Source organism: Salvia miltiorrhiza, chromosome 3 (genome assembly GCF_028751815.1).
Source record: "Salvia miltiorrhiza cultivar Shanhuang (shh) chromosome 3, IMPLAD_Smil_shh, whole genome shotgun sequence".
Taxonomy (NCBI): Eukaryota; Viridiplantae; Streptophyta; class Magnoliopsida; order Lamiales; family Lamiaceae; genus Salvia; species Salvia miltiorrhiza.
Window position 1 is genome coordinate 53680125 of NC_080389.1, and position 144179 is coordinate 53824303.

Below are 144179 nucleotides of genomic sequence, written 5' to 3' on the forward strand. Positions count from 1 at the left end.
ATTTTTAATTCCAACAAAAATAAATATGATTTACAAAAACATTTGTAAATTTAGTTATTGAATTTATATGCATTGCATATTTATTTAATTTAGCTTTCAAATATTTTCACGAACTATTTATTTAAGCGAACACTGAACGATTATTACAGTTTTCATAGTACAACCCGGAAGATTTTTATTTTATTTTATTTTATTCTCACCTACTTCTCTCCCTCACCTAACACACACCCACCTACCCACCTACTCCCTCCTTTTTGCAAAGTTAACATCACTAAGACACTACCCACTCCCACCACCAACTCCCTGCAAAAAGCATGCCTACTGCAGCACACCCACTGATATACTTCACCCATCCCCTTCCACTTCTACTCAATCTCCCACACAATTTGCCATATTTCACTCTCACAAGGAAACCCAACGAACAAGTGCAGAGGTAAGAACTGCAATCATAATTTCATAATTTATTTCTTACAACACAAACTCTCCACCTCAATGAATATACCATATGTGAATCAATTTCAGCTACCACACAAATTCAAGCAAACCGACCCAGCCGAAACCTTTCTAAAGGTTTTACTTCTAAATCCTTATTCCATTTTATTGTAGTTCTTAATTGAGCCAAAAGCAAGGAGGCATAAGCATACATTCATTCATCTCATCGTCAGTGCATATCTTTTATGCATATCGAATTGAAGCACAGAGACACAAGCATACATTTATACATCATTCGAGTAATAAAAAAAAATAATTTGAGAAAAAGTTTGTAGCTTTGAATCTCCTTATTTCCATACTTGCTGTGTCGAGTCGGGTTGCTTGGTTGCTAGCTGAGAAAGTCGAGAGAATGAGGGAGAGGCCAGGGCACGACGGCTCCGCCGTTGCTGTCCGGCCAAGGGCAGGGACGAGGGAGAGTCGAGGGTGATGTTCTGATAAAGAGAGAGAGAGGGATGAGGAGGCGGTGGATGGTTTTTCTGTTGCCGCTGTCGTTGACGGTTGAATCGAGTCGGGAGGTGGACGGAGGCACGGCACGGCAGCGGCGCTGCTGTCGCCCGGCCACGGTGAGAGAGAGGGAGCTAGGGCTCGGGCGCCGCTCTTCGCGGTGGGATGTCAGGCCTGTTTCAGCCGAGAGAAGAGAGAACCGAGGGGTAGTGGTTGTCGCCGTTGCTCCGGCGAGCTCCAGCGGCCGTGAGAGCAGTCGAGAGAGGAGGCCGCTGCACGGCGGCTCTGCCCGCTGATGTCGGGCGGTGACCGTGACGGCGGTTGCTGTCGCCGAGAGAGAAACCGAGGGAGACGACGGCGGATCTGCTGCGAGGACGCCGGAGACAGCAGCGCTCCGCGGCGGTTGCGCCTGCTGCGTGAAGGAGAGAGGGCTGGGCGGCGCAGCCGCTGGGTGCGTGTGTTTGTGTAGGTAGAGGGAGAGGTCCAGTCGCCGGCTCTTCGCCGGAGGAAGGCTGCGTGCGCTGCTGCTGCAGTTGAGTTTGGCGAGAGAGAGTGAGATGGGATGGGGGCGCCGATTGAGAGATGTGTGAGTGTGTGCGTGCGTGTGTTAGGTGGAGAAGAAGGGAGGGAGTTTTGGGCTAGGCTAGGTTTGGGCTTGGGAATGTTGGGCTTTAGGGTTGGGTTTTGAGGGATTTGGGCCGAGTATTTGGGCCGATTTTTATGAGTGATGGGCTTCGATTTTTAAATAGATTTGGGCTGCGATTTTTAATTAGTTTTGGGCCGAGATTTTTTTTATTTATTCTGATTGGGCCATTTTCATTTAATCAACTGGGCCGATTTTTATTTAGTTATTGGGTTGGGGTTATTTATTTCTTTTGTTGGGCTGCATTTTAAAAAAAAAATGGTTGGCCCTTGTATTTTTTTTTTATTATTTAAATGAGCTATGCAGATTTTATTTAAATGAACTGCACTATTTTAATTAATTAGACTTATTAAGTTTGATTAATTATTTTTAATTTGCATAATAATATTATATTATTATTATGTGCATATTTTAAGTAAATTACTTATTATATGCTAAACATGACATGATTTGCATTATATTTTGCAATAAGAATAAAAAGTATTTAATTGGTTTTAATTATAATTCCAATTATTAAAGAAAGAGGAGTAAGAATATTGTTGGTGTTCTTAACTCAAGAGAAATATTTTCAAGTATTTATTTATTAAATTTTGAAAACCCGGCTAAGTGAATCATAGAATATTAAGCACTACACCATGACTTAAGATTAGAATTTAAGGAGACCTATTGAGAATAGATTTCTTGTAGGCTTTGAGCATCATGAGGATTAGCACTGCTATTCCGATTCAGAGATAACGTTAAACGACAGGCATTGCCTATACAGGTGGGCATTACTTTTACTATACGTATATAGAGATCCCCTGCGTGTCGTAGGCCTCTTATACGAATATATGCATGAGATGATTTTAACTGTTAATTTCAGTTTATTATTATGCCCAAATGATAAATGACTCTTATGAAATGAAAATGACATGTTTATGAAATGAAATGAAATGTTTATGAAATGATTGACTGCCAAAAATGTTTATGTTTTACGTATGTATCCTATCTGTGTTGGTTCGCCAACTTTAAAGGAAATCCAATTGGGATCCTATGCTAGACAAAGGTCGCTAGCTAGGGTTAACGTGTACACTTATGGAGACCGCGAGTCGCTTGCGACCGGTCTTGGCGTCCGTGGTAAGGAGGCCTCCTTCCCGGCGCGTGACAGAAAGGAACAGATACGGATCATATGAAGGAAAATGATCGGCCGATCGACTTTATGAAAATGAAAGAAATATTTTAGTAAGCGCAGGTCATTTAAGAAAACACCTGTGTGTTACTGTTATGGCAGTTCAATTTATATATGTATGCATGTTGTATTTTCGGCTATGCCCACTGAGTATTTTTATACTCAGCCCTGCATGTATTTCTAAATGTGCAGGTTGAGCAGTTGATGGAATGGAATGATGTTGAGCGGGTGTTCCTTTGACATTTCAAGAAATGTAACCTTGAGTATACATCTTCATATGTATATCTCACACGTTTTCCGCTGCAAAACACTTTGATTAGGATAACTTTATGTTATGAAATTGTGACACGTGTTATTGGGTAAACCACCTTAATCAGTTCTCTTTTATGTGTATGTTTTATAAGTATCCAAATGATCATATATGATCCTAGCTTTTTATCTATAAGTGACATTTTCATATACTTTAATGTTAAGTAATTGTCCATTTCCATTTCTTATTGTTCACCCCAAGTCATAACCCCTGTTAACCCGTCATTGGGATAGTGGGCCGTGACACTACCCTGAAGGGGTCAAAGGTTATAGATTGTGGAATAGAAGTGAACCTGGCTATAAGACAATTGTGAGCCGTGATGTGATTTTTAATGAGTTTGAATTTCCATGTTTAAATGCTCAAATGTCTGCTTCTACTTCTAATCCTGAGACTGCTCCAAGTGAGGTGGAGCAATTACCTGTTTTACATTCTTTTGATGATTTATCTGTTGAACGTGCTAATGAACCTGTTTTAGATGATCAAAATGAAAATGGTTTGCCTGATTTACATGCTGAAAATGCTCATGAAGATGTGATTAATGAAGATGTGCATGATTATCAATTGACTAGGGATAGACCTAGAAGGACCATTAAACCACCTGAAAAGTTTAATGATTTTGAAATGGCCTTGTTTGCTTTCAATATGTTTGAAAACATTGATAATCAAACACTTGTTTCTCTTCATGAAGCTAACCAATCGAAAAATTGGAACCAGTGGTTAAATGCTATGAGAAGTGAAATGAGATCCCTTCATGCGAACGATACTTGGATTCTTGTGCCTTATGATGATTCTTACTCTGTTATTGATTGTAAGTGGTTGTTCAAGATTAAAAGTGAGATTGAATCAATTAGGTACAAAGCTAGGTTAGTTGCTAAGGGATATACTCAAAAAGAGGGGATTGATTATACGGAAATCTTTGCTCCTGTTGTGAAATTTACCACTGTGCGTATTATGCTTGCTCTTGTTGCTCATTTTGGTTGGGAAATGAAGCAAATGGATGTGACTACTACTTTCTTGCATGGTGATTTAGATAAACCTATTTATATGAAACAGCCCGAGGGGTTCGTTGACCCTGAAAAACCAAATCATGTGTGTTTGCTTAAGAAGGCCTTATATGGACTAAAAAAATCACCTAGACAATGGAACATTAGGTTTGATAAATGCATTAAGTCTTTAAAGTTTGAAAGAAGTGAGCATGACCATTGCCTGTACTTTAAAGATCTCAACTCTGTGCCTATGTTCTTGCTTATCTACGTGGATGACATGTTGCTTATTAGTCCTTGTCTCGAGTCCATCAAGCATATTCAAAAATGTCTGAGTGATAATTTTGAAATGAAAGACCTAGGAGATGCTAGTAAAATTCTAGGCATGAACATTGTTAGGGATAGAAAGCGTTCTACCCTTGTGTTAAACCAGACTTCCTATGTGAAAAAAGTTTTGAGTAAATTTTCTATGTTTAACGCTAAACCTGTGGATGTGCCTCTTGCTTCTCACTTCGAGTTAAGTAAGAAACAGTCTCCAAAGACTGCTTCTGAAATGGATGCTATGAAAAAAGTGCCATATTCAAATGCCATTGGATCTGTGATGTATTTGATGATTAGTACTAGACCTGATATTGCTTATGCTGTGAGTGTGCTTAGTCGTTATATGTCTAATCCTGGCATACCTCATTGGGATGCCTTGAAGTGGCTTCTTCGTTTTTTAAAATCCTCCGTGAATATAGGCTTAAATTTTTCTAAGTGTCCTGATGGTGTGAAACTTGTTGGATATGTTGATTCTAATTATGCTAATGATAGAGATAATAGGAAATCCACCACATCCTATGTGTTTACTCTATGTGGTTCTTGCATTAGTTGGAAATCTCAACTTCAAAGCATTGTTGCTTTGTCCACGACTGAATCTGAATACGTTGCAGCCACAGAAGCTATAAAGGAAGCTATTTGGCTTAAAGGCCTTTTATCTGAACTTCGTGTTATAGGTAAAGACGTTGTGGTTTATTATGATAGTCAGTCTACCATCCAAATATGCAAAAATCCTGTGTATCATGATAGAACAAAGCATATTGATGTTCGCTTTCACTTCATTCGTGATATTGTGGAAAAAGGCACTGTTAAACTTGAAAAAATCCACACTGATCACAACCCCGCTGACATGGGCACAAAGTGTTTGTCTACCGAGAAGCATGTTGCTTTTCAAAAGGCTCTTAACTTTGACTTCGGTTGACTGCCATATTAGACTGTTGTGACTTGTACAAACTTTGTGTTTGTGCACCTGCGTTACTTGTGTGTTTGCAGGAAAAAATCGGCGATGATGATACTTTCGGTCTCTACTCCTTTTATGCCCGTAGTCCACCGCGGTTGGGCCAAAGGTGGAGATTGTTGAAATTGTTGGCCCAAACCAAGCCCATTCCTGGCAGCCCATTACCATCACTTAGCCCACAATTGGCAGCCCATCTTCCTTGGTTAAATTTGCAGCCCTATCTGCTGCACTCAAAGAGTGAAATTGTGGAACCCTAGCTGCCTCCTTCCTCCTTGTTCCCTCCTCCCTTCTCTCTGCGTTTTCTGTGTGAGAGAGAGAAGCTTTGCATGTGCCTTCACCATACCTCTTGTCATCTCTGTGGCTTGGGCGAAGTGTGAACAAGCTTAGTGCTTGTGTGTGTCTTCTCCGTCCGAACTGAGCTATCTCTGCGTGGGTTAGCCTGAGTGAGGTTGAGGGTGATTTGGCAATGGAGTTGCCGGAACGTGGTGCTGCCGGAGGAGGACTACTTTGGGTTTGAGAGAGACCGAGATCTGAGCCGAGGAGAGAACCGCTGCTGCGTCGTCTCGCCAGCTGTGGCTGCATCGTCTCCGACAGCTGCTCCGCATCGTTTCTGGACAGCCGCTGCTGCTCCGTTTCCGGGCAGCCACTCATCTGCCCATCTCTTCTATTTCCTGTTACTTTAGCTCTCTATTACAGCTGCACCTTCTAACTCAGTCTCTTGGTGTTTTCTCTTTGTGTAGGAAACTAAATAGCACGTCTAGCTCGAACGATCAGTGAGCTAACGTGTGCGTGGTCTTTGCAAGAGTTCCGTGTGCAGCTGAGCTTCGGGAAAGAATTAAAAAATTAGGCTTCGGCGTGCGAGAACGGTGAATCGACGGCGGGGCAAGATATCCACTACAAGGATTGGAAGTGAGTGCCCTGAAGACGAACATGGAGGATTTTGTGTGGGTTGGGTTGGGGGCAGTCGGTTGGGGATGTTGAAACCGAGTTCAATATGAAGATAGTGATTTTTGGAGATCAGGTGTCTTAGACACTTTCATAAAAAATCGATTTTACTTAATATTTAATTTGATCGATTTTTTGTTCTTTAGTGATTTGTCTAAAATATCCTTTATAAAAATATATTTAACCGATTTTGTTATTATTTTTTATTTTTATACTATATTTTTATATAAAAAATAAATTAGTGAACTTGGAAATAAAAATATATATATAAAAATTGAAAATAATAAAAAAACGATTGAATATATCTTTAGAAATGATATTTTAGACAAATCACTAAATAACAAAAAAATGATCAAATTAAATATTAAGCAAAAACCAATTTTTTTATGAAGGTGTCTATAAGACTCCTGGTGTCCAAAAATCTTTTTCTTTTTTTGTATATTCTTTTAACTGATTTATTTGGATTTATATAAGATTAAAATTATAATTTTCTCACTTAATTTAAAGTTTTATCTTCTCTATCAAATAATAATATTAATTATCTTATGATTATATTTTACATACCAAATACATATAAAGAGTAATAATCTCACATAATCCATAATTTAGATACCAAACATAATCTTCTAATGTGCGAATTAGGGGGTGTAGTTCAAGACTTATGTAGATTTTAAAAGTCTATAGAATTCTCACGGATTTTTCGTGATTTTGAATGAAAATCTTGGTCGGATTTTTAATGAATTAGCAAGAATTTGTCGTGATTTTCTCGGAGTTGAAATCCACAAAGCCAGCGGGTGTGGAGACCTCGCGAGCGCTGGGTTCACGCGAGCGTTTGAGACCCAACACTCGCTTAAGCCCAGCGGCCGCTGGCTACAATGAATTCCAACAATCGAGCGGCCGCGGCGCCCCAGCGAGCGCTGGCTTCGTTGGACACGAGCGCTAGGGTCCAGCGCCCGCTGGCACCCAGCGATCGCGGGGATTTTGCAAGATTTGTGAATTCTCGTGGTCTGTCTTCGGATTTGTTCATGCTTATTTGTTCAATGAAATCAATGAAAGTCATTCCAACTTTAAAGTCCATAGATTAACGAATACACCCAGATTTTCATAGACTTTTAAAAGTCTTGAACAAATACACCCAGATTTTTATAGACTTTTAAAAGTCTTTAACGAATACACTCAGATTTTCATAGACTTTTAAAAGTCTTGAACAAATACACCCAGATTTTTATAGACTTTTAAAAGTTTTGAACGAATACACCCAGATTTTCATATACTTTTAAAAGTTTTGAACTAATACACTCAAACTTTAAAAGTCTGCAGAAATCTATTAAAGTCTTGAACTAATACACCCCCTTAGTCAAACACAAATTGCTCTTACTTTTACATCACATTTCTTTTTATTTCCTATGGTCAACTTTTGAATCTCAACTTTTTCCCTTACCCCTAAATCTTCCGTTCTCGCTCTATCTCTTCCTCTATTTTTAATTTTATTTTATCAAATCAGCTCTCTCTCTATATTATTACTCCAGTGGTAGTGTGAGTGATTTTTTATAGCAAAAATGATGTTTATTGTACCACGTGTTTATTTAGCCTTTATTTCAAGAATTGTTGCATCAGACTAGGTACGAATGGTCTATTCGTTCCAAGATCTGTCATGCCATCATTTGGTACATATGATACAAAAGGATCTATTCACATAATTTATGTCAATATTTGTCGCGTCAACACTTGGTAGTTAACACGAATAGTGTGAATATACCACTTTGTACCATTCATCCCCAAATATGTTTCAATTTGCTATAGCAAATAAAAATCGTAGCCTACAATCTATTCCAATAAATTCAAGCACAATTCGCGACATAAAATTTGAATAAACATTTTATTTATTTTCCAATAAATCCAACCATGGATCAAAACCAACATGAAATCCCACAAATCCAACTAAATGTCTAAACTAAATCTTCAATTTATTCACTTATTTCACTTTCTTTGAATATAAAATATAAAGGTGTTGTACGGGTGATGACGGAGAATCCGTACTTTGGATACTTATTATAGAGATGGCTGAAGATTATTATCTTCTTTACCCCAATAAGTCTTAGTATGTGCACTTGTCATGAATTAGGGATGACAACGGATCGGATCTGAACCGAATCTCATCAATATCAGATCCAGATCCGTTTTAATTTATTGGATCCAGATCCGCTCCAGATCTGAAAATTTGGGATCCAGATCCAGATTCGTCAGATCCGCGGGTCCAGATCATGGATCTACTGTTTTTAAATTAAATTAAAAAAAAGTCACAAAATCAACACCATCTAGTTTCCAGCATAAAAAGTATTGCACAAAACATATTTATGCAATACAAAGTCTCAACATATAAAAATAAGTCACTAAAAATTCAAAATAAACAAATCTCAATGCTCAAGTCAATGATAACAAGTCTTCCAAATTACATTTCCTAAGAAAAAAAAGTCTTCATAGTGTATTGTTTTTAATTTTTAATATATTTAATATTTCTAATAAAATAAATATAAAATATATATATTAAATCAAATGGATCCACGGGTCGGATCTAGGTCGGATCCGGACCTAAAATTTCAAGATCCAGATCCAGATCCGTTTTAAAAATTGAGATCCAGATCCATATCCAAATATGTTGGGTCCAAAAAATTGAGATCCAGATCTTGAAAAAACGGATCTGGATCCACGGATCTGGGCCTGGTCCAAGATCACTGCCATCCCTATCATGAATGGATATCTTTGTTGCCTTGTATATATGTGGCAGGTTCTATAACGACTGACATAAATTATGTTAATTGTTCCACTTGTACTAGCCCCTGACACAACAAATCTCGTAACAGACGGAATGGATGATGCTAACGAGTGTATTGACACCTTTCATTCCTCCACTTGGTATGAATAGATATTGGAATAGATGGTACGAAATAAACCATCCATACCATTTTGTTTCAGATCTTCGTATATTTCGATCTCGATCACATAATTGTCGCATATTTGAAACTCCTAGAATTTGATATCCATATATCTTGTAAATCTAGAACTAGAGCGACGACAACACGATGACGTAGTTTACCGAATTTTGGAAAAAAGAATGGTGATGGCGACGTTCAGTTGAATCTGGAGAAAATGATAGCTCTAGAGACTAATACGAAAATAAGAGAAGACAATGGTGAAGACGAAGATGATGAGGATAAATGGAGTAGGCGAAGATATATATACAGAGAGAAAAAGAGAGTGCGAAAAAGAAAGGAACAAAGAGTTTAAGAATAAATGAGAGAGAAGACATGTTTCGAACATTCTGAGTCATGGGCAATTTTGTCCATATTGAAATTTGGCTATAATATATTAAAATTATGTTGGGTGGTGTTGTACCCAAAAATATCACCTATAAAGGAAAATAGCAAGAACACGAGAAAGACATTGACACGTTGAACTTTGTATTAATTTTAGCGTAAGGTGTAGACAATGATAGTCGATGATTTTACACTAGGGTTTTACATGTATTTATAGGCAAATAACTAATAATTCTAATAGGAATAAGACTCTTCTTAGACTTAGAATAGGACTATGATTCTTCATATTTATCCATATAGTTGTGGTAATCTCCTTCTTTATCGAATATTTGATAGTCTTTGAGATAGCTCCAAATCCCGGAGAATCAGTGCTAGGTCGTGAACAACGCTGTTATCGTTGAATTGGCTTTAATCTCCCAGTCTTCAAGGGATGCATATTTTAGTCTTCATCAGGTGAGAGACAATTATTAATGTCCACTTCCTTGTACGATTAGTCTATATATATATATATATATATATATATATATATATATATATATGGGTGTTAAACAGTGAAATTGCTATTTTTCGTGAGATTATGAGTACAATGAATAAAGCAACATATAGTGTTGAATAAGACAGTATATACTGATGAATAAGGATATTAAAAAATTGGTAAAATTTTCACTCCTTCAGGATTCGAACCTGGTAAAAAAATTTGTCCTCTATGTAAATATCAGTCATAGGATACATGAAATCAACTACCACAAATCAATCTAAAATCTCACTGCATACAGGGGATCTCATTGGAACGCTCCCCTATATATATATATATATATATATATATATATATATATATATATATATATATATATATAGGGAGAGGTTCAGGAAAGAACCATAAATAAAAGAAGACCGGAGAACCATTTTCAGCCATTCGATCATCAAGATCTACGGTGGATGCATCATCTTGTTGGATGAATGCAGATCCTGGGTTCGAATCCTGAAGGGAACATTTATTTTTTATTTTTTTGAGTGCATTAATTTTAACAGCGGATGCATTAATTTTTACAGTGAATGCATTAGATTTGATGGTTCTCCCGTTCTCACAAATAATGTAGTTCTCTCTAGAACCACACCCTATATATATATATATATATATATATATATATAGGGTGCGGTTATAGTGAGAACCACAATTATCATGAGAACATAAGAACCAATAAAATTATTGCATCTGCTATACAAATTAATGCATCCGCTATTAAATTTAATGCATCCGAAAAAAATAATTTTTTTGCTCCCTTCAGGATTCGAACCCAGCACATGCATCCATCCACCAAGATGATGCATCCACCGTAGATCTTGATGATCGAATGACTAAAAATGGTTCTCCGTTCTTATTTTATTAGTGGTTCTTATTTGAACCTCTCCCTATATATATATATATATGTATATATATATATATATATGGTAGGGCTAAAACAAGTACACTTCTTAAGATATAAAATAAGAATCATTTTCAGCCCTTAGATCATCAAGATCTATAGTTGATTCATCATCCTGTTGGATGAATTCATGGTCTTGAGTTCGAATCCCAAAGGTAGCAAAAAATTATTTTTCGCAATTCATACATTTATACAACGAATTCATACATATTCTACATAAAATTATACATTTATTGCACTTGCTCGTGTGGATCAGTGGTCTTCCCTGCGTGGAGATAGTTTCATATAATTAGCAGAAGAAGACAAGTGCAGTGCAAATAAGTTTGGCTTTAATTATTCTAGCTGAGCTGGTTTTTATGAAAGAATGTGTATGTTGTTGGCTTTGTGATATGGGTGACGGTATTTTTGTGGAAGAATGTGTATGTTGTCGCTAACAATTTTTTAAGGAAGATCTGACACTTCCTAATTTTTTAAGTTTTCTAACAACATAATAAACATTAGTATTAAATTATTGAGGTTGGAATTTTATGGAAGAATGTGTATGTAGTCGGCAACGATTTTATGAATTCATAACATAATGTTATTGAATTTACAACCAAATCTATGAATTCACAACTTAATGCTCTTGAATTCACAATTAAAACTAGATAGCACAACCAGCTCGATAAATTCACAACTAAATGGTTAGTGTTGGTTGTGAATTCGAGTTTTAAAACTATAATTTACAATCAGTTTGATGAATTCACAACTGAATTATTAGTGGTAGTCGTGAATATGTGTTTTAAAGCTTGAATTCAGAACTAGAAATAATGCTAGTTGTGAATTTGAGTTTTAAACCTTGAATTCACGACTAACAATATTTCTAGGGATAATTGCGTGAAAATACACAAACTTTGCCAAAAATCCATATTTGACGCGAAGTTAGGATTTTACATTTTAATACACCAACTTTAGTTGTTGTCCAAATTTGACACGACTTAATTCTTAAAAATTCAAAAAACAACCTCTTTTTGTAAATAATTATACAAAGACCCACTTATGTTATTATTTGGGACATTTAAACCAAAACAAGATATTTCCTTATGATGTTTTCTTTTAATCTTTGATCCGCGCCTAAAATGGTTTAAAAGAAAACATCATAAGGAAATATCTTGTTTTGGTTTAAATGTCCCAAATTATAACATAAGTGGGTTTTGTATAATTATTTACAAAAAGAGGTTGTTTTTTGAATTTTTAAGAATTAAGTCGTGTCAAATTTGGACAACAACGAAAGTTGGTGTATTAAAATGTAAAATCCTAACTTCGCGTCAAATATGAATTTTTGGCAAAGTTTGTGTATTTAGGTGCAATTTTCCCATATTTCTAATTGTGAATGCAAACTTTAAAACTCAATTTCACAATCAACACTAGCTATTCAGTTGTAAATCGGAGTCTTAAAACTTGAATTCACAATTAATATTAGTGTTAGTTGTGAATTCGACTTGGTTGTGAATTCGTGGATAATTTTTAAATTTTTTATGTGAAGGGTAAAATGGTAAGTGTGATCATTTTTTTTTTTTATCTTAGTGGACAATTTTTATTTTTACTATTCCAATTAAAGTGGCTATTTTCAAATCTATATGAAACTATATTTTTAAAAATATATGGGTACAGTTGATATATATGTATTTGTTTATCATACCAAAATATATACTCCCTCCGTCCCATAAAAACATGTATAGTTTGAGACAGCACAGGTTTTAAGAAATCCTGTAAAGTGTAGTGTGAGTGAAGAAATGATCTTACATTGATTGTGATGTTTAATTAGAGAATTATTACTATAAATGGGTTATGCATGTTTTTATGGGACGGATGGAGTACTTCCTATGTCCCCTAATTCTTTACCTTTTTTGCGATTTTAGTATGTTACCCAAATATTTACTTACTTTATACAATTCCATAAAATTATGGCCCTTGCTCCACTTTAATAACTTTGACACTATAATAACATTATGACCCATATTTCACTCATAACACACATAACTATTTTATTAAAACTCTTGACATTCTCAAAAGGATAAGATTTAGGGGACGGAGGAAGTATTTTATACGTATTCCGTCCCATTATTTATGGCATACACTTTTTTTGGCACAGAGATTAAGGAGAAGAAAATTAGGAGCAAAATGAGTGTGGGCCACATGTTTAAGATTGTGTTTAATGATATTTTTTAATTATTATTTTTCTTTATGCTTTAAATATGTGTTTGAGTTCATTTTTTTTACCTTAAAATTAAATGGACCGCCACCTGTTTGGATTAATAAACACTGTAAAATTCAACCTGAAGTTAAAGAAACGCGTGTGGAATGGTGCCACCTTTTTGGGCGTCATTTCCATTGGGGCTGAAATTTCATTTCTGAAACTAAAATTTTCATTCAAAAATTAAAACTTCCCACAATTTTAGTTTTATAAATACAAGTATGCCACCATTTCAAATTACAACAACAACTTAAATAAAAGCCATTCCAGTTCTCAACCTATTGCAGTTTACAAAAAACATCAAAATGCCAAGAAGAATGGATCTTTCTTCATTTGAAAGGGCAACCATCATCCAATTCCTATTTGAAGACAACAAAGATGGACGTCATGCAAGGGAAAATCAACGAAGTAGTCATGAAGTGGAGAAGTTCAAGGTGAACAATTAGTCGAATTTGGACTGTTGCAAGAAAACAACAACAAAATTGTGAGGTAATAACTTCAATATGAGTCGTAAAATGCTAAGGTCAAGAATAAAAAGAGTCCACATTGATTTAGAGTTAATTGCTAGCTTGAATTTGTCTAAAAGATCAACAATTAGAAGGCTTGCATGTGAGATTCAATGCAACAAAAGTTCAGTGGAAAGATGGATTCAAACATGGCTAATCAAAGCTCACTCTAATGCTATTAAACCTGATCTTAATTCTCCCAACAAATTGCTTAGGCTACGATTTTCCTTAGAAGCTCTAGAGTATGATAGGAGTTATAGGACTTTGACCTTTAAAAACATGCATAACACTATCCACAATGATGAGAAGTGGTTCTACATCACAAAAACCTCGCAAAGGTTTTATTTAACCCCCGGAGATGTTGAGCCTCACAGGGCATGTAAAAGCAAAAAATTCATCACCAAGATGATGTTTATGTGTGAAGTGTGGAGGCCAATCTTTGGCCCAGATGGAGGCTGCCTATTTGATGACAAGATAAGCATATTTTCATTCACAGAAATGATGTTCGCACAAAGAAAGAGTAAAAATAGATAGACAAGCACAGTGTGGAGCAAAAACCCATCGAAAACATCACAAATGAAGTGGTGAATGACTGCTTAATCAACAAGGTATGACTAGGGGGATGATATATGTATGCAATGTAAAAGTAAAATGCTTGGTGTTTAGTTAATTTCAGTTTATGCTTAGTTTATGCACATTTCATTTCATGTAGGTTGCCTATTTAAGTTATCCAATAATGTAAGGCAGTTTTTATTTTAATTTTACATTGGTTTATGCTTAGTTCATTTAATTTCAGTTTGTAAACAATGTAAGGCAATTTTTAATTCAAGATTGCACATTTTCATTTACTTGTATAGATAGTACCTGCCATAAAAGCAAAGTGGCCATCATTTGCTAGCAAACTCATCTACATACAGTAAGATAATGTGTGGCCGCACATTAAAGACAATGACCCTGATTTTAGGGCAGTTGCATCTACAGATGGATTTAACATAAGATTGGTGCATCAATTACCAAACTCACTTGACACCAACATAAATGATTTGAGGTGGTTCAAGGCGATACAATCTTTGCAAACTGAATTAGTTTTGTAACAATGTGAGTGATGTAGTAGGAGTTGTGTATAACTCATTTAATGAATTAAGTGCACATACATTGAACAAGGTTTTTCTAAGTCTGCAAAGTTGCATGATCGAAATCCTCAAGGTAAATGGGTAGAATTGTTATAAAATTCCACATTCGAAGAAGAATACCTTAATTAGGCAAGATATGCTCCTTTTAAACCTTGAAGTTCCAACTGAACTATTTAGCGAATGCCTAGATTGCACAGGTGCCGGGGGGGGGGGGGTGCGGGAGCGATACGGTTCGAGTGCGGGGATACGGATTTTCAAAAATTATAGGGTGAGATTCGTGAAGGATACGTCTATTATATTTATATATTTTATTATATATAATCAATCAAATACATATATATTTATATATTTTATTATATGTAATCTATCAAATTTAAAAATTAGAATAAAATCTAAAAGGCTATATTAAAATAACCCATTTAAAATAAAATCAATTATAGCTCCCTAAAATTTGAAAGGCTATATTAGAATAAATGAACCCATTTAAAATGAAATACATTTAGGCCCATTTAAAATAATTAGGCCCATTTAAAATTAAATCAATTATTAAAACTTAAAAGTCAAAAGTTTTACTCACTTCACTCACGAATCAGCCCTCTCTCTCTTTTCTCTCTCTCTCTTTCCTCACAATCCGCCGCCCTCTCTCTCTTTTCTCTCTCTCTTTCGCACAACCTGCCGCCCCTCTCTCCCTAATCTCTCTATCTGCTACTGCTCCCTCATCTCTCTCTCTCGAAATTGACCATGCCGCCACCCTCCTTCCAGCGAGAATCGTCGGCAGCCGCGCCCCCCTCACGACCCATCCACTCTTTTCTCTCTCTCTCTTTCCTCACAACGCAGGCGCCTCTCCCCCTCAAAATTTCCGGCGAGATCCACTGGAAACATCGCCTCCTTCCCCTATATCTCTTCGGAACGACAGCCGCGACTCAGCCGGAACGCCGCCATCGCCACCTCCCTCGCCACAGCCGGATTCGCGAGGATGGCGCACCCGATTCGCGAATCCTTTTTTTTTTTTAATTTTTTGGGGGGATTCGCCACCTGGCGAATCCCGTGCGAATCCCACGCGAATCGTACCCGCACCCGCCCCCTGTACGTATCAGATACTGCAATGTATAGTTTTCCGGCGAATCCGTGCATTATAGGCGAATGCATATCTTACCTAATTGAGAAGGGGAACCTAAATGAGAGTGAAGAATTGATAATGCAGTTGGGTATGACTGAAGGGATTACAGACGGACTAACATCAAGTATGCATCTGCTACAACTTGAAGGGGGTCCACAGTAGCAAACTAAAGAGTTCTCCCTTGTCTTTTGTTTAATCAGTTTTTTGTAGTTCTGCTTTTAAACATGTATAGAATGCAATGTTTAAGGTTTAGAATTTTAATAAAATTTCTATTTTATTTAGTATACACGTGCAAATGCCAACACTTATGAAAACAAGCAAATACCAACCATATTACCAGCAAATACCAGCATAGAAACAACCATATTACCAGCAAATACCAACCATATTATACCAGGATATACCAACCATATTACCAGCAAATACCAGCATAGAAACAAGCACGAAGCAAAAAACAACTGTGTTAGCCACATATAGGGGGAAAAGAGGACACCGACTGTGCACCGAAGTTCGTCAAAGGACAGGGGCGACGAAGAATCGAACTTTTACCATCATGGGCTAAAGCCCGGAGAGCCTCTTCTCTGCACCTATCTTCAATCACCTTCACTTCAACCTACGCCTCCAAAGCACCCATCCATTGAAAATCGGACTGAGATCCATAAGGTTTCGACATTTTTTCAGCTGAATCAAATAAATCAAGGGTGTCGGGTTTTTCTAATTCCCTCAGCCCTTGTGGATCTTCCAAGGGGTGGCCACATAGGGTATGGACAACGATGGTAGAGTCGTAAATGGTGAGAGACGAGCGTAGAGAGGGCGACAAGTTCTACCCAAGAAAGACGGACAAATGCAAGATTAGAGAGGGAAATTCAAGAGGCAGAAAAAAAGTCAGAGAGGGAGAGAGAGAGAGAGTTGAATCTAGGGTTACAGAGAGGCGGAAGATTCGAGAGGCGAAAATGGAGTCGAAGAGAGAGAGATGTCTTTAGGGTTACATGAGGCCGAACATTCGACTCGAGATGCGTAAAAGAGTGCAAGAGAGAGATAGATGAATTAGAGTTATAGTTGAGAAGATTTGAGGAAACACTGAAAAATAATGAGAAATTAGATTTATATATGAAGGTTAATTAAATTGTTAATTGAGCCCTAATTATTTCTCAAATAGAAAATGTGCCATTTAACTTGGGACACCCCTGAATAGAATACGAGCTATAAATAATGGGACGAAATGAGTTTTATATTGCGAGATGGAAAAAAAAACAAAAAGTTTATTAACGTTTGAAGTTAGATTTTACTATCATTATATTAAATTAGACTATGGGTGAAAAGTCGGTTCAGACCGAACCGAACCGACGAAATCGAGGACCGAATTTTGAGTAATTTCTGGACCGAACCGGACCAACTGAAGCCTTAGGACCGAACCGAAATCGGACCGAAACCGCCATCGGTTCTCGGTCCGGTTCGGTCCAAAACCAATTATTTTCGAAATATTAGAAATTAATAAAAATATTAATAATATTAATAAAAATATTAAAAATTAATAAAAATATTAATAATATTATTAGAACTATTAATAAAAATATTAAATATATACTCCCCCCGTCCCTGAAATAACTTGCTCTTTTTTCCTTTTTGGGATGTCCCCCAAATAACTTCCTCTTTCTTTCTTTCCATTTTTGGTCAAAAAATACATAAACTTTTATATTTTTGAAATTTGAGCGGAACCGGAAGTTCGTCGGCTAATAAATTGATTGTCTGAATTCTGATGGGCAATCCGAAGGTACCGTTGGAAAGCTTTTAATGTTATATTTCTAATGATACTTATATTGTTGAGTTTTGATAATCGAAAGTGGTAAAAAAATGGCATGAAAGTCGAGGTCACGAAACTCTATATTTTTTCTTTTTTTCGACCACTTCCGATTACCAAAACCCAACAATATAAGTATCATTAGAAAGATAACATGAATAGCTTTCCAACTATACCTTCAGATTTGTCATCAGAATTCAGACAATCAACTCATTTGCCAACAAACTTTTGGGGTGATGTCAAATTCCAAAAAATTAAATATTTATGTATTTTTTGACCAAAAAAATAGATTTGATTAAAAATCAAAATTTGAGTATAATTTGTGTATTTATACTTTTAAAGGCAATTAACTCTAAATATTAAAAGAAATTTAGGAACAAAGATAATATATAGTCATAATTTTTTTTTGAGAAATTATACAGTCATAATAAATTAAGTGGGAACAATAGAAGAAGAGGGAAAAACCGCCATGGTACAGTCCTCTCTTCGCCCACAATGCATTCCCGGCTAAGAGCGTTACTTGCACGCGCCGCCAGAAAATCCGCCGCTCTTTCTTCCCCTTCATATTTGCGGAATCCCCGAGTTGTGCCTATCGCTGACTATACTACCGTTGCCAATGCTGTGGAAAATTATGTTTGGTCCAAGCACCAAAGCTTGAGTTGTCACTCTGTTGTAGTGCGGCGGCTGCTCTGTGGCTACGCTGTCGAGCAGTTCTCCGACGATGAATATGAATGCGATTACGAAAACCACCCAGTAATTCTTTAAATTTTCCTTTTCTATAATTGCTCAGAAGGTGTTTGATATAATGCCCGTTAGTTATCTGCCATTGTGATTTTGAATTCCTAGTTTACTTTTATAACTTAAGATATATGGTTATGATTGGAAGAGTTCTTCATGCTATCAGAAATATGTTTGGGATAAAGATGGGATCTTTATTTGAGTAGCGTGAAGTAATGCTTGAGTAAACCACATTTGAGATATGATGCAAATAGTTTAGAAATTCTTGATTTCTTGGTTGATTTTTTGTGAGAAACAGAGTGATCGTCCTTACCAATTTCTCAGCTATATTACTTACAGTTACTTGATAGTTGTTTGATGTATAGAACCAGTTATTAATACCAAACACATTCTACTACAGCCGTCATCATCAGTGGCAAATATTGATGAGTGGAAATGGAAACTCAGCATGTTGTTGCGAAATGATAAAGATCAAGAGATTATTTCTCGAGACAAAAGAGATAAGCGGGACTTTGAACAAATATCCAACCTTGCCAAAAGCATGGGGCTTTACTGGTAGGACAATGTACATCACATTTGTTTATTTTTTCATCGTTGTTTTTATTTAGAGGTCTACTTAAAATACTCTTAATATCATTATCAGTCAACTGTATGGGAAAGTGATCGTGGCCAGCAAGGTTCCTCTTCCCAACTATAGGCCTGATCTGGATGATAAGCGGCCTCAGAGGGAGGTGAGAAAGTTCTTCACTTTAAATCATGGGCATTTGTTCAGTTTGTGTAATTGCCACATCTTATCTGCACTTTTATTGTTGTGAATTTTGATCTCCACCATAGCATAACCCTCAAAATCTGGTATGTGTTTGGACCTTCCGAATTACTAGAAACTTGTTAGTGGTGGGATTCAATAACAGAGCACTCAAAACAAAATTATGATCTTGTCATATTGCCTTTCCAGTCACATACATCTTTAGGAATATCTTATTGTTGTTTATATAGCCACTTTCTATCATTTATCAGAGATGGAGCGTAATATGTCAGCCCCTCTGATTTTTTCTCCATTTTATTTTTTAGAACTCTGCTAGGCCATCACCTATTTTTCAAACAACTTTTTGAAAAGAACTTGATTTCGAATGATCATATAACCCTTGTAGTTCTCTTAGCTACTGTTGTAGCCACTTTCAATTTAGAAACGGATTTCTCTTTTTTCCCTAACTGGGTTGGATTCCTCGTGACAGATTGATAACAAAGTAGAGCTTTATGGTTTGGAAACAACTGTGTCTGTGATGTGCCTTGTGGTCCAAGCCCAAAAGCCAAATTGATAAGTTTAGCTATGATTATCACTAGGGATGTCAGTTGGGCCAATCCTCTTGTTTCACTCTAGTTGTATCAAGCTAGCAAGCTATTTGTTCTGGCCAATTGAGCGTGCTAGAAAATTTTGGTCCTAACCCTAAATTTTTAATTTTCAGGCTAGCCCATTAGGCCTGAAATATTTACGAATATTTAGTGTTCTATAAATTGCATATGGATGAGTCATCAATGACTGAAATAAAAATTACTATAAAAAGATAATGACCCTCGTCTTTTATTCTTGAAGCTCCAATTTTAACTTTCATTATTGATTTTATATTGATCTTCTTCTTCCTCTTTAAAAGAAATGATAACTTCACATTATAATACAACTAGAGATCTAAAATTTGATAAATAATGTAATATTACTACTTAAAGAATATTTGGTGAGGGAGGAATAACTAGAATCAAGGAAAATAACAACAAAAAAAAGCGTCAAATTCGAGTAGGAACAAAGTATTAAACTACTACTTCCTTCGTCCCATTATTAGTGGTTCACTGCTTTTGGGTACGAGAATTAAGGAGAAGGTGTAAATTGGTTAAAAGTGGTAGGGTGCACACCTTTTCAAGGTAATTTTTACCATTTATAGAATGAGCCACTTATAATGGGACAACTCAAAGTGGAAAGTGAGCCACTAATAATGGGATGAAGGGAGTATTATTCTCAAACTAGATTTCTAAAATATCAAAGTATGAGTTTATCTACATAATACTAACAATTTATAAGCATCATAATTAATATATTTGTGAATGTATATTGTGAATGAAAATACTGTTATTAATGAAAATCAACATCCGTAAATGTAACTCATCTACTTTTGGCTGTAACTTTAGAAGTTCTCAACTCTTAGAATACTTGGAATCTCAGAATGGGTAATATATGGCTTTCCTATGCCTCTGGTGGTTCATGAATTGGAATTTTCTAGAGAAATCTATGATCAAAACATGAAGGCCATCAGTCCCAGCCTAACAGGCCAACCCGAAAACTGGTTTCAGCTAAAAAGCCTGCTGCTCGACCATTCCAGCCTGAAAAGCCTGAATATCTTTGGGGTTATTGAGTTTTGGCCTAGTCTTCCTTTTTTCTCAGGTCCATTTGGACCAACTCAAGGGTTTTGGGTCGGAATGACATCCCTAACTGCCAAGTGCCAACAGGCAGATCCAAGTGCCAACAGACAGATCTGACTACCAGCTCAAATCTGTTTGCAAGAGGCCTCTGATGAACAATTCAAATTGATGCTAAAAAAAAAAACTGATTTATCCACTTCTTATATCTTTCTCTACTTTTTCACTTGAATAATGATAAATTGAGGAAGGCAGGGATGATGGGTTTGCTAAAGATATGGAAGAAAATAATGAGTGTTTGGGATTTGTACTATTCAAAACACAAAAATACCTATATACCTAGGCTATTAGTAACAAAGATATGAGCTGGAACCTGTTTTCTTATTATGATTTATGCCAGTTGTGAGGAGATATGCAGGGTATTATTGAATATCTTCTTATTCATGAAGCCTGATTAATTCATATTACTGGAATCTTACTTGGTCAGGTTGTTATTCCATTGAGCTTGCAAAGAAGGGTTGAGAGTTTGCTTCAGGAACATCTTGACAGAACAACCTTAAACTCCAAAAAAGCTGGCCAGACTTCAAATAAAATGGAATCGAGCAATCCAGCTGAAAATGTCGATTCAACTGAACATGCAGACCCATTTCTTGACGCTTCTGTCATGGAGAAGGTTTTGCAGAGGCGGAGCTTGCGATTGCGTAATATGCAAAGAACTTGGCAGGTATGCATTTCATTTGAATGTGATGAACTGTACTATTGTGAACCAAAAAGTTTAATCGTATTCATTTTTTGATGCAAGATCACTCGCGTCAACTTTGTAACTAGATTAGCTTTTCTTGGATCTTTGGTGAATCAAATTAAACGTGAGATCTGTGATGTCAGTTATCCTTTTCTTTCAGTTTTTTGGTTCCTCCATATATTTTGTCTAATAGTATTATGCTGATAAATTTTGATTTTTCATACATTATAAAAGAATACAGTAAGTTACTTTTAGTCTTCGGTCCTGTTCAGGAACTGTTAATTGCTAAATACACTATTGGATTGAGCAGCTTCAATTTTCCATGAAGTTATAATTTTCCATCTTATGTAAGTGCTGGAGTAAGAGGGTGATTAGTCAAGCTTATAGGCTCAAGTGTTCAAAATATGTTTTAAATGTGTATTTAACTTTTATAAAGATTGTAGAATTTGTACATTGCCTGCAACCTAGTTTGTGGGGGGAGTGTGGTATTCTCGTAATCATTACTGAGATTCTGGTATTATATTCGAGATCTATTCTTTATTCTCTTCCCTTAATTAGTGTAGGACCCTGTTTGTTAGTTCTTAGGTATATGGCTTGTTCTACTCCAGGACATTCTCCATATAGATATGTATTGCTTCATTTTATGTGAGAAAATAAGATGAAGCCTTAACACGTCTTCAAATATCTGGTAGCTTTTATCATAAGACATAAGATTCATTTTTAATAAAATAAGGAATCATCAACCTATTTATAAAATCTTTATAAGACTCCTCTTGTTTTGTTGATGAATGCTATTACTAACATGACCTTATTTCTGGCAAGCACTTCAAAGACTTACCTATAAAATGAGTTTGACATCCTATAAGTTCCAACTTGTATTATAAGATATAAGTGCTTGTAAGCACCCTCTATGTCAACTAAAGTTTAGTTTTTTGCGTCTCAAGTTCAGTTTTATTATTTTCTCAACACAGGAATCACCTGAAGGAAGACGTATGCTGGATTTTAGGAAAACCCTCCCTGCATATAGGGAGAAGGAAAGGCTTCTCCAGGCAATTGCAAGGAATCAGGTTAAGTTGTTGATTCATTGTGATATTTGATATGCATTAGGAGAATTGTGATTAGTGTGATAAATATCCTGCATAATACACAATCAAGTTCCACTATACTTAGTCTTCTATGCACGTTCTTCTGTTTCTTGGGGGTTATATTTGTTGCACTTAAGACTCTGAATTGCAAAAATCATGGTCTTTATTAATGCAATTAGATTGATTTTATTGCATAAGTTTGGAATGATGTAGAAGTTGGGCTTTGGACCTATCTTGACAGTTTTCTTTCAATTTCCTTCTCAAATCAATATTTCCTATGAATTCCTTATCCCCTTTTGACAGATTCTTCTTTCCCCAAACTAGTGTCTTGTAATGTCGTTTGATGTTTCTCTTTCCCCCTTAGCTTATGGAAAAGGAATTATCTGCCATATTCAGGACAAGAGTTCTAACACTGGCAATTTGGCATGCAAAACAGTGTACAGTTATGGGGATTATGGTTCTGGCTTTCTATGGTTATTGTGGCTAGAAAGGGGTTGGTGGGTTTTTGAAGGTCAAGAATTACAATTCAAGCTTCAAGTATCATGATATGATTAATTAGTCATGTTATTTTAACTTTCTTAATTTATAATTACATACGTCAGTTCCTTATTTTCCTTGTAAACAATAGGTTGTGGTGATTTCTGGAGAGACTGGTTGTGGTAAGACTACACAACTCCCTCAATATATTTTGGAGGCAAATATAGAGTCTGGCAGGGGAGCATTTTGTAACATAATCTGTACACAGCCCCGAAGAATATCAGCAATGACTGTTGCAGAAAGAGTTTCTGCAGAGAGGGGAGAGCCTCTTGGTGAATCAGTAGGCTTGCTATCTGTTTCTTCTTAATTTAATTTAGTTTCAGTTTAAGTGGTGTATTTTCCTTTGAGTTAAGTCACTCCTGAGCGAATAATTTTCAGTTTCCACAACTAATTTGTTTTTAGTTCTGTTTTTAAACAATAATGTTCTTGATAGATTGGATATAAAGTGCGATTAGAGGGAATGAAAGGCAAGAATACACATTTGCTTTTCTGTACCAGTGGAATTTTGCTCCGAAGGCTCTTGACTGATAGAAACCTGGATGGTGTAACTCATGTTTTTGTTGATGAAATTCATGAACGAGGCATGAATGAAGGTGTGTACTTATATGTACACAGATGTGGTAATCTGTTTTGCTATATCTTATGGTATTATATTCCTGACATGCTGCTCCCTTTTCCAGATTTCTTGTTGATTGTCTTGAAGGATCTTCTACCTCGACGACGGGATTTGAGATTAATCTTGATGAGTGCCACTCTGAATGCTGATCTATTTTCTAATTATTTTGGTGGAGCACCCATGATTCATATCCCTGTAAGTTCAAATAGGAGTTCCCTTATGAGCTTGTGGCGTCTGCAATAAATTGTTTGGGACTTGTCCTTCTCGTTTTTGGATGGGAAATCAGTTTTTGGGTTAAGTATTGTACTCTTCTGCTAGGGACCTCTGTGTCTGTGCATTAAATTGAATACCCTATGAAGAGCAAGTCTTATATGGGTGCAGGGTTTCACTTATCCTGTAAGAGTCTGTTTTCTGGAAGATATATTGGAAATGACGGGATATAAGATAACCTCATTCAACCAAATAGATGATTATGGCCAAGAGAAGCTTTGGAAGACACAAAGACAACTTGCACCACGGAAAAGAAAAAATCAAATTACCACTCTTGTTGAGGTAGGATTTCTTTTGTCTGAACTGTGCGCCATGTCTAACAAATTCTGATTATCATGCGGTATTGTGTACTTCAATTCATTACTCCATTGCTTTCTAAAAATGATTCTGATTTTGGAAACTAATGTAACCTCTAGATTTCTTTCCCCATCTGTTTTACATGCCAATTCGGCTTCTGCCTTCCTCTGTAAAAAGTTAAATCTGACATGTATGCATGATTTGTCTATGCTTGACAACATTAGAAAAAATTTCCTTTTGCAGTTATGTGGCAATTTCAATGAATTGTCTTATGAACTTTCTTTGTGCTATGTGTTCTATGGACAGGATGCTCTGAGTAAATCAAATTTTGAGAATTATAGCTCTAGAGTACAAGAGTCATTATCATGCTGGATACCAGACTCTATTGGGTTCAACCTCTTAGAGGCTGTACTGTGTCACATAACTCGCAAGGAACGCCCTGGGGCTGTGTTGGTATTTATGACCGGATGGGAGGATATTAGTTGTTTGAGGGATCAATTAAAAGCTCACCCTCTCTTGGGGGATCCAAATAGGGTCCTGCTGCTTACATGCCATGGCTCAATGGCAACCTCTGAACAGGTCAATGGTTTTTGGATTACATTAACCTTCTTCTTCTTATATTGTTCTACATTTATTTCTTTTTCATTTCATTGCTTTAAATCGTATATTGCCACTTGCCTTCATAGTGACTATGAAAAAAAGAGAATATAATGTTATCCTGGATATCTGTTCATTCCAATATTTACATTCCTTGAGTTGATTTTTTCTGGAAGCAACATATTATTTGTGTTCACCTCAACAATTTTGAGATGCTAAACTTGCTTTGTCCCGAGGGTATTTCTTTGTTTCTATTAAATATCCAGTTTTTTTATTAAAATGTACTTTACTTACCATCACCAACTTTTTTATCTTATAGAAACTCATATTTGAGAGGCCACCTCCCAACGTACGCAAAATAGTGCTTGCCACGAATATGGCTGAGGCAAGTATAACAATCAATGACATAGTTTTTGTTGTCGACTGTGGAAAAGCAAAGGAGACTACTTATGATGCCCTAAATAACACACCGTGTCTATTACCTTCATGGATATCCCAAGCTTCTGCTCGCCAAGTGAGTTAAAACATCCTTGTTTACTTTTCTTATTTACTGGTTCTGTAATATAAAAAGTTATCATTCTGATAAATATTTAGGTGCTTATTGCTACATAACTTAGTTCGAGGAGAGAGCTACTTTAAGTACATTAGTTGGTCTGTGTCTGCACTACATTTAAACCTTCTTTCTGCTCATCATTTAAATACTTTACCATGTAACGTACTGAAACAGTTGTTGAATTGCTATTAGATCTTAAGTAATATAGTACCATTAATTATTTAAAGCTGTCATAGGGTTTGTTAATTCACTTCTAATATTGGATTCATTATTGTTTCTCCTTATTTAGCCAATAATGTTGCTCATGTCCATGTTTGGCTTGCAGAGAAGGGGTAGGGCTGGCCGTGTACAGCCAGGCGAGTGCTACCACCTGTATCCACGATGTGTATATGAAGCTTTTGCTGAATATCAACTCCCTGAACTTTTAAGAACTCCATTGAACTCTCTCTGCTTGCAAATTAAAAGTTTACAAGTCGAAAGTATTGGAGATTTTATCTCTGCTTCTCTTCAGCCGCCTGAACCATTGGCTGTAAGGAACTACCTCTTCATTCTTGTAGAAATATAATGCTGAAAGTTGCAAGAAATTGGGGTCTATATTTACCTTTTAATCTGGCTAAACTTATTTGATTGCACGTGCAGTTCTTCTGGTATCAGGACATTGATGCTTCATGAATTCCAAAAATATTTCCTCATGCAATTGGATAATCATTCTGCACTACACAGATGAAAATAGTTAACTACTGGAGTAAAATAACTATTTGGGCGACCCTTATGGTACTACTATCTGACAAAAACTTTCTACACCAAACTTGGAACACTAAATATGGCACCCAAATTCTTCTTATTTAACAACCATTTTTTTACTGTTTGAGGAGGACCTTAACGAGAGGTACATTGGAGATATACTTAGTCTTGAGAAGACATGCGATAGATTTCTTAGTTTGTAGCTTTCTGTTTTCCTAATATTCCTTAACAATGTCTTGCTTGGTGTTGGGGTATTCTAAAAAATGTTTGGCAAAATGTGTTCATGAATTGTATCAGGGAATAAGTAATATGTTAGGTTATATTATTGATATAATTTATAGAGTACTAGGCTAGGATAATTTAAAACATTTGGAGGGAGAAAATTGTTTTGCGGGGAAATCTAGTGGAGAGTTCGTAATATGCTTAATTTTATTTTTAGGAAATAAAATTGGTTTACATAACATACACTAACTTTGCCTTGTTACATCTAACTTTTGGTTTGGATTTGGATTTGGACTTGAGAAGGGGACTGCTGAAAGGATTCAAATCACATTACATGGATTCATATCCATCAAGTCAGCTCTAGATATAAAAGTTAGATGCTTCTTTGAAGTAACTTGAAAAATGTATTCCTGCTTCTGGTGATTGGGTTTTCTGCGTTATTCAGTGAATTTTGTTTTCATAATTCTTTCTCCCCGCTCTTCCACTTCAAACATTTTCTTCGGTATCTGAAATTTTGGATACAATTGAAGTGTGTGTCTGTTATATGTTTAAGTTATTGTTATGGATATAACATGATTTCACCTGCCCGTTTCCATCCATCAAGGCACTTAGAGTCATGTTTGTTGATTCTCTCTGAACATTTCAGGTTCAAAATGCTGTTGATTTTTTGAAGATGATTGGTGCTTTAGATGAAAATGAGAACCTTACTCATCTTGGTATGTGAACTAAACAACACATCTGCATGTTATGATCTCCTCTTGATGTGTAGCCCTACCACTTTTTATTATCTGTACTTTATATCTTGTGCAATCAGGAAAGTTCTTGTCTGTGCTTCCGGTGGATCCTAAGCTGGGGAAAATGCTAATCATGGGTGCTATCTTTTGCTGCTTTGACCCTATACTGACAATTGTCGCGGGTCTCAGTGTCAGGGATCCTTTTCTTTTGCCTCAAGATAAAAAGGATGTAAGTTAGCACATTTTACGTGTATTTTTTCCTTGTTAATGAATGTTTTATTTCACGTGGTCTTATTGAAGGCATGATTATTTTTGCATTCAGTTGAAGCCTCAGTTTTTTTGGTGATAACGGTCAATTCACTACTCCGATCATTATTATCTATGCATGCTTACTGAACATCATTGGTTAATAATTAATGCGCTGTGCCATGATTATGTGCTTCTCCTTTTTCATTTATTTTGTTTTGGGTGTTTTTATAGATAACCCATAATAATCTGTAAAATATTGGCTTTGTTCTTGCAACTCTAGAGGTATTAATATACACACATGTGTACACATTATAGATCACATCTTACTTCAAAATGTACTATTGTCTTTTTTATCTATTTTGTTAACTACACTTATACACACAAATTCACGAGAATTTAACATAACTAGTGATTCGTAAAGAATCTAAAACACATCTCTTCAACAGTTCAACTTTAAATAGATAGGAGTTGGTACGTAGTCAAGTTTTTCATTTTCCTATTGCAATGTCCTTATATGAGACAAAAGCTGAAAATAATAGTCATTTGTTCTTCTGGTTGATCATTTAGTATCAGCCACAGGATAGAAATGTTACAGTTTGTGATCCTTATCTCCACATTATGTATTAAAAAATATACAAGATGCATAGAAAACTTTAAAAGTAGTGGTCCTTATCGAGAGGTTTACGACCTGATTTACATCTGTATGACTTTGCAGTTAGCTGGAACGGCTAAGTCAAGATTCTCAGCAAAAGACTATAGTGATCATATGGCTCTTGTTCGTGCATATGAAGGATGGAAGGATGCAGAAAGAGAAGGATCGGCATACGAGTATTGTTGGAGAAACTTCCTCTCTCTCCAAACTCTTCAAGCTATCCATTCTCTTCGTAAGCAATTCACTTACATCTTGAAAGATGCTGGGTTGCTAGATACAGATGGATCAAATTCAATTAATAACAGATTAAGTCACAATCAATCGTTGGTTCGTGCTGTAATATGTTCTGGCTTATTTCCTGGCATTGTGTCTGTAGTGGTGAGTTCTACTATTTGTAGTTCTTTTCGAACTCATCAAATAAACTCAACAGGGTTGATATGTTGTCTTTTTCTTTATTGACAGCCTCGGGAGACTACAATGTCTTTCAAAACAATGGATGATGGGCCAGTCTTGCTTTATGCGGTATGTTGTGAAGCTTATTCAGTTATCCACTAGATTCATTAGCCTTTCTCTAAACACACTTAAGGATGGATTGCATCAGACAGTCATCACCACTATTAAATGGGAAAATGGAACTGTTCAAACTCTGAGCCTTGAATGCTGCATTTCGAAAATCTTAATGTGGTCACAATACATCTAAATCTGGGAAGTTGCTGAAGATCTGTTTATGATAGTTGAAGTAATGATCTTGTTTTATATATTTGTTCCAGAATTCTGTGAATGCACGTTACCAAACGATACAATACCCCTGGTTGGTATTTGGTGAGAAGGTGAAAGTCAATACTGTTTTCATACGTGATTCAACTGGAGTATCTGATTCTATTCTGATCCTGTTCGGTGGTAAACTGGAGTGTGGTGCTACGGTAATTTTCTTTATGAGAAAATGCTTTTGCGGAAATCTGAGTGTAATTCATTATCTACATATTATAGCATGGTGAATTCACTGTGAAAATGATAAATTAAAATTTATTGTATTCACGCCCCCACGTGGGGCTCGAACCCACAACCACAAGGTTAAGAGAGAATATTGATTAGATATAACATGCTGAAAAATGATGATTCATAACACGTTGAATCTGAACACAAATCACATCTCCTTACACATTCACAATCTAAGGGCTGAAAATGATTTTTATTTTATAGGTTAAAAATGGTTCTATTTTGAACAAAACCCTATATATATTGAATCTTCTTATTGTTTCAGGGAGGACATCTGAAAATGTTGGAAGGATATGTTGAATTTTTCATGGACCCAAGCTTGGCAGAGTGCTATCTGAAACTCAAGGAGGAGGCAGATAAGCTATTAATACAAAAGGTAAATTTTCTCATCTCATCTGCGTTTCTTAGTGCATCAATACATTTTTGTTAACTTTCTGTCATTTTTGACATACTAGTGACAACAGCGGCGAACCGAGGGGGGGGGGGGGGGGGATACTGGGCCCCACTGAGATTTACAAAAAAATTAGGACTACAAATGTCTTTCGCGTTTAATAATTTAAAAAATCATGTTTTTTGTTCAATGTTCTGGTGTAGTGTTTAATAATTTAAAAAATCATGTTTTTTGTTCAATGTTCTGGTGTAGTGTTGTTCTTTTGTCATTTTCACTTGTATGCAAAAGCTACTCCCTCCGCCCCCTATATTTATGCCTAGAATCTTTCGGCACGGGTTTTAATAAAAAGTGATTGAGAAAGTTGTTGAGTGTTTTGAAATTGAATCATATCCAAACATAATTCACCGTTGGCCCAAATATTGATATATGTAGAATGGAGTGGTTCTCCTACTCCTAGTCCCAAACTAGATAATTCTATAGCCACAATTTATATCTTGATGCTTGATCAAATTATATGAGCAGTATTTTCTCCTGATAGTTATCTTGTTTGCATTGTCGCTATTTGTCACATTGAGTAGATATTTGGCCGAAAAGAAAAGGAAAGAAAACCGTAGGGGCTGAAGTATAGAACTTTTGAATATCAGGACTATACTAGTTGACAAAAATAAACAGTACTATAGTGATCAATGCATGACTTTTGAGGATCAAGATTAAAATATCTATCTGAACTAAACTATATTCTGCTCCGAATACATGAAAGGAAGCTGCATTTTAGATTTAGGATTACTTATTTTGTTCAGGCACACGGTTCATGGTATTAATGGAATTGGACTATGGTATATTGAATGCTTCTCTTATGCCTATTGTGCTATAGTTAATTTTTATAATCCAGAAAGATGAATTTCAATGATGATTCAGATCCTTGTATTCCTTTGACTTGAGCTTCACTCATTGGGAAGAAGCATCTGAGTCTATTAAATGGAGTTAGCAAACTGATGTGATTCAGCTATGGCTGTGCCCAGAAATAATTTATTAGCCTTCATTGTTTGTAAGAAGAGATCATCTTGTGCGGTTTAGTTGCCTAGCTTTCACATCTGAATCTGAAATTGCAGCTTGAACATCCCAGCATGGACATCCACAAGGAAGGTAAGTACCTGATGCTTGCTGTCCAGGAGCTGGTGTCAGGCGACCAGTGTGAAGGGAGGTTCGTCTTTGGTCGTGATAGCAAGAAAGCCAGAGAATCGTGTGACAAAGAGAGGTTTACGAAAGACGGAACAAATCCAAAGAGCTTGCTTCAGACACTGTTGATGAGAGCTGGCCACTCACCACCCAAGTACAAAACCAAGCATCTCAAAACAAATGAATTCCGGGCGCTAGTTGAGTTCAAGGGCATGCAGTTTGTGGGGAAACCAAAGAAAAATAAGGCCCTAGCAGAGAAAGATGCTGCTATAGAAGCATTGGCATGGTTAACCCAAACATCTGAGAACAATAATGCAGAAGATGTCAATTCTCCGCCTGATGTCACCGACAACATGCTGAAACTTCTTGGCAAGCGGAGGAGGTCAAAGCGCAATCCACATTAAAAAGTAAGATCATCTGATGAAATTTTCTTTATTCCATAGTTCTGCCCCATCATCTGGTCTTGGAGGGAGATTGTATGATATTCCCAGGCTTTTCGTCTGTAAATAACGTTCCCTTAAGCTCGGGGCATTGAGATATGGAAGCGACCAAACTCCATGGTGGCAATCAGATTTTTGGTGCCAAGTCTATCTATCACATGAAATTTGTGGCAACATCGTGGACAGGAGAAATTTTGGTTGGTGATAGATGCTGAGTTTTGAAACACAATAGATTGTAATAGATACAACAGATATAAATAGGTAGAAATCAGACAACATTAGTTGAGGGATAAAAGTAGCCTCTGGGAGTGTAATTTCAAATATAGTTTTACTGAATAATCATTAATCATTATATTTATAATGGAGTTTTATACATTCAGGCTTCATTTAATTAGATTTCACTTCTGAGTGCTTCTCTTTGGATTTTAAGGTTGTCGAAATACAACCAAGGAAAAGCATTTTTCTGGTATTTAACTTCTACTTTAATATTCAACAACTTTCTTATTTGATAGTAGTAAATTCTAATTATTTTCATGTTATTAATTAATTAATACTCCTTCTGTCCTGCATTCTTGAGTCAATTCTTTTCGGCACGGGAATTACGAAAATACTCTCTCCGTCCCACTCCAATAGGCTTATTTTCCTTTTTGGGTAAAAAAGTTGTACTTAATTGGTATGGACCACACCACTTTACTACAACTTTCTTATTAAAAAGTAAGTTTTCAATCTCCGTGCCCAAAAGAAGTGAACCTATTGGAGTGGAACAGAGAGAGTAGTATTTAGTGTGATAAGTGTGATAGGTGAAAAAGTGAAAAGGTGAATAAAGAGAAATTTTTTTGCCAAAAAAGGAAATGACTCAAGATTCGTGGAGTGACCGAAAAAGGAAAGTGACTCAAGATTCGTGGAACAGAGGGAGTATACAACCTAAAAGTTAACTAATTATTTGTCATGTATGGACACCAAACCCAAATAGGCCTCTCCTATATTTACTCCGAATAATTCAAATAAAATGCATGACATTACACAATCATCACACAAAAATAAAAAATCATTAATTAATCATAGGTGAGGCGAGACTGCTAATTCTGTGATTTGAATCACCACCTTTTTTACGAATGGGTTTGTCAGTATTAAAATTATGAATATTACCAGATTTTTAATGAATATTAAAAAATGTAAGCAGTCTAAATTGTAATTTTAATAAAGATATAGGCGCCACTGAATTTTTTTTAAAAAAATTGTGGGAATATATTGAGAATATTTTTAAAATTTGAAAATAAATTTATAGATTCCATATAAATTACTGTAGTATTTACTGCATTCTTCTTCTTCTTCGTCCCTTTAGCGTTATCTACTGCTAGTATCTTCTTCGCCGTTGCTGCTTCACTTTTCATTTTTTCTTCTACTTTTCTTTAATCTGACTCAGCGATGATTGCAGCAGCAGCTATGGCAATTTCAACTTCTTATCCCCCAAATCTTTCATTTAACACTCGCTTACCACTTCAAAAGCTGAACCGCCATTGTTATTTTACGCTTTATTTCACCAACAAAACTAATCCCTCCAATTATAACTCCCTTTCTGTACGAAACGCCTCTTCTTCTTCTTCTTCTGCTGTTGAGAAGAATAATAGTGAGCCGATGATTCCACCATATAATGTTTTGATCACTGGTTCCACTAAAGGTGTGTGTTTGTGTGTTCTGTCTGGGTAATCAAGCATGAATCTTTGTAGTGGATTGTGTATAATTTAACTCACTCTAATCTCAGAAACTCCTTCCATCTTGTTAGTGTGTTGTTATCTGATGGGAATTTCTTTGATTTGTGTCCGAAATTTGTTATTTAGTTTTTTTTCTGCTTATCAATTCAGGAATCGGGTATGCACTTGCAAAAGAGTTTCTAAAATCTGGAGACAATGTCATCATATGCTCCCGATCTGGTAAATATTGTGTATACTACAATCTAGTATATATTTTTGTATGTTCTTCAAACTCTTGACACACCTGCTTACGTTTAGTTTAATGCTTTTGCTAATCTGCGTGGAAAAATCACTAATTAGGCTTACACTATCATTTGTTTCTCTTAACTTCTGCAATAACGGGTTTTTGTTGCATATTCCATTTTATTGCATTTATTTATAATAATGCTTTTGATATCCCATCGTGCTTGTAATTTTACAGAGGAACGAGTGAAATCTGCTATAGAAAGCTTGAAGGTAGAGTCAGGGAAGCAGCATGTGTGGGTACCTCCTTCACCACGTCATTATGCTTTACATTTTTGCTATAGATGTTTACCTGCATTACTGTATCACAGAATAGTTCATGTAAACATACTAACGAATTTAAGAGCAACCTATATTTTGAATAATTTACTTCAGGCTTTAACTTCTTACATATCAAGTTTAAAATAACCACATGTTTGTGTTTGCCATGACTGATATGAATGCGCCTTCCTCATGCAGGGTACCAAGTGTGATGTTCGAGATGGGAATGATGTCAAGAACTTAGTTGCTTTTTCAAAAGAGAAACTCAAATACATTGACATATGGGTACTCCATTTTCACATTACAACTTATCTAAATATAGCATCCAGCTCTGTCAAAGTCCCTGTGACGATTGGCTTTATTTGATTATTCACTCCACCCAAAATGACACTGATATTATTGTTTGTGAACTCCTAATTAGTAATTATGATTCAGCATGTCAAGTGTTTTACTATTCAATCCATTCTCGTTTGGTAATGCTAGTCAAATGTATGCGTGTGGCTTCTTTTAACTTTTAGGGACATTTATAGGTTTATGTATCGATTTGCTTTCCTTACCCCATCTTTAGAATGATGCAGATAAATAATGCAGGATCAAATGCTTACAGTTACAAACCATTGATGGAGGCATCTGATCAAGATCTAATGTCAGTTCACATCATAATTTTCCTAATGACTTCTCTAGCATTTGTTTATTTGCATTCTGTTTTGCATGCAGTGAAGTTGTCTCTACAAATACCCTAGGATTGATGATTTGCTGCCGAGAGGTAAAAACCATCTTTATACCTTCTGGAACCATGCATATAGATAGTCTTTAGCTAATGCATGGATTTCTCTAGGCAATGAATATGATGCAAAAACAACCTCGAGGTGGTCATATCTTTAACATTGATGGAGCTGGTTCTGATGGTAGACCAACTCCGAGGTCGGATTTCATCTTGAACTCATTTTCTGATGCCACCCCTGTCTTTTGTCTAAGTCTTTTCTTAATATCTTTTCATCAGATTTGCTGCTTATGGGGCTACTAAACGCAGCGTGGTGCATCTGACCAAATCACTACAGGCATGTGCTGAGTTGCTTGTTATAAAAAGAACTGTATCTATGATTATAGATCTAGTTCAAGATTTCTGTCTCAAAATTTTCAGTCCATTTATTGATATTTGTTTCCTTGACTAATAGAGAACCAAATCTGAAGACTGCGCTGTCTAGGAGTCTAATTTATTGCTTCTTCCTAAATCATATTTCTTAATGCATGCGGCGATTTTAAAATTTTGTTTATATTTTTAATATGATAATTCTTGCAAACCTTGAGAAAGTATAAACAAAGGCAAAAACAAATAAAGAAAGAGAAAATGTTGTGATGTCAATTCCCCATGTCGGAATTCAGATTTGTTTATATTAACATACAACGTCCATTCTCTCTGCAGGCAGAATTGAGGATGCAAGATGTCCAAAATGTTCTCGTGCATAATCTTTCTGTACGTATGATTCATTATTTTATGTCACTGTTCTAACTTATATTTTGAGTGTTTGTTGTCTATTTGTGATCATATGGAGCAACTAGTACATTTGGATCTTGTATGTTTGTGTCATCATGTAGATGTAGTACGCTTTGTTTCACTTGATATATTCAATTTTATATTCTGGCAGCCAGGAATGGTCACAACAGATCTTCTCATGTCAGGTGCAAATACAAAGCAGGCACGTTTTGTTTTCCATCTTTTCACCACCCTTTCTGTTCTGCTGATATTGATGTTTATCAAGTATCTACATATTGCAGGCCAAGTTTTTCATCAATGTCTTGGCTGAACCAGCTGAAGAGGTAAGTTATTTTCATGCTCTGCTCGACCCTTCAATCTTCATCACTGCCCGTTTGTCCTGGTTCTATACTTAAATACACGAATCCTAGTCTTTAAGACATCCAGGTTGAGTTTTGATCGAGATCATAGATTCTTTTACTTGTACCAATTGTCTCTGTAGTTTCTAGCTCATGTATTATGAAATGCTTTTGATTGAATAGATAGGCTACGGAAGAGAATCGTTTTCTTTGACAACATAGTCCTCATTTCCATGTTTTGTGAAGCTGATGTTTCATGCTCAAGTTAGAACTTTTGTTTTCTGAAATGTCAAGCAGGTTGCGCAGTACCTAGTTCCCAACATCAGATCTATTCCTACAAGCGGATCTGGAAAACCGACTTACATACGTTTCCTCACTGGATTAAAAGCCTATTCCCAGATATTCTCAGTTAAGGAATGCACAAAACATAAGTCCTACTTACTACAATTCTTAATTCTGGTTATGAAATCAAATCCTTTGCCTTTTCTCTAATTTTGTGTTCTTTCAATATCTTGTATCACAGAGACTTGCATTTGGTGCTCGAAGAAATCGATATTTTCTTGAAGATTAGTACTTAACTCGATCTTCCAGTTCATATTCTCTACACCAAGAGAATGCACGTGGACATTGATTTCCCCTCTCTCTCCCAGTAGATGATTTCTTTTGTTACATTACAATCCCTATTCAGTTGTTGTTTCCTTTATTTGTCAATTGAATTGTAGAGGAATATTGTAGAAGTGAAATTCATTTCTTTGGGCAAAGAGTTGAAGGAGAAGTTGTTTTTGCCATGCGGAAACACACACAATTTAAGCACGAAAGTGAGAATGGTGGGAACATCTATGGATAATTGCAACATGAGGTTAATAGTGGTGGCATGATCGTAGCTGAGGTTAATGTGTGTATTGGTTTATCAATAGTAAAAAAAATGTAAGAAAAACACCAATCAGTTTTGCTATATTTTTGCAGCTAGATTTGAGGCAACAGCAAAAGCATAGGTGGATGAAGTTTGAGTAGATCTAAAACAAGTTGGAAGTAGGAAGGTTGAAAAGCAGTAAACGGGGTGAACACAAAAACCAGTGTCAACAATACAAGACATACGATTACGTGAGGAATCTAAAATTTTACCCCCGTTTTGCATCACAAAATCTACCATCATCCAAACGAAAGAAACGCATTCAATTATTATAGTTATTACGCTAGTTAGTCGATGAATGAATTTTGAAATGAAATTCTTTTCCTGGATATGTGAATAGCGACAGAAAGAATGTAATTATCAATCAAGCTTATAGTTATAATAATGATTAATTCCCCAAAAATGAATATAAAAACAAGTAAGAGCATCCGCAATGGGGCTCGCGGAGCAAGCACGCGCCTGAGCCCCACACCGCTGCCAGGCTAGGGGGCGCTTATGTTCGAGCTGGGTGCGGGCAAAGAGAGAGAAAGCGCGTGAGAGGCACCGATAAATAGGAAAAAAGAAAACAAATAAATAAATGAAAACGAGAAAAATCTGGAGCAGGCTTGTGCCAAGATGGGGGCTCGACTGCTGCAGAGCTTGGTGGCTCGGATGGAGGGTCCCACCTGTGAGCCCGGAGTCTTGGGTTGCTGCTGTGGATGCTCTAAGATCTACAATTAGGAAAAAGCCACCAGAAATGTATATCAGAAGATGTGTCTTTTAATTGCATTTTGTGAAATACAACCTCAGAGTTGTAAAAGAATGCATTTAATTTATTCTGCAACCACCCAAGCCCATAGAAAAGAGTGTAGCTCATAAAATATATGGCACTATTCTATAGAGCATAAATCAAGCGAGCACTTTACCAACTGAATGTTTATGGGTTGATTTAAAGCAGGCATAACCATCTTAGAATAACATCAATCAAACTTCAATCTGAAGCCTTTTGGGGAATGTTTCAAAGAGATTCAAATCATTCAATGATTTGAAAAAAATGCTTGAGATGCCAGATAGTAAAAAATATGCAGACCATAATCACATAGCTCAACTTACATCCATTTGACAGTTGATTTTAGCTCCGGAGCTCGTGTTAAAATTTAGCAGGGACTAAGCTTTCAACATCTGACAGCAGCTTCAGAGGATGCCTCAAAATGATAAACTACCATAAAAGAGCAGACTGCACAACAAAATGAACTTCAAGGAAAATCCCCTGCATCAAGATCAGGTGACACTAAGCTTTCAATGTACGTTATAGCCTCAACTTCAAAGGTAGTGCTAAATTGATGGAAGTGCGGGTTGCTCGGATCATATACTCGTATAGTTGATCCATAATCAATTAATATCTTGCCATCCGTTGAAAAAAACAGCGGACAAGGTCTGATAAATAAGTGATCCCTAAAATCCAGAAAAAATGGGATGGAAACGACTTTGGTCCATGACTCTCTCTTACCGTATTCCTTCATTACCCATATATCCATGAGAATATTATGTTCACAATGCACAGCAAGGCAACCTTTAAAAATGTGAACCTCCACTCGGACATCATTATCATGAAACATAGGTAAAGGTAACTCAGTGAAGATATCAGTAGCAAGATCATGAGAAACAATAACCCAGTCAGCTGCTCTATTGAAGTCACACACGGACCAATGGATTGCACCGTTTAGAAACTTGCCCGGCCCACCAAATGTATCCCTTCCTGGCCAATTCGATAATACCTTCCAAGAATTAGTCCTCATGCTGTAAACCTTTACTTCAGTCTCATACACACCTGTATTGCGCATGGCACCAAAAAACTCCACCACCTTATAATCATTGTGAATTTCATCATAACCCAAAGCATATGTGATGCTGAAGTTATCAAAATCTAAATCAGTGCCAGAGTCCGGAATCACTTTTGATTTTCTAATAGTTGGATTCCACAAAATGATGGTGTTAGCAGATACAGACACACAAACCAGCCCGTTACAGGAACCCACAAACCATATGGAGTCACCTTCATAAAGATCATCACACCACACAAGATCAAATGGTGAATTTTCATGAGCTACAGGGTAAATAGGATCAGCCAACGATGAACCCTTGATCACAGAGTACATAGAACAAGTGTAGAGATCCATGTCAAAGGTTTTGGAGCCAAAGATGAGCTTGTCGTGGATGTATATATTGTTCTTTGTGGAAAATTTGAGATGGGCCATCACAAAATATGAGCTTGAAATTAGTGAATGCCATTCTTTTGAAACAGCTTTAAAACGCACGAGAGAATTCACAGGTAATCTCAGGAGGACCTCTGTAATAATTCCTTGAGGCAATGTCCTTCCAAAGGTTGTTTCATCATCAAAATATGGCGAAACTAGACTCTCGGAATAGGTAGTGGACTCTACTGCAAAGATAGTACTAAATTGAGGGCACTCCGAGTTATTCGTGTCATATATACTTATCGTTGATCCATAATCCATTAAAATCTTTCCATTCATCGATAAAAACAACGGACAAGGTCTGATAAATTCGTGATCCCTGAAATCCAGAAAAAATGGGATGCGGACTAGTTTAGTCCATGATTCTCTCATACCATATTCCTTCATCACCCATATATCCATGTAAACATTATGTTCACAGCACACAACTAAGCAACCATTTAAAATCTTTACATCTACTCTGACATCATCATCATCAAAATTAGGCATAGGTAACTGAACAAAGATATCTGTTGCAAGATCATGAGAAACAATAACCGAGCGAACTGGTCTTCCTAAGCTCCGCATTCGCACTGACCAATGTATGGCTCCATTTAGAAACTTGCCTGTCCCGCCAAATGTATTCCCGCCTGGCCAATTATACATAATCTTCCAAGAGTTAGTCCTCACACTGTAAACCTTTACTTGAGTCTCATACATACCTGTCGTCTCACACTTATCACTAGAAGCCTCCACCACTTTATAGTCATCGTGCAGTTCTTCATAACCAAAACCATATGTGATCGAATCACAATCCGGATCTGTGCCAGAGTCTGGTATGAGTTTTGATTTTCTTGTAGTTGGATTCCACAAAATGACGGCGTGAGCAGCTACAGACACACAAACCAGCCCATTACAGGAACCCACAAGCCATATCAAATCACCTGACTCAACAAAAGGACAATCAAACTTTACTTGATCAAATGGTATACTTTCTTCAGTTGCAGGGTAAATAGGATTAGTTAAATTAGAACCCTCAATCGCAGTGTGGAGCGAACAAGTATATAGATCCAATGGGAAGGTATTTGAGCCAAAGATGAGTTTGTCATGGATGTGTACATTGTTCTTGGTTGATACCTTGAGATGGGCCTTAACAAAATAAGAGCTTGAAATTAAAGAAAGCCATTCTTTTGAAACAGATTTGAAGCGCAAGAGAGACTTCACCGGTAATCTCAGGAGGATCTTTGTAACAACATTCTGGGGCATTGTTCTTCCAATGATTACTTCATCATCCAAATTTGGTGAAACCAGACTCTCGAAATATATTGCAGCCTCAACTTCATAGTCACAAAACTTCTGCTGAATATATGGGTTATTCGGATCATATAATGCCAACTCGGATCCATATTTAATCAGCAATCGACCATCCTCCATCAGAACCAATGGTTTGAACATAAAAGAATGCCCCCCTATACCCACAAAGAATGGCATTCTCATAACTTTATTCCATGATTCCACCACACCATATTCCTTCAAGAGCCACACATCCAACCACATTTTATATTGACAACACACAGAAAGGCAACCGCCTAATACATTCATCTCAAATGTGAGAGCATCATCATCAATAAATGGAAGTGGCAACTCCACAAACGTCTCCAAAGCAAGATCATGGGAAACAATCGCCCAATCAGACGAACTCCTAGCACGAATTACCAACCAATGAAGGGCCTCATTCAGAAACACCCCCGACCCAATAGCCACTCTCTCATTCGGCCAATTCAACAACGCCTTCCAACAATTACTCCTCAAACTATAGACATTGGCTCGAGGCTCCATCACACACATGCCAGGCTCCAAATGAAAAACCTCCACCACCTTATAGTCATCATGAAACTCATCATAACCAAACCCAAATGTTCGTGGATACTCGAATCTCAAAGGCGTACCGGAGCAAGGCAACACCCTGTATTGATTGGTTGTGGGGTTCCACAAAATCAAAGTTCTTGCTGACTCAAGTACACAAACCAACCCATTACAAGACCCTTCCAGCCATATCACGCTATCAATGTCGCGTAATGGGCGATCAAACCGAACAACATCAGGGAGTATATCAACATCAGGGTATATTGAACCGGTATAAACAGTATTCCCAACCATGGGTCGTAAAGAACAAGTATATAAATTCATGAAAGATTGACTGGTGCCAACTGTAAGTCTACCATGCTCATAAATGTTTTTCTTGGTTGAAACTTTTAGATGGGCCTTGGCAAAATCATAACTTGAAATCAAGAAAAGCCAACATTTCGACACACACCTAAATTTCCAAAGTGATCTTGCGGGCAGCCTCAGAAGTATTTCTTTGATTATTTCTTCCGGAAGATTGGGTAATGGCCCGGGTGGTGCAGTGATCATCTCGATTTCGTTTTCCATTATCACAATTTCGGTTTCTGAAGTGGAAGGAATCACTTCGTTCCTTCTCCTAGACGTAGGGGGAAGAATGAGAGAGAGAGATGAGAGAATTCTTTTATCTCGTTTTTCTTTTCTCAGAAAAAAAAACAAGGGCAAATCTAATTAAGGTTAATTATATGTAAATTGATAAATTTTTAATAAAATTGTAGTATTTGTAAAGTGATTTCTAAATTTGTATTAAAATTAAGAATTTATTAAGTATTTGTATGTGTTAAGTATTTGTAAAGTTATTTGTAAATTTGTATTAAAATCAAGTATTTTATTTTGTAAAGACATTTGAGTTGAAAAATCAAAAGTTAGATTTTGAAGTGCTTGAAAAGATTAATATTTTTACAGATAAATAAGTTGAATACTTGATGATCACTATAAATATATGCAAAATAGCTTCTTCTCCTAGCATAGTGCAAATTTGTAATTAACGATTTGCTGTTTCCTTCCCCTCGCTTTTGAGGTTGAACTTGACAGTGCATTTGGACCAAGTAACTCATAGCAACAGCCTTCCAACAAAACTCAACAACAATGATATCATTGCATATTTTACTTACATGTGTTGTAAATTTTTTGTTACACGTATTGTAATATACAATTTACAGCCTATGTGCAAGTATCTAAATTATACTCTTTTCCGCAGACTACCTAAAGATTTGAAAAAAATGATTCAGCAGCACAAACAAACTGCATAAATTTTACATACCAAAAAAATATGAACAAGAAAACAAATGGATCGCGTATATGTATATCTAACTACTAGAAGTACTCCGTGGAAGATCAAAAATGGGATTCATCTCTGTTTCTGCATCTCTTTCCCTTATATTTCCAAATTTCTCTGCTTCTCTCGCAATATGAATATCGTTGGGTTTACAGTGCTGTACAAATACTTTTACCACGAAACGAGGAACCATTCCTGCTACCACGATACCAAGCAAGCATACCCAAAATAACTTCGTCTTCGCAATCATGAAGAAGGCCCTGCAAAAACATCCGTGTACGAATCAGTTCTACGTCTTTCTCTCGAGAGATATAATGCATTCAAGCATAACATGTGAGTGTGATAGCTTAGGATGAAGTATAGTTTATGGCATCAACTTTGGAGCCTCTTTAAAAAGTGACCCTGAATTTTGTTTATTTTTTTTTAGAAAAAAACCCTAAAGAATATGTACGTAGATTGATTGATCTCCAACTATGATGGGATTATCTACAAAGTATAGTTTTCAGAAACATTGAATTTTAAGGTTTCTACATATGAGAAACTTAACCTCATGTATTGCAATGAACCATATGTCATGATCATGAGTAAAAGTAGTAGGTAGAGCAACTTTACCAGTAGCCAGGCAGGAAGGGCAAGGTATCGATTATCATGACGCAGATGAAGGTTGCGAGTATAGATCCCCAGATGGCAATGTGAGTGATCGAGTACCATCTGATCACGTCCATTGCCAGATGAATATTCACCAGAATCACGACTGCAAGTATCCAAAGATCTCCCAAGGCCGAACCACCAACCGTGCTATCCCAGTAAGCAATGAGGGGTATGAAGAAGGCAGCTATGCTTTGCCACAACGTGTCCAATATCGTGACCCAGAATAACTTCCCATTGTAGCTTTCTCCCCTTTGTCCAGCCCCGTAAAGTTGAGGATATTTGAGGAGGGTACTCCTACCCAAATCCTTATCAAGAATTCCTACAACTATAGTAGGCAACGACGTGTATATTACTGAATACAACACAGAGCTCCAATCAGTGATTGCAGTTGTCAGGGTGAATCCAGTGAAGAGCACATACCTGGGGAGAAACACAAATTATCAGTAAATGGGCGATTGTTTAGCACCACGTTCGTGGCTCAAGTTTAGGTCCAAAAAAGTAGCTTTTCACTTACCAGAACAAAACAAAAACTAGAACGACATTCCTATAGAAATTGTATAATATCATGTAGCCGATCCGTTGATAATTCCAGTGTCCATGTATTAACAGTAGCGGGACCAAAAATCTGAATTGACCCATCGAGAAATCTGATGCCATGACAGCTTGCCTTCCCTCTTGGCCGCTGATTCCAATACCCACATCGGCCTTTTGAATCATGGAAACGTCATTCGCTCCTGAGAGAGTCAGACAGACAGGAAAGCTGAGTTTCATTTGATCAATAAGCAAGCATTAACTGACAACAAATTATGCTTTTGGTTTCTTAGAGACTCTTTACACAGGTGACAGGTATAAAGATGCTTACCATCACCAATGGCGAGGGTCATGTCATCAGTTCTATTTTTTATGAGAGCTACTATACCAGCTTTCTGCAAAGGAGCCACACGGCAACACAATACTGCAGTACATTTGCTAGCTAACTCAAAAAGCTGCAAAACAGATCAAATATGGAGATTAAATAACCTTTGTATATGATTGTCTAATATGAGAATCAATGCTTTTCGCCTCCATGTAAGAATTACCTTTTCCTCAAGTTCAGACTCTAAAATATACACAAGGCTTGTTCCATCAATTATTAAGGCAAGTTGATTAGTTCCAGCTCCATGGCCTCCGTAGTTGGAATGGGAAACATTTGAGAGCTTCTTATACACTTGCAAAGCATCATCCAAGCTCTTCCTACATGAGTCCTTAGTGTTGTTGTTTATCACTATCTGGGTCATCTTACTCGTCAGTAGCTTAGACGAGTAGCCAATCGAGATGGCTGTTTCTTGCTTGTCCCCGGTTAAAACCCAGACCTTGATACCAGCCGTTCTTAGAGACTCAATTGCTTCTGGCACACCCTGCTGCAGTTTATCTTCGATCCCAGATGCACCTAATAATTTAAGATTGTTTTCCACATTGTTGGCAACTTTACGAAGTAAATATGCTCTGCCCATCAAGGCCGTGCTAGCTGACTCATAAGATGATTGCCATTGCTCAAATTCAGACGTACTCAGTTCCCGCATTCCAATGACAAGTGTTCGCAAACCCTTTGACGAATAAGAGTGAAGATGACTCTCGGTTGCTTTTACCATGTTCAAGTTCAAGGATTTATCTATCACTTTGAACATAGTTGTATCAGCTCCTTTTACGAAAACCTTCACTTTCTGTTCCGGGCATCCTACAATAACTGACATCCTCTTCCGATCACTATCAAACTCGTGCAAACCCAAGACGTTGAACCTGTGCTGCCCAAAAAGGGATATCACATAAGAAGGTTAATACCAACAGGACCAAGTTTCAATCTAGGAAAATGAAAAGCAAAAAAGAAAATCATCACAGGAAGGCAAGCCAAACTTGGCTATTAATAGAAATCTTGGATGTGACATCAAAGATTAAACATTAACACAAAGAATAAAAAAAATAAAGTTGCTATTCTAGAGACCCTGAAAGTTTATAAATCAAAAGCTTTCAATCTATACATCAAATTGAGGCTCTTTTCATGGATTCTCTAAATCTGTGATCAATCTAAGTTTAATAAACTATTCAACCAAGAGCAGATACATACTGATAATCCTCCTTCGCCTTCTTCGGTAATATAATATTAAGAAACTATTGTCACAAAATGTCGATTTAATTTCCAATATACCACTAACAATATACGATGGAAAGATGGTATCATAGAGACATAGACCATAATTAAAAGAAGTGGATCTACATATGGCAATAAGACATGAAATACAGTAAAATAGTAAGTTTAGAAAGCCACTCTTAAATTACCTTTGCCTTTCCCCTTGGATGTCAATGATTATGTGACCAGAAGAGCGTTCAACGAGCATAAAACCATACGAGGCAGCAGCGTAGACCAATGCCTGTTCATCAGGTGACTCCCCCTGGTATTCTATCAATTTTACAGCAGGATCAGATGTCTCAACAGTGAGAGGCACTATGGTGTTGCAAGCAGCCAATGCCACGAGGAAGTCACGAACATGTCTGCCTTCATCTGTATGTTTCATTTTTGACAAATGGAGAAGGTCTTGATCAACTTTTACCATCATCTTTGGCCTTAAAACCATCCCATCAACTGGCACCAAATAAGAAAGAACATCAAAATGGTGAGCATGAAAACAACTCGACATTCTATTGATGCAATATCTCTTCAAGATGCAAATATAAAAGCATACAGCAAGAGCGACAGAAATTTGATAATACCTTGAACTGAGTACCCTGTTTGCCCATCTTCAGTATTGATGACCTTCCCATTGTCGTAGTCTACTCCTCCAATGCTTGCACACTGAAATTCCATCTTGTTCTCAGTCAGAGTGCCAGTTTTGTCAGAGAAAACATATTTTATCTGCCCCAAATCTTCATTTATGTTCAATGCCCTACACTGGAATCTTGAATTGGTGGATTTGTCAAACATCCTGTCATCTCGGATCATAAAATAAGCCTGGCCAATACGAACAAGCTCCACGGATATGTACAACGATATAGGAATCATAACTTGGAAAACAATGACAGACATGAGGAACACAAAGAATATCTCCATTCCCCAACCATAATATTCATATTTTTCGACTTCAGGTTCTGAGTAGTCGTATTTCCTGTAAAATTGCATCAGGTACAACTCCTCTCTGTGGCGTCTCAACCAAGCACCATGACAAATGGAGACTACAGTACATAATGTCACAAGAAAAAATGACAGGATGATAATCTCCTTGTTCATGCGCTTCTCAAGACGGCTTCTCTTGGATGGAGCTCCCGCATTGTTAAGCATCGCTTTTGTCTCCTTTCCAGCATAAACTGCAACACCAATTATCCAATCCGTGTTCTTCAGTTCACAACCACGTAGGATTATATTGGACGGTCCAAGAGAAATACGCTTTCCATCAATATCCATGTTTGCCTGGAAACCATATATATTCCTATTTGGTTTCTCACACTTGATCAGCAGCCCCCCTATGTTCTCCACAAGTGGGGCTTTCATTTGAGTCTCCTGCTTTGCATACCGCGTCTTCAAATTCGACTCCCCATCCAAATTCGTCGTCTGTACATACGCGACACCAGTAGCATCGCTAGTCGAGAGCAACACCATATCACATGGAAGAGTTTGACTCCCGGAGATCTTAATGACCTCCCCGACACAAATGTCTTTCCATTTCTTATCCTCAAACTCTCCATTCACTAAGACTGATGCCAGCCGGTTGTTCTCAATCCTATCCGACCTATGGCGCCTGTAGTCCTCATACGCATCCTTAACTGCCGTAACAAAAAGCACCATGGCCAATGGCAGAATGGAAGCTTCCCGGCCAAAAACAGCCAGCTGAGGAAGCTGATTGAGAATGGCAATCACTAGAAAGTATATGTAAGCTATCCTATGGAACTGCTCAAACAAATTCCTAGGCAAGAAAGTGAGGATACTATATTTGGAAGTCCTAATTGAATTCCCAGCAAACTTAAACCTCTTCTCATTTGTTCTCCCAGGATCATTCACATACACTAACCTTGCATCCTCATCTTTGATCTCCTTAAAAGATGTACTAAACCCTCCAGAGCTAGCACCCCTCGAACCATATCTAACGGGGTTCGAATCCGAACTAGCACCCCTGGAGCCATACCTAACAGGGTTAGGGTTAGGCTCATGCCCTTCTCTAAAGTTCACCTCCTTAATGGAGTGGCCGCTAGAGGACTTTGACTGAATGGATTGGGAGGAAGGGTTCCTCACAAAATCAGCAACTTTATTAGAGGTTCCACTCATTTCAATCTGGGAATCTGAATAAGGTTTTGACATAGAAGAAACAGGAATTGAACTATCAATAGCAATAGGAGTGTAAGGGAGCTCTTCTTTACCCGGTGTTCGAGGTGAAGGAATCAGCAAAGGCCGCTGTTGGGAGGCCTTCATCTCAGCATCACCAAAACTTGCAAATTTGCCAAGTCAACAATAGAATTCCAACCAGAATTCACAGCCCAAGCAAGAACCAACTCAAAAGGTAATCAGACAAGCTAGCTTCTCTCTCTCTTTGTACAATCTAGAAACTAGAAGATGGGCAGTAGAAAAAGAATACTTTTTTATGAAACAATGAAGAAATAGGAAGCGAAAAAATTGAAGTGGTCTATGGCAAGCTAAAGCTAGAGCTAGAGCAATAGCATTGATTAAAATGGGGCAGTGAAACTTAGCTTCTGTGGGATTATTACGACAAGGAAAGCAACAGCGCGTAACAGCAGATTTTTCCACAGGGCGGCGTAAAATTTTGGTCGATGTGATTGAAAACCAACTCATTTATCACCATTGTTGATTATGTCTCTGAGGAAGGAGGGAGAAAATTCAAAGGTCAAATAATTTATTTTCCTTTTAACAAAAATTAAAAAATAATAAACGAAGATTGCAAGAAACTGGGAAAAGGAAAATAATGTCATGAAAGAAGAAGAGTCGCAAATAGGTGGCGAGGTGGCAATGGTTGAATCGAAGGTTCTTGATTATTATCTAAAACAAATTTATAATGGGATTTTTGAATTTTATTTGGTCTTAGAATTGACGGCAGATGTAAGAAAGTCGTCTCTGGAGGAATTTGCTGTTCTATTTTGAATTTTATTGGTCAGCTCAGCTGTTACTGTTCGTAGCTTCTAGAAGCTGCAGAGACATTGAGGAAAGGCTGCTGCAATTATAAAAAGAGATGACAATAAAATTAACTAAATTCTTTTATATTTTGAACTAAATTTTTTTAATAAATTTATTTTTTTAAGTATTTAATTAGTATATTTTATTCTAACATAATTTATTCATATAGCATTATTGTTATAAAAAAGTGTACGCGGGCTGAGGCTGCATAAAATATTTTGTGCATTATTAATACATTGCTGATTGCACGCATGATGAATGCAGTTGTGCCAATTAAATGGTCAGAAATGGGTTCAACTAAAAAAAGTTGTTGCTACCAAATTTGAACTCAATAATTATGTGTTTATTTAATCCACCAACCTAACTGGACAATGTTGTATTTTGGTATTTCTATATTGCTTATGGTCTCTCAAGATTTGTATGTTATGGTACCATATTTCGTTTTTAGATGTCACTGAATCTTAATCAAATCGTCTGATTATTGGGCAAAGACACATAATATACATAACGACTTATACGAGTTTCCCCATATCTCACATCTCCTATGCTGATAACAATATAATCTTCACACATGTGAAGACTGAGACTATGCAGCGCCTTGTTGAGTGCTTTGATCACTACTCTGCTGTTTCTAGGCAGAAAGTGAACAATGACAAGAGTTCTTCTACATCGGTGATCGTCATGGGCACTGGGAGCAGAGTATCAGTGAGATTGGTGGATTTCAGCGAGGTTCCATGCCTTTCACCTATTTTGGTGTTCCGATCTTTCGTGGTTACCGGCATGCTTCTTTTTACCTTGATAATAGAAAGAAGTTGACAGACAAGATTCATGGTTGGTCTCATCGCCATATTTCTCATGGTGGGCGTCTGGTCCTAATTCGGAGTACACTTAGTGTTATCCCTCTCCACATCCTGCATGTGATGGAGCCTTTGCAAAGTGTTATTCAGGATCGGGAACAGTTGATTGCCATATTTTTTTGGGATTCGGTGGACGAGTAGAGGAAGATTCGTTGGGTTAATTGAGAGCAGATTTGCATGCCTTTGGCAGAAGGGGGCTTCGGTATTCAGCGCTTCTCGGATTTGGTTCGTGCCTTTAGCTTTAAGTTGTGGTGGTGTTTTCAGGCTAAAAAGTCTCTTTGGGCTAGATACGTGTGGGACAAGTACTGTAGTAATCGTTTTCCTCAGCGTTCGCATTATACTGTGCATGTAAGTCCTACTTAGCGTCGCATGATGCGCATTTATGAGTCTGCTCATGGTCATATTAAGTGGTCACTTGGGAATGGTAGGATTAGTTTCTAGGATGACATATGGTTCGGGGATCGCCCTATGAGTACGTATAGTCATCCCGAAAATGATCACATTTTCCCTCATGTTTGTGGTTTTTGGCATGATTTTACTTGGGATGGCACTTGTTTGCTTGAGTTATGTGATTTACATGATATTACTATTAATTTGATTGACTCTTTGAACCGGATGCTGATTGTGATGGGGACAGAGGATGTGATATGTTGGGATCTGACCAGCCACGGTGAGTTCTCCACCTCTACTACCTGGGATATTGTTCGAAGACGACTGCCCTCGCAGACTTTGTTTGCTGATATTTGGAGTGATTGCCTTACTCCCACCATTTTTTTTCTTTCTGTGCCGTCTATTTTTTGACCGTCTTTCTGTCGATTATCGTCTTCAGTCTCGGGGCATTTCTCTTGCCTCCATGTGTCTATGTTGTGCGTCTGTTTGGTCTGAGTCGTGTCTGCATGTGTTTCTGTGGAATGAGGTTGCTTGGATTGTGTAGACTCATTTTGACTCTTAGTTCCCTTCTATGCACACACCTCTTCACACAAGCACTGATATTGCACGTAGATTTGGTCACTAGCGGCGCGTCTTCCCTAGGGAGGACAAGCGGCATATTTCCTTTTTGATTCCTTGCTTGATTATATGTGGTTTATTTGGGCGGAAATGAATAGCCGTAAGCATAAAGTTATTCTTTTTCGTGCTTCTCACGTGATTTGACAGGTTTCTCATCATCTTCAGTTTCTTGTTGCTGCGGGGACTCTCACTGACATCCATTGGCGAGGCTGCGCTCCAATGGTTGATTTCATGCCTCTAGCCTTGCCCATGAGGAGGATCATTCGCTCCACTTTGGTGTAGCGTGGAGCCGGTGGAGGTGTGGTTTGTGATCACACAGGAGCTCTCCTTATTGTTTTTTGTGTCCCTTGCTCTGTATCGTCCAGTTTTGAGGCTGAGTTATTTGTCCTGCTCGAGGGTCTTGGACTGGCTGTCACTTTTTCTGTTCATGTTTCGATTGAGTTGGATGCTGCAGCGATTGTTCTGCTCATGTCTACGGGTCACCTTGGTCATGCTAGCATCCGCCATACTGTTGCCTCGATCCAAAAGCTCACTCAGTCTAGGCATGTCCGTTTTACTCACATCCACCTTGAGGGAAACCGGCCTGCTGCTGATTTTATGGCGCGACGAGGGCATCAGGCTCATGAGCTATCTACTTTCGACAGTTTCTCTGCTTCGCGGTTTTTTCTTGCTCTGGTTAGGATGGACCAGTTTGGTTATCCTAACTGCAGGTTCATATTCCATGATGATAAGTAGTTTGTTTTGGTTTGTGTTTTTTTTTGTCGTTGTTTCCTTTTTATCTTGGGCGTGGTCATTTTTGGGTTGTCCCCTTTAATTGTTGTTAGCATGTTTGTTCTTTTGCTTTTCCTGTTGTTTCCTTTGGGTGCTGTCACTTTTGGGAAACATCATGTTTGAGATACTGGTTGATGTTTATTTACAGGTTCGGAGTTTGCCTAACCTCTCATCCTTTGGGTGGTTTATATATATAGGGAATGGCTAAAATAAGAACATTTCTTAAGATATAAAATAAGAATCATTTTCAGCCCTTAGATCATCAAGATCTATGGTTGATTCATAATCCTGTTGGATGGATTTATGGTCTTGAGTTCGAATCCAAAAGGTAGCAAAAATTTATTTTTCACAATTCATACCTTTATACAACGAATTCATACGTATTCTACGTAAAATTCATACATTAAAAATTGCTCTTATTTCTTATTTTAAGATGTGCTCTCACGGTAGCCCACCCATATATATATATATATATATATATTATTTTAATAAGAAGTATTATATTTTTATCATATATCATTCTAATTTCATCTTTTTCGATTTTCTCTCTCTAACAAATATGTTCTCTCTATGCTCAATTATCCAAATACTTTGACAACTTATAAGCTCATAAGAAACTACATCTTATAAGCTGTTGAAACATCTTATAAGCTCTAAAGAGCTTATAAGGAGCTTAATTTCTTAAGAGCTTATAAGTTGTCAAAGTGTTTGGGTAATTGAACTTATAAGTTAGAGAAAAAAAAATTAGTTAGTGAGAGAAAATTCTTTTTAGAGAGAGAAAATTAAAAAAAAATAAAAATTAGAATGATATGTGATGAAAATAAAAGAATCATAGTTGAATTATTTTTGTAAAATGAGTGTTGCTTATAAGATAATGAAAAAATAAGTTGGGGTAGAGGAACTTATTTTGCCAAACACTTTGAAGGAGCTTATATAAGCTCATAAACAATTTATAAACTGTTTTGAAGAACTTATAAGCTCAGCCAAACCGTTTTAATTCCGTCATCCGAACCAAACACACGATCCAAGTCTTTCTTGAATATGTTTTTCCCCAAATTGATTATTTGGCCAAGTAGAAGGTTGACCGTTAAAGCCAAGATCAATAAGCCCACAATCATATGCAGCCTGTCGAATATCTCAACTCTCCAGTCTAAAACTTGATTGATCTTGGCTTTAACGGTGAACCTTCTACTTGGGCAATGATACAAAGTTTCATTAAAACCTAAGGAAGCATCCAAAAATGAAACGAAAAACGCAATTATTCGAGGCGCAGAACGTTCTTTAAGGATTAAATAAAAAGAGGTCCCAATTGGAAACAATGAAATTGCTTATTTTGACTTCACACTGACAACTTTCTATTCTAAACAAAGCAATTAATTTCAGTAAAATTTAAGTTTGGGGGCCAACTAACTGTCAGGCATATATCCTTTCGATATGGTTAGCATTAATGAAAGCCCTTACGTAATTAAAATGCACTCTTTTTGGAAACTAGAAAACATACTCTCATTTCATAATTAGGGGTAGTAGTTGTCCCAAATTATTCCATAAAAAAATTTAAAAAGTATAAAGCTTGTGTATTGTATGTGTAATTAATTATTACATAAAAATTTTTAAAAAATATAAAGCTTGTGTAATCTATGTGTAATTAATGTTATTTGCTTATATTTTTTCTGTACCGATTTTCACTTCTTTGCATATTATTAGAAAGAGTGTACGTTGTACGTGTAATTAATATTATTTTATTTGATAAAAGTAAAAAAATATACACACTTCGTTCCATTATAAGTGGCATGTATTCCATTTTGGGTCATCCCACTAAAAGTGGCCTGTTTCCATAAATGGAAAAATTTAACCCTTAAAAAACTGTAGGTCCTACCACTTTTAACCAATTTACATCTTCTCCTTAATTCACGTGTCGAAAAGTTTTGAGCCACTTATAGTGAGACGGAGGGAGTAGATAGAATAACTATTATATTTAATTTTTTTTAATTAGCAATTCGGTCTATTTGATTATACAACTATATTAAAATCTCTTTAAAATGATACTCAATAAATTAATAAACTTTATAAACTATTAAATTTTATCGGTCTCAACTTAGGTCAACTATATATATCACTATATGGAGTTATAGTTCAATATATCATTTCAAAATATAAAAAATAAATTAAATACTATATAAAAATGCATTGAAAATATAACTTCCTAATTTGTTGTTACACAAATATTACGTAAATGTAACATTTGACTAATGAAAGAAAATAAAAAATAACAATATATTTTGTTTAAAATAGTAGTATATAAATATAATACTTGGTAACTGATGTTTTTGTATGTGATTGCAAATAATTACAAATAATTAAATAGATTGAATTCTTTATAGTTAATTAGAAGCATGCTTATTAATTATAGTAAATAGATCACATTATGTATGAGTTTGTGAATCGTAATTCTTTTAATTTATCTTATGTATGTCAATTAAGTACCATAACCCCTTATTAAAAATAATTAAGTAATATACAATTAATTAATATATATGTATTTTCGAGTATATTTCCCATGTCATGCATAGGGATGGCAATCGGGTACGACGGGTACGGATAGTGACTATCCATACCCATACCCACGAACTAAATGGATAGTGGTTGCTACCCACGAAACTATCCATGGATATCAAATGGTATCCAAACCCGCTACCCGCGGATACCCGCTACCCATCGGGTATCCGCGAAACCCACTATCCGACGGGTATCCGTCACCCACTATCCGACGGATACCGCTATCCGCCGGATACCCACTATCCGCTGGATACCCACGAAATAGAATTTAAATATAAATTTACAACAAATTTAATAGAAAAAAAAAAATCAACACAAATAACATAGTTCAAATTCACAAAGTACAATGTTTAAATTCAAATTTACAAAGAACAATGTTCAAATTCATCAACTAAAATATAAAATCCAACAAAGAACAATGTCTATAATTGCTCGACAGTAGAAATAGAACCCCTTTCATTGAACTCTTCTTCTTCATCTTCAAGACAAGTCCAAAAGCTTCCATTCTTTCATTTAGCTCAGTATTAGACTTTGGGCCTTATTGTTTGGGCCTATTTTAAAATATAAAATACTAGCCCATAATCTCAAAATATGTATTTAAAGCCCATATTTTATAGAATTTTTTGTGGATATTTGACGGGTAATTGACGGATAATTGGCGGGTATTTTTCGCGGGTAAACGGGTTTTGCGGGTATGGATAGTAAGTATCCAAACCCATACCCACGAACTAAATGGATAGTAAATTGTATCCGTGGATATCAAATGGTATCCAAACCCACCCTAATGGGTTCGGGTTTTCGCAGATATCCACTACCCGCGGGTAGATTGCCATCCCTAGTCATGCACGTGATCACTTTATTTCTAATGTTGATTAGATTTGAATTGTATATAATAAATGTAATGCACAAATTACATATAATAACTTATACATAAATACTAGGAATAAATGCACAAATTGAATTTAATGCAATAACTATTATTGAAAATAAAATATGTAATTAAAAATGCATAAATTATTTCTTCAAAAAAAAAACATTAATTATGGATTTTAGAAAAATATGAATCAAAATTCGTGGAATTGCCATGTAGATAGAGAATTTGCCTTGATTTGGTTCTGCTCGGGCGGCCCACACCAAAATAGTGCTTTATCCCTACATCTACACGTCCAAATTACAAAAACACAAAAGATAGGCTTTTTCTTGCCAATGTGTAACAACTAACAACTCGATCTAATGTCACATCCATAACAATGTTTAATTCTAAGTCTATCACTTTTCCATTAAACTCATATAGGCATTTCTTAATCTAACTAAGCTTTTCATGCACTTTTACAGATTCTAATTTTCCATAGGTTACACCAAACAGTCAGATTATTGGAATGAACAAAAGCAATCTCAGAAGCATATTGGAGCAAAAGAAAACTATCGACACTTGTACACTCTGGGCGCACACAAAAACATTATGATTATAAGAAAATTTGCGACACCAGATTAATATATACATATGATAAAAATACTGGTAACATGTAAAAGATGAAATTTTTGAGCTAGTGATTTCCTCAACTTGTTAAGGTCTTTCACCTACATCTTCACCATTTGGATATTTTGCAGTACAAACATCATCATCTTTATCTAGACCATTTTCTAGAGTAGCAAGGGCACTAGAAGTATCACCTTTAATCACGTAGGGTTTCTGTTTTACAATCTCACTTTCATCACCAGATTCTTTGACAATAACTTTAGGGAATTCCAGAGGTTTTTCAGGCCAATTCTCAAAGAAGTTATTCACTACCATGAACCTGAAAACCTGCAGGAGATGTTTCTTCTCTTTCTTGATCTCAGAACTTAGTAGTTTCTTCAACAGAGATGGCTCCTTTTTATTCTCTCTATGCGGGTTGGTCGTTTGGTTTTGCAAGCTAGCAGAATGACCATTTTCATATCTTTGTTTCTTAGAGAAGCGGTCACTATGCTGGAATCTGCCCTTCTTATCAAACTTGTTATGAAATCTGTCCCTCTTTCCAAATGCCTTATTATTTTGTTTGTTACCATCTGTCTGTTGCTCAGGATCAGATAGGTAACAAGATGGTATTTCTGCTACTTCACAACCTAATTCAGCTTGTTTTGCCAATATTTCCTTGAGTTGCTGCAACAAGTTTCATCATATGTTATCAAACTTGAATTGAGAAGAAAGCAATCTCCAGATGTATGGGAAACAAAAAAATGTCAGATACACTTAACAAAGAACAGCAGTCAACAGCATCATACAGATAAAAAATGAATTCTGTTCATGCAATGACATGTTAGTTGTTACTATATTTGCGCAGGAGGCAGCTTGATGAAAATGTACCAAAGACCATAATGCTCACCAACATGGGCCCCTAGATCCATCAAACCATTAAGATGACACAAAGAGAGAACAGAACCTAATGCCAATGTCAGATTTGATGAAAAATGATAGGGTAACAATAATTAATGCGTTCTGGAATATGTATATGACGTTGCACATGAAATGAAAAATGCTATGGTGGGACAACTCTCTTTGCTTCCTAGTTTTTCGGAGTTCTAGGGTAAGGCTAGGCAATGCATGAATATGGGCCTTCCATAGGTCCGCAGAAAAGAGGCAAGATATGGAAAGTTGTTCAAGTTCCAAGGCTTCCATTTTAAATTAGAGCAGCTTTTCAAAAATTTGATAATCATGAATGATCAGGGACATATTTCATATTGTTGCACATATAATAGAAAGTAAACTGTGTGCCCCCATATAGTAAAATACCTGCCGTCTTATCTTTGCGGCTTCATCTGTGACCTCGGGCTGTTTTGGATTCTTTTTCAACTTCTGCAGAAAATAAAATATATCACAACACAGAAAGTAAAATATTACTAAGCTATTGCCCATTTACCAACCTTCTCCATGTTGGTTTGTGATGGGTAGTTTTTCTTGCGTTCTTCACGCCAATGTTGAATTTCTTGTTCTGTATAATTTAACATGAGAGACCTTGATGGGAATAGCAAAGAAGATGAAATAAGAAATCTAATGCAACAATAACAGCATGTACCAAGAACAAAGAAAACAAAAGAAGAGTTATCAAGTCAATGATACTGAACAAGAGGCAAATGAAGACATCCAAAAGGCTAATAGAAAAGGCACTCCCACAGTAATTCGCAATCCTTAACATACTTTCCCATTTGAGAATGGTCTTCCAACTCAATTATATGTATATTTTCCCCACAACCTACCAATTTAGTAATTAACAAAAGTGGAATAGTGACCTAGTGCTTTTCTGCTTGAACATATAAATTACGAAAACAATTGAGCTTACCTCTTTTTTCCCACTTGAATTTGCTCAGAAGGGCTGGATAAGTTAAAGTTCTTCCCTACAAATTTTTTGTTCCCTATATAAACACAGAGAAATATCTTAGGCAATGCTGCCCCCTACAAACAGATAGACAGAAACATTCTTTGAATACATGAATATCTAAAAAGGACTAAAACATTTACTTTAACAATATAAAGCAAACATGTTTCATCAGGAATCACACCCTATCAAATAAATAAACTATAAGGTCTACGCAGCAGATGGCAACCAAAGTTTAAATGTGTGGCACGTGTTCGGACGTGGTCTTAAACTGTGTTAGTTATTCTTCAAATAATATAATATGGGCTCAATGCTGCTTATGAGTTTGAGGAAAAAAATAGTTTGTTAATTGGTATGAGGAGAGTTGAGGTTCAAAAGAAGCCTTTGGTTGATAGTAGAAGTCATGTTACTACACCTAGAAAGTCACCAGAGCAGCAAGTTAATATCACAGAACATTATGCAAGTAGTTGTCAATGCAATTTGTGAACTTTATATAAACAATCTGGGTAGTGACATGAAGAACCAATATATATGCAGTCATTTTTAAATTTAGTGTATAATTTGCATAATTGCATATATACTCACAATTTACTGCCAGCTTGCAGATCAATGAAACAGATCTTTCCTAGATTGGCTAATGATTTCATGCCACAATACATTCAAAGGAAATCATAAACTAGGTAATGTATGCATGGACAACTTGAGAATGCCCCCACCTTTTCCTCGATTTTCATTATTAAACTTGAAGTTTCCCTGTGCATTTTGGCGAGTATGAAATTGCTTGTTGCCAAATCTGCAAAAACATCTGGAACCAGTGAGACAGCATATCCTCTCATCCACAACTTCAACAATTAATAAATAGTTAAAAGAAAAAAAGCGCACCCTCTCTGTGATTCATTATGTTTATGGTTCCCAGTGAAGTTCTTGTCATGAGGTTTTCGCCAAGTATTCTTTCTGTCATTCACATCATTAACTACTCCAGCATCGCTCTGCAACAGTAATGCAGCTTAAGATCACTACCCCACAAAAACAGGGTGGCTTTAGCTGTAAGAAGCTAATATGGAGTTTATGCAGATTTGAAGAAGTCCATATTAACATAGAATATTGTAATAATGCTGGGATAGTTTCAGGTATTGAAATTATTACTTATTAGTATAATTTAAATATTGTTTTAAGACCACTATGAAATAATTAGTAGTATTATTTAAATATGCAAAAATTAGCTCCAAAAATTCTATGCAGAGATTGTCAAAAACATATAACATATTGCACAGTTAAGATGTAACTAGTATAACTAGACATTATCAGTTAACATAAAAAAATATTGAACTATTTTGCTAAAAGGTATGACCATGGATCAAAAGAACTTAGACTGCAAAGAAGGGCAAATAGTGGCAACAAGCAACAACATTACTATACTCCATTAGAAACAGCAAACAGGAAACAGAAAACAGTATAAGAAACCTGCGGGTTTGCAGCACCAGGAGAAAAGATATCCCAATTTCGTTGTGCATGATGAACACCGATATCTTTGGTTACAGCGTTATTATGGTTCATACGCGTTAAACTGTTTCCATCAACAGGCAGTGGCAAGACCCCGTTGTTACTTCCTGCACCCGATTGTGCATTCATAAAAAGACCCAAATCTTGAGGGGCAGCATTCATCATTTGCATTTGCAGAAGCTGGGTGACATTTTGCACTAAATTAGGCATATTCAGTTGCCAATTAGGCAAGAACTGAGCAGGGTTTATGGCATTCTGAGCGAAAGGCTGAGGCAAATTGTTAGCATTTAGGTTGTGGAAAGCGCCTTGTGGAAAGGGGAAAAATTGGTTTGGAGCAAAAAAGGGATTTGGGTTCGTAAAGGGTGGCATTGGCAGCTGAGCATTATTGAGCACTCCCGGTCGAAACTGAGGGTTTATTTGCCCTAAATTGCCTTGGCTCCCCATAACCTGATCGATCATCACCAGAAATCGTGAAAATTTATACAACATAACAACAAAAGAAAACCATGCAAGTTATTTTACACACATAAATCCAGAGAGAGAGGAGACCTGATGTGGAGCTGAAGCATTAGCTCCATTGAGTTGAAGTTGATTGTTAGGGTTGTGGAGGTGAGAATTGAAGTGAGGAAGCATGTCCGTTTGCAGTTTCTTTTTTTGCTTCTGTTGAGTTTATTGGCTCCAGTAGGGTTTTAGAGATTTCTGATTTTCGGAGTTTTATCTTTCAAAAGGTTAGTTTTCTAATCCTTCGAGTTTTTCTTATTTCGGACTTTGCCCTTTCATAAGTGGTAGTCTTTCATTTCTGCCCTTCACTAAACTCAACGCTATTTTTTAAGTTTATGTATGTGGTTAATGTTCACGGCCAAAGATCCTGAGTTCGAGTTTATCATCGTCTGGTCTTTAAATTTATTTATTTTACTTGTATAATTTATTATTTTTTTAAAAAAAAGTTAAAAAAATAATTTTTATTTCAATTTAATATATCTATCTCTCTGTCAATATCTTTTTCTTAAAGTTACCATTTTTTAATATTACTCCTTTAACATTTCAAAAAAATGAGACACGTAAATTAAAAAAAAATAGACACTAACATGTAATTTTAAAATTTAATTAAAAAAAAGTAAATGAACATGAAAATTACAAAAATGATCTTAATTTATTAATTTTTTTTAGATTGAAATAAATGAGATAACTTCAAAAAGTAAAATAAAAATTGAGACATTATTAATGCAATACATATCCTGTCAGTTCATCGTATCAAAATTTTTACATATCTAATTAAATGTTAAATGAGTTTTATAAATTGCTTTAAGAATTTGAGTTTTTTAAAATATCGAATATTGATATATTTGTATTCTCTCTGTCCACGAAAAATAGTCGTGCTTACCCCATTTTTTTCCATGAAAAAAGTCATATTTAACTGTTTGAACATCACAACATACTTTTTATCCTTTATTTAATCATAAATTTTATTTTTATTCTATTTTTAATTAATAATATATATTTATTTTATTTTTCTATATTAATATTATCCCTATAAATTGTACTTTTGTTCTATTTATAATAATTTTAATAATTTTATTTAAACTCATGTGTATTCTTAAACGGGACTCTATTTCGTGAAGGTAGGGAGTATACATTAATTGCATCAAAATACATGAACTTTAGTCACTTTTCAATTCTGCACATCACTTTGAAATTTACAATTTTAATCATGAACTTTAAGTGTTCCAATTTTCCCTTAAAATTGAATTGTGGGAGCCGAAAAGCTGACGTGTCATTGTAGATGCCATGCATGTATAACACGTGTCATTATAGCTGACATGACAATACAAAACTACATCGTTTTGAGAGTGGTCATCTAAAAAAGCCCTAATTCTTACTCCAAGTTGGTGAACTTCACCATGTGAGGGCTTACTAAATCATGGGCCACAGTTAATATGCACTGCACAGTGAAGAACTCCTTCTTCACCACCAAGAAGGCCATCTTATTTCCCACGGGCTACGACACGAATCGCCTGCACTGCCTTGTCCTTGAGCTTGACGGTCAAATATTTGACCTACGTCAATTTTCTCTTTGTTACTGCCTTCGAATGTAGGTCGTTGATCGGAATTTTGCCATAATTGATCGCTAGTGGGTCCTCATATTCGACGATGAGGGCTGTAGTAAATGTAGCGACGGCTGCTTCTTGGCGCTTGCGCAAGCTCTGCAGTTTGGCAAGCTCCTTCTTGAAGAGCTTTTTCTCGCCCGACTCCTCGGCGACGGTGAGGCTCTGGGAGGGGTTCAAACTTATCTTTGTCTTGTTTAGAGATATATTTTCGTAGGAATTATGGGAAATGGGGATTTTAGTTTATACATGTAAAGAATCAATGAATCATCATATTAAATACTCCCTCCGTCCCAAGCAAGATAACACATTACTTTTCGGCACGGAATTTAAGGAGTTGTAGATTAGTGTTTTAAGTGTGTAGTATAAAAGTGATAAAGCATGAGAGAAAATGTAATAAAGGCGTGATTAATTAGTTATAATTATGCAATTAAAATTCCTTATTTTTTCTAAATATAGAAATGTGTCATTTTTGTTGGGACGACCCGAAAAAAAATATGTGTCATCTTGATTGGGACAGAGGGAGTATTGTTTAATTATTTAGCAAATTATATTCTTTGGTCATACACACACTGACACACTCCATAGTATTCATTAATACACTAATTAGTCAGCCTACATTAATACATTAACCAAAAACAAAATTTAATTAGGGGCTTGAAGATGGAGGGATTGGAGCTTTTGAAATTTAAATCTAATTTTGTCAATTGAGACGAAACGATTTCGTTTACCCCTAAGAAAACGAAGTCGTTTCATGTGTCGGACGGTGAATTAAGAGGCAAACTTCCGACTGTCACATAGGATCCATATCAGTATCAAATTGGGGGAAATTCAATTTAAAAAAAAATTAAAACACTTAGAGCATCCGCAGCGCTGGGTGCGAAGGCCGGATCGAACCCGGCCTATCGCACCCAGCGCCGTTGCTGCACCCGGGAGCGAAGGGAGGGGGCGATGGGTCGCACTCGGCTGCTGTGGGAGCGAAGGAAGGGGCGTGTTTACATGCGCCCCTTTTCAAACAAAAAAAAAAACAAAAAAAAAGGAATGAGTGCAATAGAGGGTGCAAGCGTTGCTGCACCCGGGTGCAATAGAAGTGGGACCATTCTATTGCACCCACTATGGGTGCAGCGTTGGAGGTGCTCTTATAAAGTTTATGATTAAAATTATAAATTTCAAAGTTTATGTGCAAAATAGAAAAAAAGTGAATTTGTGTATTTTGATGCAATTAATCATATATTTTGCAAAATAGAAAAGTAAAAAGCAAATAATCCTTTAGTTTACAGTTGACAATCAATCTCTCTTAGCTGTTTTCCCAGTTTCTTCAGTGAATATATACGATGGCCGGAGCCTTCCTTCCGTCGGCGGAGTTGACGGCCAGCGGCCGCCCCGTCTTGAAAGCCGATGAAGTAGAGTGCTCCCTCCTCTCCGCCGTTGACCTCCTCTCCGATGACACGCCCACCTTCCCTCACCTCAAGTCCGGCGTCGTCATCCTCACCACCCTCCGCCTCCTCTGGATCCCGCCGGAAAACACTTCCTACGCAAGCACTTGTTGCTTCATCCCTCTTTCCGCAGTCCAAAACATACTCTCCGCCAAGAAATCGATAAAATCCATGTTCCAAAGCCCCAGGATTCGCTTCCAGGTGGCCGCGACGCCGGAGGGGGGCGTGTCGGAGAAGGGCGGCTCGAGGTCTTTGGTTATCACCTTGGTAGTGAGAGGGAAGACCGATCCCGATTCGTTTTTGGGGAAATTTTGGGATGCTTGGAGAGGAAGGGCCTGGGAGGCCAGCGGGTCGGCCTTGAGAGAAGGCGAAGGATCGAGCTCGGGGTCGCTGGCGGTGCGAATGCCGGTGGTGGGGCTGGCGGGGATACTGAGGAAGGAGCAGGAGATGTGGGAGAGTACTGATAAGAGCTTGCAGGATGCTTTTCAGGATTTGAATGCTCTCATGGTCTGTAAGTGTGCTTATGCAAATCTTGTGTCGAATGTCGGATTCGATATTAGCTATAAATCCTATGTTTTCCTGGCTTAACAATTCCAAGATATCTGAGATTTATTACAGTTTGAAGTTTGGGTTTAATTAATGATGACGGACTTGGATGATCCCTTTATAAAGATATTATCAGCAGTAATGTCAAAATTCTGTATTGTTTTTTTATAAGAAACATAAATTTTAGCAATAAGGTGATCAACAGTCTTGTCCAAATTAAGTGCACATGGGATATGATTTCTCCTCAAGCTATTTTTTCCTCCATGAAAGTAAAGTTAGTCCCGATTATGTTGTTCGATAAGTGAATCGATTCTAACTCCAATATCATGTTATATGAGTGAAAAGTTTGCAGCTGAATAGCACAAAAATATTATCCTGGCAGTATATGTTTTTGAAGTTTGTTTAACATACAGTTTCTGGATATAGTCGACTTGTGGAAGCTACTCAAGCTCTTAGTTTCAAGAGCCAACATTTATGGAGTCTGGATGTATAAACCAGACTAACTAAATAATCCAGAAAGAATGAATGTTATTGTCATCTGAGAATATGATGATCCACATTTCAAAAAACAGAGCAAAACGAAAGAAATAAAATGTTATTGGAACTAGATATATGAAATGTGGTTCTTTCATAGATGATGATCCACTTTTGTTGCCTTACAAACTTTTCTGCGTCTATGTTAAAAAACAGAGCAAAGCAAAAGAGATGGTTATGCTAGCTGAGAAAATGAGATTAAAGCTTCTCTCCGGCTCAAATAATCAAACTAGTGGGGCTGAGGATGAGGAGATGGGTACTAAGGAGATGCAAGATTGGTTGTTGAGTGTTGGTATAGTATCTCCTGTTACAAAGGAGTCTGCCGGTGCTTTATATCATCAACAACTATCTCGTCAGGTGTGTTCTATAGTTAGTTTGATCAGTTATTTCACTGGAACTCAAAATGGCATTTACATGCTGATTAATGTGCCAACTAGTCACTTTCAGAAATCAGAATTTCATTGGGGATTTTTCTTTGTTCTTAAGTAAGTATGTTAATATCTAAATCTGCATCACAGCCTGTTTCTTGTTTCTTGACAAATAAATTACAAAAGACTTGATAATCAATTGGTTGGGACATGACATGCATTATATGTTATTTTATAGTAACTGTTTAAAATGATAAATTCATGGCTGATTTTCCACTGTTTATTTTATGCAAGCTCAACAATTTAGCACAATATTTAAATGGATTTCATTGGTTGGATACTCTATTGTCTTGCTTTTGATTCCGCAATTTAATTGTTTTTTTCCTTACCTAGATGCATATGGACCGAATACCAGTTGTAGAGTCCCATCACTGATTAGTTCTCTTTCTGAGGATTATAATTGTTGTTGAAAGATCTTGATGAAATGGCATTATATTAGAGGAAAACAATGTTAGAGTAAAGAGACAAGCAATAGAAATTGAATAAGAACGGTTGAATAACTATGATCTCAAACCGAGATCAAAGAGGAACCTGAACAAAAGAAGAAGCTTCTGCCCCCAAGCGTTAAACACCTCTCCTATCCAAAGTTCCTAGACAGTTTATCTCTTAGGGAGACAAAACCCTTATATTACTGACACCAGACATCCCATGAAAACAGCACAGGGCCTGCTAACTAAAACAATCTAAACAAATAACTGAAATAATAAAATAACTAAATAACTAGAATAATAAAACAGTGCAGGCGCACTAGCCACGTCCCTGATTCTTCTTCTGGCGGTGCTAAACGCCTTCTCTAAAGACATACTTATAAATTAAGGCTTATATACCAGTTTCTTGCTGATGACAACTTTTAGATCAAACATATGCATGATGACTTCATATTTAGGGTAGAGATTAAGCGATTAAGAGAATTTGTCAATATATGACGATACAACTTCTTGGGTGTTCGTACATTGTGATGAGATGTAGCAAGATATATTCTTGCACTTAGGTAGATTCCAAGGTTTTAGGATTTAGAAGTTGGGAAATATAGCAATAAGGTGTTCTTGATTCTTATAAAAAAAAGGAGGACTTGTATGAGGCGCTTGATTCACGATGGCTAATGGATGGTAATCATTTACTTTAGAGGTGGAAACAGTCTCAATGTCTTTAGATCTCTGTTATTGAATGCTGGAATTGTTCTTCAAAGTATAAAGGTGGGGAGAAAAAAAGAAGAGGAAATACTCTTACCACCAAAAAGAAGAGTGCTTAGATGGACTACCCAAGTTATTGTTGACACAAGACTTCCCCTATTTTGCTAGAAAAAAAATATTGAAATCACTAGCGTTGCTGGTAATATGGTGAATCTACTGAAGTTAACTTTTGACACCTTTGTTAAAGAAAGAAAGAAAGAAAAAAAATAGAACCTCTACTCCTACTGAAACTTGTTGTATTGTAGTTTCTCCGCACCCCCTCCCCACCCACCCACAAAAAAAAAAAAACAATAATCATAATCATAATAATAATAATATCATAAAAATTAAAAAATTTCATATTCCTACACTTGCAACTTTCGGACCCTGTTGTGGCACCTGTGTTCTGCAGCTGTTTAACTCTTCCCACTAATGTAGCTAATGGTCACTAAGGACATTCTCTTGTTAGTTGGCAGATTTCATCAAGATACCGTTAGAGAGAGCTGGAGGAATGATTAATCTGATAGATGTCTATTGCCTGTTCAATCGAGCCCGAGGCACAGGTGATAATTAGTTTTTTTATTCTCTTCACTGCTTGTAATGATTTGGTTTGAAGCCTATTGTTGAGATGTTAAGATTATTCTGCATGTCTTTTGTTGAATCTATAATATGGTTGCATTTTGTATTTTCACAGAGTTGATCTCTCCTGATGATCTACTGCAAGCATGTTCTCTCTGGGAAAAGTTTGATGTGTGCGTATCTTTGAGTTTTGAACTCATTCTTTTTCTTTTGCAACAACAAAAAGATAATTAATAGATGTGTTACATAAAATTGGTGCCCTAAGGCCCTTGCAGACATTGTTTGTCTCTGATAATTGATGATTCTATTTTTCATCTCGTCTGAACAGGCCAGTTATGCTTCGTAAATTTGACAGTGGTGTCATGGTGATCCAGAGTAAAACTCACAGTGACGAAGAAGTAATTTCTCTTTCATATGTTTGATTCTGGATATGATTTTTTTCATCCTATCATCTTCTACGACAATTTATAGTTTCTCCTTTCATGATGATGAAGTTTATATCATATCCTTTATCTGGTTATCTGAGGACACATCCGATATATATTGAGTTGAGAGGAGAAGAAAGTAGTTGAATAAGGCATGCCTTGTTGACTCTGTCCATATTTTCAAATTGCTTTTGTTACAACAAATAATAAAAAGAAGCAAAAAGAAAAAGAATATTGATTGACAAACCCCTAAACCCTAAACCACCATTCAAGAAAGTTAAAACTTCTATAGTAGCAACCATCAACTCTCAAGCAGTGCTGCAAGTAATCATTACTTATTCCTTTCTCTTCTTTCTCTTATTTCTTTGAACTCCTCTTCCAATTCTTCTTCCATTTTATGCACCTTACACCCCTCCTATCCTCTCTTGGCTTAAAAACTTATTCTCCTTACATTGTTTTAAAGCATCCTTTGGGACTTACACTGCCCTCAGGTACTGCATGTGTGTTTTATGAAGAATAAGTGCTACACCAATTGTCACTCTCCAAGTTTGAATCATAAGTCAACAACTGGGGCTCCAGCAGCTACCTATTAGTGAAGTAGGTGGTCTATAGGAGCTGAATGTCTGACATGGAAAATTTAATGCAAAACTCACCTTAACAAATTAACTTTTGTTGTTGATCCTCTTTGGAACTTCAAAAATTGTGTTATGCTTTTGGAGTACACATTAGATTCTATAGAGATAGCAATTTTGTGTTTTTGGAAATTTTGGGCTACTTATAAATTGCTTCAATTTTTCTATTGAAGAACACTTGAGGATCAATATGCATCTAGCTACTTGATGATTAATTGGATAAAAGTTATGTAGAATCTAAGAGAAGTATGGAATATGGAATATGAGTCAAAAAAATTGTTCTAACAAACAGATCCACTAAAAATGGTTGTCTCTGTAATGTTATGGGTGAAGAAGTTGCTGTTGTTAAAAAAAATAAACTATTGAATTGCTTTCTCTTATTTTATTAACATTGATTTGCTCTGAAAGGGATTTCGTCACTCAATTATACTTGATTTGTGATTGCTATGCTTACCTATTTTTCATGTCCAGGTATTTGCCAGGATTGCGTCATTGATTATGAAGCCAGAGGCCTTAGCAAATGGGATCAGTGCTGGTGATGCTGCAAGGACACTGGGGGTTGCTCCAGCTGTGGCTAAGGAATATCTTCTTGCTGCTGAAGGAAAAGGCATGATATTGATTATTATCTTCAGGTGCTTAATACTGGTCTTATTACTTTCTGACCAGTTTTCCAAATGCAGGATTGCTTTGTAGAGATGTCAGTCCCGATGGCTTTCGCTTTTACATCAATTTGTTTCCAGAACTTAATCAAGAAGATATATACCTGTAAGTTGAAAATGTGAAGTCCCTATTTCTCTTTTATGCTTTGTGCTTATGTTCTATATTTGGAGAATGGCATTCATGTCTATTTTATTCGATAGTATTAATATGAGCGGTACGGTGTGTTCCCAAATGTTGAACTATCACAGCCCATTTTCTAGTGGGTTCTGCATATTTCGTAATCATCATTCGAGTTTAAATTTGTTTCGTAAAGAAGTTTCTTTAATCTCTTATTGCACTGGTTTTGAGATATATCTTGTTTAACACTTGTCTACATAACATGCCCTTCATAGTGCCGTGCCTTCTGGATTTTGTGATCAAATTTTTATGCGCAGTTCATTTCGTGAACAGACAAAGGAGGCAGATGCCTTAGAGTAATATATTTAATTAGTGGAGGTGATTTGTAAAAGATGAAAATTTAGATGAGTTCGGTTGTTTAAGTCTGCTTCGGTACCAAACCATAGGGACAATGTACTAAGGGAATTATGAAGAGGGAGGGTGGCTTTTCTATTAGAAGTATGGATTTATTTATAGTTGCAGCACACTCTCTGCGAACACATCAACCGAACAACCAAAGATGAAAATTATGTTATAGCTTTGCAAGAAGTTATTATTACTCCTATAGTCTCTCCAATAAAAAAGGGAAGTAATTACTCCATATAATTTGTTAAGCTCTATTATGATCAAGTTGCATAAACCAAAGAGCACCAAGGCCATCATCTCTACTAGTTGGCTTGGTGGAATGGAACTACTTTAAAATAAGTAAAGCAGCTACACATAGTGATCAGCACTCTTTGGAAGCATATTTCGTGTGACAGCAATATCTTTTAATTTATGATACCTTGATGTCTATATTGACACACTTAAATGGTACTCCCTCCGTCCACGAAATGTTGTCTTAATTTGCCATTTTGGTCCGTCCACAAAAAGTTGTCCTGCTCTATTTTATTTTTTAGTAAATTTGTGGGTCCCTTTCTCCACTCACTAACATGTGGGCCCCATTCTCCAGTCACTAACTTAATTAACTTTTTCCACTTTTCTTCATTTGTGGCCCCTTTCTCCACTAACTAAAATAAACAACACAAATTTTCTTAAAACTCGTGCCTCCCTCCTTTAGGACAACATTCCATGGACGGAGGGAGTATTATCTTTCATGGGGTTGGCTTTTGTTATATTTAGGTTTGTTTGGCAATACTTGTCCCTATTTATTTTCTATTTCATAATCTCTATATGCTTCATAATTTTCACTATTAAATATTTTGATGTTCAAATTCTTATTGAAGCATCTTTTTCAGCGTGCAGTTATTTACCTTCCAGTAATCCCCAAATTGATTGCTCTCTTTGTCTACTTTTGCCACAGGGTTAAAGATCACAGTAGATATAGCACATGGACTAGGGCAGTTTTATCCAGGTCAACATCACTCCTGCAGTATACAATATTTTTGCACTTGTCTCATCCAAAAGGGATGATCAGGATCAGTTCTGATAATACCATAACTCCAATGAAATTCAATTGCAGGTAATGTTTTCTTCCCGTGAGAGGATGGCAAAACATTTTCCATGGGACAGTGGTGGTCGACGAAGCAGTTGATGAAATTGTGCTGGTGATCTCCCTTCATTCAAGAGAGACGAACTCGACAGCATCAGACACCATGAAAGTGGGAGCTATGCTGGTATGTATGATCTGAGGGTGCAGTTGAATATTCTGAGACCCCAAACCCTGAAATATTCAAATCTAATCACATTTGTCCGTTCTGATCCTAGTTTAACTCCTATGCAACTGAAATGAAAGGTAAAGGGTGTTTGAAGCTCTTTCATATGCACTCGATAAATTTTCGAGTTTCGCGTCTCTTTTTTGAATTTTGGTTGCTATTCATCAAGAACTAAACATTTGGTGAAAAACATGGGGCCTAATTAGCCTCAGGATTGATAGTTTGTACAGATTTGTATTGATGATTGTATGTAACAATATATTTTTCTCAAGATCTGCTCAATATATTTTTGGTTGCTTGTAGATATCGAGTTTCCCTGCTATCATATCAATGGCTCCATGTGTAACTTTAATTTCACAAATGTTTAGATAAATGAACGTCAATACTGGATTTTGACATTGCCTAGATAAATTCACAATCTAATAACGTGCCAACAAGTGTTCTCATTATAATTTGTCAGCAATAAATAATGAGAGGGAAAATGTGCAAAATGTTCTGATGTTTTAACACTTTTTCCAAAGAAAAATTACAACCGAGTTGTAACATTTTGCCTTGGTACTCAATATTTGAATGACGTTACAAAATATGTCAAGTAAATTTTTTTGGGCATTCAAACATGAATTAATTGTGCATTTAAAAAGATTGGAACGTTTTTTTTATATAAGTTTTAAAACTTAAATGTTACTAGGTCTTCTTGTTTAGTCCCACAACCATTTAACCGATTCTATTAAGCTCTCTCCAAAACGAAGAATATTTCTTTTAATGAAGAAGATAAAATATTGATTAATCGAGAATAGTTATAGAGTTAAATAAATTAACTCTAGTATTTAGGAAATACTTAGTATGATGGAATTAAATGAAAAATCATGGAATAATTAATCAGCTGCAAGTGAAAATGAAGGAATAATAAAACTTGTTCGAAAAGAAAAGGAATATTTTACAAAAATATAGGAAAAACTTTTGAGCATAGGCCATAGCCGAAGAAACCATGGTAGTAGCAGAAATTTGCAAAAACTGATTGAGAGAATGGAGGATTTTGAGAAGAAGGTCTCCATATCAGAACCAGAGACGACAACCAAACCTGTAAATATGGAGATTCAAGCTGAAGAAAAACAAGAAATAGGCTCAAAAATCAACACCACCAACGAAACAATTCTAGGGTTGCTCCGTAGATTCCTCGCTGTTCAGCAGCGCCGCGCCCTCGCTTATGCCCGCCTCAAACGGTATACTTTCTCTCTCCCCGAATTATCCTCGATTGCATTTGCACGCAGTTTGTGTGTGCAAGTAGTGTACTGGAGTGTGAAGGAACGCAGACATCCATGGATGAGTCGTTATGTGTCTCACAAAGAAATTGAGTTCGTAATGTTTCTAATTTCTGATTCCTAGATTGTGAGTTTTTCCTTATTCTAGTTTGGTCCAGAAGTCAATATTTGCTCTGCAACTATTAACTTGGATATGCTTTGGTTTGCTCCAGTTGTTTATAGCATTTCGATCTCACCTCAAATTCTTTGTTTTGTACGCAGCGGTTTTGAAGATTATAGGGTTTCGGGAGGTGAATTAGCTTATCAGCAGCTTTGCAGCGAGATAACTCTCGAGTTTAATGATTGTTCAAAGCAGGTCAGTCTCACTTAATCCTGACACTGTGGGAACTTATCACGATTCATAGGTTAATACGAAGAATAATAATGTCGAACAAGTGTGGAAAACAATTGTATCTTAAACAAATTTTAACTAGTTCGTGACCATGGTGCATAAGCTGGTGTGCATTTGTTATCTCGGTTTCTTAAATGACCTGCTGCATTTGCTTATGTGGAATGTGTTTGTGATGAAGGTGCTTGAAATGGAATCGATATTTGCAAGTCCTGCTTATTGCAGAGAGGATCTGGCTGGCCTGCTGAGATCAGTTCAAGTACAAGAAAAGGAGAAATTGAATTTAGTATGTCATCCTCTTTTCAATTGGCTTCTATTATTTTCTCTGGCAATCTTGGAATATTTCTTCTTCTTTTTGATTAATTAACAATTAAATTTAAAAACCGCACAACAGTCGACTTGAACCTGAGACCAAAGGTCTCAGGCATTAACCACTTTACTGCTTGGCCAATAGACGCACACATCATGGAATATTTCTAATTTACTGTTATGTCTAGTGTAGTCTTGTCAAGCTTCCTGATATGCTATTGTATCCGATACGGGAGTCAAGTGCCATGACTTACATATTTCCGCGGTCGATTACGATGGCAACATTATTTATGAATTCAAAGTTATGAACTTTCAGTACAAGTCAGAATGAGATTATTCCATTTTGTTGTATGCGCACTCATCAACATCTAGGTTTTCTAGGGCAAAATAAGTTAAATATAGAAGTGATGATATGCACACAGACTATTTCAGCTTTTTAAGTTGGATATTTGTATTTTTTGTGACTCCATGCATGTATGGTATTGTGCGGCGTGTACATTGTTTGTAACATAACTATTTCATCTCCCTTTTCTAAGACTCACTGTAAAGTTCATTGATTTTGATCGAGATTCCAATGTTATGTTAACTATCAAGCAAAATGTTATGACTATTAATCAATAGATGTGTTCTTAGGTGCATTATAAGAACAGTGATGACCTTTAGTAATCTTTGGTGCTTATGTTATTTGTTAGGAAATTTTGAATTCTATTGACATCCATACTTATTTATATGGGATCATGGGCTTCACCCAAAATAAATGACGCCTAAATATATTTACGGACAAGTGCAATTTCTTGGAAGAAACTTCGTTCCCTGTCTACTACAGAGTAGAGACCTGTAAGAGTTTTATGTGCCTTTTGTTTCCTTGTTAAAATCTGGAAGACAGTATACCATACATGCATATGTTGACCATCAGAGTCACAAAATACATATATCCAACTAAAAAGGCTGAAATAGTTTGTGTGCATATCATAGATGTTGATGAGCACGCATACAGCAAAATGGAATAATCCCATTAGACTTGTACTGAAAGTTCATAACTTTGAAGACCAAAAGTATGAATCATCAATATAGGTCTATTTTACAACATTGAAGAACAAAACTATGAATCATTATAACATAACAAAAATGAAGAACAACTGTCGGCCTTTCTTAGGCACTTACCCCAACAGTTGTTCTTCATACTTTCTATTTCCTTGCTTGAAATATAAGTCATTTCTAATACATGTTCTGTTTCCTTAAATTTTTGTCCTTTTCTTCCAGACAGCTACAATTCAAGTGCTGAAGAAGGCTGGTCGACCCTCGGAACGTTTGGTAAGCCATGAGAACTGCAGATTTACGCAGTCTGCGGGACATGAATGCATGCACATCCAGCAAATAACTGAAGAATCTGGAACTGAGGAGGCCGAGGCTGATTCTGAATATGATAATGCCCTTAAGGAAGCTGTTAAAGGCATGCAAGATGCAGTCATTTCTATAAACGAATACTTGGAAGAGGTCAGGTATGAGATTGCAGCGCTTGAAGGCGAATAACTCTCTTACTTTAGGTGGGGTGAGTGCATCGGCCCTTACGCGGAATAATTTTCCTGGGGACTTCAATAGTTGTAAGTCACGTTCTGTTGAATTTAGAGGGGTAATGACCCTTTCATATAGTATGTCATAATGATCCTAATCCATTTCAGTTTAATCACTTAAATTCTTGGTTAGAAGGTTAGAACTTGGAAAAATATTAAATATACACAATTCGATGCATGCAAATGTAGATAGAATTTTGTTTGGGAGTATCACTATTAGATGATTTTGGTCTTGACGATATCAATTTTTGTCTGGAATATCTATTGTTTTAACTATTTCAAAGTTCTTGTGTCCATCTTATCAATATTCGAGTATAAATTATTAAATTGCATCTCTCTCAGGAGGCCAAAAGAAAAAGGCTCCGAATCTAGTTATACAAAAATTGTTCTCTTGGAATTGCTTTGTTGGCATGCCTTTAATTTGCTGATTGCATTTGTTACGTATTGAGCAAAATTTGTTGTTTATATTTGCAAGCAACTGCATTACTTGGTATATTAGTTCGTTAGGGTGTGTAAAGCAAACCAATCCGAGTCGAATATTATTGTGCTCAAATTTAATTCGATTGATATCAAGCTGAGCTTTTAAGCTTTATTTATCAAATACTTTAAGATTCACAAGCTACTTAAACTAACTTACTAAGTTTATTTTACAATATTAATTATTTTCTTATAGAATTAAAATTAAAGTTAGTTAGAGGTTCAATACAATTAATATTAATTATAGAAACGCAAATTGAATCTAATGAGTAATTTAATATTGTCAAATTAAATTATTTATCAAGATGGTTCATGAGCTAATGGTCGAATATTGTCAAACTCAAAGTTGGTTAGTTTAGCTCGCAAGTTTTACTAAATGAGCTCGAACGAACTTTTATTAGGTTGAGATTTGAATAACTTATTAATAGTTTGATTTATTTGTAGCCGCTTTAGTTTACGCGCATATTCTTCTCTTTGTCTTTGTTGTTGTTGTGAAACATGTATCATATTCTATTTCAACATATGCACGACTCTACACTTTGAAGGTGATTGATATGATGAAATGAAGGAGTTAATGGAATGAATACTTTCTAGCCTCATTTTATTCATTTTTTTTCTCCCCAAATTTTTCTCTCTCTAAAATTATTTTGAAAGAGAGAATGATATAAGATGTAAATTTTATATAAATAAATAACGATTTCATTTCATATTCTTTATGCATACAAACATAGGAATCAACCAATCCCTTTCTCCATCCCATTTCCTTTATTGTATTCTAGCATATCAATCATCTCATTAGAGTTATTTGCGTATATGATGTGTTATCTTTGATTGCACATTTGTTATGAGAAAATACGAGATAGAAAAAAAGCGTTCGCATGGTGTGGACTATTCATATATTATAATAGGATATATGACACTTATAAGTTCCCCCGTCCATTAAAAATATAGTTTCTTTTTGTCATTTTGGGATGTCCACAAAAAATACTCTATCTGTCCCGCGAATCTTGATTCAATTCTTTTCGGCACGAGAATTAAGAAAATAGTATTTAGTGTGTTAAGTGTACTAAGTGAAAAAGTGAATAAAGAGGAATTTTTTTGCCAAAAAAGGAAATGACTCAAGATTCGTGGGACGGCCGAAAAAGGAAAGTGACTCAAGATTCGTGGGATGAAGGGAGTATTTCATTTCCACTTTTAGAAACTTTCTATCACATGGTGGGCCCATTTCTCCATTCACAATATAATTAATTATTATTATTAACACTACATTTTAAGTGGGACTTTTTCTCCACTTACAATAAACTAAACTATTTTCATTAAAACTCGTGTCATCCCCTTCTAGGACTATTTTTGGTGGACGGAGGGAGTATCTTATTATATATAGTGTCTAATATTGCAGTCACTCCACTATCCTCATTTTTGGGACATTCACAAAAGAATTCTCTACCTATTTTAGGATTATACTGAAAGAGTTACACCCGGCGCACCAATTAGATTGGTCATTTTTATTTATATGTAAATTCAATCTCATTGGAATTTATATTAATAAAGGCATTTACTTATCTAATGTATTTGTTTTTAATAACTTATGCGATTTAGATGAAGTCCTTAGACCATAAAGAGTTATAAGATATGATCACGCATATGATGGTGATTATGAAATATGTCTTTAAAGCTTTGGTCTTAAAATAGTTCCGAGTGAAATAACTATTCAAGAAAAGGATATTGAATTGTTGAAAATAGCTCGCACATATGATACACACTCATAAGATGAGAATGTTGCGTTTCATCAACATTAACGTAGTTGACGTAAGTGTATATATGTGGGTGCTTGTTGGAGAACAAGTACACCGAACTGACCCGATAGAAATTCTTATGTGGAATTTGTTTTATCGAAATAAGAATTACTATATTATGATAGTATACGATTAGTCCTTTGACTTGAGACACCATAGTAATCTTGTATTAGTTCTATTTCATTTTGATATATTTTCTGATTGCTAGTCAATCACTAAAGATTTTATGTTGGATGAAATATGAACTTATATGGAGATTAATGAGTGGTCAATAAAGAATCTATTACTTGTGAGACAAGAGAATTTCCTATAGTTTTCATTGTTCATAACTTGAAGACCTTGGCCAGGGCATAATGAATTATGATTCATTAAAGAGTTATTGAATTCAATTGAAAATATGATTATTGGATTATCTTGAGTTTTCGATTTAATTCCATACTCAATATCCAATTGGGAAATTAGATGATAGAAGGATTGTACGTGTATGACGATTCATAATCAAAATAGGTTTACTCGCTATTTCACATAGTGTTAGATGACCATGCTACTTGCTAGATGTTCCCATGGTTTATAGGTTCTTGAAATTAAATAGTTAATTTCAAGTGAATTAATTTATCGGATAAATTAATTAAGTTGTAAAGTGTTACAAGCCTGTTACTAGTGCTAGTTGTGAACCTAAGAGGGTCACACACAATTTAGTAGAACGTGTCAGATTGAATCGATTTAATAGTTAAATCCAATTAATTAATTTGATTAATTATATTGAGACTTGTTCTAAATTAATGAGTTAATTTAGATATTCAATTAAATTAGTTTCATTGAATATAATCAGATTAACAAGTCTGATTCTATATTAAATTAATTGGATTAGTTTAGTTAGAGATAAAGTTAATTAGATTAATTTTAAATCTAATAAAAATCAGATTTTATATATATATATGGATATATATATATATATATATATATATAGTTGTATCCGGATATAAGATATCCGGGTATTCTCCAGATTGGAGAAAAAGGAACGCCGCGTCTATTGAGTAGACGTAACTGTAGAAATAAATTAATTCTATAATTAAGGCAGTTAATTATAGGGTTAATTGGATCGTTTCTCTACAGAGTTAAAAAACGATTCTACAGATTTCTTTTTTCTCTCTCATTCTGGCTGCTCGCTCTCTCTCTGATTTTCTCTACAACACAAGAGTGCTTAGTTTTGCTAGCGAAAAACTAATCGCTTGACACGGTCGCTAAAATGTGAACTTGATAGAGGGGATACGCTTGGATCCCTGCGAGCAACCGATTGCTTCCAATCCCGACATCAACCGGAGTGCGAAAAGGTATGAGATTCTTTTCTCACTCGTTCATCACGTTAACGTGAAGTCGTTAATGCCGTTGGAATGAAATAATAGTTATTTCATTTATAATTTCGAAAAAAAATTATTTCCGCAGCGTTTTTCGACACGATCCCAACATATACTCCACCGCTTATAAATATCTCATTACTACTTTTCACCTTTTGACTACTCTCAATATTAATTAAAACACTTTTTTATAATTTTCAATACACTCAACAACTTTTTCTTCACTTTTTTTAAAATTCGTGCCACTTTCTCCTAAGAAGTTCTTTCGTGGAGAGACGGAGGGAGTATAATTCATTGATCATCAAATATTCCCAAAACTTATAATGGCCATCCTATTAATTATCAAATGCGACTTTAGTCGTTAGAAAAGTTGCGATGTTATATATCAATATGCCTCATCTGAGAAAAGGGAAATAGCATTGATTTTGGCAATCACTTCTCATGCATGGAAAACACATATATGTATATAAATATGTGTGGATATACACAAACAAGAAATTAAGTGTGTAGAAAATGATGAAGGGAGTGGTGATTTGTTTATCAGTGTCAGTGGTGTTGCTGCTGTGGAGCGGGTGTGATGCATACTCAAAAACGACTGTATCAGTTGTGAATGAAATAGCAGATGATACGATTACATCTCACTGTTACTCGGGAGACGACGATCTGGGATACCACAAGCTGGCGTATAAGCAGATGATGTCGTGGTCCTTCCGTTACAGCGTGATCGGAAACACCAAGTTCATCTGCACCATCACCACCAAATATGGCCATGGCAGCTATGTTGCTTACACAGAAGGTATGATGGTCGATCGCTGCGGCCTCAACTGTGTTTGGAAAGTTCAAACTGCCGGCCCATGTCTGCAGCAAACGCACGATGCTCCTTGGTGTCAGTCATGGCAGAATTAACTATTTCTACTCCAAAATTACTTACTCCTAATTAAATAAGATCTCATTGTATTTCATCTTATTCTTCTACAATTGTTAAATGTTAAACACCGTTGTTGACGCACATAAATTTTTTACTTGCTTTTCTAACAAAGTAATAATGATTTGTTCTATTTTTCAGAAATACAATAACTATATTTAAAGATGAAGGAAATATATTAGTGAAATATACAAATAACCACTAATAAAAAAAAAATCCAATTACTAGTGTACTCCTATGCATTCACAATTTGGACCTAGGTAACTCGTGAATGCATGTTGTGAATTAGTCATATTTTATCATTAATTATAACTAGCGTCTAACCCGTCGAAATTCGACGAGAATTATTTTATGTCATTATTTATAATTATTTTATGTTATTTTTATTACTATAGCATATGAAATAGTCATATCAAATTAAATTAGTAATACAATATTTAAAATAATATTAATCTTAATCACTTTCGCCAATTAAATGTAGGTTGTGATAATAGAAATACATTTTTATATAAATATTTATTTGATGATGTTTATAAAAAGTTACTATTAGCCTAGTGTCATTGCAAAGCTCATTAGATGGATCAATATTTCTAAAAAACATGATTATGCATCCCTCTTAATTTCATGACTCGACAATCGTGAACACTTGATCGTGTTTAGATATTCATCCGAGAATACCTGTTCATCGAGGTCCACTTGTCCATCTTCTTTGCGAATGTTGTTTGAACTTAGGTAAACCCTTTATTTGATAGACATTAAAGACATGACGTCATCATTTATCGTATCAACCATCTCATTGGTGGGGGCCAAGATAGCTCTATTCTTAAACATTTATAGGTCAAATGCATGATATGTGTTTTCCACTATAGCTGCAATAGGATTTGTTGCATCATGTATAAGAATGTCTTCTGATAATGTCACAACAGATTCTCCATCACCAAGACTTTGACCGGCAGTACAGTCACCTATTTTAAGTATCCATTCCGCAAATTCTTTGGTTTCTTCTATATTCGAACAAGAAGCATTTGCCTATTTCTTATGAGAAAATTATTATATGTAATATGATATTTGAAATCAAAATGTACTTTTATCAAATGTGTACTCATTCATTTCTGTGTAGAGGAAGACAATTAATTAAAACTTAAATAGCAAAATAACGAATTTTAGCTAATGAGAAAAATATATTAGACCAACCATTCTGACCATATAAATACATACATACATACATACATAAAGACAATTAGTAATTTTTATATTTTAATACTTTTTTCTATTTTCTAAAATGGAGGATGAACTCAAAACAAAATAAACTTGCATTTTTTAATTTTCAAAATTAATAATTGACATTTGAATTGATTGTTTTTCGTGGATTAATTTATTGGTATACTTTATTTAAGTTTTAGTCACACTTGGAACAATCTCAATTAAGTGGGTATAAAGATTCCTATTCTGGATGCCATCATTTTATTAAATTAAAATTTTCAAGTGAAAAAAATGTGGATTGTGAGGCATGATGAGTTCTTGTTGGTCATTGAGTTTATATATATAAGAAAAGTTGGTATGAGCTTGGGAGGAATTTCAGGCGTTTGAAACAGACGAATGGACCATCGAAGTGCTAATGTGTTTTAATTTGGCTGGGTGGTTCCGATAATCAAATGGATATGTAGGATTTATAATTAAATAGATATGTTGGATTTATCTAATAGTTTTATACAATTATTTAATAGTACAGACTTTGTCTAATAGTTTTATGCGATTATTTAATAGGATAGAATTTATCTATAAATTTATATGATTATTTAATAGTTTTTAAATGTAAAAATTGATTAGAAATGTATAAATAAATAAGAATGAATGAGAATTGAGGAAAATTAGAATGAAGTGATTATACGATGCCACGTAGGATAGAATTTATTTTGCTATAATGTAAAAATTGATTAGAAATATATAAATAAATAAGAATGAATGAGAATTGAGGAAAATTAAAATGGAGAGATTATACGATGTCACGTAAGATAAGATTTATTTTGTTATTATATATGTAGGATTTGGTCATAGTGCGGTTGTTAATTACCCTTTATTTTATCACCGTTCACAACCAAGCAATGGGTAGATCGTAAATAATATTTTTTATGTCCTAAAAAATAGTCATTTTTTATCATTTTGAAACGTCAACAAAAATTAATTCATTTTCAGTTTTTAAAACTTTTTATCACTTGGTGGGCTTCTTTCCCCACCCACAATATAATTAATTATCATTATTAACACTATTTTTTAAGTGAGATTCATTTTTCACTCACAATACACTCAACTATTTTTATTAAAATTCGTATTGCCCTCTTCTAGTATTACTAACACATACTCCCTCCGTCCATGAAAGAACTTCATAGGAGGGAGTGTCACGGGTTTTAAGAAAAAATATTGTTGAGTGTATTGAGAGTGAATAAAGGGTAGTTGAGTGTATTGGGAATGGTGAAAAGGTGTTAGAATTAATATTGTGAGTTGTGAAAAGTGAAAAGTAAGAGGATTATAAGTGGTGGGGTATGGTCCAAAAATAGGTAGGAAGTTCTTTTGTGGACATCCCAAAAAGGAAAGATAGGAAATTCTTTCGTGGACGGAGGGAGTATTTTACAAGTGTAGATATTCGCATACGTGTGGGCATATATTAAAATGTGATAGTTAAATTAGATGTATATGATTCTAATATAATTTGTGAAATTAAATTATTTTATTCTATATAGAATGTTATAACAATTTTTAATTTGAAAATATAACATTAAATTTTCTCACCCTATTCATAGTGTTAGAATTTAAAATTTCATTTTATCTATGTAATAGTAGAATGACAAAATTATTTTTCCACCTAAACTGCAATTATAAATTCAATTTTTTCTTTTTCCGGCAACATCATATTATTTTGGTTTGAAATTTTAATTGTTTGTTGGCTGAATTTGATCAAATTTATCTGTCTGGCCATTTATTAATGTATGTTTATTATATCAGCTTTAATTTTGTCTTGTCATTTTTGATTTGTGTGAAATTAAAATTCAGTGCAAATTCCGAAATTGACTAAAGTTTATGCATTAACATTACAACTCCATATAGTTAGAATAATATTGAAATTCACTAATAGTTTGTGGATTTAAAGTTAATTACCAAAATTCACTAATAGTTTGTGGAGTACAACCAATTAACGTCTCAAATATATGTTGTGAATTACACTAATAGAAAATTTGAAAGAAAAAATATCTAGGTATTTTGGTGAAAATTTTAAATAGATACTAGTGTTCATTAGATAAAAAAAAGTTTTGCCAAGATCTTCATCATTCATTTGATACGCCTCCAACTATAAAATAATTTCATATTCACTTTAATCCTACTACTTTTGTTATAGCTATTTTATATAATATAATAAACTTATAGAATTTTATTTTCTAAATATAATATTCTAAAAAATATAAATTATAATTATAATAGAACCCTCATACAAGTTCAGCCCCCTTTAATGAAAATTTCTGGCTCCGTCACTGCCAATTGGTAAATGATGTGCTCCTATGGGTTGAGAATAGTATTGTTGGAAAGCTCCGGAAGGACCTCATCGAGCAGTGGCCAGTCGTGATGATCGATGGCACCCAGTCGAAACAAAAGGTGGTGATTTTGTCGACTGAGCATTAGTTCCCGAATTGCAGATACGTCGGTCACGCCCAAAATCACCGCGGGGGTTGTTGGGCATGGAGAACCCATACCCGTGCCACAGTTACCATTCTTTCATTGTAAACTTCCGAGCGGTACAAGAATACTGAGCACTGTGCTCGTATTTTAGCCCATGTAACCTATGGAACCGATGGTTGTTCCATTAGCGACACAGTTGACTTTGAGTGTGCTCTGTTTGATTTGGAATATGCTCTCGAAAGTAGAGGTTATATTTATTTAAATTTATATATATATACATATATAGTATATATAATTAACCTTAGTTCTTCGTGTAAAACGGATTGCATTTTCTAATTTAGCATGCACAACAATATTTTAGTTGGTGTAAAAAAACCTATATATATAGAAAAGCAAGTGCAAGCCAATCTTGACCATTTCACGCCAAAAGTCACATTATTATTTATTTTCATGGTATTGCCGAATAGTCTCGACGGCCCATTTTGTATGCTTGGGCAACATTAGTTTTGTTCAACAAATATATTTTTAAATATAGATTTATAATTGAAATTATAACTATGAAAAATATATATAATATTATATAAACCATAAAGTGTGTTGATGAAGAACTAAACATCGTGTTTTGTTGTTGTATTTTTTAGTATAATTTACATATTGTAAGTGTATATGACAAATTTTATTTTTGGCCGAAAAAAATTGGCCATTTTTATTCATGAATATGCTAATCATCTTGCCTTTCTGACTTTCTCGATTCAGATGGTTGATGCACTGAATATACATCAACAAGCTTTGCCAATGACTTAAGGCTTGGGAAATGTTCGAAGCAACTTCAGGTATGCGTTGAGTTGGGGCGTAGGCTGGACAATACTTCCAACGATCGTGTGTTGACGATCCATGGTGCATTTCGGAGACATCAGAGAGAGATTGATGTGCCTAGAACGAGAGCGGGTCTTGTGAATCTCCTAACTGCTAATCCGGATTTGACTGCTAATTTATTTAGGGTTTGGCCTGATGTCAAGGCCATAGAGGATGATTGTAACATACATATTGCCTTCTGGTATTGGGAGTGAGTGTTACACGGTGGATGGATCAGCCATAACATGAAGGAAAAAAAATAGGAGGATGGTCTACATTTATGAATACCTACCACTTGGTGACATCAAAATTAAGAGTGAGAGCCCCTACAAGTTGGAACAGCTGCAGCAGAGGATATATTTTACTCTCGGTTGTAATGTGACTGAATGTTGGTTGGTCTTAATGAATATGAGACAGAGACTGCACCATTGACTTATCCAAAGGTGTACGTAGTCAATGAGCTCGTTCTCTATTGCAGTAGAATACATAAACCCCCAATCTATTCTCGGGGAGTATAAATTTCGATAAGGACATTGTTATGTTCGTGTAGTGCAATTTCATATGTTAGCATAACTTTCTTTCCATAGGTGATGTTCGCCCATTTGCTTGCTTGGATGGCCTAACTTGTGATACACTGGACATGTAGGTGAATTCACAATTTTCGATGAGGATGTAAAAAACAATACTTTATCTAGTGTAAAAAAAATATATATCTATATATATAAAAGTCAAGTGCAAGTCAACCTTTGTTATTTTTCCGCCAAAAGTCACACATTATTATTATTATTCATTTTCATATGGTATCCAAATAGTCTCGGCCGCCCATTTTATATGTCTGGCCAATGTTAGTTTTGTTTAACAAATATATTTTTAAATATAGATATATAATTGAATTTAAAATTATATAAAATATTATATAGTATTATATGAACCATAAAGAGCGTTGATGAAAAACTAAACATCATGTTTTGTTGTCGTATTTTTAGTATAATTTACATATTGTTAGTGTTTATGGCAGTTGTATGTTCACTATAAAAATTCATTTTACAATGAAGATACATGAATCATTCAATTAGATTAATCCCTCTAATTGAACGGAAGAAGTTGAAAAGAAAAGAAATCCGTTCTAATCATATCAACTAGATGCTAGCAACAACTAGACTTTAATGAATCTATACTAGAACAACAATCAACCTAACACTAGTCCTAACAATCGAGTCTCCCACTCACGGATTGCTAAGCACACAAGTCTCTCACTCAAGGTGTGTTTGTACTAGATGTCGTAGTTGTTGTTCGAACAATAGCTTCTGAGTTCCTGCACTTGTATATCTTGTAGTCTTGAAAACTATTACATAATGTATGGAACTCTGCCCCTATTCACAAATGCGAATCTAAGCTTGTAGAGCACGAAAACTTGGCTGGTAATCTAGGGTTTAGAATGTGGCTAGGGTTGAGCTCTTGCTCCCCAAGTTCAGGGTTTGGTTACACATGTGTAACAGCATTCCCTAAAATCATGGAAGACAAAGTCTGCACATCCGTTCAGCTTGTTACACCTCCGATATTCACTTCTATTTCAAGCATATATCTTAGGGCTGGAAAAATATACCGAAAATTCGGTATTCCGGCCATACCGTACCGTAAAATACCGCAAAATACCGAATTTAAGGTATACCGGTTTTTTTGGTAAGGTATGATACCGTACCGAAGATTTACGGTAAGGTAAAGGTATGGATTTTCCAAATACCGGGGTATACCGGTGTATACCGATACCGCGGTATATACCGAAAAAATCAATAAATACCGTATTAAAGGTATATACCAGAATACGATATGATACCGTATTACTGGTATACCGAATATTACTGCATATACCGGTGATGCGGTATCATACCTTATTCTGGTATACCTTAATATTCGGTATATACCGGTAATAAGGTACAATACCTTATTTTGATATACCACAGTTGTCCGTATATATTGGTATACAGAAAATCGCGGTATATATCGTATCAAAACCTATAGTTTTAAAATATATAATATTTATTTTTATGTCTATATTTTTAAAAATATTTATAAATTTTATAAAATGATGTATATAATCTATATTATGTGAATATATACAATTGTACATGAATTTATAAATATCATCAAATGATACAAAAATAAATAAAATATAGTATATAGTATAAGTCATACAATAAAATAAAATTGTTTATTTTGATATTATAGTATAGTTATAATATATAACTAAAATTATTGTTTTACAATAGATTATACATCTAACTTATAATAGTTACATATATAATAGCATAGTTATAATATTAGTATTATATTATAAATAATATTACGTCTAACATATAAATTATATGTAACTTATAACATCTATATAATTTACTATATATTACATGAATGCATACAAGTATGCGAATATAAATATCATCAAATGATATAAAAGTGAATAAAATATAACATAGTATGTAAGTTATATAATTTAATATAACTGAATTATTTATATTGATATCATAACATAGTTATAATATAATATTCTATATTATATAACTAAGATTATTGTACAGTTATAATATAATATTCTATATTATATAACTAAGATTATTGTTCTACAATAAATTATACATCTGACGTGTAACATCTATGTATATAATAGCATAGCTATAATTAGTACTGATATTATATTATAACTTAGATTACATCTAACTTATAAATCTCATATAACTTATAACATCTACTCCCTCCGTCCCCAAAATAAGTTCCTCTTTGGGGACGGCACGAGTTTTAAGGAAAATGGTAAAGTGTATTGATAGTGGAGAAAAATATATTATAATTAGTATTGGAGTTGTGAAAAGGTGAAAAAGTGTTATAATTAGTATTGGGAGTGGTGAAAAGTGAAAAGTAAGAATAAATAAAGTATTATTAGTGGTGGGGTAGTTGTCCAAAAATAGAAAGAAAGAAAGAGGAACTTATTTGGGGGACGTCCCAAAATGGAAAAAGAGGAACTTATTTCAGGGACGGAGGGAGTATATAGTATATAGTATATACTATATAACTTATAAATTTATAAATATCATCAAATGATACAAAAACAAATAAATTATAGTATATAGTATAAGTTATACAATAAAATAAAATTATTTATTTTGATATTATAGTATAGTTATAATATATAACTAAAATTATTGTTTTACAATAAATTATACATCTAACTTATAATAGTCACATATATAATAGCATAGTTATAATATTAGCATTATATTATACAAATAATATTACTTCTAACATATAAATTATATGTAACTTATAACATTTATATAATTTATTATATATTACATGAATGCATACAAGTATGCGAATATAAAGTACGGTATACCAATTGAATTTTTTCGATTTTGATAATACCGATTATTTTGGTATACCGTTAAAGTGCGGTATACCGTGAAAGTACGGTATACCGAAATTCGGTAAGGTATACCGAAATAAAGGTACGGTAAAGGTTTTGTATATTCTTCATACCATACTTAAGGTATACCGAACTAAGGTATACCGTAGGTAAAGGTAAGGTAAAGGTATGAATTTTCTCCATACCGAAGATAAAGGTAAGGTATAAGGTATGGTCGATTTAATAAGGTATACCGTACCGTGCCACCCCTAATATATCTTTACTCTTCACTCAATGCATTCTGCACTAATTGATGTCATGTCCTTGGTTTGATTTTTTGTAATTAACACGATACTGTAGCGATTGATCAAAATCAAATCTAATTTTGACAAAGTCAAAATTAAATTCCCTTGGAATAAAAGAATAAAATAAGAGAATATTAATTCATAAAATAAATTAATTCGATCTAAGAGTTAAAATAACTCTAACATAAACTCATCTCTAAATGATACAAAGTAGATTTTATAAATATTTTTATTTCTTTATTCATAAAGTATTTGATGGATAACAATTGTGACTTATTAACCAATAGTTAAAAACTTAAACCTAATAATTCTCTTTTTCTTTTTTATTTTGATTGTTTTCAAAAACGCTTCAATGCAGATTCAGTCCCACTCCATCGCGTTAATTTTAAACTTAGCAATTGACAAAACCCAAAGCGGAAAAAACAAAAAACCAAAAAAAAGAAAGCGGGAAACAGAGAGCTACGAGCCAAAAGCCCAAAACCATTCAACAATCCGCTCAGATGACGTGGCAATACACTATTGGCTGAATTCTGGAAGACGCGGATGGCGAAATCAACTCAAAGCATCCACCGTCGATCCAACTTCGTAATCAACGGCCAAAACCCACCCTCCATTCCTCCAAAAATTCAAACGACCCCCCAAATCTTCATCCCTCCCGCCCGCTCTCTACCTACTTATAACCCTACCACCGCCCCTTCCAATCCACCACGCACAATACACACTGATCTATACAAATTCTGTCTCTACACCACATCCGCATTCCTTAATTTTTATCGATGGCTCGCACCAAGCAAACTGCTCGCAAGTCCACCGGTGGCAAGGCGCCGAGGAAGCAGCTCGCCACCAAGGCTGCGAGGAAGTCCGCCCCTGCCACCGGCGGCGTGAAGAAGCCCCACCGCTTCCGCCCTGGGACCGTTGCGCTTCGTGAGATCAGGAAGTACCAGAAGTCGACGGAGCTCCTGATCCGCAAGCTGCCGTTCCAGCGCCTCGTGCGGGAAATCGCGCAGGATTTCAAGACGGATCTGAGGTTCCAGAGCTCCGCTGTGGCGGCGCTGCAGGAGGCGGCGGAGGCCTACCTGGTTGGGCTCTTCGAAGATACCAACCTCTGCGCCATTCACGCCAAGAGGGTGACCATTATGCCCAAGGACATTCAGCTCGCTAGGAGGATCAGGGGAGAGCGCGCTTAGGCTGAGTTGACTCACATTTCAAATCGTCTTCTGGTTATGTTTTGGATGTGTTGGATTCCTGTTTAGGGGTATTAGTGTAAAATATGTTTCAGCGTTATGGTTGCTAGTTTGATATTAAATCACAACATGACTTCAATCGCTTGGAAATTTCTCTTTACCAATCACACATGACTTCAATCGCTTTTAATTTATTGATCTCACTTCTCAAAGAAAGGGAAAATAGAGGTATGTTAGTCATGAAAGCTAAAGCGAAAAAACACTATATAAATATATGAATAATGGAGCATGTTAGTCAATAGTCACCTTCGTTGTAAGCGAGTAGCAATCACAATGCATACAACCTCAATAATATGGATATAATAGGTCCAAACATAAAATGGTCAAATATATATAAAAAATAAAATAGATTTTTAGACTTTTTGATTCAAAATAAAAGAGAATTTAGTTAGTTTTATTGTTTTGTTTACATTGTAGATTGTAGTTATCTTTCTAATTTTGTATTATAAAAAACAAAATCATATTTTTTTTTATAATTTTTGTACATTAAAAATAATAAAAAATTATAAAAATATGAAAAAATTAACTATAATGTGAACTAAACAATAAAAAAAATAAGCTAAATTATTTTTATTTTGAATAATTTTTTTTAAATAAATTGTTTTTTACTTTATTTGACCATTTTATGTCTAGGCATATCAGGTCTAAATAGAGTATTATTGTTTGTTCTTTTATCATATTTTGTGGTTTTGAGTGTGTGCGATGGATACCCAAAGTCCCATATCACAGTTGCCGATGTAATAGTAGTAAAAAACTCGATTACAATACACTGTTAATCTGGCGACGATGATAAACTGGCATATCTGGACATCGATTCACCATTATATACACTATATATGTAGTTACGAAACTACAAACTTTACACTTAAATGTAAAATTTAGCACAATATATCGCCAAATTTGAAATAACAACACCGCGTAATAATCTTTTACAATTATAACATTTCCCATTTTTTTTTATGAGTGGTAAAATTCACATCTTTATCAACATGTTGAGTCAAACAATGTCGAAAATTCGATGTCCTTTTTAATTTTACTCATCGAATAAAACAAGGATGTTATAAATGAAAAAATATACTATAAAAAATATATGGTGTAATTCCAGCGTTTTAAAAATCATTGTATATTTAGTAAGGTTGTATTCAGTTCAATATAGGGATGGCAATCGGGTACGACGGGTACGGATAGTGACTATCCATACCCATACCCACAAACTAAATGGATAGTGGTTTTTAATCACGAAATTATCCATGGATATCAAATGGTATCCAAACCTGCTACCCGCGAATACCCGCTACCCGTCGGGTATCCATGAACCCGCTATTCGACGGGTATCCGTCACCCGCTATTCGGCGGATACCCACTATCCGCCGGATACTCACGAAACAAAATTTAAAACAAATTTAATAGAAAAAAAAATCAACACAATTCAAATTCATATGTTGAAATCCACAAAGAACAATGTTTAAATTCAAATTCATCAACTAAAATATAAAATCCAACAAAATTCTATAATTGCTCAACAAAATTCAAATTTAAATTAGACTATTAGAATTTGGTAGTTTAGTTTCTGTTTGGGCCTATTTTAAGATATAATATGCTAGCCCATAATCTCAAAATATATATTCAAAGCACATATTTTATGGAATTTTTTGTGAATATTTGACGGGTAATTCACAGATAATTGACGGGTGTTTTTCGCGGGTAAACGGGTTTCGTGGGTATGGATAGTAAGTATCCAAACCCATACCCACGAACTAAATGGATAGTGAATTGCAACCACGAAACTATCCGTGGATAACAAATGGTATCCAAACCCACCCTAATAGGTTCGGGTTTTCGCGGATATCTGTTACATTGATCTTGTCCCATTTCTATCTAACATAAATTATTTCATTCAAAATAATAAATATATTAACTATTTTCTTATAACAAACATAATTAATTAGAGATTTAATATAATTATTACTTTAGTAGATAAATATAAGTTATACCTACTAATAATTTATATTTTTCAAGTTGAATCATTTAACAAATTTATTTATTACCAAGCAAGCTAAATATTACTCCATCCGTCCCATTGATCTTGTCCCGTATTTCTGTTTTGTTTGTCCTACTGATCTTGTCCCATTTCTGTCTCATTTCTATAAATAGTACTCCCTCCGTCCCATTAAAGTTGGCTACATTTTCATTTTGGGTGTCCCACTAAAGTTGGCCACTTTCTAAAAATGGCAAAAAATTAACTTAATTAAAGTCACTAATTAAGTTATTAAGAAAACCCTAATTTAACTTACTTAAATCTATTTTTCCATCATTTGCACCTAACCTAGTCGCCACTCTCTAAGCTCTCCTTCTTTCTTCTTCTCCGGCGACGACACCGCCGCCAGCCGTCGGCTCCCGCCCCGCCCCCGACCTCTCTCACCTCTGCTCTCCCTCTCTCTCTCGTTGTGTGCGCGCGCTCTCTGCTCTCCCTCTCTCTCCTCTGCGCCCCGACCTCTCTCGCCTCTGCTCTCCCGCTCTCTCTCCGTCGGACGCTTCTCTCATCTCTCTCGTCTGACCGCCGGCTTCCCCATCTGAATCTGTCGTCGTCTCCGGTGAGCAAGGCAGCAATCGCTTACCTTAGGGTTTCGATTCACGCGATTTAAGGGTGGTTCGCCCAGATCTGAGGTGGCGCGACCCCATGGCTGTCGTCTGTCTGTTTGCGCCGTGACCCCATGGCCGCCGCCTCTCTGGCCTGCGCCGCGACCACCACCGAACCTTTCCCCTCTCTGAGGGTGGCGCGATTTGGGGGTGATTCGCCTAGATCGAGGTGAGGCTGATGAGAGGCGAAGTTGTGGAACTGGTGAATGGCGGTGGTGGCTCTGCCATCGCTGATAAGTTCGAGAGGGTGGCGCGATTTGGGGGCTAGGGTTTTCAGGCGGCTGGTTTGAGGGTGGTGGTTGTTGGCTACGGTGGTGGTGGTTGTTCTCAGATTTGAGGGTGGTGCTCTTGAATCTGAGGGTGGTCGGAGGGGGTGGTGCTCCGGTCGCCGGCGACGGTGAGTTGGCAGATTTGTGGTGGTTGTTGGCAGATTTTAATTAACTCAATAATTTTGATGGGTCCCACTCAATTAAAACATAACACTCAATTTCTTAATCTCCGTGCCGAAACGAATGTTGCCAACTTTAGCGGGACGGAGGGAGTAACAATTAGCTAAATAATAAGAATTCTTAATTACATTATCTCTCCTACTTTATCACTTTATCGCATTATCTCTCCTACTTTAGCACATTCCATCTCATACTTTATCAATTTTATACTTTATTACCTACACACTTAAAACACTAATAATAATAATACTCTGCTTAATTATCGTGTCGAAATCAAATGGAACAAGCTTAATGAGACAGAAATTAGCTTATTTACCGCCCCAACTTGTACTACGCAAATACATGATTATTTTCTTCTTCCTTTCATTTTTTATTACTCCATCCGTTCCATGAAGCATGACTTAGTTATTTTCGGCACGAGAATTAAGAAATTGATATTTTGTGTGATAAGTGTGGTAGGTGAAAAAGTGAAAAGATGAATAGAAAATAATTTTTTTGTCATTTTTAAAAACAGATCAAATTTCGTGGAACAAATCAAAAAAGAAATTGGATCATGCTTCGTGGGACCGAGAGAGTACTTGACAAACACAGAACTAGTTGTTATTGAGTGGTAGTAAAAGTGGGGTCCGCAAGATTGATAGTAAATGGAGAAAAAATCACATATCGTCTAAAGCGAAAAAAAGGCTCATCACTGTATGAAAGGCCACACCTACTTCTCCACCAATATCAAACCATGGTTGGCACATTCCTTGCGCGTGGGCCCTTCCAATTTCGCTACAAGCACTACATCTTTTCTATTTATGAGGGAGGAACTTTGCTTAGGTAAATTTCTTTTAATATGCAGTGGACTTCGTATGATACGTGAAACATAAATTTCACTAAAAGGTCATGTTGTATGACAGCCCCAAACTGAACACATTTAATCATATTAGACTTGCTCTACCTACTAAACTACAAAACGAATTAATATCAACTTTCATTATATAGAAGCAAGCAAACCTCGCTTTCTTAGAGGCCATTTACAAAAGCAATTTGTTCTCATTTGTAATTATGAGAAATTATGCATCATTGTCAACTTGTCTTGTTTTTCTTTGAAAATCTATCATTTGCGAGATTAATAAGAATTTTCCATCACTAAAAGTAGAAATATATAGGAGATACAATAACGTAATTAGGCCATTTTATCTCTCATCCAATTCACAACTGAAAAAAAGACATATTAACTAAAAAAATAAATAAAAGAACTGTTTTATATAAAATACATATAACAGGAAAAATCTACATTCTCTGTAGGATCACTAAATTCCTCTGGCTTTTTTCTTGGGAGGGCAATGAATGATCCCACATTCAAACTATAATGTACAGAAAAATCATCACTTCTGCCCACGACAATTTCAAATAATGGAGGATAGGCAAAAGGTTGTGTCTACATTTGAAACTCGAATGCTTCTAACCACCTTCTTTCATATTGATTTAGGCACCTCAAGAAGCTAGATTAGTATGCATCACATGTATGCACGACAAAACAGAACATCTTCCCGGCATTATAGAGCGATCATACCTCCAATTCAGAAGGTGTTGACCTAGGAAGCTCGTGTGTCCTTGCACCTTGAATCTTCGAAGCCACCTCAGCCATAACGAGCTTCGTGAGAAGCAAACCAGCTATAAGAGCTGCACCCATTAGCATTGTAAAAACTGCACTCCAGCTATTAGTTGATATATATCCTGTTAGCAATGGCCCAACAGCAGCACCGATTGATCCTGTTCCATCAATTATAGCAGTAACCGTGGCTAGAGCCCTTGAGTTTCCCTTCAATGAGCTGTGTGTTCCCAGATCAGCAGATACTGCAGTTGTTATAAGAGCGTATGGCCCATTCACAAACATTCCGGTGATCAGCATGAGTATGATGTTTAGAGTCATGGACACGTGCCCGTAGTTTCTGTAAAAGAAGAGAGCCGGTATGGCACAGTACATGAAACTTGCTGCTGTTATGGCTCTTGCATCTAAACGATCAGAAATGTGGCCTGCCAGGATTCCACCAACCACCCCTCCAACGTCAAACAATGTAGACAAGTTACCAGACTCCTCGTTTGATAAGTACCTCCCCTCAATGGCTGCAACATACAGAATGAATGCATTTAGCTTAAGTGAAATTGAAAGTAATAGCACAAAAGATTACATTCAAAATAATGCGAAAATGAAATTCAGTACCTGTATGACTAATATAAAACGGGAGCCAGTAGAGGAATGTGTAGGCCACCAATTTAGAAAAGAAAAGGCAAAGGGAAAAAGAAGCAACCCCAGGAATTCTCCATGCTTCTAGGAATCCCACAGCATTTCTGTGATCCGAGTTTATGTTCAACAATGGTACTGCTAATTCATCCCCTTCTTTCTTGGGAGATGACAAATCGTGATCATCAATATTAGCTCCAACAGCATCAGGGCTAACTGGTAAGAAAAAGAATAGCACCAAGCCAACAAACACAATACCAAAACCAGGAACAACCATGGACCAACCCCAGCCATACTTCAACAATACTGAAGCAACTACACTACCTGTAATGTTACCAAGAGAAGTATGAGCATTCCATATACCCATTATAAGTCCCCTTTTCTTTTTCCCAAACCAATTTCCAACAACCGCAACCACTGACGGCCATCCAGTTGATTGGAATAATCCGGCAAGCATTTGGACAATCAAATAGTAATAGAACATGTGTATATTTGCCCAGTATCCAACTCCATAAAGGGCAGTAAACAAACCGGTTCCAACCATTCCTATGGTTAGAAATACTCTAAGATCCATCCTATCTCCCACATGTCCAGAAAAGAACATCCCTGTAGCATATACAAACAGAAAAGCCACATCAAGCTCCCCAAGCAATGCCGTTCCATCAGAACCATTAAAGGGAGCCCAACCAGCTCCAACTCCAAGAGCCAATGAATTCCTAGGTCTTTCTAGCGGCTTGTGAGAATCAGCCCGTCTCCAAAAGAAGATAGATTGCAATTGCAAGGCTACATCAGGGGATTGTGGATCAAGAGCACTTTTCACCACACTGGTAGTTTTCCTTGTAGCATGGTAGGCCAAGTATGCGAAGAATGTTATTATTAGGACAATGGCTTGATGAGTCTTGTACGAGATGGCTGATCCTTTAACGTACTCCACAAATCGTATTCCTAGGGGCTTGCTGTATTTTATTTCTGGGGCAGGCTCTCCAGTTGAACCCATTAAGGCTAATAAATTTTCCTCCCTTCAATAGTACAAAGATTTGGCAACCTAAATTAAAGATAACAAAAAAATCAATGAGATATTCATGATAGGACCATTCAAAACAGCTATATTTCCTTATACACCATTCGATCATTAAAGACCATTCAGATCAAAAAATACATATAAAGTTCAACTCCCTAATCAGAACAGATAGCAAACGAATGTCAACCAAAATAATCAATCGGAGCATGTGAAATTCTATGTGTATCATGTATTATTAAAAAGTCTCTAGGTTTTGACAAAATTGACAAATATGTAGATTCTTGTTCAGCAGTTAACTTCGGAAACTTAGCTCAAAAGATAACATTTTAAATCATATTAAGTCAAAAGATTTCCCAAAATTTCAGGAAACTGATCGTCTTACCGAACAGCGCATCTGCTACACTCCATGCTTCAATGAAATACGGGTTTAACTCTAAAAAATATCTAGAATACTAAAAATAAGAATAATCCAAAAGAGAACATGCTTCTCCTAAAATAGCAAAAATCGTATTATGCACTGATAGAAATTTAGAGCTAGAAAGAGCAGAACACATAATCGAAGGATAAGCAGTCAAAAACATTGCCAGAATCAACCCCTGAAAAATAAATTATCTAAAGAGGTAGCAATAGCACAGAAAAACAATGAATTTTGAAGAAGTGAGACAGTTTGGATTCAGACACTCCACGAAAGGATTTATGTTCGTAGAGGTCTGTGCTGGAGCTGGGCGATCAAAATTGAATACAGGTAGAGAAACTGGAAACGTTATCCAGTGGCCCGAATAACGCGAAAAATAAGACAAAAACCTTGAATAAGAAAATCGATGAGATTGCTTTACCCGAGATTGTCCGAGCCAGCTTTCGCAAAGTGCTTATGCCTCCGTCTCTCTCTCTTCTCTTTCTCTTTATATATGATGAATATGAATGAAGGTTTGTTTCTCTGTCCTGTTTTGGAGCAGTTCGTTCTGGGACGAACAAAAGGTGCTCACGTTTGTGTGAGAAGCAACTGCAACTGAAGGTTTATTTATTTGAAGCGGATAATTTGGGAGTCCCGAAACTACCCCTGTTCAAGTGCCTCGTCTGAGATCTGACTATTAGCGCGAAATGACTATTATGCTACTCAGCGTCTACGCCACCACTTTGTAGGTGCGAATATCCACCCGAGATTCCACTTATCCTACTTGGACCAAAAAAGTGACGCTTATGCCATAAATAATAAGTTGGATCTGTTAACTTTTATGCCACAATTAAAATTTCAAGCATTAAAAAAAATAAAATCAAATCAAAGTTGCGAATATTCACTTTGTAGGTGCGAATATCCACCCGAGATTCCACTTATCCTACTTGGACCAAAAAAGTGACGCTTATGCCATAAATAAGTAAGTTGGATCTGTTAACTTTTATGCCACAATTAAAATTTCAAGCATTAAAAAAAATAAAATCAAATCAAGCATCAATCTGCAATGCTCAAATTACAACAATATATCATAACTCCTATATATCACACTCAATCGAATCGTTGACGCTTGCTTGTCTCTTAGTGCAATAAAGTTGTTCTTTTTAAAGAAATGGAAATTGAAAAATAATTATAAGAGGTACTTTGCCAAGAAAAGATAAGAGAAAAACCATTAGGAATACAAATGCGAATGGGAGGTCGGTCGATAAGAAGGAGAAAAACCACAATAGTTAAAGCACTCATATTGGTGGGCTTCTTATCTATTTTGCATGGTTTAGAATCTCGCAAAAATTCCTGCACACTCGATCGATCTTAGTATGTATGAGACGGATTTAATTAAATAAGGATTTTTCAAAAATTTCTGTACATCATGTATGAAATGGATCGAGTTGAGGCAGGGCGTGGGTCTGGTATGAGTAAATAAAAAGTTGAGAATATTTATTATGAACAAAAATAATGTCTAACAAATATTAATTTTCTTCGTATTAATTACTCCTATTAATTTTTATCACAATAATAATTACTTCAAATAATTCATATTTTGAAACATTATCTTTCTTCGTATCAATAATTATTTTTTCTTACGATAATAATTACTTGACTAAATAAGATAAATAAAACTAAAAAAATTGGTGAAATCAGATACAATACATAAAATCTCTCTCTCTCTCTCTCCCCGAATTGAGTCTTCAATTCACATCTCTCTCTCCCTCTCTCTCTTTCTCCACCAATCAACCCATCAATCACCATGAACTAGTACGCTCATTCGTGCGATGCACGACGAACATCGAAATTAAACGATATATTTAAACAAATAAATATAAATATTGAAAAGAGTCAAAATATAAACAAACACAAAATATGTTTTAAAAATAAAATAGAATAAAATAATTCACATCAATAACTAAATAAAATCCTGAAGGTTTCTTTACAGAGTGATACAAATTTATTCGTTTGCTTTATGAGCAAAAGGAGAATCCAGTGCTTTACAAAAACATTAGAGAGTAGATACAGGGACATGAGTGCAGTCTGCCCCGTGGCCGCGGGTAGGACCGCGGGTACATTTTAGTAACAAAATACTAGCATATAATTCTAAAACAATAACAAACACTAACATGCATACAAACACCAACAATTTACAGTTTTGTAAGTAAAAAAAATCAAATTGTATCAGCGGAAATAGTGGAGGTTGTGATAATGCCTCTTCATCGGGATGATCGGAATCCGTTTGGCTCATTATGGCAATTCCAAAGAGGTAAACATAAGCGATTTGTGAAACGAAGCACCAAACTGAAAAATTTTGTAAGATAGAAATCAATTTCCTTCTAGAATAAAATCTTACATACGGTGCACATACTAAACAAAGCGCCAACTGAAAAAGTTTGTAAGAAAATCTTACCAGGTTCGATGGCAGCATCGGACTTTGAGGACGGCGGCCGTAGCTTCAATAGGAGCGACTCGGGGCGGGGCTAGTGGCAGTGAGCTTCGAGGATGGCAGCAGCGAGCAGGCTTCGACGATGAGCAGCGTGAGGTGGGGCTTAAACAGCTAGCGGCGCGGAGCGGGGCTTCGAGCCCTAGATCGCGATGGCTGCTGGGCTCCAAGCCCTAGTTCCTGGTGGCTGACGACGGGTAGGGCGTAACGGTTGGCAACAACGACAGCGGACAAATGTGGCAGCAGCCTCCGACGACGGACATACATCGACTGGAATCAGGAGCGAGAGAGTGACGATAGTTTGAGAGAAAAGAATTTGTTTGATTTTTGATTTTGTGGGATGGAAGGCGGGACCAAAAGCTAATTCAACTAAGGGTTTTTTAGTCTTTTAAGCAAAAAATATTATATAACTTATGTATTAATTATGGCCGTAGAACTTATAAATTTATGAACTATGGTTATTATAACATTTCTTTCTAATTTAGTCTTTTAAGCAAAAAAAAAAACCTAAAGACATAATTAAAAATTACATAAAAAAACCTATCTAGACTCCACCGCCATTTTGTCGAGCTCGGATCCCCGCCACCCGTTACTTGTGCCATTCGAGCTGCTCCGGAGTCATGTCTGAAGTCTTCATGAAAATGACCCGATCGTCATGGATCTCCATCTTGAGAGCACTCTTTTTGTCGTACATCTCCATGATTCGGGTGATCTTGTTGTCGGACTTCTCAAACATCTCATTGGCCTCGGCTGGAGCCTCCGAGGCTTGTGATGACGAAGACTTCCCCTTCTCCTTAGCCGCCCTCGCCGTCGCCTTCGCCGCTTTGTTTCCAATCGGCCGAGAAGACGTGATTTCCTCGCCCGACGCCGAGGTGGTAAAGTCGCCCGTCTCCGACGTCTTCGTCCTCTTGGAGGCATGCATGTCTCCCTCGAGGTACATAGACTTGAACCTCGAGTTGACTCGGAGCATCTTCCATGCATTCCAGTAGATGAAGTTGCCGGAAGTGCTCCTAGCGGCGAAGGTAATTTGGGCCTTTTGTTGGATGTCGTCAGAATGGTCAGAAGGCCACTTGGCACACGTCTCCACCCAGATATTCTCCCACAACTTCACAATCGCACTCACCCGGGCGAATTGTCCCTTTATTTGGCCAATTTTGACGTTGACGCCGATGAGAGGGTTCACCCGGTGGAGAATCCGTCCCCAATAGGCCTCCCCCTTTTGGTCGACACCCCGGATGACGTCGTTGGTCTCCTCTGTTCAAATTCGGACAATAAGGTCCGTCTCCTCGGGAGTGTAGGTGTGATGGGGGGTCCTTCCTTCCTCTGGCATAGGAGTCGACGCCTTCTCTTTGGGTCGTAGTAGTTTGGATTGTATGGATCCATTTTTTTTTTAGAGAGAAGGAGGAAGAAAATAGAAGAATAATGGTGTTTGAAGAAGAAGAGATAATGAATATATAAAGAAGAGAGGAAAGAAAAAAAAAAGGAAAAGGAAAAAGTGAGGAAACGGTCGAATGACCGAATTTTTTAAAAAATAATAAATAATTTTGAGTCGGCCAACGACTCTTTTTAAAAAAAATGATTTTTTTTAATTGGGCGCGTGTCACACTTTAAAGCCATCATGCCTCACCCGATTTATCATGTCTCACTCGAGTCACCCCTTGCTGCAGTGGGTGACTCGATCAGTGGGTGCTCTCAGACCAATAAATTATTACTCCCTCCATCTTGTAAGAATATGTTACAATCACCTTTTGAATGTTTGCAAAAAATATGTCACTTTTTTTAAGACATAGTCACACATCTTTTCCTTATCATCTATTTTTATAAATATCCATTATTTACAAAAAAAAAACCCACCTGTTATTTGATTTTAATCATTCATTTCAAATAATGATGAGTCCTTTTTTTCATTACATAAAAATTAGCAATTATTTTATTAAATTCCGTACTTAGCTAAAATGATGTACTCTTGATTGACGGAGGGAGTACTTAATATTAAATAATTAAAAGTCAAATCAGAAGAAAAATTAAATATGACAGATTTTTAAATCGATGAATATAATACTAGTATTTGGTATGGACAGTTCATTCATTGAAAAGTTCCGGGGGAGTTATCATTTATCAGCACATAAGCACATTCACTTCGCCTAAACTTTAAGAGGCACTTTGCCAAAACTTTATCAAAGGATAAATACAACTTCCTTTCTTGTAAATATTTGTAAAAAAAAATTGAGGGGATAAATATTTGTAAATTTTATACTACTATAGTGTAAGAAAATAATTAGGATAAGTACAATTCTATTTAATAAAAATATTTTTAAATTGGGTAATTAGAGTATAATTAAATACATGAACTTTACTCACTTTTTGGTATTTTAACATGAACTTCAAATTCTAGTTTTTTGTTTTTTTATTTTTTTTGGAGGGGGGGTGGTGTTTGAACCCTGGACCTCACTATTCGTAGACAGGAGTTCGCACCACTTGGTGTCTCATTGGGGACCTTTAAATCCTAGTTATAAATACACGAACTTTACTCATTTTTCGTCTTTAAGATTTGGAGATTTCATAAAGCTGATCTTGTCATTCAAAAAGCCAAAATTTAGAAATTCTTAATATGAAAAACTGGCCAAAAATTGAACGGTAAAGATTAATTTTTATAGCGAGAACTTGTTCTCATTTAGATTCATGCATTCTAAGTCAGCTTTAATTTGAGAAAAAAATGAAAAAAGAGTCAAAAATTGAATAAGTTTAAAGTTCATATATTTATCATTTCATTTTAAAGTTCATGGTGAATACCAAAAGTGAGTAAAATTCATGTATTTATATCTAAGATTTAAAGTTCATGTTAAATACCAAAAAAGAGTAAAATTCATGTATTTGTACACTAATTATCCTTTTTTAAATAATTAGGTATTCATTAAACAATTAATTACAGAATAATTTTAATTATAAACTGACTAATATTGTTCTAAATATTGACTATAATGTAAAACCATTGATATCGAAATGATGGGAGGGATGCCTTCATTACATACAATTAGTTATGTATAGCATCATTACAATATAAGTAAAGATAGTATACTTCAGTAAAGTTGATAATTAACCTATGATCCAAGTAAGGTCGTACCCTTTCTATTCTATAATATATAAAAGTAATAAAACTAAAAGTTGCTATATTGTACTCCTTTTGATTTAATTGATAGCATTTCCCTTGATTTTAATGCTATCTCTTTAGTTCCTTTAAGAAAAATTATACTCTATCCGTCCCACCAATTTAATCATATTTCACTTTTCACATATATTGAAAAAATACATTTATTTTTTCTAAAAAAATATTAATATTTATATTTATATTTTTTTTATACCCCTTATTATTTTCAAATATCATTCTTACATTGAAACATTAAATAAAGTTAGCTTAGTAAAATAATATTTTTATATAATATTAATTTAAAAAACGAGCTATTTTTTTGGGACATCTCAAACTGAGTAAGAAACTAATTTCATGGGATGGAGGGAATATCGTTAAACTATACTTTTACTTATAGATTGGAAAGCATATTTTCTAAGAAAAATGTATGAGTAGACTGAGTAGTTAATAGAAATTAAAGTGCATTCCTAATGAACTATTTTTGTAAAGTGGGATGTAAATGAACTGTTTTACGTTTCAATCCCAATATAATATCCTCATATAGTATTAATTTAAAATAGCTCGAAAAAAAATATTATTCATAAGAAACATATCATGACTAGTCGAATCAATAAACCGTCATGACTCAGTATGTAAAATGTAACTTCATTTTTCAAGAAGGGGTTAGGACTTATGAGTCATGACCATCGATTGATTTAATAATTAGTAGTAATATAGTATATTTGTCATCTTAAGAATAATGATAATTGTTTAGTCGGGTTTTTTTTTTTTTTTTGGTGTTCCTATCCCTCGAGTCAATTTTTGTCTGTTCTTCTGTCTCTTCTCAACTGATTAATAGCAAAATTATTAAACAAAATGCATGGCGTGGAAAGCAATGGAAAGAAACAATGGATAATGCTTGAGAAAAAAGAAACATTTGCTTGACAAATGTGTGTGCGTGTGTACATATATTGTATCTATATCAGTTAATTAAAGCCTAATTTTCCTGACCATAAGTTAACAACTGAGAGTAGCCAAGTGTAGCCACGAGCATAAATATGCTGACATAAGACAAAATTAATTAATATTACTCACTCCGTCCAACTAAAAATGACTTGTATTCTATTTTAGGCCGTCCCACTATAAGTGACTTATTTCTACAAATGACAAAGTTTAACCTTTTAAAAAAGTGTAGACCCTACCACTTTTACACATTCTCCATAATTTCTGTGCCGAAAAGTTTTGAACCACTTATAATAGGACGGAGAGAGTAGTATTTTTTAAAATCAGAAAATATTCACCAGTAAACAATTAGTATAATGGATATTTGAATTCGTAGCACATCGAAACATGAACATAAATTCACCTTATTTGAGTTTTTTTTTTTTTTCACCTTATTTGAGTTAAATCAGAAGCGGATCCAGTATTTTCAAATTGAGGGTACGTCGGTACGATAAATAACTATATATATGATCATAAATATAAAAATATTTAATGATAAATTTAAACATACTCAAATATTGTTTAATTTTGAAGTTTATGATTTTTTTTAAATTGAGTTTATATTTTTCTTTGATATTATATTTTTAGTTGGGAGTGCAAAAAATAAAATTTCAATAATTTGCATATAAATATTAATACTATTATTTATTTTAAATTTTTTGAGGATGCAGCTGTACGTATTCTCATGTTTTAAGTTGGATCCGTCAGTGTATAATACTTATAAATCATAGTAGTAAATACTATAACAATTGAGTCCATTAATAATTAATTTTTTTGGATACCATGTTATCTATTTTTGGATACCATGTTACGTGATTCGATTATTTGGGTAACCCAAAATTAAGCTGTTTTGATTGATAAAATTGTCAAATTTTAGATACTATTAAAGTATTAATCGAAATTTCAGTTATCTGAATAAGTAATATGAGTCATATGAAGAGTTAAACGGTGATTCTCTGTCTTGGTTAATCGAAATTTTAAATAATTGAAATTTTGAATACCTAAATCGATTATTACCTCAAATAATTAAATTTGAAGAAATATGACTAAGAAGTAATAATAATAATAATAATAATAATAATAATAATAATAATAATAATAATAATAATAATAATAATAATAATAATAATAAAAGATGTTAACGAAACACTGATCAGAAATAGAGAATCACCATTGTAATTTGTAAATACTCTTAAAAGTAACCTATTAACTGCAACCAACCACCATAACGATACTCGTCGGTAAATGCTTAAGAACAAGAAATATTTGTATGACAGCATGTAGAGTATATATAAATTAATTAAAGTCTAATTTTTTTGACTGACTATAAACTAGTGTATATATAAATTAATTAAAGTCTAAATTTCCTGACCACAAGTTAACAATCAACTGTGGCCAAGTGCCAGGGGCGGACGCACTTAGAGTCAAGGGAAGGCAATTGCCACCCCTTGATTTTTTATATGAAATATCTATATTACCCCTCATTAATTATTTATATATAAATATGTCCTTATATTATTTTGGAAGCTTGTTTAGTTGTTTCTAATGATACTATTATACATAAGTTTCAAACTATAACGAATCATTGTGGTTAAATATAGATTGAATTTCTATGGATAATTTATATATATATTTAGTTTCGTTTAATATAATTTTTTTTGCCACCCCTTGATAGAAATCCTGCATCCGCCACTGCCAAGTGCTGACATAAGACAAGATATAGTAATATTGTCCTAGTGATTAGGTTATTTTCTTTGAACTTTACTATTAATGTAACTAAGTTATCGACAATTGTGATTGTGGGAACTTCACATTTACTATCCCAATTATTATGAAAGTAGTTATTTTAAACCGACTACAATCTTCTCTAGATTCTTTCATTTGATTATGACTGTTTCTAAACAGTACTTCATTTTTCTGGAACCTTACTTATTTGACATTTGAGAGGCTTTGCTTATGAGTCAAAATACAGTTTAAACTTTGAAATATGCATATTAAAAAAAATTATGTGATGAGATCATTAACTTTTTTTTTTTGATAAGGAAAGTAAATATTATAGAACGATAAGGCACCAGTAGTACCAAGAAGATTACAAAATCATCGGGGATTCATCATTCGACATCCACCTATGAAACCCAACTCCATCATTAACAAAACCAAAAATTCTACTCCAACTCCACACTCTAGCTTTGATTTCTCCAAACAAGTTTGCACTCTCCCATCTTTTGTTCTCAAATCTACTCTCATTCCGCATTTTCCAAATAAGCCAAGTAGTACAACACCAAAGAGCCATCAAGAGCTTCTTATTTCTTTTCCGGCCACTCAAACTAGTAAAGAACTGGAAGTGCGAGTGCACGTCATATGGCTGCGCCATGCTAACACCGAGCCATTGAAAGATTGCTTCCCATACCTTTGAGGTCTTTGGACAGTGGATCAACACGTGGTTCGTGGATTCCTGCCGATGAAAACAGGCGTTACATCCCACCTCGACTTCACACAACATCACATTTCTTCTCAAGAGGTTGTCACACGTCGGAATTCTGTTCTTCAAAATTCTCCATGCGGTAAGCTTGACTTTGTTTGGAATAGGGATCTTCCACACCTTCGTACTCGTATCAGTTTCCTCCACCGCCTCCGTAGTTTCGTTTGCTTGATCTTTAATAGCTTCATAAGCGGACTTGGTTGTAAAGCCTCTCCCAGTGTCGCCATTCCATGTCCATCCGTCCTTGTTACCTGCACACAGATTTGTACCAGAAACAAGGCTAAGCAGCTCCGAAACTCCTTCCCTCTCTCTCTCAAACAGCTCTCTTCTCCACCTTAAATCCCAACACCATCCAGTATCAGTCCATTCCCCAACTTCACAGATTGCAGCTTCTTTATTCGCACTCAACTGAAAAAGTCTAGGAAAAGTAAACTTCAACGGCTTTTGACCAACCCACCACTGAGTCCAGAATTTAAAGGTCTTCCCATCCCCCACCTTTGGCTTCAAATTTTGAACAAACCAAAAATTGCTCGCCCCTCCCGCCGCAGAAACGATCTTCGGCCACCACCCATCTCTAAATCTACCTTTCCCCGCGTTTTCCATACCTGTCTCTCCCCACTCAACCTCACCATATATGGACCTAACAATTTTTGCCCAAAGCATGTCCCTTCCAGTAAGGTACCGCCACAACCATTTAACGACTAGTGCCTGATTAAACCACTCAATATTTTTAAGCCCCAAGCCTCCTTCATCTTTTGAAGCACAAAGCACCTTCCACTTCACCCAAGCAATCGCACTTTTACTAGCACCCCCTCCCCACAGAAAATTACCAAGTAAAGCATTTAGAGAACTCACAATTGATTTTGGTAAACAGGTAAAAGAGAGCTGATAAATCGGTATGGATTGAAGCACAGCCTTCACCAAGGTCACACGTCCCGCGAGAGAGAACTTCCCATTTTTCCACGAATCGATTTTCTTTCTGACCTTCTCAACCAAGTATTTCCAATCAGCAACCTTTTTACCCTTGCTGCCCACTTTAATACCGAGGTAATTGAAAGGTAAGGAGCCCACCTCACAGCCCAAAACAGCCGCCATCCTCTCGATCGTATCCTCCTCGACCCCAACTCCGAAGAGACAGCATTTTTTGAAATTGACGGCAAGCCCTGATAGTAGCTGGAACACTCTTAGAATCATTTTAACTGCCACTGCATTTCTTTCATCATCCTCCATCAAGAAGACCGTGTCATCGGCGTATTGGAGGTGCGGAATTGAAATGTCATCATTTCCTACCTTTACCGGCTTAATCAGCTCCTTCTCAACAGCTCTCGTAATCAAAGAGTGGAGCCCCTCCGCTGCAACAAGAAAGAGAAACGGGGAAAGCGGATCCCCCTGCCGTAATCCTCTTTCTAAACACACCTCACCAGATGGAGATCCATTTACCAAAATATTCGTCGTTGCCGAGGAGATACAACCTCGGATCCATTTCCTCCATAATGGCTCAAAATCCATTCTTTCAAGCATTAAATCCAAGAAATCCCACTCAACGGAGTCATAGGCTTTCGCGAAATCCACCTTGAAGATAATCCTCCCCTTTCTCTTCTTAGAAGCCTCCGCGATTGCTTCATTTAGAACCACCACTCCATCTAGGATGTAACGGCCGCCAATGAAGGCACTCTGATTATCCGAAATAACTGAATCCATGACCTGTTTCATCCTAATCGCCAAAACCTTCGCAATGACTTTGTAGAGGCTACAAATAAGTGAAATAGGCCTAAACTCCTCAAGTGAGCAAGCTCCTTCTTTTTTAGGAATGAGAACGATGAATGAAGAGTTACATCCCCGAGGGATTTTGCCATTGGAGTGAAATTCAGTCATCACCTTTAAAAAATCTTTCTTGATAATCTCCCATGACGCTTTCCAGAACTTGAGGTTAAAGCCATCCGGTCCCGGGCTCTTGTCACCGTCACAGCTCCAAATGGCCTCTTTAATTTCTGATTCTGAAAAAGGTTTGATCAGCTCCGCATTATTTGCTGCAGAAATTTTCCGAGCAGTGAAATCTCCCGGTATCATAGGTAGGACGCGCGGCGTCTTCTTGAAGTGATTCTCGAAGAACGTTTTGACGTTCTCCTTAATGATCTTTGGATCCTCGATCCAGCAACCCCCAACATCAAGCCCTGCAATTTCATTCTTCTTTCTTCTCCCAACAATTGCTTTGTGATAAAAACTAGTATTCAGATCGCCCTCCTTGACCCATTTGATTTTCGCCTTTTGTTGGAGAAGACTACATTTTTCTTTGGATTTAAGGAAAATCTTTGCTCGTAATTCATTTCTCCTGATTGTGTCACTCTCCTCAAGACCAAATGTGTCATCAAAAATGTCCAGCTCCTGAAGTTCATCCTTAAGATCTGTCAAGCCGTGCTCAATATTGCCATAAATCCTCATATTCCACTCTTTCAACGCACTCTTCACCAATTTCAATTTCTCTTTGAACACAAAGCAACTCCATCCTTCAATCTTAGCTTCATCCCAAGATTTCCTTACCAACGCGCAAAAATCTGGGTGGGAGAGCCAAGAATTAAGGAACCTAAAAGGTTTGGGTCCCCAGTTCTTGGTTTTTGTAGTCAGGAAGATCGGACAATGGTCCGACACTGATCTCTGAAGCCCCCTTCCGACTGTGTCCGGCCATTCCTGCATCCATTTCTCGTTGACCATAAATCTGTCTAGTTTGCTCTTGCATCCTCCACCAGGTTGATACCACGTAAACTTTCTTCCATGTGTTCTGATTTCCAGCAGATTACTTTGCCTAATAAAAGCGTCAAAAGACCTTGCATCTGCTTGATTAAAGACAGCACCTTTCCCCACCCTTTCTCCCGAATCACGCACTGCGTTGAAGTCGCCAAGAAAACATAGGCACGAGTCTTTGTTTTGAAGAGCAATGAGCTGTAATGTATCCCACAAAGATTCCTTTTCGGTGGTTCCCATGGGCGCATACACATTAACAAAACAACAATGCAGGCCTCCTTGTAGCCAAATCCCATTAACAATAACAGCCCCCATCACGTTCCATTTACTAGTTGCCACAAACTTATCCTTGTTCCAGACCGATAGTATTCCACCCGATCTGCCTTCTGACTCCCTCACAGCCCAATCAAAATTACTCATCCCCCACCACTTATCACACATTGGGGAACAGAAAATTTCCATTTTGGTTTCCTGAACAAAACAAAAATCTAAAGCATTTTTCCTAACCAATTCTCCGATATCACTCTGTTTAATGGAACTCCCCAAGCCTCCAATGTTGTAAGATAAAATATTCATTAAAAACCTGTTTCAATATCACCCACGACCTTCGGATCTCCTGCCTTCGCTCTTTGCTCCTTCAATTGGTCGATCATGACCGCGTCTTGGTGATTGCTCGACAAACCCAACTTCTTGGCAAAGAGCCATGTTCTTGTGTCTTCATCTATGTCCGAATTCTCCCAATCCGCCTCAGTAGATCGCGAGCCGCTTCCATTCTTGCCCATCTCACCCTCTGATTCAATATCAGCAATGAAATTGCCCCAAACTTGATGCTGATTTTCGGCGACTTTTGATTTATTATTTTTCTTCCTCGAACCTCCTCCTCTTCTGTTCGCCGTTCCTTTCTTATAAACAACCCCCTCAGTGAGAGAATCTGGTACCCTCGAGGGATCGCACTCCTCCCCCTCAAGTTCATTTTGAAATTCCTTCTCTTTCTCGTTTCTACTCCCTTCGCTGATCTCTGTATCTCTACTCTCTGGCTCATTTGATGAAGACGATTTATCAGTCCCTTTGGAGGAAACCATCTGGACTTGGCTCACTTTATCTTTGCCAGAGTAATGTGGGAACGGGCCATTAGTTTCCACCACCTTCGTCTCAAGTTCCGAGACGCCGTTTTTTTGAGTAACCGACTCGTTTCCTTCACCGTCCTCTGTTTCTGACTCGACGATGGAAGCCTTCGCCGGAGACTGTGAGATATCTTGTAAAGAACATTCTGAGTCAGCATCTTCGTCCAAAGACCTCTCCTCCTCCTCCGGTGAAACGAAATTATCTGGCATTTCTTCCACCCGTATTTGGAACGAAGCACCATCAATTTTACATTTGAGGATGTTTCCAATAGAGTTGAACCCAGTAGACATCTGTATAAAAGCCACGTCCAGCCTCTCTTTCATTCTTGTTTTTTCTTCAATTTTCAGAAGCAACCCGAACCTCGCGCTTGCCGTACTGAAGAAACGGGAATTCCAAACATGTATCGGAACTCCGGTCCATTTAGTCCAGACAACTCTTTGATAGTTGATATCCACAGATTTCCAAGGCCTCCACCACTGCAACCAGAAGTCTCTCCATTCGTTGAGCTTATTGAGATTTTCCTCGGTCGTCTGCTCATTGCTGCTTTGGATTAGGACCATGTTGCCACCGAGGGATTTCAACTTTAAACAACCTGCGCATTCACTATTTATTTCCTCTTGAACTTCTTCCCAGAGAAACTCAGATTTAATGTAACCTGTAAAAGCCCCATTAAGCCAAACCAAGTCTTCTTCTGTCGTCTGGAACTGAAAGGTCTCGTCATCAAGTTCTTTATCATCTTTAGCACCTGTAAGAGCTTCCTTAAACGAGACACCTGCGTGCCTGTTATACACCTTCATGGTGCATGGCTGGATCTGTTTCAACTTTTTTTCTTTGACGCTATTCTGCTCATTCCTTCTCTTCTCAACATCCCTTTCGAATTTAGGCTTATAAACTCTAACCTTATAACTGCCAATCCAGAGTTTGTTGAGGTCCTCTAGTAAAGTCTCAGACCTCTCCACCTTCTGAAATCGAACAAAACCGAACGGTCTTCCCCGAAGATCTCTCTTCCTTGGGCAGTATACATCCACCGTCTTCGCAACCGTCTCGAACTTACGTCTTAGAAAATCTAGGCTGCAATCCTCTGGGATGTTGTTAAAGAAAAAGGTTGTAGTGCCTTCACGTTCATTCGAACTCCAATCTCTCCTCCCATTCAAAGTATTCCGGTTCCAGCTTCTTGCTGGTTTTCTCTCGACATGTTTGGGATCAATCCCTCTTTTTCTCACCTCTATCCATTCTTTCTCCCTCTCTCTAGGCTCCATTATAGAGAAAATCACCGGTTTTAGGAATTAATGAACTACAACGAACAATACATCAATCAAACAAAACAACTGCAAGGTAAGCTCTGTCCTTAACTTTGCTAATTTCAGTTCAAATCTCCTCCATTTCGTTTCAACATGGCACCTTCAATTCATTTCAGTTATTCTACAATACATTCAACCCCAACAACAACCCATCTGCTTGAAAACATTCAAGGTAATTTGCTGTCTCAATTGCTCAATTCAGTTCGCCTCCATATCAACTGAACATCACCCGAGATAAGGTAGTAGAACTTAGCTTTAAAAGAGGTAGGACTGACTGCCCGTTCGGTTGGGACAAAGCGGCTTGACAGCAGTGGCGACTGGTCGTGGGTGAGTGGCACGGTGCGTTGGGCGTGGCCGGAATGGGCTTCTGGGCGGCGGATCTGTGAGCGAAGGTGGGCCGGCAGAGACCTCAGGGCTGCGAATCTGCTGGCTGCTGCTGTGAAGGCTCAAGAATCGCACTGCTGCTGCCGGACTGATGTAGCTGGAGAAGACGTCTGCTACAAACTTGCAGCGCTGCTGACGGAGGAGGCTGATCGGTGCGGCCCGGGCGTCTGCGCTGAAACCGGCGGCGACTGGTCGCGGGTGGCGGATGGATCCGGCGCTGGTAGTGGACGAATCCGGCGCTGGCAGCAGAGGCGCGGATCCGGGGCGCAGGCAGCAGGGCGGCGCGCGGGCTCGGCGGAAACGACGGAAACGGCTAGGCGCTCGAGTGTGTGAAGAATTGTGTGTGTGATGAGATCATTAACTACTCTATATTCAGTTTTTCTAATTATATATTATCAATTCGCGCAACTGGATGCTATAAAACTCTGTTTAATAATTAGTCCAAATATTCGCGAAAACTTGTAGTAAACTAGTTTATGTAATAATAATAAAAAATGTTTAGGTAATAAAAACAAAGCTTTTTTTAAAAAGTATGTGATGTTCCGAGGTTTCTTTTTATTTGGTGGGTCGGATGAAGATATCCACCAATATAGATATTCCGGTTTTCATTTAATAATAATAATAATAGTCAAAACTGTATCGGAGTGACCCAAATATAAATAATAACTCGCATAATCGCATTTGTATCTTATTAAAGCCAAAAAAAAGAAGGGTTAAGTACCAGATTTCCCCCTATCGATGGCGTCACTATCGCGTTTAGCTCCCTACCGTTAGGAGGAGAGCTGCCCACTACCTCAACGTGGCTTTATCGCACCAATTTTCCCCCGCCTTTTAACAGACGTTAACGCCGTTAGAAAAAAAACATTTTTTTTTAAATTCAGGCGGCCTCCAACTCTCTCTCTTTGCTGCCGCCGTCGCCTTCTCTCTGCTGCTGTCGTCTCGATGGCGGCGGCGTCGGTGCGGCTGCCTCCGTCCCCAACCCCTTCTCTTCCCTCTTGCTTGGAACAGTCCATGCGTCATCCTCTCGCCGTCCCCAACCCCTTCTCTTTCCCCTTGTTTTCCGGCCACCTTTGCGCCACACATGATGCCGCTTCCGTCCACCCTCTTTCCTGAGTCAGACGGCGGCAACAAGGCCACCGGCCCACCGCCGATGCATCTCCCTCTCCTCTACTCAATTTCGGCAGACAGGACCACCATTGCCGCCCTAAATTTTCCGGCGAGTAGCAACCACAAGGCTGCCACCATCGCCCTTTTCCCTGACCTTAAAAAAAAGATTTTTTATAACGACGTTAACACGTCCGTTAAAAGGCGGGGGAAATTGGTGCGATAAAGCCACGTTGAGGTAGTGAGCAACTCTCCCCCTTGATGATAAATGCGATAGGAACGCCATCGATAATGGAGAATCTGATATTTAACCCTTAAAAGAAAAAGAAAAAAAAAGAAGCATTTTGATATTTAATTTCATGTCAATATTGACTAGGATATCATGCCAATCTTGAAAATTGAAAATATACCTTTTAGCCTCTGAAACAAAAGTGTTGAGAGGGACGAAAATGTAAATCCAGTAAGCCAAATTTGAAAAGAGAAGGGCCCACAATCACGGGAGGCGTGGGCTGTTTGGTCATTTCGCGAAGCAATAAATATAATGTGGGGAAGCGAGAACGGGATATTCGCATAAGAACGAAGCATTATTCCTTGAGTGGGGAGTATATATTCTCCGCCTATTAGAGCATCCACAATGGTGGGTGCGATGGCCGGATCGAACCCGGCCTATCGCACCCACCAGCGATGCCGCACCCGGGTGCGAAGGAGGGGGCGAAGGAGGGAGGCGAAGCTACTGCACTCGTGTATTTCGGGTGCGATGGAGGGGGCGTGTAAAACACGCGCCCCTTTTCGGCCGAAAAAAAAAAAAAAAAAAAATTTAAAAACTAGCCGTTTTTCGACCGTTTTTTTTTTCCGTTGCTGATATTTTTTTTTTTTTTAATTTCTATACTCCCTCTATATATACATATACAACCTCATTCTCTTCTTCATCATCTATCATTCATCCATTCTCCTCATTCATCCATTCCCCTCATCTTCTATGCCGACGGCATCCAAACGTAGCAACTATTATCCGACAGAAACGGTGCTAATTTGCCGTTTGTATTGCGAGCACACCCACGACTCTGTGGTGGGTGCCGATCAAAAAGGGGCGAAGTTTTGGGGCTCCATCTGCGCCGAGTACAACGCTAAAAGGCCCGAAGGATCTATTTCACGCGACGTCACGCAAATCAAATCTCACTTTCAACGGGTGTCGAAGGATACGAAGAGGTTTGAGGCCATGCACAAAAAATGCCATGATCAATGGAAATCAGGCATGAGTGATATTCAAATCCTGGAGCAAGCAGAGGCAATGTGGCTAGCCGAGTACCGTGTTCCGTTCCGGTATTCGCATGCATGGAAGATCTTGCGCGAGTCGAAGAAATTTTCAAGTCTCGGCGGGGATGTTCACTCCGATGTCCATTCGGACAAACGATCAAAGGGGTCCGACGGTCTTCCAACAACGACTTCTAGTGACGCCTCTATCTCCACCCGGCCCCAAGGCCAAAAGGCGGCCAAGCGAGACAAGCGCAAAGGCAAGAAAAAGGCCGAAGAGACGTCGGAGGATAACCAAAAAGCTCTCGGGTACATGGCGAATATGGTGAATGCAATGGAAACATTCTCCCAAGTTCAACGTGACCTCGCCGATAGCATGTTGATGAGCCGGGACACCTCTCAAATGAATCCCGACGAATTGGCGTTTCACATGTGCAAGGTGGCGGAGATAAAAAAACGACACAACATCCCGTAGATTTTTAGGATTTTTTATTTTATGTTTGTTTTAATTTAAGTAATTTAGGATTTTAATTTCTTGTATTTCTTTTATTTCTAACAATGTAGGATTTGAATTTTAATTCAATGAAATTTTAATTTCTTAATTATTGTAAAATGGAAACTAGAATAAAACTAATTCAAAAATAAAATAAAATCTATCGCACCCATAGTGAGTGCAATACCATTGTGGGAGTGGGTGCAATAGAAGTGGGACCCATGGTATTGCACCCACTATGGGTGCAAGCATTGTGGATGCTCTTATTTAAATCGTTGCCGGCGTGGGACCCATCCCAATCCTACGTGGAACCTCCGGCGCCGATGACGTGGAATTTCACTTGGGCCTTGTTTATTTTGAGTTCCCATTGGGCGCCTTTCTTGGCTCTCCCGCGGCCCCGCCAATGCTTGTCCGTATCATTACGCGGATACCAATAATACTATTTTATTAATTTACAAACTACATAAATAAATGAGTCGGATGAAAATGATTGTGGGAAAAAGGTTACTTTTCATTTGATTCATGGCTGATGGCTCTCCTTAAATGTTTCCACTTTTCTTTTTGTTTGTAATACATCGCAAATTGTAATTTGAATTTTGTTTATGGCCAGGATTTAAGTGTAGTGTCGACCATCAAAATTATTTTTATCGTATCTTGGAAAATACATTCGATTCGGTTCAAATACCAAAGATGCATCTTATTGCAATATTTATTATAGAAATAATTTCATACAATAATAAAAAATTACGGTCCCAAATCAGGAGCAAATATATTTTAAGAATTAACTGGTCATGGTGATAAATTGAAAGCTCATTTGATACGCGCTTATGAAATAAGATAGGATGAAATATTTTTTATTATATGTCATGTTAGTATTATATTTTTATTAATATTTGATAGATTGTATTAAAATATTTATAAAATATACTCCTTTCGTCCACAAAAAATGAGGCACAATTACTATATTTGACGTCCACGAAAAATAGAGCACTTTTCCTTTTAGTACATAGACCCACATTTTTTCCTTATATTTTATTCTTACAAATACACCTTATTTATAAAAAAAATCACCATTAGATCAATCTCAACCACTCATTTCATACGATGGTGAGATCCTTTCTCCACTAACCATCTATTTTATTTAAACTCGTGCATAAAGAATGTGCCTCATTTTTAGTAGACGGAGGGAGTAATATGTTGTTTGGTATGATGTATTAAGATTATATAAAATTAATAATAGTTATAATTAAGATTTATATTACGTATACCACTCTCTCAAATCAGTATAATATTATCGGGCTTTTAATTTATAAAGGGCCATGTGTTTCGTATTACTCTTACCAAACAAGATATTAGAGTGTCATAGATATATTATACACCCGTACCAAACGCGCCCTAATAATATTATGAGGCCTTGTTTGGTATGACAAATGGCCAAGATAGGATATGTATCCGTCATATACCAATTGCTTGGTGCGTTAATAGAGTAAAATACTCACTTTCATAATTTATATATGAAATATACACATGTTCATAATAAACATATGATGAATCTATCCAAATTTATGTGAGATACAATTCATATCCTTGGATGTTGACAGGTAAGCATTGTTATTTAGTTGAAAAATGTACAAAATCTGAAAATGGATCAATTATTGTAGGTTTACGTCACTTTCACCAATTAAATGGTGAAATAAATTTAAATATTCAAACCCTAATGTATCCGTGGAATTATAACAAATGCATGATCTGTTTGTTAAATTGAAATATCAATACGAAGGTTAACAAAAATAAACTTTATATTTTTCTCATCGAAATTAAATTGTCTACCCAAGAAGTGATTAGCCGTCGATACATAATGGCTTAATCTGACTAGTCGCTGACATTTGTTTCGATGACTAGTCAAATTAAGCCACTATGTATTAGAGGCTAATCACTTTTTTGGGCAGATAATTTAATTTCGGTGCAGAATATATAAAATTTTATTTTTTTAATCTTTATATTGTTGTATTAATTTAACAAATTGATTTTTAGACAGTGTAATTTATTTTTATTTTGATATTAAAAGATGTACATATTGACGTGAAATAATAAGTGAAAGTGAATTTGAAAAAATTTAGATTGTTGTGATATTAAATTTCATTTTATTCATGCATTTGATTGCACATGAAATAATAGAATTACACGTGAAATACTAGGTAGATGTGTACTAAATGAATATTATATTTCACGTGAATTTGTACTAAGAAATCAGACTTGAGTCCTACATAAGGAGGTATTCAGGAATGAGAAAACACAAACTCAAAAAATTATATTTACGTGATTTGAAAACAACAAATTGAAGAATAGAAATCCTGAAGATTTGAAAAACCCTTTTGTGCGAGAAGTGTAGCAATTTGTCTTGAATTTCCTATTTAAAAGGTAATTCTCTCATATCAATCCTATAGGTTATACTCCTTTCGTCCCACTATTGTTGTCTTACTTACCATTTTGGGTTGTCCAATGTAAAATTTAATCCGTCAAAAGATGTGGATCCTACCACTTTTTATAAATTTACACTTTTTTCTAAATTCTTATGTCCAAAAGTTCAGACAATAATAGTGGGACGGAGGAAGTAGTTTGTAACTCTGCATGTTTGTTTGTATTTTTATTACAGCATGTTTGTTTGTATTTTTATTATTAATTAAGAGAGCACTGTTTTACAATTTTTTTTATGAAATAAATTTATTATTTAAATATTTCGAGCATTTTAGAAAGACATTGAACATGTTTTTGGTATAATAGAGTGTGATAAACACAAAAAAATGATTAATCGTCGAAATATCACTAGCCATTAAGGTCAGCGGCTAGTGCCGCTGGCTAATCTTTTTTCGGCGGTTAATCACTTTTTCAACCTAATTTGAATTTTTTACATATGAAATCGTATTTTAATATTTCCTCCGTCCCGATTATAATGTCTCTAAGACTAAATTGTTTAATAGTTTTTGGAACTTTGTAACTGGGATGGAAGGAGTATTATTTTTTATAACTCAGCATGTTTGTTTGTATTTTATTATAAGTTAATTGAACATATTTTACGATTAATTATGAAATAAATTCATTATTTGAGTTTTACAACATTTTAGAAAGATATTAAACATTTTTATTATATTTATAGTTTTCTATATAATAATTGAATTGATATAAACTTTATATATATATATATGTGTGTGTGTGTATATATAATATAAAAATATGTTTTATGAGTTACCGAATGTAAATGCTAGTTCGAAATTGATAAAGTGGAGAAATTGATCCACCAAAATAAAAAGAAAAAAGAGATTCATTAAAATTAACATGTAAAAATATAAGCATAGTTTCCAAAACCAAAAGGAGCATAATTTTCATGGACGGACGAAAGTATTAATTGTAGAGGCTAAAATCTACAATTGAAGATGACGTCGGCACATTTGGATCGATTGCGCACTAGCAATCTGTCAACACAAGAACACGTAAGAACTCTAGGTTGAGCATCGGGAGGGGGTGTCGACCTAGAGCCTCCGACGCTCAAGTTAGTAACGGAATAGTAAAGCGAAATGACAAATGAAATGGAATAAGAGAGAAAGACAGGTTGGAATGTGTGGTTATTCCAAGCTGTCGGCGGCGTCGAAGGGTGGAAACGGTGACAACGGGTTGTGATAGTGGAAGGTGGCAGGTGGAGATAGGCCAAGTTGGCTATTTCCGACTTGGAAGAGCAATCAGCGTGGCGGCGAAGTAGAGAGAATTCAAGAAGTAGAGAGCAAGTAGGATTTTTCGTGTCCTCTTTTTATGGCCTAAGCTGGATGTTTATATAGAGGACACCTAGCCGCTAGGGTTTCTACAGTCTGGCCTCATCAAAACCATTATCTCCTAGGTTGTTGCGATTTGGACGGGATCATAAAGATTTGCCCTCTGATTGCGTTAGTTTTGTGAGAGGTGTCTTTTAAGGTTTGACGGCTGGGTCTTGTAACTTCGTCATTCTAAGTTGACAATAACCATTGGGCCGCATGCGATATATCCAGCTTGGTTGTGGACTCAAGTCGATCTATAGCTTTCCGGGCTAGATGGACCAATCTGTTGGACTAATTGGGCTTTTTAGGATCGTGCCAGGTTGACGAACTAACTTGATGGGCTTAGGCTGAGCGCGAATTATTCAGCCTGATTATTTAGACAAGTTGGACTTGAAGTGGGATAGTCAACCTGGGTCGGTCCAGGTTGATCTTGAAATAAGTATAACTTGACTTATCGGGCTGGACGAACAAGTTTTCTTAAGTAATTGGGTCAGCCTCGTTATCGATCCAAGTTGGTTCGAAATTTATCGGGCAGGACTGACCGAGTTGTTTAGCTCATTGGTCCAGCTTGAAATGTTAATTGGGCTTGAGCCAAGTTGACGGATTTTATCCACTACATTAATAATCCCTCCGTCCCACGAAGCATGCACAATTTCCTATTTGGTCTGTCCCACGAAGCATGACACATTTCTAAAAATGGCAAAAAATTTACCCTTTATTCACATTTTCACTTTTTCACCTACCACACTTAACACACAAAATATCAATTTCTTAATTTCCGTGCCAAAAAGAAGTCTGCCATGTTTCATGGGACGGAGGGAGTAAAAGGGTTAATTACGCAAAAAATCATGAACTTTGGTCGGATTTCCAAACTTTCCATGAACTTTTTTTTTTTTTATCAAAAATTCCCTGAACTTAATCGTCTGAACAATTTTTCCATGATTTTCGAAAATCCCCAAATTGAGTGCTAACATGGTATTTTTGAGTGACCTGAAAAATGATATGGCACCGCCGGACGGGAACTAAAACGACATCGTTTAGTGGCGTAAAACGACGTCATTTTGAGCCTCTCGCTCAGCTGAGCCCAACTGCATCGTCGGACCAGAAGTCGAGCAGCAGCGGCGTCGGAAGTCGAACTCGCCAGCAAAACTCATCTCTCCTTCTCGCAAACCCTAACCATAAATCACCCTCCGTTGGTTCCCCCATCTCAAACGGCGATGTCACAACAATTGACTTCCACATCGCAAAAATCACCCTCCCCAATCGCAAACCCTAACCCCACAGCATTTAGGAGTCGGCGAATCTGTGGAAGCCCAAACCCCACAGCAGCAGTCGATTCCTTTTTTCCGTCTCTGCCTCAATCGCGAGTCGCCGACAAATGAAGAAGATAGTGCAATAAGGGTCGCCTGCGACTTTAGGGTCTCCGAAGGGTCATCTGCAAGATTGTGGAGCGCGATTTAAATTGGACAGCAAAAACCTAATCAATCGCCATGATGAATGGGTAGGGTAAATTTGATTACATAGGGCTGCTTTGGAGCAAAGGAGAGCTCTGTAGATGCCGTTGTTGTGGGGAAGAGGATGGTCACGGCGGTTCGCGGCGGCCGCCAACAGCAGAGAGAGATAGGGGGAAGAGAGAGAGAGAGAGAGAGAGATAGAGGGGGAGACGTAGAGAGAGATAAACGAGGGAGAGAGGCAGAGTGAGATAGAGGGAGAGAGAGGAGAGGGAAGCAGGGGCGGCGGCGCAGCCGCGACTTGCAGTGGCTGCCGTGAATAGGAAGAAGAAGATTTGCGTGAGGAAGAAGAAGAAGAATTTGCTTTTTTTTATATCTTATTTTCCATGTGGCAATTTTTGGTCCACGTAAGCGCCATATCAGCTCGTATTGTCTAAAAATTGCCATGTCAGCCCGAAGCTTCACTGGAGGAAAAAGTCATGGAAAAATTGTTCAGACGATTAAGTTCAAGGAATTTTTGATAAAAAAAAAAAGTTCATGGAAAGTTTGAAAATCCGACCAAAGTTCATGATTTTTGGCATAATTAACCTTTAATAAAATTATAATTTTCGTAAATAGAAGAAATATTTTTTATTTAAACTTTACTTTTCTGTAAGATACTCACTACACAATTGGGCCTTTCTCGGTGGAATTAGTTGAATGGTACAATTCAATTGATAAACATTTTCCCTCAAATTATTAAATCGAAAGTTTAAATAATCACGAAAGAGAAATGATCGAGAAGCTAATATTGATACTTAAAAAAAGAATTAAAACTAAGTCTAATAATAGAGCTCCCCTTAGAAAAATACCAATATGGAACTAATCAACCTTCTATCGACACGGGCGACAAAAATACAAGCTCTCTTTTGATTTACGTGGCTACACGAGTGGCGAGTCCAATAATTTTCGAAAGCATCAATTTTTCTTTGCACACCCTTTTGTTTATTTTTTGAAGAAAAAATTATAGCTTCATAAATCAAATTACTTATATAATGACTGAATGAATCAACATTTTGCAAAAAGCCCAACTAAATTAACAAGCCAGGCAAATAATCTGTACATACATATGTGAACCCATTTTGAATGGATTCATTGGGAAACAATTCACGCACTCTTAATAAATACTAATAAATAAACAATCGAAAAATCCTAATAGTTAAAGAATTATGAAATATGTAGGTTCTATTATTGATAGTGAGTGGCTAGAGTTGAATTGTTTCTCTGATAACCACAAAAATAAAAAATTATATGGGGTGGACAAGATAGCATGCTATGGGCCTTTTGAGAAACTAAAGCGAAGTTTCGTAATTTTGTTGCATTCAATCCGAAAGTGATTTTCAGATTTTGGGCTTCTATGTGGAGCGAATTTGGAGAAACAAGTCGGCATCTCTGTCTATATCAATTTTATCTTGTGCAATAATGTAGTATATAATTTGTTTTTTTATGACTAGCAAAATCTGCGGCCCCTAGTATTATTGTGCTCTTTAGTTTAGATAACAAAGAAAATAATACGAGTTGTTTTCATCTTCAAATTTCATGCACTACAAAAATAATCAGATCATACAATTATTCTTACACGACACCTAGCTAAGTAATTCAATTAATTAATGCATTAAATTAAAGGTAAGAACATCCATGAATAAGAATTTTGAATATAGTATTTGTGCTCGTAAGATGCGTCAAAATGAGCTTTAATTTTTATATAAAATACTCAATAATGAAATCTGTTCCCCAAAAATAATCTTAGAAGAGACAGGACAAACGTTTTAATAAAAGTAGTTGAATGTATTGTGAGTGGAATAAAATACTCTATAATGAAATCTATTCCCCAAAAATAATCTTAGAAGAGACAGGACAAACGTTTTAATAAAAGTGGTTGAATGTATTGAAAGTGGAATAAATATCTCATTTAAAGAGTAGTGTTAATAATGATAATTAATAATATTACAAGTGAAAAAATGAGCCATCAAGTGATAGAATAGGTCAAGTTCATATATTTACGGCACGTTTGATACTCGGTATGGGATAAAGTGTGATATGTTTGACTGGGATGTCTTTTACTATATACTTATCATATTAATATCATCATGTTTGATATTAAAATATCTGTAAAATATAATATGTTGTTTGGTACCATGTATTAAGATTATATAGAGTTAATAATAGTTATAATTAAGATTTATATTACGTATACTACGGAGTGGTTTACAGAATTTCTCAAATCATTATAATATTTTCGGAATTTTAATTTATAAAGGTTGTGTGTTTCGTATTACTAATTACCAAATAAGATATTGCTGAAATAAGATTTTATTAAAAAGAAAAGAAACAACAACGGAGAACCAAAAACCCTTGAAAGCACAAAGCTGCAGACTAAGGGCCGAGCCTCGTTAAAACCTCATAACAGTTGAGGAAAAAGAGTACTCGTCAAGGAGCAAGGTTGACAGAGCTGAGTTAGGAGGTCTCAAGGATTCCGGCCGAACCATTACCCTTAGGCCTCCCGGCTCGCAACCGATCCATAACAAAAGAAAAGAAGACCAAAAAATCAAGCGAAACGAGTAAAATAGGGAATAGAAACATCCTCCTTGACAAAATCATGTAAACCAGCAATGGCATGAGGCCAAAAACCCTCCTCCGAAGCTTGAGAAGCCAAAAAATCCGCCGATCTGTTGCCCTCACGAAAAATGTGAGAAATGCGCCACGTGAAAGTATGGAGTTTGGAGAGAGCAAGCTGCCACCTAGGCTTGAATCTCCAAGGAACCGTCTCAGAGAGCGACTGAAGAAGCTGAACCACGTAAGAAGAATCCGACTCAAACCAAACTCTCTCCCATTTGGCACGATGCGCAGATTCAATCGCAATAATAATAGCTAAAAGTTCTGCTTCGAACGCAACCCCCTGGCCGCCTGAGAAATGATAACAACCAAGAACGTCATTGAAGGCATTCCTAAAGACGCCCCCCGCATGAATCCTCCCTTCACGGACCGAGCCATCAGTATTAACTTTAATCCAAGACGGCGGGGGAAGGTGCCAAGCAACGTAAATAAAGGAGAAAGGCTTCCTTGGTTGTCCAGCGATGGAAAGATTCTTAAGAATGAGAAGATCAGAAACCGAGTTGTCCATAGAGCCAAGGACGAAATTGTTGGCAGATTCACAAAGAAAAACCCGGACCTGCTTGAGAATCAAGTGGCGCGAAGGTGCTAAAGTTTTATGTATGACGTTGTTGCGGTGAGACCAGAGACTCCAGAGGAGAGAGACCACCCCAACTTTCCACAAATTGCCCACTTGTTTGCTATTTTCTGGTGGATAGAGAAGCGAATCATGCTGCCCACGTCCAACGGCAAAGTTTGCTCAATCAAAAACCAACGAAGGACATCCGCCCAAATAGAAGCCGAGAAGGAGCAGTTCAACAGAACGTGATCCATCGTCTCTTCTGCTGCCGAGCATAAAGGGCAGCGGTTAGGCCCCTGAAAACCAAGGAGGCGATTCATATCAAAGGTAGGGAGCTTGCCAACAATCGTGCGCCAGACAAAGAGAGATCGCCGAGCGGGGATAAAAGGGGCCCAAATCCAGGAACCCCAGTCGACCTTAGGGAACTGTGGTCGTAAGTGACCAAAGGCCGAAGTAGCAGTAATGTTCCCGAAACCCGAGTGTATCCAGGATCTGTCGTCCGCCAATCCAGGAATGGGGGTAGATATGATGTCGAGAGCAATGCGTGGGAAAGACTGAATAAAACTAGAAGTGAGGTGCCACTTATTATCAAAGTAGAAGTCTGAAATCTTCTGAGAGAAATAGGTTGTCATGAACTCCGAAATATGAAGTTTGTCGATCAGCCGATACCCGAGCCAATTATCTCTCCAAAAATAAATTGTATCTCCAGTACCAATCGTGCAGAAGGTATCCGAAACAATCTCCCGAATCGTCCTTCTAACACCAGTCCAAATCGATGAACTCGCCCATTGGAAAGCCCAATCCATGGTCTGAGTGAGATATTTCTGACGAAGCAGCCGATAGCCGAAGCTGTTCATGTTCATAATATACCAACCCAGCCGAGACATGAAACTATTATTGATGTCAGAGAAAGATTTGACTCCAATGCCGCCATGTTCCTTCAGAGCACGAGCTCTGATCCAACTCACAGAAAAAGAAGGTTTCTTCAGAGTACTCCCAGTCCAGATGAACGATCTACAAGCTCTGTCAAGAGCATGCAGAAGTTTCGCTGACCATTTATAAACAAGCATGCTATGTACCGCAACACTGTTGATAACAGAAGAAACTAAGCAGATCCTGCCCGCCATAGAAAGTTGACCACCTTGCCACCTAGGGAAATGGGCAAGAATCCGATCATAGATAGGTCGAAGTTTAGCAGCAGAAGCTCGACCCGAGAAAATAGGCACTCCCAAGTAAGTGAAAGACATGGAGCCAATGTTGAAGTCCAAAATCCGTTGAAGCCGAGAGCGTCGCCCAGGAGACACCCCTTTTCCGAAGTAAAGAGTAGACTTTTGCTTGTTGCAATATTGACCAGAGACCGTGGCATAGAGCTGAATAATCGAGTCTATCATAATGCAATTACGCTTGGAGGCCTGACAGAACAGGAGCACATCATCAGCGTAAAGCAGATGAGAAAGGAATCTCAAAGATCTCGAGAAACGCATGCCGTCAATTAAACCCCGATTACCAGCATCCAGAAAAATACGGCTAAGAACATCTTCCGCCAAGGCAAAAAGAATGGGAGACAAAGGATCTCCTTGTCTTACTCCCCGACCGCATTCGAAATATCCATAGAGAGCACCGTTGAACCGAATAGAGATGCGAGCCGAGCTGAATTACCAAATAAGATATTAAGATGTCATAAATATATTATACACCCTATGTTGTGGGGTTGTGTTTATAAAAAAAAAAAGACTATTTTTATATATCACAATCCGTTAATTTAAAGAAGTAATGAGTTGCAAATCATTATAACTATTTTATAACTATTTTATTCTTAAGATAATGGTTCTTATAATTATATTTTGGGTTTGCAGTTTTTACAATGATGTTCTAAACCAGTTTAATCCTTGATTTAAGGATAAAAAAAATCAATTACAAGTCAAAGCTAAATGACGGCATTAACCATCAGTCGATTCAGTCCTATCTACATGGTTACACTGATCATTATTTTCTTAGTAATAAAAATATCGTAACTAACACGGTATAATCATAGTATAAATAGTAAGTCAAGTATCGTATCCTCAAAGACTGATAATCGAAATACTCTAAGTACTTCTAAATTAAACTTTCATAGTATCTAGGCAACAAAATAATGATTGATGAATTGAAATTTAAAATAATACAAAGCAATTAAAAACAGAGAACAAATCAAATAAAAAACAACTCTGACCCTAGGGATGCACTATCGTTATTAAACACATGCATTCAATCTATTGATTCAATTACCAATCTAGCTTTGATGAAAGATCACAATACTTTTCATAAGCTTCTCTAACGAACACTTACGAACGTAGATTAATAAATCCTTTATCACATTCAATACTTAAAGAAATAAATTAACTCCCAACAACACACAAAGAATAGCTTTCTATAGCTTCACCTGTCGCATTCAAGACTCAAGGCTAACACTATATCATGCATGGTTGAATCGGCTGAACAATTATCGCATTCAAGACTCAAACTGAACAGCTAGACATGTAAACTATTGATCAGATAATTCACAAGGTAATAAGCACCAAAAATCATGAATCACAAGCTAGAGGGCAAAATGATATTAATAAATCAAACACACATATTTAATCAACTATGTACAAACCTTAGTTTCATATTAAGAAAATTGGCCAGATATAGCAAAATAAAACATAAACATAGTTAAAAAGAACGCAAATGTAAAACTGAATTAAATAAAACTCTGAATAAAACTGATGAACAATCTTAAATCTTCAATCCTTACAGAAATCCGATCCAAGTTCTAAAAACTAGAAAGCAATGAAAAATAAAAGTTATAAAATTAAGAAATAGAGTTGGGAATCCTAAACAGGTCAAAAGAAAACCTATATGTAGGCACAAGATATAAATACAGTGTAGAATTCGAAAATACTGATAAAATCCGAAAATCCCGCAAAATTCCGAAAATTCCCGTCGGGCCCTATTCACTACTGCGCGCGACTTTCTTGTTTCGGTCATATCTTCCTCGTCTGAACTCTGATTTGCGAACTGTTTACGCCTACAAAACTCGTATCGAGACGAACTACAACTTTTATTAAAACTATCGGTCCAAATTCAGACTACATATTTTTGTAAAATTCATCAAAATACGAACAAGTAACATATTTCACAAGATAAAGCAATTTAAGCACAAAATAATCATCAAACACTCAATTTCCTATAAAATTAACATCTTATGAACACTAAAAACCATGAAAACATGAATGTTATCAACACCCACAATATTCATCATTTCACCTATAATACTGCATAATTCACCACAACAAAGATTATTGGAAACATTGCGCTAAAAAACTCTTTAAGTATTCAAAAGCTAAAATCATTCAACTCTCTGAAATGAACGAAGTAACCTAGTGAGGATTGAGGAACTCAATATCAATGGAATCTCTTCGTTTTGATATTAGTTATCTTTTGGTATTCTTACATGTGATTCCCTTTTAGATTCTAAGTGTTTATCATTGAATATCTAAGACTTAAATCGAAACCTTCAAATCTATTAAATCAGGTTCCGAATAAGCTTTTTTTAGTCGAGTCTCGAATAATTACTTGCGAGTAGCTTGTTCATTTATATCCTATTCCTATATGACAAAGACGAGATGGCTTGCGCGCATGAATGTAATGAAAGAAGAGAAGACATTTTGTGTAGTTTATTATGAGAGAGATTACCTAACTTAAGATGGCATACATATATAGGCAGTATTAACGGTAGAGTTGATACAAGGAGATGCATATAGTTGCCTAGTCTGCTACCCTTCCCAATCCTGTGAAGCTTCTTGTATGACACGAGAGGATAACAAAGCAATTAGAGGTTGTGGTTGAAAGAGGTGACAGAGATTAAGTTGTAGCTGAAAGAAGACAGAATATATATAGAGTGAGTATTCCAATGCTAGATGCAGACACATTTTTTCCATTTGGTAGGTTGACAAATGTGTTATCAAGTAGAGTAGATGATGTAAATAGAGAAGAGACACAACAAAGAATTGAGTTGTGAAGAGGCTAGAAAATGAGATATCGATATTGACGCATTTTTAGGGTGTGGAGATTGAATACAGTAGCAGCTGCTGCAGAAGTTGAACACCATGCTCAGGAGAAATAGATGGAGTTGATGTAGGAGGGGATCAGCAGGCATGTCAGATTTTGGTTGAGCAACATCAGATCTCAGAAAAGGTTTGCCTCTTTCTCGACCAAAACATGAAGCAAAAAGCATTTCGAGTGCAAAGAAGCATGTCCTTGTCGCGATGACAACCAAGAAGGAGGTGAACCGCCATCAATACTTCTCTGGCGCTCCTCTTGATAGCAAATACCTTTTGAAGAGTAAGTAAATGAGATCTGAGATATAAGTTGAGCAAAGGAGGATAATTAAGACAAATAAGAAAGAGCATTGTACATTCTTGTTGTTCAAAATCATGCCATTTGCGTGAGCTTCCAACACAATTACACCAAGAATTATACTGAAACTGTTTTTGCTCATCCCAAAACAGTGCCAAGAGATTTGTATAATAAGAGCTAACATCGAGAGCTCCTTGAGAGAGATGCATCAATTGTTGTTTGAGTTGGTTTTGAGAAAAGTGATCCTTAAAAATTTGAGCAGCATTATCCAAATATATGATACTCGAACTGAGATATTGCGAATCCATAACACAAATCCATGCAGAATAAAAAGGATCATTCGAATCTGGATGAGGCTAAGAACCATCCACAAACGTGATCTTATTCTTAGCCAAAAGTGCAGTGAGCATAGAACGATTTCATATGATCGTTGAGGAATGAGCTAGGAGAATCCCAAGATTATCGCTGGGAGAGAGAAATGATCATCAGCAAAAGAATAAACTTCACGTTGATTGTTGTTTGTGCGCACCATGATGAATCAAACCAAAAAAAAAAATGGAAGAAGAAGATGAGACCTGGATCTAGAACAGAAGCATTTGTCTCCTGATACCATGAAGAAATGTAAAAGAGAATTTGGTAGAAGATATATATTTCCTTTCTTATTTCTTATTCGTAAAATACACATTATATAGTAGGAGCAATTAATCTAACTAACTTCCTGACACAGCAACTCAACCTATTCGAAATTAGAAGAAACGTTTAATAGTAAGAAACACCATTTACAATTTATTTAACAAACTAAAGCATGCAGCAACCCATGCACGACCTGATCGTGATGGTTATTCTTCTTCATGCAATCTTCACTTCAATATTCGTTAGCTAGAAATGCTTTGATTTTTCTAATGTGTATGTTTGGGATGAATGCTCTTCTCCGTATTTTATGCATGAGAAAAACTTACGCTTATCAATTACATATAAAAGGAGACGTGATAATATTATCCCTCATTTGTAGTGAAAATGAAGAATGAGTTAATGTCAAATTCTACTTTGTAGGAAATGAGGGACAAAAAATGAAGGATTTAAAGAGTGAAATTTTGTTTATCCCTCTTTTTCCCATAATAAATTTATAACCAAAGAGAACGCATTCTAAATAGTTATTACCAATAGATTGTAGTTGATGCATGCACCATGGATTTTTTTTTTTTTTTTTAATCGTGGTTGATGTACCAATAGATTGTAGTTGATGCATGCACCATGGTTTTTTTTTTTTTTTAAAACGTGGTTGATGCTTTCACCACGAGAAAAATAATCCTTGAACATTATTTTTTATTTTTTGTGGTTAATTATATATATATTGTATCGATAAATAATAAATATATATATTGGATTGATCGAAGCTAACCGATTGCAAAATTGGGACACAGACCGCAACCGCCAGGAGGTAACCGCTACAGCATAGCAGTTCACCATAAAAACACCGTGACACAAAACTGCAATTCAAAAAACTGAGAAAATAATCGCAGAAAAAAATGTTCGTAATGTTGGAGAAGAAACTGCAGGAACTGGAATCGGAACTCGACGTCGTATTCCGCCTCCCACCCGACCAAATGGCGGCGGAGCACGATGACATTAAAGAGCGGTTCAGATTCCTCGACAAACTCCGGGCGGCGGAGGGCGGCTCCCAGCACCCGCAAAACTCAGACCAACTCCGCGATATAGACGACAGAATCGAGCGCCTCAAGGCCGCCTTCTCCCGCTGCATGTACTTGCAGATGCAGTTCAGGAACGACGACGACGATGAAGACGACGCGCCGTCGATATGCTCTGATTGCACTCCGCGGGTGCTTCTTCCTCTTCAAAATTTCTCCGGCCAGAAGTCGTCGGAGAAGGAAGATAAAAAGGTGGCGGGAAGAAATTGGAAGTACTGTGGTGCGTTTGGTGGTGGAGTGATTGTTGGGGCTGTTTGCATGTTCTTCAAATTGTTTTCTGCTGATTATCTCATTCTAGGTCCTCAACCTTTTCTTATTCCTCCCACTTAGTTAAGGGAAAACTACCCATTTTCATTTATTATCTTTTGTTTTAATCTTAATTCTTGTATCCAATACAAATACAAGCACGTCTGTAATACATTTTCATTTGCATAATATCTTCGCAGAATTCAGAATTTGGACAATAATATATAAGTCGAAATAAGCAAAATGTAGCATCCACGATTTTATTGAAGGTCCATTAATGGAACCCTAATGTTTCCAGAAAAAGAACAAAATAAAACACATTGAAATGCTGGTTTTAATTTAGTGCAAATAAACTTTTAATATTGATAATTGGCTATATATTATGAATATATCATATACGCTCCTCCCCACTCTAAAATAGATTTGTATTAATTACCTAAAAGAAAACAGATTTGTATCAATTTTTCTTCTATCAAAGAATGCTTTGGTTTATCTTTATATTGTACATGAAAATAGGGAAAATTTGGATTTTCAAAAAAGAAGAAGAAGGTAGAAATGGAAAAAAAAAAAAAAAAAACAAGCAAACATAAATTTAAATAATGCAATGGAAATTATAGTTAGTTCTTTATTTCCAATATTACTTTCAACATTAAAAATAGTTGAAAATTTTGAAATAAAACTACTCCTATTTTGGACTGGAAATAATAAAGAGCGTGTATGTGATCAACAGTTGCAATATTAATGGCTAGCTTTGTACTTCAAGATACTTTAGAGCATCCACCATGGGGTGCGGAAGGCGGTTCGCATCCAGGCTCCCTAGCCCCATTGCCACACCGCCCACCCCTTCCCCCGGACCCGATGCAGATTAATTTTTGATTGGGCATGTGTATAATACAGCGCAATCAAAATTAGAGACAATTAAAAAAAGAAGTTACTTGATTTGACCATCTTTTATTCTTTGAGCTATATATATTTTGCTTGTTCACATTCTTTAAATCCCATTCTACTCTAATTTTAACTCACTCTTCAAGCCAGGAAGCTTAGTTCCATTTTTTGTATTATTATTATTATTATTATTCCAAAATTGCAGAGCCGAAATATTTGAGACTGTTGTAGGAAAAATGAAAATAACTAGAACAGAATTCATCATCACTTAACATTCCACCCAATGAAACTGAGCCTGATCAAAATAATACACGCATGAGCTATAAGATTCTGCATACAGTGGGAAATAGGCGAGCACGTTAAACAGATAAATTAAGCTGCAATTTCACATTGTCAAAGATATTAAAACTCAGAAGAAAAAATAATCTGTAAAAACTCAATTTCAAATATGATGAAGAAGCTTCCCAGACTATATTGTTACAAATGATATTATGTTGCAAATATAGCCATCGCTACAAAAGACTATGTTAACTTACAGAATTTTCATCATCATACAATCGCATACGTAAAGAAAAACTATTGCACGGAAGCCGGATTTTTATTCCAGGATAGGTAGGATGGATCGCCTAGAGGCCTGCAAAATCATTTTAGCCTCGTTTTAGATATAAAAATGCAACAAAAACCACAATAACAAGATTGATGAAACAAAATTATCTTAATTATGTCATACAATATTTCAAAGAAATTGGGAACCTATGGTTGTAATGCAGCTAGAAGAGTGTTATCTTGGTGAGACAAAGAACATAAATTGAAAGACGAACGTGCCTCATCCCTGATGTTAGAACCTTCGATGGAAGCCTCAAAAACTAGTTATTCAAAACATTATACAACTTACTTGAGAATTATAGTTAAAAGTGATTCAATGGAAAAACTTACAATTATTAGCAAGTCTAGAGAAATACAAACAATCCAATAATTCCTTGCTATATATATATATCTCCTCAAGTATATGTATAAAGCATGCATGCTGTATATATGTATGTAACTCAGAACATAATATAAGGAAGAATATGAATTCAGTTAAAAGATTACCTTGGTTTGATGAGATAGACAATTATAAAAACTAAGGCAATGAGCAGACAAACTCCACCAACAATGATATAAACCATGCCCAGGAAATCATTCTTGCCACCAATCCAGGTTGTGGTAGAAATCACCAACTTCTTTTTGCCATTGAAACTGTAAGTATTGTAATTGTTCTGTATCACTACTTTTATAACTTCATTAACTTCAAGGTCAGTTTCTATTCTGCCGTATAATTTTCTGAAATTGGGTAATGCTGCAGTTCTCATCCAAACAAGAAGGTCCTCCTGCTGGTTCAGCTGTTTGCACAACAAAATATGTATCAGCATTATATAAAGATACGAAACAGAGCTATAAAGTTTCACGACTACATATGCTTATAGATTCAGAGTTTCGAGCTTAGCTCCTTCATTAACAAGTAAATACTCGAAATAAAATTGATTCCATGGGGTAAACAATGACTGGACAACAGAGTAGTCATTATCAACTTTGCTATGCTCCTCTTTCCTATGTAACGAACCAGTGAAAAAAGTAGAGAGGAATCATATAAGAGTTCACCATATCAATGAACATGTTTCATTTGCAACCTTATCATACGCATAAAATGGTGACAAAAGAGTAAATGTAGAGGAAATGAGCTATCTAGCTTACAGGAATGTTCTCAATAAGCTTTCCACCGCCAATCAAGCTTCGGTTTTGAAAATTCTTAGGATAGACATTATCTCCAAATTTATGGGTTCTGTCGCTTTCCCATGCTATATATTTTTTGTTAATTGGTAGGGCAATGTCATTTCTCGACAGAGTATATGTATCGTTGAACAAACTCCAAGCAATGAGGCCACAAGGGACAATAGGCTGGTTTTCACTAAGTTGTGCTTCTGGTTCACAACTGCTAGTTTGGGCACTAGCCGAGGGATCCCTGTACTGTTCATCATTCCGGCTTTTCACATAACTGCATCACAACATAAATTCTAAGTCAAAGAAAGTCTTCACATTCATATTCAAGTTATAGCTTTCAAAAACATGCCACTATCTGCAAACAAAACATGAAAAATTGAAAATTGGCTTTGCTTTTGTAAGGAACTTGACAGAAACATAAAGCACTTCCTCTGTTTTACTACATGTGCAAACTACTCTTTAACAAATAGTGTTTCTAGAGTAGTAGTGAGAGCTAAACAAATGATTTCATTTCACTAACCGGCGATGGTTTTGGTAGAACTGATCAAGCTGATAGTACACAAAAATAGGTTGCTTCATCTTCTTGGGAACCTGAACAAATTAAATATAAATTCAAGGCATAAAAGATTGAACAAGGCACTAAGACACCATGGATAAAGCATTGTGATCACGAAGTAAACAACGTAGACCAACAATCAAAGTCCTGACGCAGGTTTTGTCCGTCTTATCATCTTGGATGTATCCTATCCTCTTCTTATATGCAGCATCACGATCCGAAGAATCCGCAGGAATGCAGACCTCGTCGTACTGGTCCACGAGTTCAACAACCTACAAGTTTTCGAATTTACAACTGTTCACATCCATATCTTTAGAAAGGAAATGGGAATCCATGCTACTAGATAAAGCTCTTGCAATCTATTGGAGTAAGATAAAATAGTGTAATTTTTTAATATTAATTTGTGCTTATGTTTTTGTAATGGTGATCACATTTTATAAAATAAGGAAGAGTTTAGCAATGTATTGTAGTATTACTTTCTCTGAAGCAGACAAGTGGGAAAGGCCAATCGGTATGAAAGCTATGCCAATAACAATGAAAGTTGTCATAACCTGAAACACAATCAACATTTATTTAATCAAGCAATTTTTAAATGTAAAAACAAATGAATCTTATATATATAGACAGAGATATATATACCAATGCAGGAGTTAAGATTGGTTTGCAGGCAGGAAGTTCTTGTTGAGTAAACCTAGAATCTGAAGAGAAAAAAATTGAACAACAAATGAAGGAAAGAAAGAATGTTACGTTATTGAACAAAATCACAAAAATTTAGACTGGTATGAATTTGTTTATAAGGTTATGAGATTGTTAATCTACAGTATTTTACATCTTCTGATAATACACAATATAAAAGAGAAGGTTAAAAAATTAAATTACACGAAGATTGGGCAGTGAAAAAAACTAGAGATTAAAGAAATGTACAAGTGGGCTTCGTCGAACTCTTGGAAGACGATTTAGAAGCTCCATCTGAAAAGCTCATTGTGCAGATTTTTGGGCAGAATCAATTTATGAAATTATTTTGTTAAAACAGAGATAATCCAGATCGTAAAAAGGGATAATTCTTTGTCATGTTTTGTGGTTTTGGAAAGGAATTTTGTCGTTTTTAACTCACTAATTACGTGGATTGCGCATTAAAATTTGATAAAGAAGGTTTCAAAATAAAATTGAGTGATTGTGAAAAATAAAGTTAATCGTAGAAGTAGGCAGAGCAAGAATGCCAAGAAATGCAGTTTTTAAACAAATTAAAGTGATAAAATTAAAGAAAACAATTGAAGTGGTTTAGCCAAAGAAAAATAATTCAATTAGTTAATTGAAAAATCAACTTCACGTATACTTATTAATAATGGACATAATATTCCAACTCAAAATAATAATAATGCCAAAACCTAGATGCTATATGCGGTCGGAATTGTTTGCGCAAATGGAGTTGAACTTTGGACTTGTTTTCATATCATTGCAAGACGATTTGGTTGGCAACTCATTTGATATGAATTCAAAGATACCCAACAACTAAACATTAGTGAGAAGCAATGAGCAATGTTAATCAAGAGATGATAATGAAGCGAGTTAATGTTTTTAGCAAGTCTGGAGTATTTGGAACATGACATACTCGGTCGTTCGATTTGAAAGACTAGATATGGTTAGATTAGATTAATTTTACGATATCTTGTTCAATTTGGTGGATATAGCATGATAGTCAATTTAGGGACAATATCACGTAGAGACAGTATTAACTTATGAGTCTTGGCCACCCCAATAGCAAAATTAATTTCGAACCAATTCAGTCTCAAATAATTTTAGGATAATACAATTTCGATAATCGAAAAACCGAAATGAGGCATGCCAATCAAAGGCTCAATTAACACAACTTCCAATCATAACAATTCAAGTGTTTATTTTTTTGTCCATACTTAGAAATGCAGTAATCCTACGTAAGTAAAATATATATTATCATTCCGTCAAATAACTTCCTAAACTTCGGTCCGTCCCCAGAAAAACTCCTCTTTCTATTTCTGGGTACAATCTCACCACAAATAAATTCATTATTTACCCTTTTTTTTCATCTTTTCACCACTCACAATATTCCACTTAATTAAAGTTTGATTTCTTCCCTTTAATTAACTCTACAAAAATGGATAAGATAATTTTATCAAATAAAGAAACGAAATTTATTACAGAATAATTGAAAATAGTTATAATAGCATACGACGGAAAGAATACAATGATTTTTAAAAGTTGGTCACTTGGTTGTTTTAATGAATTTATCTCGTCATATTTTTTCGTAAGAAAAAAAATATTCTAAAAAGAATCATAGTAATAGATTCAAATCTTATAAAAAAAAATTAACTTCAAATATTAAGCACATTATTAGTAAACCAACGCACACGTCTTGCCATCCTTTATTTTAAGTTTTTAACATAATGTCCTTGGTAATCTGTGAATGGAGCACCGAAAGAATATTGAAGAAAAAGTCAAAAGTATTAACTACTGTTTTTGTTATAATACTCCATTAGACTTTTATTCTGTTAACATTGAATCAATACACCAAATAACATAAGAGGAAGAAACCAAATGAAACTAATCGTATGACACTGCACACAAACTAGTACTGCAGATTTAAACATAACTAAGGGAAAAGTTTAATCTTTTCACCTTTTTTTTATGGATTTGTAGATTACAAGTGTGATCGTGTAGCAACTTTATTGAACAAGACAAAGACCATAGTTCCATTTCAAGTGAGGCCATGTGATATCGAATCATATTTAATTCCTTCCATCTCCCAATTAATAAATTATGAACTACAATTTGCATCGAGCAAGTGGTTTTTGCATTGTAGTTATCAAAATTGCATTGGAGTACATGGTACTTATCATTTGTAATAAAAAAATAATGATTAAAAGTAATTTTTTTTCTTCGTATTTTCGCTCTCTTAACTCCTAAGTATTTATATTTTTTTCGATAAAGTGAAGAAGAGCAATCTGAACCGTGGAGACACTATGAAACACGAGTTTATCGTTGTCAAAAGAATTACCACATAAACTTTGTGGGCAAAATCAACGTATCCAACTTCAGATTAAAGTTGATTTGCGATTATAATTAGAGAGGATAGGTTTCAAAGGATTAGCTAAACACTAGGTATGAAGTTATTTGAATAGTCGGGCTCTTATTTTAACCAAAACACCATGAAATTGAATAATTCTTTGAGAATTTTTTTTATTTATTTTTTTGAAAAGGGGAGAAAATTTAAAATAACGTACAATGATATTAAAATAAAAATTGATACAGTTATGTGCATGTTTTTAATTTCTAAGGTCAAAACTTTCAAATTCAAATTTATTCACACTCATTTTCACTATCCAAAAAAAAAAAAATGGTAAAGTGGATCTCACGTGGAATTTTGGTTCCACCAAATCCACTAAATACCAATTACTACAATTTACAATCACAGTCACTCAGACTCAGTCACTCCTCTTTTCGACTTGAATTGAAGGAACCAATTCTCCTCTTATTCTGGCTTTCTCTATCTTCAACATCCTCTTCCCCACATCTCACTTTCAAGAAATTGTTTTCTTAATTGGTTGAAGCTCCAACATGAGTAGATTAAGGAGATTCGAGATTGTCGAACACCAACCCTCTCCCTCCTATTTCCTCAAACAAACCTCCATTTTCGACTCACCAAGAGCTCTCAGACTAAACAAATGGTTCCCCATTGTCGAACAGGAGCTCGACCTCCTCGCCTTTGCTCCCACTCCTCCACTCCTGCTCCACGATTTCGAAGCCGTCGCCGATCTGATCCAGATCCACCGCACCTCCCGCTTCCCCGACCCCTACCTGCAGACGCTCAGCGACCGCGTCTCCGCTCTGGAGCTCGGCCTCGACCGGTTGGCCAAGGAGGAGGAGAGGGAGAGGGATAGCAAGTACTCGTGGACGGCGGAGATAAAGAGCCCCGACGATGGCCGGAAGTACAAGTGGACGGCCGAGAAGAAGGGGCTTGCGAGGAGTTACAAGGTGACGGCTGAGATCAAGAAGAAGGGCGCGGTTGAGCAGACCTATACGTTCAAGGTGTCCAGTGGGGACAGTCAATCTGTGGTGGGGAAGACAGAGAAGAAGAAGAAGTGCGAGAAAGTGAAGGAGAAGGGCAAAAAATCAGTTGTTTCCCGCATCGTTGAGGTTGAAGAACCTTCTTATCATGGTGGCATTGTACTGAGGCAGGTTGGTAACTTTGCTTGTGTATTATGAATTTGTTGATTTGGCTGATTACATTAATAATGTGATTGCCAGCTTTTCTTAGTGGATTGATTCGGTTTGTGGTGCTAAATTTGAATGGTTATTGCAAGCTGTTGTTTCTTTATCAGATTGCTGGAGTTTCTTTTGAATGATTTCAGATCCGTGGTTATTGTCAACTGAGATCTATCTGGTTCTAAGATGAAGTTGATATTCTTTCTTATGATGCATACAGAAAATGTTGATTGCGGGATCCCAATCTTATGTATATATGTATGTATTTAAATCACATAGATTAGCTCATAACCACTTGGGAAAGGTAAACCATAGATTAGCCAATAAACCACTCGGGAAGCCGTCCTCATATGACAAGGCATTGGTGAGGATTTGAACTGTAACTTTTTACCACAAGCTCACGTATTCCACCATCTAGGCGTTTGAGGCATTTTCCATGTTACTTGATATGATTTGTGATCTTTAAGTACTTTCGAAGGATGTGCTTTCTGATTCTAAAACTTCAAAATGAAGATTGTAAAACATTGACTTCTAAATCTTGAGGTGACCTTTACTTTAAGGTGATAGCTTGAATTTACAATACATCATGAGGTGTTTACTTTGAGTAATAGATTATATTGACAAGTAATACATAAGATTGAGAGTATTTGAAGAAATATCATGATCGGACAAGCTCAAGATTGTTATGGATTATCCTATATTATATTTATCTATCTAAGCTATCACTCAAAGTAAACACTCCATGGATTGAATATAAAAGGATTGCATAATCCAGCAATCACAAAGTTGTTCAATCTATCACCCCTTGAGTGGCTTACATACAATCTAATTAGGGTTAGTATAACATTAATACTATTGGCAATTTGGCATAGATACTTGTCATTATCCAGATCTATACTTAGTAAAACAGACACGAGGATTGTTTGTATCTTGCGCTCTTAAAATTCTGAATTCTACTCGTGATTAAAGTGGAAACACCTCCAGAATTCTGGTAGTGTGTAAAAGCATAAAGCTAATTCCATGTAAAACGACTTTAGTTTTTCTCTTGTGGACTGATCTCTAGGGACCATATTCCAACTACAGGATCTAACTTCCAAACTTATTCTTGTTTAAATTATTTTTTCGCTGTGGAAGATAACTTTTGCCGTCTAAAAGTCCATTTATTTGGGCATATATGTTTTTGTCTATGTATTCTAACTGTGTCACATCTCACCGTGACAGGCTTTTTCCAAGACAGTGGATAAGAGAAGGGGGAAGAGGAAGGAGTTGTCTCCCCAAGAGGCAGCAACTCTTATTCAGAAGAGTTTCAGGGCATATCTTATCCAAAGGTCGCAGTCTCTACGCGCACTTCGTGAGCTGGCCATTGCCAAGACAAAGTTGAAGGAGATTAGGTCTTTGTTTAACAACTTCTCTTACCGCCGTCGTCTAGCGCGCAATGCGGAAGAACTTCAGAGGTTCTCTGAAAAGATCATTGTTTTGCTTCTCACAGTTGACGCTATTGAGGTATATGAAAGTATCTAATTTTGCTCTTTCTCTCCACTTCTCACAATTTTGCACTGTAATGCTTTATTTGTCAGTTCTCCACTAACCCATCATATCATTGGAAGGTTCTTGGGCACATAATATTCCTAGTTACATTTTAATATGATACGATGGATATTTGCTCCATAAATACCTGCTATAAGCATAAACAGCCCTCAACTAATTAGGAAATGTTACCTTTATGTGATTTTGTTTACAGCTTCTTCCAGACAACTTTTATAGATCCTCCCCTAGTTTTTCCATGTTGAGATTTCAATGCAATTGTGTAAAGTGTAAATGTACATTCATTACAAGGGCGGCTCTCTACGTTCTACATGATCTTCCAAGCACATAATAGGCTGCCTTCTAGAAGCTTCTATTTGTTCCCTCATGTACCTAAGACATTTCTATGCTTATTGTTCCTATGTTTATTACTTCCTCGCAAATAGGGTGGTGATATAATGGTTCGAGCTGCAAAAAAGTCTATGGTGGATGAGCTGGAAGCAATGCTTGATGTTGTGGACCCTCAACCTTCTGGAAAATCTTCATCCATGAAGAGAAGAACGTTCGATATGCCTGATGGGGCAATCAACAAGGAGCTTGCTGCAGGTGTCGCGCAGGTTGTTCGAATGCTGGATGAAGAGGCTGCTAGTTCTGAAGCTTTTGAAGCATGCTTGTAAGTTGTAACTCCACTTTGATGTGTTGAGAGTTGTGTTTTGGGCTGAATGTATGTTAGTTTTATCCAGGCAAAATGACACTAGCTTGATAGGCCTTGGATTTCCCTTTGGAAGAAATGTTCTTGACTACCAATGGTTGTATGGTTTGAATTTTAATTATGTTATTTGTCTGCTTTCGGATTCTTCCATTTCATAGTTTTCGGAGTTGAAGCTTGTGATTCATTATGCAAGTTGGTTTATTCCATGTTTATTTGAGGAACACATTCATTCATATGCATAATTGTGCGTGCATGACTAACTGGCATGCGGGTGTCCGGGGTTGCTTGGGGGCGATGGTTAGGTCGGAGCTCCCGAAGCAATTCCACTCCCCATTGTCATGGATTGGTTTCTTTTTGTCCCTTTTAGATGGATACTCTTTTTCCACTTTAATGTTTTTTTCATGGGGTTTTCCTTAAAGTGGTTTTAACGAGGCTTAACCTTTAGTCTGTGTTTTTTTGTGCTTTCTAGGATTCTTTACGTTTTCTTTTCTTTTTTATAAAATCGTAATTTAATGTGCGTGCATGACTAGAACCCAAGGTTTATACAAGAGTTGTATATCTCAACTCAAGTAGCATATATGCATTGGGTTTACACAAACACAGAATCGACCACCCCACTATTTGAGTTCCACTTATTATCAATCGTGAAAAAAATTCTAATTTTTGCAATAAATTAAAATTGTAAAATTGATTAGCATCCTCTTTAATTAAAAGATATCAATCGTGCATCAACTGTAAAATTAATTCAAAAACAAATCAACACAATAGGAGTCAGCAACAGTTTACGGTGCCTCTAGTGCTAGTGTCATGCGCTACAGGGGACTTGAATCCAAGATCTTTGGCCTTATGCATTAACCTCTTACCGCCTGGTCCACACACATACACGAGATAGTATTATCTATATATTATATAAAGAACCAGTTTAACGGCAAATTATTAACGGAAGTTTATTAAATTTACATACTCCACACCATTCGCGCATCCCACTAACCAACACTATTGACCCACTAAAACATAACTATAATAATCAAACCCATATTCATCTATCTACATATCAGCTCAATAACAATTAAGTTAATTTAATCTGTATTATATACATATATATATATAGAAAAGAATTTTTCCCACTATTTCTTTCTTCTTTTTTCTCTCTCTTCTCCAACCAATTTTTTTACTACTTTTAATATTTTAATTATTTTGTAAATATCGTAAAATTTGATTTATGAAAAAATATTCAATATACATCTTAAATTTAATATAGTATAAAAATAATCAAAAATAAATTTAAAATGAATAATTATTTTTGATTATTTAATAACTATAATTATTATTACACTTAATACAAAGTTGAAAATTAATATTTACAAATTCATATTTTATTGAGTAATCATGTGAATTATTTTATTTTTAAAACATTTTTATATTTATTTATGTTTTAATTTATTTAATTATATTTATCAGAAATTGAAACTTGGAATGTTTTTAGCTTCATATTTTTTTATTGATTATGTTGTGGATAATTTGATTTTTATTGAGATTTGTATTTATATTTACTTATATACAAATTATGTTTAATATTTATATTTATTTATTTAAATTATCGTTCAATTTCGATGATGGTCGTGCATTGCACGAGCAGATACGTACTAGTTTATATAATATGATAGTGTCATTTGTAAAACAAAATAGTGTTAGTGTCATTCCAGTTATTTACACCCAGGTGTACATCCGGGTATAAAATATAAAAATATAAATATATATCTATATATATATATATATTTAATTTTGTTTCAGTGATATATTTAAATAAATAAGGGTATAAAACATATAAAAATAAAATTAATTTTTTTAAAAAAAAGGTTAAATGTATTTTTTTAATATATGTGAAAAGTGAAAGGAAATTAAATTGGTGGGAGGGAGATAGATGTTACTGTGCATCACAGGGAAATACAATTTGTTTGGAAGTGTGGCCTAATCCAACTCTAAATGGGCCCTTTTTTCGGAACGATCATATGAACCTGCGACGTGATATTTTGGAGCAGTCCCAGCCACAACACCAACCAACCAAAACGAGAATTTAGGTCACTCCCCTCAACTTTTGCTGCTATTACATCTTCCAATACCAAAAATACTTTATTTAATTGGCTTAATATATAAATCTAAACTGAAAATACAATAAGTGCCCGTTTGCTTCAAGTAGAGGAATGAAAAGGGAATGAAATCAAATAAATGAGTGAAATGGTAACAATAATCATTACTTTTATTGAGTATTTGGTTAAACAATGGAAATGAATTATTAGTTAGAGATTTTTTTTCTTTTGTTTCTCCTCTATTTTGAGGAGTAACGAACTAGGTGATTGGGTTACCTTCAAGTAAGGGTAATGGTTAACTCATTATTTAAATCAAACAACAAGTAATGAATTTAATTAATTGAATCTCTTCCAGTCTCTAAAAATACCCAACCAAACGTGAGCTAAGTGAATTTCAACGAAACGAGATGAGAGTGTTTTTTTTTTTAATTTTCCGTTTTGGTATTTGGTATTTGGTACTAGTAAGGAGTAGTATCCACATCCCTGTTTTTGCTTTTCGTATACAATTTATTTATTTAGGTGGGGCAGCAGTTGGTTACGACCACCAACTCAACCGACGTAGATCCCAGCTGGCGTTGAGAACGACCATACAAATCTCCTGGGGCCCACTTCCAACGTGGCCACGTCAGACTGACAAAACATGTATGTGTCTTTACGCGCCAGCAGCCCTCCCATTTTGTACTTCCACGTGTCATGGGTCGTTTTCATCGTCTTTTGCTCTTCACAACTCCTCAACATTTTCTTCTTTTAAACTTCATTTATTATTAACCTTTCCTCCAAAATACGTGTCATACACTCATCATCTACTTTTCTTATTTCCATCATTTTTTACTATTCAAATGTTTTTTCTTATGTATACTTTTCTTTATCTATTGGTATGTAAGGTGTGACCGAATCTATACTATATTAAAAAGAGAGTTTTTAATTTAAACTCAATTAAGTGATAATTTAATAGTTATAATAAAATTGAAATGGTGCAGACGAATTTGTGGTTTTTTTAAGGCTGACGGTGCACGCCCCCTTCTTTTCCAGCGTGTATGAGTTTTAGGATTTTGTCCATCCTTTTCTTTTTCTTTGTTTCGGATGTAGGGTTTTGTCCTTCTTGATTTGAATGCTCAACTACTAATTCGGAATCTTGAAACAATCCTTAAATATTGTAGGAAGCTTCTAATTCAATAAATACACTAAAATCAACTTAAACTATAAAATCAAAATCCAATCGAATAATGCATGTACTTGTACTAGAGAGAGAAGATTAGTTTTTCCATCAACTGCTTTGAATCATAATTTTACTTCTTCTTTGAGTTATTTGATTGACTTCTTTGTTTTTAGTTTCATTTGACTTGTTCAAATTATTATAATGTGGAGTATTGCTTCCTCCAAGAAAAATAATCTCACTTGCCCCTTTTGCTTACCATCTTTAACAGTAAAAAAGAGTCTCACTTGCCCCTTTTTTTATCAATGAAAAAGAATCTCGTTTCACTTTTTAAATTATCACATCATATCTCCTCTCTTATATTTAATTATATAGTGTACTTTTATTTTATTTTTTAATTAATAATATGCATTAATTCTACCTTTTTGTATTAACATTATCCTACAAATTGTATTATTATTCTACTGACAATAACTTTTAACAATTTTATTAAAATCTGTGTCCAGCGTGATATGAGAAGAGAGAGTATTACGTATTTATAAGAGTACCCACAGTGGGGCTCTTCCGCCCGCCTCGAGCCCCGCCCTTCGAGCCTCCCCACTGCTACCGAACCGCCTAACTCAAATTGCGGCTCTAATCCTCGCGTTCGGCTCCAACGTGGTTCAGTATGACGGGTGTGTTGTACTTGATGATATTTTTAGAAAAAAGAGAGGAGAGAGAGTCGGTCAACGACGGAAAAGAACAAAGAATAGGGAAATTTACAGAGAGTGGGAAGGGGAGGATAGGATTTGTATTAATTTGATTTTATTTTTTCAATTTTTATTTCTTTATTTTATCCATCCGTCTCATTACAAATGTCTCATTACTTTTGGACACGAGGATTAATAAATGTGTAGAAAATAGATAAAGTGAGTTGATGAAAATTGTTTAAATATGAGGTATAGAGAGAGAATATATATTGCAAAAAAGAAATGAAATATTCTATTATGAAAAAGAGACATCTGTAATGGAACAAAAGGAATATTTATTTTAATTTTGAAATGCATTTAAATTGGAGCGATTGGGAGAGGGGGGGGGGGGGGGGACGGGGGGAGAGAGAGAGAGAGAGATGTAAGTACCATTTAACTTGGAGTATCATAGCAACCACAACTGATAGTTTTGAGAAATAATTAAGAATGATTTGCTGGGAATACTTAGGATGTGTAATATATTTATGATATTTTAATATCATATTATCTTTGAAATAAAGGCTATTTATAAAACAAAGGCTCATAATGCATTATGCAAATATTTTGGGTTTTGTATAACACCACCTATTGAGATATGTAATACAATTCTTAACTATACTATTTATTAATTAATTAATCGATGAAACTATTAAAATTTCATACCATAAATTAGTTGATTAAATTATCAAAATTTTGTTCTTCTATACCATAAATATGTATTCACTCCGTCCCATTTCAAATTATTCAATTTTTATTTTGAGTTGTCCCACTTCAAATAACTCAACCCAAATTTAGAAATAAAATTGTGTGCATGTGTTGGCCAAGTGATAAGGGATTAATGCCTAAGGCCAAATGTCTTGAGTTCGAGTTCCCTATGATGCAGTCTTTAAATTTATTTATTTAAGACTGTTAATTTATAAAATAGGGGGGGGTATTTAACACTACTTTTTGGGTTGTTTCACCATCACTTTACACCTTTTATCACACATTTCTTAATTTTCATGTTCAATTTTTTTGAATTATTTGAAGCAGGATAAAGAAAATATCTTATACATTAAAAAATACATATAAATCAAATATATCACAGTTTACTATATATGGGTTATCCAACAAGCCTTAATATATATGTAATAAAATTTTGTTGTACAACTTACTCATAAATGAGAAGTTATTCAATGACAATGTATCCAAAATGCAGCTGTAATACATTGTATCATCACCTATCTAATAAATTCTAATTTTGAGTATAGGGAAAAGGTGCAGATTGGCCTCCAAAGTAGTAGCCCTTATAGCGTATAACCCTCTTATTCACGGTGTGTGCAACTAAAACCCTGAACTTCGAGAAAAGGGTGCAAATTCCCCCCTCTGACCTAACGTCGTTAAGTGTCCGTTAACGTTTGGGTTTAATTGCACCCTCTACTTTAGGGGTGGATCTGCACCTTAATTTTTATTTTTTTTTATAATTTCAGCAACCCACCTCCAGCATCAACTTAACCGCCCCCCGTACTCATCGGCTCCAACTTACACTTTGTCAGCTCGCACGCGCTCAATCTCTTGATCGTCGACTGCTTATCGCCGACATGCAGCAGCATCACCAACTCCAGATGTGGACCTGGATCGAATCCTGGTTGGTCTAAATTCATATCCGTATTTTTTTTACTTAAGTCAGCATCCGGTCCAAATTCATTAGGTCCAAAAAAACGAGATTCATGTCCAGATCCATTAGATTCACAAGGTCTCGAGTCCTGACCCGGATCCATTCTTTTTTCTCTTTTAAAATAATTTTACAAATATTAAATTAACCAAAAATAAAATCATAATTATTATCTAGAGTTTTAATAATTATTCAAAAATAAAGAAATAAAATTTAAATATATTATATAGATAAATATATACACAATTAATATCATAAGATAAGCCTAAAAGGTTAAGGTGTTGGGGGAGATGCTGTTGTGCGGGGCGGTGAAGAAGCTGGTGGCGTTGCTACATGTAAGCGGTGGACAGTCGACAACCAAGAGATTGGGCACGTGCGAGCTGACAAGGTGCAAGTCAGAATCGATGAGTACGGGGGCGGTTAAGTTGATGCCGAAGGTGGGTTGCTGAAATCATAAAAAAAAAATTAAGGTGCAGATCCACCCCTAAAGTAGAGGGTGCAATTAAACCCAAACGTTAACGGACACTTAACGACGTTAGGTCAGAGGGGGGAATTTGCACCCTTTTCTCCGAGTTCAGGGGTTTAGTTGCACACACAGTGAGTAAGAGGGGTTATACGCTATAGGGGCTACTACTTCGGGGGTCAATCTGCACATTTTCCCTTGAGTATATTTCAATACCTGAATAGTTTTTCCTTACCACATTCAGCCTCCAAAAATCTCCCCGTATAAGTGAAAGTACTTACTCTCTTCGTTCCGTAAAATTTGGGCAATATTCCTTTTCGAATTATTTCGCAAAACTTAAACACTATTATTATATGAGATTTTTTTATTTACTTTTGCATTAGATCAATACATGCGCATAAATTTAGGTAAATTTCTTTTTTTCTTTTTATGATAAATTAAAAATTTAGGTAAATACCGATTTGAAACGAAGGAACAAAGAAGAGAGTGAGCGTGCGCACAGAATTGCGCTGCGCCAATTTTCCCCATCATCCAATAATACCAACAAACTCTCTAATGTCTCATGTTGAGCCCATAATAAAACTTCAAATAGTTTATATATAGCATCACAGCTCTTCCCAAAATCAACTCCAATTAACTATTTTGATAAAATATAAATTGAAGTTAGGAAAGCTTGTCACGAATGAGCGAGCTAATTGTTAAAATATGATCGTAATTTTTATTATTTTTAAAATTAAGGATTATAAATTATGAAATTTTAAAATAAGGACTAAAATTTTCATTTTTCACATTTACACACTTATTTTGGACCACGATGAAAGTTATAGTCCTCATTTTGATATGTTAAATAAGAGTATAAATGTGAAAAATGAAAACTATAGTCCTCATTTTTAAATTTCATAATATATAGTTCTTATTTTCAAATCTCGTAACATATAGTCATTTTTTCAAAAACATAAAAGTTACGATCCTATTTTAACAATTAGCTCCACTATGAGCCCGCACCCTTAATATCATACTCCTCCGTCTCAATAATAATGTTCCAGATTCTCTTTTTGAGTATTCTATTTATAATGTTTCAATTAAAACAAATAATAAAAAAATATATATAGGTATATATAGGGGAAGGCTAAAATAAAAACACTTCTTAAAATATAAAATATAAACAATTTTCAGCCCTTAGATCATCAAGATCTACGGTTGATTCGTAACCATGTTGGATGAATTCGTGGTCCTGAGTTCGAATCCCAAAGGTAGCAAAAAATTATTTTTCACAATTCGTAACCATGTTTGATGAATTCGTAATCCTGTTGCATAAAATTCGTACATTAAAAACGTTTATATTTATATTTTAAGAAGTGTTTTTACCGTAGCCCTCCCCGGTATATATATATATATATATATATATAGGGTTAGGTTATATTGAGAAGCTCAAATGTGTTGAGAAGTTGAGAAGCAATCTAATAGATGAACATGCCAATTAGTTTTTATGAACACGAGTTTGATCTGGGGTTCGATCCTTGTCGGTGACGTATTTTTTAACAAATTAAATAGATTTGTATGTTCGTCAGTTATATTTGGTATGTTCAAAGAATTTATTGATCTAGGGTCTAATTACCATGTTCATCAAAATGTACTAACATGTTCATCTATTACATTGCTTCTCAACTTCTCAACACATTTGAGCTTCTCAATTGAACCACTCCCTATATATATATATATATATATATATATATATATATATATATATATATATATAATCTCTGTATATTTCTCCTCATTTACTTTATCTCCCTTACTTTTTCACTACTATCTCTATCTCTTTCCTTATTTATTTTACCTCTCTATTACTTTATCTACATTTTTTTAATTTGTGTGTTCCATTTTTTTTGGGGGGGGGGGGATGTTATTATTGGGACGGAGTGAGTAATTTTTTTTTGATAAATTACATAAATAAAATTAAAAAATTTAAAAATCGCATGACGGTAGACTCGAACCCAAAACCTTAAGCCTTGGACATTAACCCTCTTAATATCATAATTTGGTCCCGTGAGCTTCATTGAGCTATCCTAATTCCTGTATGAAGGATCTTTATAACGGCCATTGAGATTATGCTTATTGTGATTATATGTGTGCATATAAGATATGTCTGAATTTGACTAAAGTTATTAAATGAACAATATAGATAAATGTACATGTTATGCTAGTAGTCAGGGCCTTAGGAGAAAAGAAAAAAGGAGCCTCGACCTTTTTTACTCGTTGCATATATTGATCTTTCATACTTATGTAGCTACACAACTTTAATATTAAAGATAAAATGTAATAAATCAGTAAATAATACTCCTTCAGTCCCACTATAAGTGAGGCAAATTTGGTGCAGTCGACAATAGTTTTTTTTTTTAATAAATATATCTTGTAGCATAATTGCTTGATTCTTGAAACATATCAACATCTTCTTCGCTCCAAGGACAAGCATTAGACATATATCTCTCCATTGATTATACTTTTGTACGTCTCCATCGCTTACTTTTCCGTTGCGAAAGACTTGTAAAGACAACAATACTATAATCAAGCACAAAAGGAGCATAATTTTCCCAACTTGATTACACCCAAGTAGGTAAAAGTAAAACCTCAAACACCACATAGAGTTTCTTCTTTAATTGAACTCATCGAGATTTTGATTCCATAATTTTCTTTTTTTTTTTGTTACGTTAAATTTTAATCTTTGAAGAGAAAAAAATTAGCATAAAAGTACAAGGAATGAAAAAGAAAAAATATGATAGTTTGTGATCACTATTGTAATAATTACGTAGAGAGATTAAATTCAAAATTTGAATTTTAAATTTTGTATAATCATACTTTGATCAATCAATTAAAGGCGGAAAAATGGTAAAGTAGTTATGTAATTCTAAAATCCTAATCTAAAACAATACTTCTTCTGTCTACGATATTGTTTTCACTTTGTAGATGATCACTATTTTAACTAACGACAAAACTGCAACTAAACAGTGTAATTGTAGCACGAAAATAATAAGCAGAGTATCGTATCCCATACACAACCAGAATCTGGCCGAACACCGACGGAATATTCCGTCGGTAAGAATCAAAATTCCGTCGGTAAATGGAGATACCGACGGATTTCACCCGTCGTGAAAACGCTCGTCGGTAAATGATTTACCGACGGATTTTTTATGTCCGTCGGTGGACATCGCCGTCGGTAAGTCTTCGGCGCCGGCGTTGGCCGTGGTAGGTGGCGCGTTTACCGACGGATTACCGACGGAAAATTCCGTCGGTAAATTATTTTTAATTTTTAATTTTTTTTTATATCAACCTATCTTCGTATTCTACAAGTATTTCGTATTTCTCATGTATTTTGAACTTAATTGCATATGATTTGGCCAACTTCCCAGTGGGTCACCCATCTTACTAGTGCTCTGAGTCAAGCACGCTTAACCTTGAAGTTTCTTTCGAGTGGTCGCCAGTAGAGAACACGCGTATTATTGATATAACTAGCACATATTAATTCATTTAAACTCTATTTCAATATACAATATCATTTATTCATAACCTTAGAATATGTCGAGATGATATCTAAGACTTGTGGTGCCGGCGAAAAAATGACGGTAAATATATGATCGAATTTAAGATAATAAAAAAAATTAATATTATCGTTTATTAAAAAGAGAAAATATTATTGCTAAAAATAACTATCAGAATTAAAATATTTTCAATAATTTAAAATTAATAATAATATAGAAAATTAATTTAAAATAATTTAAAATAAAAAAATAAATCATAAAAAATAATAATATAAAAAAATCAAAAAAATAATAAAATAAAATAATTTACCGACGGACTTTATCAGTCGGTACTAATTTTAAAAATAATTTAAAATAAATAAAAAAATAAAAAAACAATAAAAATACAAATAATAATATTTATTGAAATTACCGACGG

The 144179-nt window shown here is 35.9% G+C and overlaps 13 protein-coding genes and 1 long non-coding RNA gene across 16 annotated transcripts in view; 9 read left to right on the forward strand and 5 right to left on the reverse strand.

Moving 5' to 3' along the window:
* The window catches only part of LOC131014397 (uncharacterized), a 3427-nt gene extending 190 nt beyond the window's left edge, over positions 1-3237 (forward strand). Inside the window, exons 1-3 of the long non-coding RNA XR_009098193.1 lie at positions 1-433; positions 2267-2342; positions 2940-3237. The exon at positions 1-433 is cut by the window's left edge and continues 190 nt beyond it. This is a non-coding gene — a long non-coding RNA (uncharacterized LOC131014397). The remainder of the gene's footprint in view (positions 434-2266; positions 2343-2939) is intronic.
* A 14988-nt stretch (positions 3238-18225) lies between these two features.
* LOC131014399 (DExH-box ATP-dependent RNA helicase DExH3) lies at positions 18226-31630 on the forward strand. The gene is made up of 19 exons (XM_057942354.1): positions 18226-18554; positions 18940-19094; positions 19183-19270; positions 21436-21672; positions 22662-22757; positions 23404-23592; positions 23746-23905; positions 23993-24123; positions 24310-24480; positions 24802-25074; positions 25412-25606; positions 25971-26174; positions 27258-27327; positions 27426-27574; positions 28310-28624; positions 28709-28768; positions 29017-29169; positions 29511-29621; positions 30749-31630. The coding sequence occupies exons 1-19, from the start codon at positions 18297-18299 to the stop codon at positions 31217-31219; spliced, it is 3486 nt and encodes a 1161-aa protein (XP_057798337.1). The 5' UTR covers positions 18226-18296; the 3' UTR covers positions 31220-31630.
* Positions 31631-32549: 919 nt separating this feature from the next.
* Positions 32550-36137, forward strand: LOC131014402 (chlorophyll(ide) b reductase NOL, chloroplastic). Its single transcript, XM_057942358.1, has 13 exons — positions 32550-32936; positions 33121-33189; positions 33431-33492; positions 33712-33798; positions 34092-34159; positions 34231-34279; positions 34352-34437; positions 34517-34574; positions 34940-34990; positions 35163-35213; positions 35293-35334; positions 35647-35780; positions 35873-36137. The coding sequence occupies exons 1-13, from the start codon at positions 32684-32686 to the stop codon at positions 35925-35927; spliced, it is 1065 nt and encodes a 354-aa protein (XP_057798341.1). The 5' UTR covers positions 32550-32683; the 3' UTR covers positions 35928-36137.
* Positions 36138-36599: 462 nt separating this feature from the next.
* LOC131014401 (uncharacterized) lies at positions 36600-41030 on the reverse strand. The gene is made up of 2 exons (XM_057942357.1): positions 37355-41030; positions 36600-36972 (listed from the first exon to the last, which is right to left on the reverse strand). The coding sequence occupies exon 1, from the start codon at positions 40909-40911 to the stop codon at positions 37498-37500; it is 3414 nt and encodes a 1137-aa protein (XP_057798340.1). The 5' UTR covers positions 40912-41030; the 3' UTR covers positions 36600-36972; positions 37355-37497.
* Positions 41031-41448: 418 nt separating this feature from the next.
* On the reverse strand, positions 41449-47395 carry LOC131014400 (phospholipid-transporting ATPase 1). The gene is made up of 7 exons (XM_057942355.1): positions 45059-47395; positions 44627-44930; positions 43390-44089; positions 43173-43296; positions 42825-43044; positions 42272-42730; positions 41449-41919 (listed from the first exon to the last, which is right to left on the reverse strand). The coding sequence occupies exons 1-7, from the start codon at positions 46746-46748 to the stop codon at positions 41691-41693; spliced, it is 3726 nt and encodes a 1241-aa protein (XP_057798338.1). The 5' UTR covers positions 46749-47395; the 3' UTR covers positions 41449-41690.
* A 6709-nt stretch (positions 47396-54104) lies between these two features.
* On the reverse strand, positions 54105-58284 carry LOC131014403 (uncharacterized). The gene is made up of 8 exons (XM_057942359.1): positions 58066-58284; positions 57478-57963; positions 56896-57002; positions 56730-56806; positions 55978-56050; positions 55562-55652; positions 55431-55493; positions 54105-54800 (listed from the first exon to the last, which is right to left on the reverse strand). Exons 1-8 carry the CDS (start codon positions 58147-58149, stop codon positions 54225-54227), a joined length of 1557 nt encoding a protein of 518 aa, XP_057798342.1. The 5' UTR covers positions 58150-58284; the 3' UTR covers positions 54105-54224.
* Positions 58285-60878: 2594 nt separating this feature from the next.
* Positions 60879-68144, forward strand: LOC131014404 (vacuolar protein sorting-associated protein 36). 2 transcript variants are annotated; one of them, XM_057942360.1, is made up of 9 exons: positions 60879-61564; positions 62294-62494; positions 64207-64300; positions 64432-64489; positions 64645-64714; positions 65845-65980; positions 66054-66138; positions 67493-67561; positions 67652-68144. In XM_057942360.1, the coding sequence occupies exons 1-9, from the start codon at positions 60956-60958 to the stop codon at positions 67653-67655; spliced, it is 1326 nt and encodes a 441-aa protein (XP_057798343.1). In that variant the 5' UTR covers positions 60879-60955; the 3' UTR covers positions 67656-68144. The 2 variants fall into 2 exon arrangements, with proteins under 2 accessions (XP_057798343.1, XP_057798344.1); XM_057942361.1 differs by having other exon boundaries at positions 60880-61564; positions 67493-67543.
* A 496-nt stretch (positions 68145-68640) lies between these two features.
* On the forward strand, positions 68641-71660 carry LOC131014405 (uncharacterized). Its single transcript, XM_057942362.1, has 4 exons — positions 68641-69067; positions 69368-69461; positions 69676-69780; positions 71067-71660. Exons 1-4 carry the CDS (start codon positions 68871-68873, stop codon positions 71334-71336), a joined length of 666 nt encoding a protein of 221 aa, XP_057798345.1. The 5' UTR covers positions 68641-68870; the 3' UTR covers positions 71337-71660.
* Positions 71661-75521: 3861 nt separating this feature from the next.
* LOC131018992 (S-protein homolog 3-like) lies at positions 75522-75914 on the forward strand. The gene has a single exon (XM_057947677.1). It carries the CDS (start codon positions 75522-75524, stop codon positions 75912-75914), a length of 393 nt encoding a protein of 130 aa, XP_057803660.1.
* An 8904-nt stretch (positions 75915-84818) lies between these two features.
* LOC131014406 (histone H3.2) lies at positions 84819-85493 on the forward strand. The gene has a single exon (XM_057942363.1). It carries the CDS (start codon positions 84936-84938, stop codon positions 85344-85346), a length of 411 nt encoding a protein of 136 aa, XP_057798346.1. The 5' UTR covers positions 84819-84935; the 3' UTR covers positions 85347-85493.
* A 4231-nt stretch (positions 85494-89724) lies between these two features.
* Positions 89725-92917, reverse strand: LOC131014407 (putative glycerol-3-phosphate transporter 1). The gene is made up of 3 exons (XM_057942365.1): positions 92583-92917; positions 90705-91770; positions 89725-90607 (listed from the first exon to the last, which is right to left on the reverse strand). Exons 2-3 carry the CDS (start codon positions 91720-91722, stop codon positions 90048-90050), a joined length of 1578 nt encoding a protein of 525 aa, XP_057798348.1. The 5' UTR covers positions 91723-91770; positions 92583-92917; the 3' UTR covers positions 89725-90047.
* Positions 92918-108877: 15960 nt separating this feature from the next.
* Positions 108878-111430, forward strand: LOC131018993 (uncharacterized). Its single transcript, XM_057947678.1, has 2 exons — positions 108878-109412; positions 111426-111430. The coding sequence occupies exons 1-2, from the start codon at positions 108878-108880 to the stop codon at positions 111428-111430; spliced, it is 540 nt and encodes a 179-aa protein (XP_057803661.1).
* Positions 111431-125758: 14328 nt separating this feature from the next.
* On the reverse strand, positions 125759-128963 carry LOC131014408 (ALA-interacting subunit 3-like). 2 transcript variants are annotated; one of them, XM_057942366.1, is made up of 8 exons: positions 128578-128963; positions 128293-128351; positions 128130-128204; positions 127791-127925; positions 127618-127688; positions 127071-127371; positions 126429-126718; positions 125759-125970 (listed from the first exon to the last, which is right to left on the reverse strand). In XM_057942366.1, the coding sequence occupies exons 1-8, from the start codon at positions 128633-128635 to the stop codon at positions 125913-125915; spliced, it is 1047 nt and encodes a 348-aa protein (XP_057798349.1). In that variant the 5' UTR covers positions 128636-128963; the 3' UTR covers positions 125759-125912. The 2 variants fall into 2 exon arrangements, with proteins under 2 accessions (XP_057798349.1, XP_057798350.1); XM_057942367.1 differs by lacking the exons at positions 128130-128204; positions 128293-128351; positions 128578-128963 and having other exon boundaries at positions 127787-127925.
* Positions 128964-131085: 2122 nt separating this feature from the next.
* Positions 131086-134276, forward strand: LOC131014409 (BAG family molecular chaperone regulator 7-like). The gene is made up of 3 exons (XM_057942368.1): positions 131086-131868; positions 133117-133398; positions 133866-134276. Exons 1-3 carry the CDS (start codon positions 131248-131250, stop codon positions 134094-134096), a joined length of 1134 nt encoding a protein of 377 aa, XP_057798351.1. The 5' UTR covers positions 131086-131247; the 3' UTR covers positions 134097-134276.
* Positions 134277-144179: the final 9903 nt, after the last annotated feature.

Coding starts and splice junctions, on each gene's coding strand:
- LOC131014403 (XM_057942359.1), bottom strand. CDS start 58,149: ATGCTTCCTCACTTCAATTCTCACCTCCACAACCCTAACAATCAACTT. Junction 56,807..56,895: donor CATAATGAATCACAGAGAGG/GTGCGCTTTTTT, acceptor ATGTTTTTGCAG/ATTTGGCAACAAGCAATTTC. Junction 55,653..55,977: donor ATTCAAGTGGGAAAAAAGAG/GTAAGCTCAATT, acceptor ATTCCCATCAAG/GTCTCTCATGTTAAATTATA.
- LOC131014400 (XM_057942355.1), bottom strand. CDS start 46,748: ATGAAGGCCTCCCAACAGCGGCCTTTGCTGATTCCTTCACCTCGAACA. Junction 44,090..44,626: donor ATCCAAGGGGAAAGGCAAAG/GTAATTTAAGAG, acceptor TGGGCAGCACAG/GTTCAACGTCTTGGGTTTGC. Junction 43,297..43,389: donor AGTCTGAACTTGAGGAAAAG/GTAATTCTTACA, acceptor TCTGTTTTGCAG/CTTTTTGAGTTAGCTAGCAA.
- LOC131014402 (XM_057942358.1), top strand. CDS start 32,684: ATGATTGCAGCAGCAGCTATGGCAATTTCAACTTCTTATCCCCCAAAT. Junction 34,575..34,939: donor ATCTGACCAAATCACTACAG/GCATGTGCTGAG, acceptor TTCTCTCTGCAG/GCAGAATTGAGGATGCAAGA. Junction 34,991..35,162: donor TTCTCGTGCATAATCTTTCT/GTACGTATGATT, acceptor ATATTCTGGCAG/CCAGGAATGGTCACAACAGA.
- LOC131014407 (XM_057942365.1), bottom strand. CDS start 91,722: ATGGGTTCAACTGGAGAGCCTGCCCCAGAAATAAAATACAGCAAGCCC. Junction 90,608..90,704: donor GTTTTATATTAGTCATACAG/GTACTGAATTTC, acceptor TGTATGTTGCAG/CCATTGAGGGGAGGTACTTA.
- LOC131014409 (XM_057942368.1), top strand. CDS start 131,248: ATGAGTAGATTAAGGAGATTCGAGATTGTCGAACACCAACCCTCTCCC. Junction 131,869..133,116: donor GTGGCATTGTACTGAGGCAG/GTTGGTAACTTT, acceptor TCACCGTGACAG/GCTTTTTCCAAGACAGTGGA. Junction 133,399..133,865: donor TCACAGTTGACGCTATTGAG/GTATATGAAAGT, acceptor CCTCGCAAATAG/GGTGGTGATATAATGGTTCG.
- LOC131014406 (XM_057942363.1), top strand. CDS start 84,936: ATGGCTCGCACCAAGCAAACTGCTCGCAAGTCCACCGGTGGCAAGGCG.
- LOC131014408 (XM_057942366.1), bottom strand. CDS start 128,635: ATGAGCTTTTCAGATGGAGCTTCTAAATCGTCTTCCAAGAGTTCGACG. Junction 127,926..128,129: donor ACTTGTCTGCTTCAGAGAAA/GTAATACTACAA, acceptor GAAAACTTGTAG/GTTGTTGAACTCGTGGACCA. Junction 127,372..127,617: donor TTCTACCAAAACCATCGCCG/GTTAGTGAAATG, acceptor GTTGTGATGCAG/TTATGTGAAAAGCCGGAATG.
- LOC131014399 (XM_057942354.1), top strand. CDS start 18,297: ATGCATTCCCGGCTAAGAGCGTTACTTGCACGCGCCGCCAGAAAATCC. Junction 22,758..23,403: donor AGGCAATTGCAAGGAATCAG/GTTAAGTTGTTG, acceptor TGTAAACAATAG/GTTGTGGTGATTTCTGGAGA. Junction 23,906..23,992: donor TGAACGAGGCATGAATGAAG/GTGTGTACTTAT, acceptor TCCCTTTTCCAG/ATTTCTTGTTGATTGTCTTG.
- LOC131018993 (XM_057947678.1), top strand. CDS start 108,878: ATGCCGACGGCATCCAAACGTAGCAACTATTATCCGACAGAAACGGTG.
- LOC131018992 (XM_057947677.1), top strand. CDS start 75,522: ATGATGAAGGGAGTGGTGATTTGTTTATCAGTGTCAGTGGTGTTGCTG.
- LOC131014401 (XM_057942357.1), bottom strand. CDS start 40,911: ATGGAAAACGAAATCGAGATGATCACTGCACCACCCGGGCCATTACCC.
- LOC131014404 (XM_057942360.1), top strand. CDS start 60,956: ATGGCCGGAGCCTTCCTTCCGTCGGCGGAGTTGACGGCCAGCGGCCGC. Junction 65,981..66,053: donor TCTTGCTGCTGAAGGAAAAG/GCATGATATTGA, acceptor TTCCAAATGCAG/GATTGCTTTGTAGAGATGTC. Junction 66,139..67,492: donor AATCAAGAAGATATATACCT/GTAAGTTGAAAA, acceptor CTTTTGCCACAG/GGTTAAAGATCACAGTAGAT.
- LOC131014405 (XM_057942362.1), top strand. CDS start 68,871: ATGGAGGATTTTGAGAAGAAGGTCTCCATATCAGAACCAGAGACGACA. Junction 69,068..69,367: donor GCTTATGCCCGCCTCAAACG/GTATACTTTCTC, acceptor TTTTGTACGCAG/CGGTTTTGAAGATTATAGGG. Junction 69,462..69,675: donor TTAATGATTGTTCAAAGCAG/GTCAGTCTCACT, acceptor TTTGTGATGAAG/GTGCTTGAAATGGAATCGAT.